Source organism: Gambusia affinis, linkage group LG10 (assembly GCF_019740435.1).
Source record: "Gambusia affinis linkage group LG10, SWU_Gaff_1.0, whole genome shotgun sequence".
NCBI classification, from domain to species: Eukaryota; Metazoa; Chordata; class Actinopteri; order Cyprinodontiformes; family Poeciliidae; genus Gambusia; species Gambusia affinis.
This window is the reverse complement of record NC_057877.1, coordinates 2,915,254-3,059,432: the sequence shown is the minus strand read 5'-3', so window position 1 is coordinate 3,059,432 and position 144,179 is coordinate 2,915,254. Positions and strand designations below refer to the sequence as shown.

Here is a 144,179-nt window from a genome sequence, read left to right as displayed (position 1 = left end):
AATATTTAGCTGTGTTGAACTGACTTTTTTTTTTTTTCTTTAAATCAACGCTTAGTTTTGGGTTAGGTTTTGCTTTAACATATCCTACCAAAAGATTTGGATTGTACTTTAACTGCAGATGATGATTCAGCTGTTCTCATTATGTTGCGTTCAGGGGCCAGCCGAGAACAGGAACTTTGAGTTGCAGAAAGACTTCATGTATCAACTTAGTGAAACATACCTGTGAGAAACTTTGAGAAAGTTTTAGTGTTGGGTCAAGAATTTACATTTGTAGCTTTAACAGGAGGCAGCGCTAATGCTAAAGACAAACTTGCTACAGTAAAAAAGTAATATTAGTAATATTAAATATTAGTCCTCATATTTAAAAAAAAACAAAAAACTTTTTATGAAGCATATCAGCTGCAATTGTTTAAGATTTGACAATTGTTTCCAGGAGCTTAGCAGCTTGGAGCTACTAACGTTAGCCTTTAGCTAAAGTTTAGCTAACAAACTCAGTTTCTTGGGACTGAGGGTGTCATGGAACATCTTAGCTATAGTTGTCAGAAAAAGGTTTTACATGACAACTCATGACAAATTGATTTTAAAAGTCTGTTACTAGCTAAAACTGTGTGTCTTAATCAGGAAGCTGTTGATATTTTAGTTTGTTTTTAACATGGAAAAAAAAAAAACAGACAATAAAATGAAAGAAATCGTTAAAACACTTGCTAGTCCTGAACAGTGGCGTCTGCAGAAAGTTTTCTTCAGACTGACCAGATCATTTCAAGAGCCGACATAAGAACCAAAAGCCATAAGAACATATTGTGAGTGTTATGCTTTGCGGTTTGAATGTGTTTCCTCTGATCCTCCCTTGGTGTTCACTGGTCTGATTGAACTGCCAAGAAAGACCCAACAGAGCTGTCAATTAATGATAAAGTGGATCAAAACAAGTATCGACTGTTATGTCTAAAGAATAAGTTACAAAAGAACAAAATAATTAGCATCTAACCTATTTATTTGAGTAAATAAATCAATTTGGGAAACTTTGTAAATCTTGCAAATTTCACAAGTTCCGTTGAGCAGATGTTTACAGCTCAAATTGTTTTCCTTATGCAGAAATATTAAAATCTACCTCAAAAAATTTTTTGGCAGGTGTTTCGATTCAATTCTACAAGTTTGCTTCATCAGTTTACAAATATTTTATAAAAATAACTTACAAAAATATTCCCATGGAGGAGCTAAAATGCGTCTGAATAAAAAGCCACAATGGGGTCTGATGATTACAGGCGGAATAACAGGAATAAAGAGGTTTGACAAGGGGAGAACGGCTGCTTTGGAGGGGCCAAAAGGTTGATCTGAAGCACATTTGATCCTTGTCAAAATATATTGATTCATGTTCTTTCAAGAGACACTTGATGTCTTCCTTAATATCTGACTGGCCATCTGGACTGACTGAGGTACGCAGCTTTCTTTGCTCCAAAGACGTAATACGTCAGGAAGTCAATAAGAACTTTGGAACCGATTCATTCTTTAAAGCCTGGAATCTGGTTAGGCCCCTCTTTGTGTGCCAGTATGCGTGAAGCAGCCAGTTTACAGTACATTGCATATTCTGCTTGAGATAGTGGGACAGTGTGCAGGAGTGGACGGCTGGTGGCTGGGCCCGGGGTTCATGAATCTGCCCACAGCCACAATCAGTGCAAGCTAGTTTCCTTTGGTGTATCCAGAGGTGAATAATTTATGGGAGGATAAAAGCATTTGTGGTTGAGAGCTAGACAGACAGACTGACAGACAGTAGAGGGAGACCGGCTGTGTTACCCCCACCCCGCCCCACCTCCCAAACCACCCCATCACCACCACTAGCGCCACCTCCCAGCCCATCCACCCCTGCCCCAGCCTACACCCCCCTGTGAGCCGCGCGGTGGCCTTGCACGATACCTCCTTGGACGGCTGCTTGAAGTGCAAATCTGTGTTCTAACTTGTTCCCGGTGCCTGTCAGCATGTTTTCTTCTTGTCAGCAGCGATTGAGTGTGGGCCCGTGTCACCCTTGTACTGCTGCTGTAACAGGATCATTGACAGGCCAGTGACACTGCCCAACCGGATAATGGAAACCTATTGATTTTCTTCTTCTCCCCCCTCCCCCCCACACACTTTTTTCACTCAAACAACGTGTGACACTTTGGAATAACTGGCCAAAGAGCAGGTCGTGATCAATGCTCCCGACCTTTGATTCGCTGCTACTCCTCCAACTGAACCGGGGGAAAATAAAGGACAAGGTTGGCTGGCAAAGACAATCCTGCTGGGAAAAAAAATCTCAGTGTCTCACAATTCTGCATCATATGTCAAGTCAATTACAGTGCAATGTGAAAATACTCACATCCCTTAAACCCTTTTTTCTCTCTTTTTAACATTTTTGTCATGTTACAGACACAAACCTTACTGTGCTTCAATGGGATTTTCGAGAAATTATAATTAGAGGTGGGCTGACTGATCCAAAATATCGATACCAAATTGGTATCAGTTCAATACGAGCATTACAAGATTGATAAATTAGTTTTACATTCCCTCTCAAGTCTACTTCAAAAAACTTTTGATTTGCTCTCGTTATAATTTTTTGCTCTTTGTTTATGCAAAAAAAATTGGCCATAAACATGTTTTTTGTGGTTTTTATCATGTTGATATAGTATTAAAGTATTTTGTAGACAAATTCGGTCCTAGACTTTGACAAAATGATTTTAAAGGAAGAACCACAGAAACACGCTAAAGGTCAAAAGTTTAATAGTATATCAAACCTGCATAAAAAGTATGGTATCACTGACTCTGATGCTGTACTTACTTGTATTGAATCGATACCAAAATAAGCGAGATCAGAGTCAGTCAAAGAAAAAAGAAAATTAGGCCTTTACTTCTGGATGGAATGCATTTCTTTTCATTCCTTTTACTCCAACACCCCTGAATAAAATGCAAAAGTGCAACAGAACTCACCAATTTGGTCAACAGAATCCCCCTCTGAGTAATTTAACCTCTAAACTAAAGACGTTCTATTTCCCAGGAGGAACCTACCAACACAGGAACTATGGAGGAAGGTCACATTAGACTAAAACAGAACTTTTTAGCCTACATTCAATGTCCTTTGTGTGGAGGAAAAACATCCAGAGCACACCGTCCATCAATGTGAAACATGGTGGTGACAGTATCATGCTGTGGGGAAGTCTTCTTCAGCAGGAGCAGAAAGGCTCGTCAGAGTTGATGAATAAATCAAGACATGTTTATGCTGTAGCGTGGCCTAGTCAAAAAGTCCAGACCCAAATCAACATTTTAAACTATGCATGGTTTTAAAATTGATGTTCACAGAACCTCTCCAATCTTAACTAATTCAATTCAAGTTCTTTTTTATTTTATTTTTTAAACAAAGGATTAAAAAAGACCATCAGTCCCAAAGTCTGGAAATCCTGAAAACTGTTCAATAAAAATGTGTTCATGATTGTAAATTCACACCAAATAAAAAAATAAAAACTAGAATAAAAACACATTTCCATCCACATTATATTTATGCACTGCAGAGTGTTGGCCAACACATTGACTCCTGTGCTTGTAACGCGACAGGATGTGAAATAAGTCCATGGGGCGTGAACACTTTTGCCCCTTCGTTCTGATGAGTCTAATTGGCAGGAGAGGTTAGCCCTGAATCAAATGCAGGTTTTCCTCTGTGCCCGTGTGTGCACAGGGGTTAGCGCTCCCCGCTTTAATGGAGAACTCTCCAGAGAGGAGGCCTCTTTGATACCCATGGCGATGATAAGCATGCATTGGCTGCCTACTATTGGACGAGCCTTGGCAGATGGTGAGTGAGGGTCCTTCAGAAACACATATCTTTCTGTCAGCCTTGTTCCTCCCTCCCCATCTCTCCCTCTTTAGCCAGTGGGATAATAAAAAGCCCGATTCTGGTCATGGCTAACTCAATCTCATTATAATCTCTCCTCTTTTTTTATTCATTCAGCCCCATGGGATGCTGTCTGCCAGCGATGTGGCTTTCAACCTCCAGAGAGAACATCTTTTGAAACAGCCAGAAGACCTAATGAAGTCACAGAGAGGCACAATTATTTCCCAAAGAAGGAGCATTAATGTACTTGGAAATTCCCTCCGGAGAAACATGACGACAATTGGTTTGTACAGCTTTGATCGCTGCTTTAAATACTGCCCAAGATAAACTGCAGGGTTATCCCCCTTTGCCACTGGTAAGTAGAAAAACCCAGAAGTGGCTACCACGCATTAGATACATCAAATACTTTGGCTTTTTTGGGGGTGGAGGGTTGGAGGAGGTGGAGGAAAAAGCAACCAAAGTCCTTAATCGTACACAACCTTCATAAATCCCATTGAGGAAGGAATAACGGCTCCGAAGGGACGCTGAAGTATACACGTCTCACCCGGAAGAATTGCAGCAAAAAATATTGCTGCGCATAACAAAGTGAAATTGGGTTTGCGAGTTGCGGGGGAAAGAGAATGATTCATTATCGCATGAGACACCTTCAGACAACTGAACGCGGCAACTCCAGCTGCTGCTAAGAGTTGCATCTGTGCGCCGTAATCACAGACACTTTCCCTTACATTAATTATGAAATTGGTTTTTAGCTAAGAAAGTGAGTGTGATGCTTGAGGTTGTTGGCGCCCCCCACTCGCAGTGCAGATTAGCAGATGTGGTACATGATAAACAGCAGCCAGTGTTAAACTGCATTCCACCTGAATCCATCAGGAATCCAGCTGGTACGTTTACCCGTTTGGAGCTTTGTTTTTTCTAAAATTCCTCCGTGTCTGCTACGAACAGAACCGCCAGATTCTCCAAGAATCCATTTGAATCCGCTTCAACGTGCTGCTATGGCCATCTTTCACAGATATTACCATTTAGTTTGTTTTGTAACTTTGTGAAATCACAACGAGGCGTCTACTGTCCCCCCTCAGACACCTGGCAGTCACCAACATCCAAAGGAATAATTTATCACTGTGTTCCTCGTTAAGATCCGAGTTTACAGTTGAAGAAACGACAAAGTGGGTTCAGCTTAGCTGGATTCCAACGGTGACTGAAAGCACAAACATTGTAATTAGTCGACCTCAAGGTCTGATTTTATTCAGATATACAGGATTTGATGTATGACTCTTCACAGGAGCGCTAACAAATAACATCTGTGACCAGCGCCATTGTTAAGCATTTTGTGTTTTGATTTTTACATGCGATTTTTATGATTTTTACATTTTTTTATGTAGTGTTACCAAAAAGCATGGGATCCATTTCCACTGTTATGCTGATGATACTCAGTTATACTTATCCATAAATCCTGATGAATCCCATCAGCTAGGTAGATTACAGGCAAGTCTTGAAGACATAAGAACCAAGACGACTCTTAATGTACTGCTTTTAAATTCCGACAAGACAGAAGTTGTCGTCTTTGGACAACAGTCTTTGAAAAACAAACTGTTTAGTCAATCACTAAATGTGGATGACAGTAAATTGACCTCTGCTGAAGCAAAGAGGCTACATTAAACAAGCTTCTTGAATTTCTTTCTTTCATCTCCGGAGTATTGGCAAAATCAGAAATGCAAACATTACGTCACCCATATTATAAAAGTTATTTCTAATTCAGTGCTTTGAGAATTTTAGGCATAAAGAAATGAGCAATAGTAATATTTAGTAATGCGAGTAATTTAGGCATAAATTATATTGTAGAAATTGTACATTTATGTCAATACTTTAGCTTATCAAAAATTAATAAATAATATTGAATAAATAATTTATTATATATACCCCCAACACAGTATTTTGTATTGAGAAACAGTGATGGAAGCTTTCTGGTGTGTCCACCAAAGGGATTTCTCAGTGCTTTGCTGTATTTGAAACACTGAGGGATGAAAAGTTAACGATTGTGTTGAAGTTCAATGTGTAACAGTGCTTTCTAATACAGGGGGAAATTACATTGTAGTTCATGTGACTGCAGTAAAGTAATTTTGTGGTATTTAGCTTTAATTAAAGCACTGAAAGAATGCAAAGGCTGATCAAAGTAATACACCAGAAAACCACATCACTGCAACAAAAAAGGACCAGGCAAAGTGATTTTCCACCAGTCAGCTGCACATCAGTATGATGGAAAATCAGTGTTTGCTCAAAAACACGCATTTTGGTTAAACAATATCAAATGTTGCTTAACAGATAGCAGCCTACATAAAAACAAGGTCAGACAGAAAAATTTGTTTTTACCTACTGAGTGCCTACTGTTGCTAATCAGCATCAAACCAAATTTTTATTGATTGTAGGTGCAATGCTCAAATTAATGTTTTTTAACATCTCATTGACAACAAAATATAAATATTTTATGATGTGATGATGATGTATATGTCACATCATTTCATCAAAAATAAACCAATAAGATATTTTCCGGCTTATTTTCGATTTCCAATTATGCCAAGTTCCAACCTATAGATACTAGTTGTAACAGATTCAGCTGTCTCTTTTAGAACTACAGAAAATTGTGCTGTTTATCCCTATTTTGTCCTATTAATCACAAACTGGACTAATCAAATGTTTAGTAGTTTTGGAGAGAATTGTTATCTGATGATGATTGCCAAGTGGAAAAAAAGCTTTTCGGATCTGATTCTGGTCAGGATATTATTACGGACAACCAAAATAGACACATATATGATTTATCGCATGAGGGTTGTGGTCTTTCAGAGGTAAATATAATTTAAATTAAAGTTAGCTGTTTAGCATCTTAGCATTAGCTTCTGCTAAATGCTGTGCCACGTTTTCATGTTAGCAGAACTAATGTTTACAGTTAGTGCTTTAGGATTAGCACAACTAACCTTTTAGTTAGCGTTGCCCACCACTGGAATCGGGTGTATACATTTCGATCTGCTGTCTGTACCTACTTTGCCATGGAAGGTCATGGGGAGACGGTAGCTGAGTAAGCTAACAGTTATGTCTCTGGACTACAGGTGGAACCTGGAGTGGACAGATCCCACACATGCAGAGAAAAAACATGCTAACTCCATGCAGAAAATATCCAGCCCAGGATTCCAACTCGGGATCTTTTTGCTGTACACATCCGGGCTGCCTAACGCGACAGCGTGCATGGATACATTTGAGCCTGAATAATTTTGTCGGTAAGAGAAAAATCAACCCATTCTGACTTTTTAGAATGTTTCACAGTTGTAATTTATATAGTAACTTCTGCCTGTCAATAAATCATTAAAAGCCAAATTACTCTAACATGTATGCAAGTTATGTTTACCTTGCATAATTTGTTAGGAAAAGATTTAATTAAGCAATTTTAATAATAGTGCACAGTTTCACACAACTGCAAATAAGTGTTTTTTTTTTGTTTTTTTTCCCTTCAAAGAAGCTTTGTAGGTCTATCTTTGATATTCATGCATTTAATTTTATTAGCAATCAAAGCTGTTAGTCCCAGTGTGCTTCGAAGTCTTCTTCCACCTCGCTTCAGTCGAGGCATCTGATTTACACTCTCCTGTTTGGAAAGTGTTACCGGCAAAGTTTAACACAATCTTGTGTCTTACGGGGGGCTATTTTCACATACAATACACCACCTTGGAAAACCACAGAGGAATCATAAACCACACACATCTACACGACGGGAAAAGAAAAATCACAGATCTTTTTCCTCTATGACAGAAAAGCGTCAATGATGCCGCTGTGAAGTGCTGCCTTTAAAAAAAACAAAAAACAAAAACACACAACTTAGGTTGGTTAAGTAGTTGTCCCAAATGATGACTCAAAATTGTCTTTTTTTCTCATTTTGAATTAAACACATAAAAAAAACCTAACAGCAATGCAATATGGTAAATAATATCTAAGGAACATATATTTTACATTTTATTATGCCAAATTGGAGCTGAGCTTGAGATTAGAGGTGATTCCAATGTATGTTGACAAACTGTCACCCTCATGGTGGCTTTAAAAGTGAAAAGTTAAGTCTCTTTTTGGAGGAAAGCAGATGGCGAATTTCCAATCCTTTTAAAACAGAACTAAAAAAAAAACCCCAATTTGATTCTAAATCCTTTCCAGCATATTTCAAAGTACCTGACTGAAAGTTTGATTTGGACAGACATTAAACAAAATTGTGCAAACGCTGATGATTGGCTTCAAACTCAACATCAAGAGTACCTCATGATTTTTTTAAAGGTGAACTTCAAAAGCACCTTGGCAACGTTCTATCCACAATAGAATATTTTTGTGCTTTTTTTTTTTCCATCAATCACAGAAAGTGTAAAAATACGTGCTGAATTATTGATCATTGGTCTCCTGGTAATGAAAAGGGGCGATTGTCTGAAAGCAAACAGAGCAAAAATGCATTCCACTTCCATAAAGGGTAACTTGTCTAGAGAGGCAACTTTGTAATGTGGTGCTGTCTCTATCATGGTGTGTTTAAAAACATATGCACAGCATGCTAATACATCTGCTGCCGTAAAGATGGCAGTGGTGTTGACCATGGAATTGGCCTGGTCTGAATTGTTAGCTTTTAAATGCTGTAGGCAGCTCAGTTAGCATGTATGTTTACATTTAGATGATGCAGTTTCAAGGGAGCAGTTCAGATCTACATAACTGTGTGTTGCTTACGGTTATGAACAATGGTGAGTAAGTTTATATCTATATCACTTTTTCACCGATAAATGTTAGAAAGTGTGTCACAAAAAAAGGGAAATAAAACCGAAAACGGTAAACAATATAGCCCAAATATGACTAACAGCTTGCTAGCATAAAAAATGCTAGGAAGCTTGTTGCTGTTTTAAAATATTCACAAAGTCTAATCTCTGTATCAGGAGAAGAACTTTACTGTTTTGGTCCCACAGTTTGGAAAGGTAGGTCTGCTTGAGTCCTGAAGTGGAAACAAATACAAGCTTCTGATTGGATGACCTCAGACTATGGATTAGAGTCAAAATAATCAATATTATCAATCCAAAAATGTTTTGAAGATACTCATTTGAATCAGAACTAAAGCAAACTGATTCTCTTTCGTCCCTCTAAATTGGCACCTTTCTTCAGATAAAAAAGCTGCAACAGCACAGCCACCTCTCTCAAAAACGTCATTAGGCATAAATAACACATTAACACAAAATGGTGCACAACTTTGCAATGAAAAAGACAAGAAAATACAAATAAATATCTGAATTGTGATGTCAACATGTAATCAGCCATCTCTCATCTTATACGACGAAATGAACATCTTCCATTTGGCTTCAGAGGTCTAGTAATCCATCCCTCCACTTTTTCACAATTGAGGAAATTCATGCAGAAACAACAGAGTCCTGTTGTTTTTGGTGCTAATGCACAATTGTGAGTTAATTGAAAATATTCCACAAAAATGGTCAAAAACAATTGGAGAAGTTATGCCACCTCCCACCTGCAGGCGGCAGTATTTGTTACTTCTTTAACATGGCTGCCTGAGCCTTACTTCATGTCAAGTTATGGTCTGTGGCAGATATGACAAGTAGCAAAAATTGAGCTGTTTAAGTTCGTTAAAAATAAATGTTTGTGTCCAATCTGCTTTTTATTTTTCTATACGTTGAATTTAGAAATATCACAGAGCTGTAGGGAGCCACAGCTGTGATGGAAGAATCTGTTGACAGCATAACTATTGGTCATGCTCTCAAAAAAGCATCATGATTATAGCAGCAATAAAAAGACCAAAACAGTCAAGGGAGTGAATGGTTTTTTACAGGCATTAAATGTTAGGTTTACACCCCCAACATCAACAGTACTTTGGCATGTGGGGACGTTTTAAGCTAGGACATTAAATACATTCAGTGAAACAGCATTTTTGACATAAGTATCATAGTTTAATAAACGTCTCTATACGTTGCTTCAAACCGCTGCCTCTTTCTCTCCGTCAGCTGCGACTGCGAGAGCCTCAGTGTTTGGCTGAAAAGCTCTGCTCGTTTCTGAACAACCAGAATGGTTCCTTCTAGTTTCCTAGTTGCCTGTGGCGTTAACAGCGTCGTCCCTGAACTTGGCGCCACCCTCCTAAACCTGTTTCTACTCAACAACCACGCAGTTTTCTCAGCATTTCCTCGCTGCTTCCCCATGGGAAAGGCCACTGTACCACTACACCTAGCTCCAACAGCTTTACGCAATTGGGCCGACTTTTTTCTTAGCAGTGCAGAATTTTAGACCGCTTGCACTTGTGAACTTCAACTTGGTGGGTCAGTTGTGTTTACCTAAAAGAAAACTGCTTTTCTTAAAGCTTTCTAGTTAAAGGTAGAAAGAATCTGCACCTGCAAAACATTCTGCTTTGAGCTGCCAAAAGCCCTGCAGTCATTGTTTCCAGCGTCCTTTTCTTCCATACAGGTGAGATCACTTGACATATCCATTTTTTTTCTACTGCTAGTCATAATTTTCAGTGTTTGTCAATTCTACACAAAGACAAAGGTTGTTTCCAAACCACAGAAATTGATTTTTTTTCTGAGTACCTTGTAATCAACTTGGTCTGCATCTTAATGAAACAAAAAAACAAACAAAAAAACATCAGACAAACATTTCTAGACAGCAAATATATTTTCATCTAATACTGTTCCTTTCAAAACCATTCATATGTACACATCTTGACTTAGTTCACATCATGCCAAAGATAAGAGTTTTTGTAATGAACCAACACAATATAATGCATAACAGTGAAGTGGAAGGAATACATGCTAAAAATCATTTTGCAAATAAAACATGTAGAACCTGTGGTGTGAATTTATATGCATTCACACCAACCCAGTTTAGTCCACTTTACTCCAACTGTAGTTCGCTTGCCTAGAAAGTCTGGTTCAAAAGCACAACCCAACTCTGCTGCAGACCAAAACAGCAAACTCTGGTCCACTTACTAGCCTAGGTCTCGGCTCGGTTGAAGTGAACTATGTGAACACGAGCAGACCGGAGGCCGCTCTAAAAGCAGGAAGCAGACTATAGTGCAGGGCATTCTGGGTAAATAAAACCAAAACAAATGTGCAAATCTATGCTAGCGGGAGAAGTGGCTCGTGGTCTTTTGCCAAAGACAAAGGAGAAATCTTACAGCCGCTAAACTTTTGTTTACACCATCTGTTTTCATTTTGTGAAGGAGGAAGTTGTGCTCAGTGTCTTCTTCTGTGGTTTTTGGGTCTTTTCTTCAATGGCTCTTGGTGGAAGGTCATTTTTGCAACTCCACAATCTTTTACAGCCTGCAACAGGTTTTCTTATGGATTATCTGGCATTTAGCTTTTCCCATCATCAACAACCAACTTGAGACAAATTTAAACTGGAGTTCTTTTGGTTTTCTGTTAATAGCGACTTTCAAATTCAACCTGTGGATCTGTGCAGCTCCTCCAGAGTTACTATGGGCCTCTCTGTGTGTTATTTGGTCTTCACGATGCTTTTTGTTCACTAAAGCTCTCTAACCTCTGAGGTCTTCACAGAAGAGCTGTAAACTTAGATTGATTCTATTCACTAACCAGGCGACGTCTGAAGACAATTGGTTACACTGAATTTTATTAGAGTGTGTTGCAGTAAAAGAGGGTCGAATACACACAACTCTCTTCAGATTTTAATTGCAAAAAATACAGTGAACCCTCGCTGTAACGCGGTTCACCTTCCACAGCCTCGCAGGGTTTTTTGTGCAGCTTTTTTTTCCCCCCCCACAGTGCATTGTGTTTCGTGTCCTGATTGGCTAAACAGTCTCCATACTTCTTCTATACCTGTGTGCGAATAACGTTACGGCATTTAAATATACGTAATACAGCTTGGCAAATTCTGGCAAATATTCTTGCCCGGAAGAAAAAAGAACGACAACAACTACCGAGAACTATGCTCTGCTCTAGAAAACACACACCTGCACCACAGGCTTCAGAATGAAAAGACACTAGAGAGCGGAGTGAGGTCGCAGCGTCACAGTCAGAGGAACAGTGAAATACGCCAGTCACAATTTGTCTTACTGTACTTCGTATTGATGACTAAAGTGATTATTTTGCTGTAGCTATTTGTAAGACAGCATTCCATTTGTTTAAAAAAAATGCTTAGGCCTGAAAACAGTTTTTGTTCTTTGGTTTCAATGTAGAGTATTTTATGCATGTATTTCAGTTATGCTGTATGATAATTGTAAAAAGAATAAAGGCAACTATTTCATGGATTTCGACTATCATGGGTTCTTTTTGGAACCTAACCCACACGAAAAACAAAGGTTCGCTGAAATAGGAAAGAAAAGTGCATTAATACTTTTGCAAGGCGCTGTAGTGCATTTCCTGATCCTAGATTGCTTAAGCACTTCTCCTTTGTGTCTGCTGCTGGAAAAATCCATCCCAAATAAGAGCTGAACAAGGTCCGCCCCGTTTGTGAGTCACTCTACTGAATCAAGGCCGGTGCGTTCAGGTGTGCACCATATTTTATGTGCTTAAAATCTCTGCAGCCTCAGTGCGGTTGCCAGATTTTTGTGCACTTCGGCGAGCTGGTCAAGATGTTTGAGGCAGTTAAATGCAAAGTGAGTGCGCCGCTCTGCTTCAAATTCAGACCTTTAATAGAACTTCTTCCTGCCTGTCTCGGTGAATAATGATTTTCCTCATCAGGGGAATTGCTATCACAGAGCAAACGCCTACACTGCCTGCATACAAAGGGCCGTGAAAGATTTCCACTGTTGGGCTGATTATGCTGGCCCTAAATGATACATCATATGACTATGGAAATTTCCCTTTTCCTTGAAATTAACATTGCATGTTCCGCATGAAAGGAAAAAGAAGATCTCGCACAAGTTGCTCTCGCTCCAACTGCTCCACTTTTGGACTGGCATTGTTTTCATCTTCAGGGTCATTTCCCTCATTACAGCCTTCCTGCACTGTGCTATAAATACGCTGCTGGGAGACTAAAGCTTTGTTCCTGGAAAGGTCTTTGAATGGCATTTCTACATATTTAATACGAGACCGCGAACCCAAAAGATGCATCTCTGTTGCCTGTGTCAACACTTTCAACATCATTACCAGAGCAGAAATATCTGCAGTTGTTGTTAACCTTTTTTTTAATTCTGGATGCCTGGAATGCATTTTGTGTGTGTTTGCTGCACCTCCTGACTGTTTGGTGCATCACGTCGGTCTCCAGCCTTATGTCACTGCGAAACAACCGTCGTTCTCGCCGAATCCCATCTGATTACTCGAGCATTATCATAAACATCCGCGGAGCTTCCGGACCATTCTACGTCCCGCCGAGATCTCGGTTCGCTCATTGTCTGTTTTTGTCAACGGTTGGCTAATGTGCCCGTGCTCCGCACTGTCACCTGACGGCGCCCAACAGGCCGCTTCAGACTCATTCTGTACCGGGTGAGACGGTGGCGCGTTGACACCTGGATGCGCGGACCAGTGTTTTCCACGGCGGGCCCCGCTGTGTTCTTCCAAGCGTCTGATTGAAGCTCGCTGGGTGGCGGCAACACCTCGGGGGCTCATGTCCTTCTCCGCTTGCCACGTGGCATCCAGGACACGGCTGGGTAAAACAGAGCCTTTGTTCAGGACACGGCGTACCTCTGAGGTGGGGTGTGAACCAGGTCCATTAACAAGTGCTCCTGAAGGCAATGAATTGCCTGCGTGGGGAACAGCGGGGACACTGCTGTATACAAATGGATTCGGCTGGGTTCCATTTAAAGGGTTTTCGTGTTCATCTGAGGACAGACCTGCTGCATTGTTCTTCGGGGAGGAAGTGTGACTCTGTAATGGCTCCCGAGTAGGAATCGTGTCGTCAGACGCTGATTTCACGTCTTTGTCCTTTTGTGCTTTTGGCATTGGGTCAGACATGCAGAGTCCTTCTGTGTTACAAAACCCCCGGTTTACCAAACACACTTAATTCAAACTGTAAAGTCCTATGTTTACAGGACTTTACAGCTTATAATAAACATAAATGCTTATGTTTATTATTTGTTAAATAAAAATATTTGCATATCAAGCCATGCAACATTAATAACAATTCATTTTTAACCGTATTTTAAATGATACTGATGCTTTTTATTTAGGACTTAACATGTATTCATAAGTCTGTGGCAGTAGGCAATAGATTAATTAATCGCATGATGAATAAAGACAAGCTCTTTGTTTATAGAGTCTTTATAATTCATTTATTCATTGTTTCCATTTTGTTTATTTATTTTGGATATTTAAATGTCTGTTGTCAGAATTTAAAGTGTATTGATCTTGAAAAGGGTCTCAAAACAACAGTATTGTTTGTCGCAATTAATTCCAATAAAGAAGTGGTTTTGAGTTGTACTTTGGTTTTTCCCTTTGCTGTACAGCATAACACTAAACTAATAGTACCTACATTTCCAAGTTTCATTGAGTTAACAGAATTATTCTATGGCGGCAGCGCGGCTATGGATGGCATGTTAAAGAATAGTGTTTTTGCCCTCCTGCGTTGTCCGCATGCGCCATGTTTCTGTATGTAAACATGCAGTGAATGTATATTTGTATATCTGCTTTTGATTAAGTCAGCACCTCACCAGCTATGAACCTCACCACACGTCACTGATGATGAGTTACATTATAAATGAGTATTTTTGAGTTTTTTGGCTCAAACATATGAAGTTGAATTCATTGCAGTCGTACCACTCCCCTCCATCTATCTCTGGCACAGTAATACGTATCTCAGTTGTATTCCTCGGGGAAATGCCCTTCAGACTGAAGGAAAATGCTTCAAAATTTACATTAAAAAAATCTATTAAATATGTTTATCAAAGTCAATAAATCATCATGCAGCTTGCTTTGACATGTCCATCCTATTTCCTATCATTCTAGTCATCCATTGTCAGTCCTTGCATCTAATACTCTAATATCCGCCCACACTGATGGTCACCATATGGAAATGGTTGTTGGGGTTTTTTAATCTGCATGTTAGAACGTTTTTATTTTTGTGAATTTGCAACAATTTTTCTAATTTATTAGAATTTAGTAGCACAATCCACATTTTCAGCTCAGAACACATCAACGTTTGAAGGCACAAAACTCAGTACAATACTAGGCTCTCACTAAGTTGATGTATGTATTTATAACACAAGCTGGTCGATCGCAGATTACCGATCTTTAAAAAGCCTGACCTGCAGATTCCAAATATCAGTCTATACCTTTTTTTTTTTTTTTTGTCTGAAATGACGTTAAACATAGCAAGAAAATTACTGAGTTGGCAACAACATGGGTGGCAATTGTTAACTGCAAATGTGCAGAGATGACATGGTGGGTCGGCCTGTCAGTCAAACCTCTGTCAGGACAAAGCAGAAGAGGCCAGTGGCTGATTTTTAGACCTTTGTAGATTTAAATGAGATCGGTTTCACAAGCAGGTTGGCCGATCACCGATCTCCCAAAATTAAGGCCCTGATAAATTGGCTGACTGATAAATGGGTTCACCCCTAATAAATAGATAAATCGTTCTCTGCTGGATGCTGCACACATCGAATAATAACCACTGAGCCTTTTCGAACAATACATTTGCGAATTGTTCTACATTTAAATAATTTTACTAGTTAATACCCTTCCAAATTCATTTTTATAGTGTGGCAATAGGGTATTGTTTTTTTAAAAGAAGTGTTCTTCAGGGCATTCCCATTGCTCCACAAAATGAGAAAGGTATTATTTTGTGCTGCATTATGATTTTCCAACACCCTCTTACGCCACCTCTATTCACAACAAACCCTGCTGTTAGCCCTGAATACCCTGGCGAGGCGGCTTAATTATGTGAGCGCACCTCTGGGACACAACCTCCCTGATTCTGCACCGAAACTTCTCAGTCGCCTGCTAAAATTGACCAATTTCCATGGGAACAAAGTACACCTCCAATGAGATCATATTGCGTCTTATCACTCTGTGATGGTGCCAACCCAGATCCCAGCGTGAGACTGTTGTTGCTTCAATCCTGACAAATTGGCAGGAACACAATCTGTCTAAAAACACAAACACAAACCCCCACAAAGAAAGCGTGCTCTCCTGAACGCACATTTAGACAACATGCAGATTCGTTTAGGACGAGGGATTGAACCTTCAATCAGCGTTCAAATCTACCAAACTGATTATTTTGAGTGATTAAGTAGGATAATAACCGAAAAGTGTACATAACGTCTTATAACAACGTACACCATCCTGTCCAAAGCTGATTTAGTTTAAAACGTGAACTCAGAGGACTTAATATCCTGGGCTGGTTGCTCTCTACGGGAACCTGCATTGCTAACGAAGTGGTAAATTCAGTGTTAATGAGTGGCTTCACTGTTACCACCTCAGAGGTAAAGCCTCCTGAGCTCCATATTCTCCCCATCTGTTGTGGTGTTGGAAGGTTTGAAGGGAGAACAGACGCTCCACATTTAAAAGCAAACTTCACTGTTACTCCCAAACAGCAGGGTGGCAAAAACCATCAAAATATGTCAGTGGAAAAAACGTGTAAGGCTCATTAGCAGCCAACTCACACAACCTGTGTCTATATATAACGAAGAGGGCTTGAGCAGAGAAGTGATTTTTAGAAATGTATTTGCTTCTATTTACCTCATTTAGTCAAAGTTAAAAGGCTGACTTTGCCTTGCCTGAAGATATTTACAGGGATTATGGGCTTTAATACATCTAAGCCATATGCACAGATCAATCTGCTACAAGCTTTTACTAACCCTGCCCAGTATCTTCCCCAACGCACTTTTTTTTTTGTTAGTTTGGAAAACGAGATTTATGGGAAGCTTATGCATTCATTTACACAAGATAATCAAACATCTCTTGTCCTTCTAATGTTAGAAAGTAGATTTTAAATTCTAACTTCCAAATCCAAAGAATCCAAATTTCATATTGTACACGTTCTCTTATAAAGACAATTTACAAGAACACACTAAACTAAAATGGACACAAACAGGAGCACAGTGATTGGTTGTTCCAGTGGGAAGGCCACTCGCCAGCAGAACATGCAGTTCCCCTCCAAAGCAGTTGGTGTCAGCAGTGATGTGCACTTTGACAGCATATATTTAGAAATATATAGATGAGAAAATATTTTCAGACTTTGGTGAATTGTTTGGAAAGTAGTAGAATATTTGGAGAGCGTTTATCAAAACATTTGACCATTCTTTCAGCAGCACAAAATTATATGAAAGATCGCACACTGATGTTGGACAAGTAGGTTTGGTTTCGAGTCTCTGTTCTTAATAATCAAAGATTTTCTGTTGGGTTGAGAGCGGGAGTATGTGCGGGTCATTCATGTTCTTCAAATCATATCTTTATGGATCTTGCTTTGTGTGCTGATGTACAGTCATGTTGGAACAGGAAGGTGTATTGTCAAACTGTTTCAGAAGCATTCATTTGTCCTAAATATGTCGGTATAAAAAAAAATATAAAAAATACAGAAAATCAAACTCTAAGTTTTAGATAATTAATTGGCCATTTTATTACATCAAAGTATTTGACACGTACCAACCAGCAGCTCTCTCAGTCCTGCCAGTTCATCTTTAAGAAGCCCTCCAGTCATTACCTGTATTAAATGGACCTGTTAGAACTTACTGCCTGTATAAAAGTCACCTCTCCACAAAATCAATCAGACTCCAACTTCATCATCATTGATGAAACTGAACAGGTTAGAGGAGCTAAACTGTAGACTGGGATTGGCTACAGAACAACGGGCAAACAGCTTGGTGAGAACACAACCACTGTTGGAGAAATTCTTTACTTCCATTCTTCCTGTTCAACGTTGAAACCCTCTGTGGCAGCACGTTTGTAGACCAAAAGCAACTGGGACAATTCAGTAAAACCATTTAAACCACTGAAGCTGTCTGTATGGATCAAGAGCGAAACCTGAAGTTCCTCTGCCATCAACTTCACAGGAAAAAAAAAAATCTAAACAAGTGAAGAGGGTTTGGGGGGCACCATCCCTTAAGTACTGCACTACACAACTTCCTCAGTTAATAGGATCTATTGATTTACTTGACACAATGGGAATTTATGAAGCAGGCCCCTTTAGTGTAAGAGTATCAAAGCGCACCTTAAACAAACACCACAGTAATCCCAAGGCGAGGCTGTTCTTTCAATGAAGAGCCACTGTGGAAAGAGAAAAACTAAAAAAACTGTTTTGTTTTTTTGTTTTTTTTCTCGTTGTGCTAGTGCAGCTCTGCCGTCATCCACGGCATCAAACAACAGAAAATTGGGTTTAAATTAGCAATGTTCACCGTCTCATTCTTCAAAGTGACCGACTGAGAACGCAAAGCCGCAAAACACAATCACACATTCATAAAACACCCAAAGAGTCTTAAATTTGCTCAAGAGGAGACGGAGGGAGCGTGGCGTCACCAAACGTCTTTGTCAGGATTACGTTCTCTTTTATCCCTCTGAATCCTCGTCACCCAAAGGTCATTTCCATAATAATGGTTTCTGCTTTCCCTAATGGGATTTCGCCTGTGATTATGTATGCCAGTGCCTTCCGCCGACACCGTCAGCCATGTCGTCTTGAATTGCACAAATGTAATTACATAAGGTCTTTGATAGCTAAACAATATAATTTACTGCTTGAGTGGAGGCACATATTGGAGCCGTAGATGCCGGGTTACAAAAATAAGAATGGAAAATACAAGCAGCAGAGGTGGCATGATCCCGAGAATATTATGTTCTTAGAAGGAAGAGGGGGAAAAAAATGGTGATGCAACAACAAGAATAATCCCGTGTACATTTGAAAGAAAAAGATTCTCGTCCAAGTTACTTCTCATGCATCTTTCAGAAAATTCTTGCAATGTGGGGAAAATGCTCTCACTTGATTGGAGGTGATGAAACTTTGATGGCAGTCTACTCAAGATAACGTAGAAGGTTGTAACACACCTCTTCAATAATACCTAAAAGGCAGTAAAGGCGGCGTAATCTAAGAATTCAAGCACATCTGTTATCACATGTGATTTCTCCGGCTACAAATGGTGTGTGAATGTTCAAAATGTAAACTTCCCTCCGTACATGAATGTACAGAATGATTGTGGAAGACGCTTGTATTCCATGTGGCTCTGGCTTCACAGGTAAAGTGCACATTTTGCTGTTTATTATCGTGACTGGCCTGGCTTCATCTTTTAAAAGAATTGCAAACTTCTTGAATCAGATTCAACTTTGCAAGCTGCTATATTTGTCGAGAGAGAAGTTTATTTCTGTCAAACCTTTCCAACAAATTCATGCTTCTCTTCTGTTTTCTATGCATTTCCAGTTGCTATGTGGGCCCTTTAAAATATAAATACACAGTGCTGTGAAAACGTATTTCCACCCCTACAGATTTTTTTCTCTGTCTGTTTATGACACCAACACTGTGTTCAAATCTCATGCTTGTTTAATTCAGTTTCAATAAATTCGAAGTGGTTCAGCTTCTTTTCACACCGAAAAAAAAAAAAAAACTAAACAAACCAAACGCCTGTTCACTATTAACCAGACGAGAAGCTTTATGTCATTGGCCAGATGTGTCTGGGGCAGGAGGACCAAATGTAAATACAAGGAGAGCATCTTGTTCTGAGCTAGCAGAGCACAAGCTAATGAAGATGGACTCTCATCATCAGCTTGTTTCCCAATGCAATAGAATAGAAATTAACCAACCAAGCAGCAGAGCCTGTGGGCAGGGCAATGCAGTTGTTAAGCTGTCAAAGTGTGATCAAGCTGAGGATGATGACAGGAGGTTCCTCGACGTTTAGAAATTTATAAGAGTGGAGGTAAACGTAGATTGAATCTGGACCACAGCATGGGTTGTCAACAAAATCTGTGTCCAACTAGTACTGTAAACATCCCAAATTCATTAAACCAAACACAATCTCTTCTTTGGCCAAAGTTCAACACAAGTGTAGAAGAAGAAGAAGAAGAAGAAGAAGAAGAAAAAAACCCTCTTGAAAAACTGTCCGTAACAGGTTTCCCCTCGGCCCCCCCAAAAAAAGGAAAAGAAAAAAAAAAGGGAAGAAGTGAAGCGGCTGTGATGGTAGATTTACTGATGAAAAAAGGTGAGGCGAGAACATTGGGAGTGATAAAAGGGGACAGGGAGCGAGTGACAGTTGGGTTAAGACAGAAGTCATGTTCAATAGCAGGTAGAAACATCAAACAGAGAGTTCACAGGAAAACCATGCAACCTCGTCTTGAAGGAGGATTTTCTGTTGTGTGGAGTAGATTATATCTGTTCAAGCTGCTGACACGGCCTCATTTGCTGCCCGTAGTGTTGGAGGGGGATTAAACGATATAAACTTTAAAGCTTTAAACAATACCTTTCAAAATTAAACGGATTAAGGGAGGGACGTCTGATGGGGATTTCCCAGGGCTTTGTTAGTTTTAAACTCCACTCCTTTTTTTTTTTTTTTTTTTTGTTTAAGAAGAAAAAGGAGGAAGAAGGCAGCCGGGGAGGGAGAATGAAAAAAGAAAGAAAGAGAAAACACAGCAGTTAGAAATTTCTCAGGCATGTGACCGTTTTAATGAGGCTGCTCTCACGTTTGAGGAGGGCAGTGGGCACAGGAGAGCCGCCAAGCAGATGGCGCTCGTAAACATCGTCTCTGCTCTGTTTAGATACACGACTTCTCATCTCCCGACGCCGAGAGGAAAACAAACCCGGAACGCCGCCGAGAGCGCTGCCCACTTGCCTGCTTTTTGGCACGCGGCGGCGGATCGTCCAAATGGCACATTTCCATTTCCCGCGCTTTTCCCGCCTCATAACCATATGCATGAGGCGGCCAATTGATATACGCAAACCTCTAATCTGTTATAAATATGCAGAGAGGATGCGGCTGCTATTCTTGTTTTAGTGGCGGTTAGGATGTTGACTTTTAATAAATGTTATTATTACCATCTCACTGGAAGTAAATAAACACTAAAGAGAGACAGAAGTTGCTGCTCTGATGCTCTCCCGCTGCAAGTGATGCGCGGAGGAAAAATTAAATATATATCAAACTTTGGTGCTTTGCCGCAGACATGTGACCATTCAGATGAAAGGGAGTCGATGTCAAACTGCTCTCCAAATTGAGGACAGGCTCCACATTACCGAGCAGACATCAGTGAGCTGAAATTTCGAGGCATGTCAAGCACAGCAGCTGTTGGGATGAAATCTCTCATTACCTGTCTTTAAAATCTAATGTGAGCGCACCGTGGCAGGAGAGAGGAGGGAGGGGGGTGAGGGGGGGCTGGGCCTCTGTTCTCTGGAATGATAACCAATTAATAGAGCTCAACACTGGGAAAAAAAAACAACAAAAAAACTAAAGACCTTCTGATGGGACCAAATAATACTGATGGGAATGATTTTGATTTTCATTTGGCAAATTATTTCTCAAATGCACTATTCAAATACGGTTGAATGCGAATGATAATAGCTGCTTGGTTTTGAGAAATATTTTGGTTTCAGTCTGCATTAACCAGTTCAGGGGTGGAACTTAAAATTCCCATCAACCGGATTTAGAGACTTGTTAAAGGAGTAGCACTGTGCAATTTCCAGGCACACAGAGCCATTTTATAGCACAATTATGACTCTATGTTACCTTCAATTGTTATAAAAATGCTATGTATCAAATATGACTTAACAGAAATTTGAAATCAATATTTAAAGCCTTGAAATTGGGATGTGAAGGCTGAGTTTCTTTCTTTTCAGGAAGTCATCACAACATGGCTCCTCTGTCACATTTTTACCAGCGTTGCTCTGAAAAGTAGATTGTATAATAAGCCCAGCACATGTACAGCTCCACCAGGTGTTTTGCTAATTGCTGCTGGCTAGTCTGAAGGAGCTGAGTGGGGCTGCTGTGCAATGCGGAAGCTTGAAAACTTGAAAACTGCTAGATCCACCCAGAGGTTTTGCATGGCTGAATAGTTGACATGGGAGATTAAAGGATTTCTCAAATATGTATGAAACAATCGTAGCAAGATTCCAGGAATTTTATTTTTTGGATTGAACAACATTATAATATGACATAAAGCTCAAAAGAGTTGATTTTACATAATTCTGCTCTTTTAAAGAAGGTTTGTACAAGACGTGCAAAATTTTTACAAGTCACTTTCAACAAATAGAAATAAACTCAATTCGTCTATTAGTTATTTATTCATATTTCTGTAAATAGAAAAGTACTTTAGGTCACATGAATTAGGAATACATGAAATGGTGAATACTGTGATTTTGATAAAGCCACAATATTCTTGAAACTTTTTTTTTTTTTTTTTTTTACCATCAGCTTTTTCCCACCAGTCTGAACGTTATGATCTTGGCAGTAAAATACATCAATAAGCAGAGTTTTAGTGCATGAAACCTAAAGGTCAAAGACAAACTACAGAAATATGGAAGAGGCATTGTCAGCAATGACAGAATCCATTGCTGACATTGGAAACCGTGCTGATTTGATCTCGACATGTCATGGTCAGTTATTTTTCCCGTCTCAAGAAAAAAAAAAGAAAAAAAAAAAAGAAAGAAGTGTAATGTTTGGATTATTCCCTGACTTGTCTTGAATCGGTTTGCTTATTTCAACCACTGACTTTCCACCAAGAACGTTGCCACCATACCATCATTCACATCTTCTACTGTTAAAGGCCTTTATAGCAGATTAGTGGCAGGTTTACATGCAGAGCTGGCCAACACCGTATGGGGCCCCTAAAGCTGAATTTGACCAATGAGACTGCCCTACCTTGAGTTGATTTAAAACAAGGTTAAAAACCTTCTTATTTGACGTTGCCTATTCTTAAATGTTTGTTTTTTTTTAACTATATTCAAAACTGTAATGTTTATTTTGTTCATTTTTAATCTGTTTGATCTTTAATTTACTTATTTTATTATCTTCTAGTTGTATATTTTTAACTTTTTTGCTCAAGCACTTTGAATTGTCTTTGGCTGAAAGGTGCTATATAAATAAAGCTGCCATGCCTAGTTCAGCTTGATGGATTGTGAGTTAACCACCAACTGATCTAGCAATAAACAACACTTTTAATGTGACTTTCACATTAACCAGATCACAGTATTGATTAAAGTAAGACTTACTCATGTGGCTCGGTGTACGGATTTTCAATTCAGATTCAGGAGAGCCCAGAAAGAGGTTAGTTGATTTTGCTTACAAGCAACAGAAAATCTGTCCTTAATCATGTCAAGTCTCCCGTTTTTGCTGAGAAACTACCGGGTTTTTTTTAGCCCCCGTTCCTACCGTGCTCCCGTATTGTTATTTTCCCATAAATGCGGTATAAAATTCCCTCCTCCTGCTCTTGCATTGGTCCCCTGGTCTCATTACGTTACTCTATGTTCGCCCGCTGCCGCCCCGCTCTTACCTTTTATGTCAGTTCAGAATGAGTTCTGAACGTTCAGTACTTTTAAATCCAAAATAGCTCTAGATTTAAAAAAAAAGTATTCTAAATAGTATAGGATGTTGACAAACATAGGCTCATTCTTATTCTCTGCTCTCGCTACATTATGTTCGGTGTAAGAAGTCAATACTCTTTTGGGCCCCCTGCTGGAAGAGGAGCCCAAAGCAGCAGCTTATTTTCTTTGCCACTATGTTAGAATAGAGTTGCGAAGTTTATTAACATCAGTCATTTTTTTATTTGTTTAATGGCATCAAAAATAGCTAAATTACACTATTTTTGCTTAAGTGTACAGCATAGAGGTATATCTCTATTATACAAGTGTAGTACAAACATACAGAATACAAATGCAACTAATTTGTCTGCACCATTACTATTATGACATGTCTATGCTAAAGACATTTAGGACAGAGAAGTCTACATTTTAGTGCTAAATGTTAGCAGTTTGTTTTATCAGTGCACAACTAGACAAGGCGGCAGAAATCTGACTAAAAACTGGAATCAGATGTTGGCTGCACAGTCCTGGGAGAGGCCAAAAAAAAAAAAAAAGAAACGGTACGCCTGTGATCACAGAGAGGTCAAAGACGACAAGAGTGGCAAACAAAGGAGAAGAAAGCCTCTGAAGACGAGAAGACAAAAAAATAAAAAACTGCGGCTGTCAAAGAGTGCAGAGGAATTCTGAAGGGCAACAAAAGGCTGTTTATCCAACTCTATCAGGAGAAGTGGACAGCTGGAGCACGGCAGCCTTGACAGCAGAGGGAATCCCCTGTCACTTCGCAAGGCCTGCGCGCGTGTACGCTAGCAGACGCATGCAAGATGATTAGCCGGTGCTGCTTGTCAATTGCACCTTTTCTAACCTGGATCAATGAGTGGTCTTGCACCAGGGGGCCTGTATCGGCGCCTGTCATTAACATGTGAGTGGCACTCTATCAGCCCCTGCTCTGCACGAATCAAAGGGTCGACCGGGGAAGAAAAGGCGCTAATATTTCCTCTATAACCTCAGAGAGACACCATGGAGAGATGCAAATTGCCTCCCAGGAGACCCCGGGGGATGTGAAGAAGAAACTCGCTGGGAGGCAACAGGAAGCTAATGAGTATAATGGTAAATGTATACAAGGAGAGCGAGAAAGCCCTCTCTATTCATACCAATTAATGCAATCTTATCAATGGAGGTGTACTGTAGAAGGAGGGACCGTCTCTAACCCCCCGACTCGCCCCCTCGCCAGCGTCTGTATTATTCAGGGCAGGCTGGGCTGCGGTCATTAGCCCCGTGGGAGGCTGGGCTCGGCCGGGCCGGGCCTGGGGAGTTAAGGAGATTTTAAAAAGCACTCACTCCCCACATCAAAACAAATCACGGCCAATCAAAGGGGCTCAAAATGCGTCCCTTTCTCCAAGGGACGAGGGAGGGAAGCGCCATTGTTCTGAAAGGCTTGCTCTTCCTGCAGCGTCGCCGCGGAAACGGAGGCAAAATGAGCCAGAAGTGGCCACATCGGTCAAGCTGAGAGGATGAAAGTCATATAGTATCACTTAAACACTAATTGTGTTAAATAACCCTGCATGGTAATAATTAGAAAATGATGACAGTGACAGATTTAATCATTTAAGTGGTGCTTAACAGCTGTGATATCTTAGCTTTCCTTTTTTCTATATCAGTAGCACAGGAACAGTTTTTTTCCAACCATCGGATAATCCTGCTAACCTGTGGCAAAAACCTGAAAACAGACAAGGGAAAGTAAAAATAATTCTTCCTAAATTTGAGCACCAAATAAATTAAAGATGCACCGATCTGATATTAATATTGGTATCAGTTCTGATATTGAAAAAAAACCTAGATCGGATAACGCAACAATGTGCCCGATCCATGAGGGAAGATCTACTCTATGCTTTTTTTAAATTTTACATTACATCTAGAATTTCTAATTGCTCTTTCTGAACCATTTGAAAGATTTGTTGCCGTTTATTTTTACATTTCACCAAAGTAGTCAACCTATTGTTTTTATCAGTTTCAGTCTTTTCATTATTTATCATACATCGCCTGTTCTACTTCTAACTGCACTGACTGAACAAATTAAAGTTGTTTTTACATGTTTTACCATGATTGTGAAGCTGTTGGTGTATTTAAGTGAGCTGTACTGGAGCAGAGTTGGATACATTTGTAATTCAGAATAAATAAAAAAAACTAACATTTTTAAGTAAATTCAGCACTGATACCGATCAGATACCTATATTGGAGCGGTATCAGCCGATCCTAAACCTCTGATATCTGAATTCATATGAGAAGTGAAAAAAGTGCGTCGGTTCATCCCTAAAGTAAATATCAAATTCTCCTTTGATTTCTCTCAGCTACTTCATCAGTTGTTGTTATTGTCAGGAACTTGGGTTTTTGTCCCCGTTTTCTGTGGGCTCTGTTTTTTGTTCCACTTTTTTGTGACTCACCTTCCGTCCACTAGATGGCGCCTGACCCACCTTTTCCCGGAAAGGTGTGTCACCGCCTTCCACACCGGCAGTCTATCAGCTCATCTGTGTTGGAGTACAAGAGGGCCGCACCACCTATACTTCAACGCTGGAGTGTTAGCCTTCCATGGTGCTCTGAGCCCCGACGTGAGCTATCTGAGATTCCTTTCGTGAAAGATCTCCGAGTTAATCCACGTTGTCTTTCCTTTGTTCCAGCGTCTCCAGTTTTTCCTCCGGCAGGCAGTCGTTCTTCTGGTCTGTCCTCCTGCACGTCCGAGCCTACCTGCCCGCTCTCCACCGATCCTCCATATCGTCTCCCGGATTATCCTCTGTCTAAACACCGGACCATCTGGAACCACAAAGAAGATCCCAGACTATTTTTCCCACCCCACAAGTAAGACTGATCCATTACTGCGCTAACATTCCCTTCTCCGATTATCCTGAACTCACCACCTCCCTTGCAATCTTTCTGTAGTGTGCTGCTTGTTTCCTGAGCCTATACCCCCCGGAACAGGACCGTTCCATCCATCCTTTGTTTACAAATAAACTGCCTTCACTGATTTTTCGTCTCCTCTGTTTAGTGTTCTGCATGTGGGCAAAACAAATTGAACCTAACATGACAGAACACTCCAGCCAACAAAGCAGCCCAGCGGACGCTATCAGGAGATCGCTATCCGAGCAACACACTATCCTTCAATCCCACGAAGCCGCCTTGCGAGAGCTAAGTACCCGCCAAACCGAAACCAATCGACGGCTAGCGGAGCTCACTAATTTCCTGCAAAACTCTGTTCCTCCCTCCCCGTCTCCGGAGCCTGTATCAGCCCCAGATCCGGTCCAGTCAGCTCAGCCGGTGTTTGGTGAGATCCGACCCCCAACTCCTGAGAGGTTCTCCGGTGATCTGAGCAAGTGCAGAGGTTTCATATTGCAATGCTCTATCATATTTAATCACTCACCTCAGAGCTTTACCCAGGACAGCGCCAAGATCTCTTATGTTCTCTCTCTATTGTCAGGTCGGGCATTAGAGTGGGCGGAGGCCCGTTTTTCTTCCTCGATAAACTATGGGTGCACATTTGAGGCTTTCCTAAAGGAATTTAAGCAGGTTTTCAGTCAGGATGCGGACAAATCATTCAATTCACGCGAGCTTTGGAAGATAAAACAGGGACAGCGTACGGTGGCGGATTTCGCTGTCGATTTCAGAATAAGAGCCGCGGCATCTGGCTGGAACGCTACCGCTCTAAAAGGTGCGTATTTTCACGCCCTGAGCGACTCTATTAAAGATGAGCTCGCAACCTTAGACGAGCCTGAGACGTTAGAGGAGCTAATAAACTTATCCATCCGTCTTGACAACAGGGTCCGGTCCCGGGTTAGAGAAAAAAATCGGAGAAGTTCCCCGGCTAGGACCTACGCAGCCGCTGTCTCTATTCCCTCGGTCTCCCCTCCTCCGACTCCCACAGACCCCGAACCCATGCAGGTGGGCCGCACTCGCCTCACCCCGGAGGAACGACGCAAACGTATTACGTCCCGCCTTTGTTTATACTGTGGCTCTCCGGGACATTTCCTTGCCCAGTGTCCGGTACGGTTAAACCCCCAGGTCCGCCAGTAGGCGAGGGGACTGGTGGACCAATCTATGAGGGACGAATCTCCTCGTTTTCTGTTACCAGCCTCCTTGATCAGCAATGGGCAGACGCTTCCGCTGTCAGTTCTTATTGATTCGGGATGCGAGCAGAATCTTATGGATTCAGCGTTCGTTCAGAAAATGTCAATTGAAACTGAAGCTTTAACCGTCCCTCTTCGTGTCACCGCTATTAATGGAGAAACTCTTCCTCAAATAACACACCGGACTAAGCTCCTGCAGTTACTAATTTCCGGCAACCACAGCGAACTCGCATCTTTTTTTGTTTTTCCCACGGTCAACTCGCCCATAGTCCTGGGTTTCAACTGGCTTAAACGGCACAACCCTCACATTAATTGGTCAGACGGACATGTCGAGTCCTGGTCCACTACTTGTCATTCGTCCTGTCTCCGCTCTGCCATTCCCCCAGGTTTGTCGCCGGCAGAACCGCAAGAGGCGGAGCTTCCCGATCTGTCCAACATTCCGCCAGAATATCATGACTTGGCTCCAGTTTTTAGTAAGTCCAAGGCCCTTTTATTACCTCCTCATCGTCCTTACGATTGCTCCATAGACCTTTTGCCCGGTGCTCCACTACCTTCCAGTCGTTTGTATAACATCTCCAGACCGGAAAGGGAAACTATGGAGAAATACATTGGGGATTCTCTGGCTGCCGGCCTCATTCGTCCGTCCTCCTCTCCTCTAGGGGCGGGGTTTTTCTTTGTGGCCAAGAAGGATGGTTCGCTACGACCATGTATAGATTACAGAGGGTTAAACAATATAAAAAGAATAAGTACCCTTACCTCTGTTGTCATCCATTTGAGCCGGTTCATGACGCAACCATTTTTTCCAAACTAGACCTGAGGAACGCTTATCACCTACTCCGCATCCGTCAAGGAGACGAGTGGAAGACCGCGTTCAAAACTCCCATCGGCCATTTTGAATATTTGGTCATGCCATTCGGGTTGTCCAACGCCCCAGCTTATTTCCAAGCCCTGGTCAATGATGTGTTAAGAGACTTTCTAAATGTATTCGTTTTTGTATATCTGGATGACATTCTGATTTATTCTAAATCCCCAGCAGAGCATAAACGTCATGTCCGTTTAGTCCTTCAACGTCTCTTGGAGAACAGGCTTTATGTTAAAGCAGAGAAATGCGAATTTCACAAAACATCTGTCTCCTTCCTTGGTTTCATCCTAGAGGGCGGGCAGGTGAGGCCAACGGAAGAGAAGATTCGGGCGGTGTTGGAGTGGCCGGTTCCAGAGACAAGGAAACAATTGCAACGTTTCCTTGGGTTTGCCAACTTTTACCGCCGGTTCATCCGAAACTACAGCCAAACCGCCCAGCCATTAACTGCTCTAACATCCACTAGGACCCCATTCAGTTGGACTCCCGAAGCAGACACTGCTTTCATTCAACTCAAGACCCTCTTCTCTAATGCTCCCGTTCTAATCCAACCTGACCCCTCCAGGCAGTTCATTGTGGAGGTCGACGCCTCGGATACCGGAGTGGGGGCCGTACTATCCCAGGTATCCAGTTGTGATAATAAGACTCACCCCTGTGCCTTTTTCTCGCCGATTGACCCCGCCAGAGCGTAACTATGATGTTGGAGATCGGGAGCTGTTGGCCATTAAGCTGGCCTTGGAGGAGTGGCGACACTGGTTAGAGGGGGCGGAACATCCGGTTCTGGTTTGGACCGATCATAAAAATTTATCATACTTACAATCAGCCAAGAGGCTAAATCCCCGCCAGTCTCGGTGGTCACTGTTCTTTTCACGGTTTAATCTCTCCATTTCTTACCGCCCAGGAACCAGAAATGTCAAGCCAGATGCTCTGTCCCGCCTCCATGCTCCAGACGACGCAGAGGAGATACCGGCCCCCATCCTTCCTCCCAGCTGCACCGTGGCAGCTGTCACATGGGAAATCGAGGACCTCATCAAACAGGCCCAACAAACCGAACCACCCCCCGACTCTTGCCCACCAAACAAGATTTACGTTCCGACCTCCGTCCGGGCCCGTTTCATTCAGTGGATCCACGCGTCCCGCTTCTCAGGACATCCAGGTATCAGTCGGACTATTTCCCTCATTAAACGCAAATTCTGGTGGTCCTCTGTACACAGAGACGTGAAGGAGTATGTTTTAGCCTGCACAGTCTGTTCTAGGAACAAATCGTCCCACCAACCTCCGTTCGGTCTCCTTCAACCTCTCCCCATACCCAGACGCCCATGGTCTCACATTGCTGTGGATTTCGTCACTGGATTACCACCATCCAAAGGTATGACCACCATCCTCACCATTATAGACCGGTTCTCCAAGGCTTGCCATTTGGTTCCCCTCCGCAAACTGCCTACAGCATTTCAGACCGCCCAACTCCTAATTAAACATGTTTTCCGCCTACATGGCATCCCACTTGAGATATTGTCTGACCGCGGGCCCCAGTTTATATCACAAGTCTGGAAAAATTTTTGTGTGGCCCTACAAGCTAAGGTTTCATTAACATCTGGTTTCCATCCCCAGACTAATGGTCAGGTCGAAAGAATGAACCAGGAGCTTGAATCCACCCTCCGCTGTTTTACCTCAGCCAATCCATCTGACTGGTGTCAGTTCCTCACTTGGGTTGAGTATGCCCACAATAGTCATGTTTCTGCCGCTACTGGTTTGTCCCGTCAAACCTCTCTTGGTTATCAACCACCTCTACTCCCTTCTGAGGAAGACAATATTGCCGTAACCTCTGTCCGTCATATCACGCCCCCGCTGCCAAAGGGTCTGGAGAATGACCATCCACAATCTCGGTAACACAGCCAATCAAAACAAACGCCTCGCTGATCGTAAACGGGTTCCAGCTCCCACCTACGCCCCGGGTCAGAAAGTATGGTTGTCGTCCCGGGACATCCCACTTAAGGCTATGTCAAGAAAACTCTCCCCGAGATTTATTGGCCCCTTTGAAGTCGAATCCATCATAAGCCCGTCTGCAGTTCGTCTCCGCCTCCCTGCTTCTTTTCGCATTCACTCCACTTTTCATGTTTCCCAGATAAAGCCTGTCCACACTAGTACTCTTTGCCCTCCTGCCGAACCCCCTCCTCCCGCCCGGGAGATCGATGGTCACCCTGCATACACTGTCCGCCGGATCGTGGACTCCCGTCGGCGAGGTCGGGGCTGGCAATACCTGGTTGATTGGGAGGGCTACGGTCCGGAGGATCGCTCCTGGGTTCCCGGCTCTTTTATTTTAGATCCTTCCCTTGTTAGGGACTATCGTTCCTCACTTACCTCTTCTTCTTTCCGGCCGCCAGGTGGCGACCATTGAGGGGGGGGTACTGTCAGGAACTTGGGTTTTTGTCCCCGTTTTCTGTGGGCTCTGTTTTTTGTTCCACTTTTTTGTGACTCACCTTCCGTCCACTAGATGGCGCCTGACCCACCTTTTCCCGGAAAGGTGTGTCACCGCCTTCCACACCGGCAGTCTATCAGCTCATCTGTGTTGGAGTACAAGAGGGCCGCACCACCTATACTTCAACGCTGGAGTGTTAGCCTTCCATGGTGCTCTGAGCCCCGACGTGAGCTATCTGAGATTCCTTTCGTGAAAGATCTCCGAGTTAATCCACGTTGTCTTTCCTTTGTTCCAGCGTCTCCAGTTTTTCCTCCGGCAGGCAGTCGTTCTTCTGGTCTGTCCTCCTGCACGTCCGAGCCTACCTGCCCGCTCTCCACCGATCCTCCATATCGTCTCCCGGATTATCCTCTGTCTAAACACCGGACCATCTGGAACCACAAAGAAGATCCCAGACTATTTTTCCCACCCCACAAGTAAGACTGATCCATTACTGCGCTAACATTCCCTTCTCCGATTATCCTGAACTCACCACCTCCCTTGCAATCTTTCTGTAGTGTGCTGCTTGTTTCCTGAGCCTATACCCCCCGGAACAGGACCGTTCCATCCATCCTTTGTTTACAAATAAACTGCCTTCACTGATTTTTCGTCTCCTCTGTTTAGTGTTCTGCATGTGGGCAAAACAAATTGAACCTAACATGACAGTTATCCATTAATGCCATCAACTAATTTAACAGATGGTTAGTTATTCTATAGACCCCAAGCCCCCAAAGACAATATTTAAAAAAATAAAATACATTTTGTGTGTTTTGCAATGTACTTTACATCTAATACATCTAATTTTATGTATTGTACTAATAATTTGGGATTTATATACAAGTACTCAAAAATTATGACTTTATAGTGATTTTTTTAGAACATGAAGCCACTTCTCAGGGGCCATATTAAACTTACCATACATCAATTCATGAATTAGGTTGCCTATTAATATATTGTAATTTGCATTAGTACACATTTTTTTCCTGTAGTAAATAGGGCACCAAATGTAGCTCCAGCCCAGGGCCCTACACCCTTCTAAAACCGGCCCTGGCTATCCATAAAGTGTGACAAAATTCTGTATTCACGCATAAGTACAACATTACTGGTCAAAAGAAAACAAGAAAGTAAAAGAACTCTGTGCTGGGGTGTAGTTTAACAAATGTTCGAGCTCCTAAAAGGGCAAAGAAATACTTTAAAAGCACAAGCAGCAGAAACGGCGCCTCGTTTTCGCGTCGAAGGTCATCGATCGGACGGAAAAACAGCACCGATTGGAGGAGGATTTACCTTCAGCAGCTGGAGCGGGAGACCGAAATGAAGGTTAATATCTATGTAAGTTTCTCCACGTTTAATCCCATACTCCAGACGTCGTCGAGCGCGCCGGTAGAAGCTCGGCGTCAGCATAATTGGGCCTAACCTGTGCCCCGCGCGCTCAAGTCTCTCAAATATCACATCCAGCTCGCAGAATAAAAGAGGCAAATTAATGAGGAAAGTGCTGAGCTCAACCTGAGAAAGGCAGCACAGAACGGGTTAGGTGCTGTGCACTTCAGTAACAATCGGAGCCACCGCCACCATCCACAAGTACTAGAACAGAAAATCCAGACTGTTGTGCACAAAAACCACTAATAGTCTTTTACACCTGTGTGCTTTGGTTGAAAACACAGTTTTTAGACAAAAAGCTGAAAACCCAGATTCATTAGATTCAACTGAAAGCTCATTTAGCTTCCATCCACATTTTTGCACACAGTGACATCGATGTTTTTCCTTTTTTCATTAGGAGATCTTGTTTGAATTTCCAGAGTTTACACATGAATCATTCAGTGTTCACTCAGGCCATGCTACCAGATGTTGCCTTTCAGCATGGGAGCATCAGTGATCATATTCTGCCCCTTAGTGGAGAAAACGAGCCACATCCCAAGTGAAAGAAGGGGAGCCAGCAGAGGGCTGGTGGCCAGCAGACAGCTCACGGCTCGGCGCTTCACTCGGCCTTTTGATGGGCCGCTTCAAGCTCGCATCCCCCCGCCAAATAAGATTCAAGCACCTAAAAGTCTAAAAGGGAAATTCCTCCCTGGAAACAATTCACTTCTGTGCACCTTGAAGGGGGAATGCCATTCGATATATATGTAAATTTCAAATTGAGAACATGAAAAACATCCCAAAGTTGGAAAACAAACAAACAAAGAAGAAGAAGAAAAAAAAAATTTAAAAAAAAAAAACGCCGGCGTTTGCATGTTGACAATCTGGAATCAGTTTCAGAAGCAGTTCGTCTGAAGCAGCTTCCCATATAATCAAGGCGGCATCATGTGTCAATCAGCCGTAACCTCGGCGATGTATTCAATTATGTTTCTGGGAATCCATCACAACAGAGCAGCCATTACAAATTAGGGGAATGGAAACGCGTCTTTATGCTGTTCGCTACGGCTGCAGCCATGAATATTTCCTGGAGTGTAAGCAGCAGAAACACAAAGGAAACGGCAGTAAGATGAGAAATATTTCCCTCACAAATTATTTTGTCAGATCTAAAGTCTTGTTCCAACCACCAGCATCAATTTATGTCATTTACTGATACAAAGTAGCTCAATTTTGACATGGAAGGAAAGGTTCTAAAATAGTTTAATTTTTTTAAAATAAATAAATAAAAATGCGAAAAGTGTGGTGTGCATTTGTGTTTACAGATTTTTTTGCTGCAATTACAGCTGGAAATCATTTGAGGTTCTATTCAACTAGTTTTGCAGCTGAAATATTTGCTCAAAGCAACTCGGGTCTAAACTGTGAACATTCTGCCATTATATCACACAATGAAGTAACTATGCTACCTTCACATGTTGTGAAAATGCTTTATGAAAAAGAGAAGGAATTTGTCTTTCACCATATCTGTCGCCTTTAAGAAGCTCCTACCCTTTCTGTATTCATTGATGTCGTTTACAACCGTTCTTAGGAGCTCAGCAGATGTTTGCTAATTGCTGCTGATGCTAGTCTGGAGGAGCAGTCATTAAGGCACCTCTGAATGGTTGCCACGGGAGATTCAAGGCAACACTCCAGATGTGTTGAGGGAATAACATTGTAACTTCTTGTAAAGTAAAAAAAAAAAGAAAAAAAAAGTCAATTTTACATAATACCCCTTAACCCTCTTCTTTAAGGCCTATGAGCATAAAGAGAGCTAAACAGAAATTCCCACGACACTTTTCAGATTTTTTTTTACATTTCATTTCTACTTCACAGCGAAGCACCACGCATGTTGTCTGCTACATAAAATGCCAATGAGTTTACACAAAGGTTTGTGGTTGCAACTTGGAAGATTTGACCCAGTTCCAGGGGGTGTGAATACTTTTGCAAGGCACCCTAATTCGTATTTTGACATTTCCTGGTTGCTAAGTGAAAATGCATGCTTTGTTTTTTTTACAGTGATCAGTCGACACAAACAGAAATGCGTTTAAATTTAGGCAAAAATAGCTGCTTGCATCAGAAGGCGCGTTGTTGAAAACAAAACAGGGAGAAGCTGATCGGATCGTGGAATAACGACGTTCTAGACTATTTAATGATGACACGATCCAGAGCGGTGGCAGTTTTAACATCAGAGAACCAAAAAAAAAAAAGTTTGTTTTTCAGTAAAAAAGAAAAAAAAAAAATCAAACAAAGAATATGGCATCATAAACAGTAGCTGTGTGTCAGTGATTTGCCTTCACACTGGAATATAATCAACAGCCTGCTTGTCACTCCCCTACAAACCTGCCAAGTGTAGGGGTGGAAGCACTGACACATGTAACTGACATCTCAGGTTTAATTTGACTGGTAATCACACCCACCTTTAGTTTCAGAGCGTTTCACACATCTGAGCCACAGTTTCAGGTGTTAAGCTGGTAAGGAGGCACGCAGCCGTGACACTGAATGATAACACCTCTTCACACACAGTCACATTTTAGCTTTATGTTCTGCCATTATGGTTTTAGCAGCGACGGCAGAGGAAGAAAGTTAGACTCCACACTTTTCAGTTGAAATGCAACCGGAGCGGAGATCATCGTTATCGGCTCGAGCAGCTTCAGCTCGGCTCAGCGGCTGTTTGAAACCAAACACAAACATGCACGCTGTCAGCTGGGGACGCTGGTAAACCACGAGTAAATAATATCTCTTAGTACAACGCTACTGTCTAATGATGGCACGGAAATTTTTCACGTGTGGGACTGACGGTGTGAAAGTGTGAGGGACACAAATTACAGAGTTATTGTAGTTTTTCCTGCTACACAGAATAATACATCACTCAAAAAGAAAAGCACAGCAAATGGGATTTTACTTTTTTTGTATTGTGTCAAAAATAGGGCTGAGACTTTAACAAGTTAATTACATACATTCACTTCAATGTGTTAAAAGCTTTAATGCACTTAATCGCTCTATTTATTTATTTTTTGAACATGCAATGTTTCCGACCGGAACCTTAACATTCACACGTTTCTGGTACGCCCGTAAACATGACGCACAATCGACATCCACAAACAGCGATGGACGACAAATCCGATTCTCTTGACCCGCCGGGGTGTCATTTTTGCTTTGATCTGATTGGACAAGGGACAAGACTATTGTTGTGTTCAAGTTGTGCTAAACGAAGCTAGCCTATCGGCGTAGCTGTCCAAGGCTAACGTGGTCTCTCAATGCTAAACATGCAGCAGCACAGACATCCCCAAAGCTAATGCCAACGTTCACAATCCACATTTCTAAAGAAGTTCCATGAATGATCAGGAGTTCATGAAACTCTGGAAAGATGAATGAGTAGAATCACACTTTGTATCAATCTAATGAGGGAATAAGTAAAAAAAAAAACAGATTAAAAACAACAAATACCTGTTTAGGTCTATTTATTCAACAATATGGCAGCAAAAACTGTCTTTGAATTGAGAATGTTACATATTTTGTCAATAAATACTTTGGTTAAAACGTGATTAACTTGATTAAAATTTTCAATCAAGTCCCATCACTAATGAAAGCCCTAATATCTGATTTGCTCCGGGTATGATCTTCATACACTGTAAAATTGGCCAGGATAAAAACGGTTATATTTTAAACAAACAAGTAGCCAGGGTTCAAGAGAAAACAGAGAAAACAGGGTTCAGTTTTAGTTCAAATGATGGGTTAAAGTGTGTAATTTCTTTAAAGCTACAGCCTGGATTATTGAAGTGAGAGTTTCTGATGTTATCAATAGTGGTTGCCTTACCAAGAACCTGTCCAGAGTGTATCCTGTCTCCCATGTAATGACCGATGAAGACAAGCACCAGCCTCTCAGGGACTCTGCAAAAATAAGCTAGTTTAGACAGTGGATGGATGATTTACCCAAAGTAAACAGAGACGTCAAGAAATCCTCAGAGCGGAAAGTGTAAAAAAAAAAAAGAAAGAAAGAAAGCTTTATTGCAAGAAAGAGGACCACAAAATAGTTTCTAATTAGTATATTTAAACACTGTTTTTCTGAAAAAACTAGGACTGGTTTGTTGTGGTCACACAAGAACGTTCTCCCCATTCCACCTAATTCACAGCATCCCAAGCAAAGAGAGAGCCCTGTTCTGAAAATGGAAACATGTTTTATTCCATGCAGCTATGTGAAAACAAAATCACATTGACTGGTTAGAACAATTGGTGAGCTAACCTGTCAGGTAGTTATTGATGCAGGTTATTGGTTAAAATAATTCCTTATATAAGGAGTGTGTACGTGTATAGTGCTGCAGTTAGAATCTTGCACTGAGTATAACCTGAAATGTATGTAAAAAATTCTGGCTCACACTGATTCTGTTACTCTGCTTTGGCCTTTTCACACTTGTTTTGTGCCTCTTTTCAAGTACTATTGGCACCTACCCCCACAGGTATCCACAGAAACCTTCTTAAAACACTAGTTTTCTCTCCCTAACAAAGACTAACAGCTAATTTTAGCTACTGAAGCATTAAATGTTCACATCTGTGGGATGGAATCCAATACTAGCACGTTTTAACAGTTCTATAAAATACTGTTCATGTTCTTGCTATGTACGATATTACACTAACGCTAGCTTGTCTACCAAACTAAAGTTAGCTTTTCCTCCAAGTTAGCTTTAGCTTGATGGCCACTACCAAGCTAACTTTAGTGTAACAACAGTAGTTCACCGCTCATCGTCAAAGTTTTTATTTGATACTTAACATTTAACACTAATGCAGCAATGTATCCACAAGAGAACAAACATTTTCAATTTAAGGTGTTTCACTTCCACAAAACCATTTAATGTGAGGCGACAGGGTCCATCTGACTCCCTGTTAGCCTTCTATTGCAATCAGGATTTATCACTTATTTACAAACTCTGTGCATAACCACATAATTCTTTTACAAGACAGAAAACTGTCACTAATAATCACTTATCAGACCCTCACCTTAAAAATCCAAACTTTACCTTAAAGCAAGGGTGTCCAAAGTGTGGCTGGGTAGCCATTTGTGGTCGATGGAATGATATGATTTCTAAAATCCATACGGTTTCTCTTCATTTTTTTGATATTTAGGGCATTTAGGTTAATTTATGAAGTGGACCTTCCCTTTTGATTTTACTGGCACCTGGCAGACTAATTTAAGTGCATTACTATCACCACTAGTCTACAAATTAAAGTGGATCTGGATAATCGACAAAAAGCTTCAGAAATTTAATAACCTTGTTGCATACTGAAGAGGACCTGAAGAGTACATATTCATGACCTCCTGACCTCAAATTTGGGAACTAGTGCTCTGCTAAACTTACAGGTACCTAGCATCGCATGGAGCTGATTAGTGACATGGAAACCAGGTGAGTTCACTTAACAGCATCCAGTGCAGTTGGGTGGGAAACGTGAAAACCCTGAACACAGGAAAAGAGCTGAACAGGGTGATCACAGCAAATCAAAACTAAAGATTGAATTAATTATTTTCATTTTCAATCATTTTGAACAAAACTCACATAAAGTTTGCATCTCTCAGCACAATCCAGGGTTTTGTTGAGTGGTGTGCGAAATCTAGACAAGCTGGACGGACGAAAAACTCACCAGGAATCAAAAACTACATACATCGAAACAGAAAGTGTTGCAAAGCTCCTGTAAAGTCGTGTCTTTAGTCTAAAATCCTACTGCTGGGTGGTGAAAACAACCTTTCTCTCAGACGTCTCATGGTTTAATCAAACTTATTTTATTTTTTAAATAAATGTTTCAACAAAAAAAAAAAATGTTCAAAGCACTTCTCTTGGTGAAATCCTTCACGCTTGGCCCGAACCGTCTGCCACCAAGAATAACACGTGTGAACGATTTAAACATGTAGTTTAATAGTGTAACTGCTCCTTTTTTGCCTCATCCAGGATATTTCTCCAGACTGCAGTGTTCCTGGTTGATGCATCGGATTACTGAAATATCTCGTGGCTGCAGCTGTTCCTGAGCAGAGCTGCTAATTCAGGCCAGTGTATTCCCACTTAAGTAGTCCCAGGTGTGTTCATTTCTAGCTGTGTAAGCAGCCAGCCGGGCCAACAGAGAGCACACTGCTGTTTGCCTTGCAGAGCTTTCAGAGACTTCAGGCATCTTGGTTAAAATATTTGACCTTGTCAAGAGACAGATAATCAATTTGCGGATAACGTGCCTGAAACGCCTGATTCATTGGGCCGAGTGGTTGGCTTCCGTCCTCTCTGTGGCGCACTAATGAAATCAGACTAGAAGTGGGCGCGTAGCATGTCCTGGCCTGCTTTCGGGAGTCGTCTGAGCTCATCCTCAGGACACCTGCAGGGTGAGATGAGCCCATTTATGTAGGTCCACCCTTTGATTTAACAAAACCTCCACCTGGAGCCTGGATAACAGGAATCTGATGCAATGCAGAGCCACAATGTTCTGGGAAGTTAATCACCAGTACTAGTTCCACTGGTGGTGCAAGGCTAGCAGTTAGAGCTAACCGCTAAGGTCAGTGGCTAAAGAGCCAAACCTTTCAGTGTCAAGTGATTAAATTTATTTAAAATTTTTGGGTCACAATTTGATTCAGAAACAGTTTTTATATTCAACCAAAAATAGGTTTGCCCGGCTTTTTCTTAAATGAAAAAAAATCTCGAAGAGTTATTTAAAATATAATGTGACAAAAACCCCGGCAGACTCAAGTTGATTTTGGAGCACCCTGAATCGGTTCAGAATTCCCAGGAATGGGAAATGTGATTCGCTGCAGAATCAATTTCCTTTCTGCACTTTTATCACTGGCATTCAACTCTATGTTTCCTGATATGAACATTTTTCGACATGTTGCTACCATGAAGTTATGCTTAATGATGATAGCTGCTGTATTGGTCCACCTGATCAGTGGAGCAGAGTGAAGATTTTGTATGGAGGACACATCCCTGAGCTCTTTTGGAAATGATCCAGCTCATAGATCTTTCAGAAATCATATGGGACTTAAAGCTGGGGTATGTAACTTTTATTAAAAAAAAAAAGGTTTTTACATATTTATTCTAACTGTCACCATGTCCCAACAGTATAGTCTCCTCCACCTCCTCCCTTCACTGCTATTGCCATCTGAAGAAATGCACCGCTCCTGGTCAAAAACAACCAATCAGAGCCAGGAGGAGGGGCTTAACGCTGTCAATCAATCTGCTAAATGTGCTAACAGTGAAAAAATAACTCACCGTTCCCGAAAAACGTTTTTCTGCTGTCGTCGGTTTTCCTGCTCATACCACACTGTTACAGCATTGAGACAGTTCTAACAAATACGTAAAAAAAAACCAACTTCTCTTTTGTTTTGCTTTTCATGTTTTCATTCCAGCTGAATTCTAGTCTGAATAAATTCTAATTCAGATTAGAAGTTATGGTAAATTATGGTAATTTATTTACCATAAACTACCAGAATTTACGGTAATTCAGATTGCTATGACTGTTGACTAACGCCACATGAGCATGGGCACCAGCAGGCAATGTGGCCCCTGGTGCCCCCACCCCCGTTTGTCCCCTGGGTGGATCCCTCACCAAAATACACGGTTCAGATCACCGTGAAAAAGTCAGACATTGATTGCATGTGGGGAAAAGAAATCTGATTGTGTCGTATAAACCTGCTGGGTGAACGTAGCCTCGGCGTGTTCGGGAGCTAAAAACAGAACAGAAACACATCAGGAGCTGAAATTCTTTAAATGAATTTGAGAAAATAACATCTGGTCTACTTTGTACAAGTGAAGCGTTTAAACTGTGACAAAGAATGTAAGCAGAGATGCATTATTAATGAACCTTCATATAAAAACATATAATCAATACATTTCGATGCAGATATTTAATTACTTCTTCCCATTAAACAATCCAACAGTAACAGCCGGCGTGTGGCTCCTGCAGCGCCACTGGAGCTGATTGGAGTTGTAATTCTAATTTACTCACAGATTAAATATTCATCGCATTATGCAAACAACAAACAACTCTTGTAGTGCGTCCTGTCCCACTGATTGCTGTTATCAACAAGAAGAAGGGAAAAAAAGGGGAAAAAAAGTCTACAGACAAATAAAAAATTCTGCAAAATCTGTTGAATATTTATAGAGTCTGCATAATTTGACTTATTTATTTTTACTTAATTATTAAAAGTGGGGAATGCGAGACGATTAATTATTAATCCTGATATATTGGAAAACTGTAAGACATAAATATTTGTGCATAAATATTCACCCCCACCACGCCAGTGCGGATTAAGTCCCGGTTTAGGTCTGTTTGCTGGCAGAAGGTTCCCTTCAAAGCCGTTTCCGAGTCGCTTACTGTATTTGTGTTGGGCTGGCTGTGATCTGAGCTCATCATTGTACTCAAAGCACAAAGCAATTCCGAGGAGCCTCTTCCGCAGCAGTTATAGGGACTGACACGTTCCCTCTGTTTTCCGAGCATGAAGTAATTCTTTTAATGGCCTGCCAGCCGCGCACTCCAAAGTTTGATTTTGCTCTGCAAAATGAGACCACAAAAAAAAAAAAAAAAGACGAAGAAGAAGATCTTGAACAATTTATTATGCTGTTTGTACCTCGCCTCACTAGTTATCGCCTGCAATTTATTTCCTACCTTGGGGTACTGCAAGCCACCCCTCTTTCCTCCCCCCCCCAATTTTCAGTGGCTTTTTTTCCCCTCTCTCTCTCTCTTGATCCCGCATGCTGCTGACTAAACTCCTGCCCGCAGCCATGGTGTTGGAACATCACAGAAAACTACATCATTATGCCGGAGCTGGTTAACAAAGACGAGGCAGAGGGGCGGCTGGAATCGCAGGGGCGCCAGGCGGCGCGCGAATTACGGTAGGAAGAAATGGGATGTAGCGGCTCGTGGATCGTCTCGGCGGTGTCATGTCAGGTGAACCGTCTCGCTAATGAAGCCACTTCCAGGCCTGATACTGCAAGGTCACCACCCGACCGCTCCGTGATATTTTAAATGGGATATTTTCTGTTATCAATTCCACTAAACCTGACCTGGGGGGCTGGGGGGGGATGGTTTGTTTAAAAAAAAAACAAAAAAAAAACAGGCCCAGAATTTTACTTTTCTTTTCCGCATATTTGGTTGGAGTTTTTTGTTGTTTTTTTTCCAAGCAGTGAACATATATTTGGTCGCAATAGTCTTAGTTTAGTTTGTCATCGCAATTCCATTTATTGCGAAAGTTGTCCATTTTTTCCCACATTTGTCAAATTATAAGCACAAGTTATAAGGTGGAATTTCAGACAAAGCAGAAATTGTTACATGTATTGCTGCTTCTTTAATATCGCTGAGGCTGGAGGATGAAGCTCCGCCCCCGTCTCAAGTGTTCTGCAGCATCAACCAAAGTTTTTTATTTTTTCCAGAATTTTCTTACAATTACAGTTAAAGGCAGAAATATTCACACCTTTGGCAAGATTAGGTTTGAAATAATATTTTCAATTCAATTTAGTTGCCAATTCATAACACTTATATCTTGGCCCTTTACAGAACTTTCTTTTCACCGACGTTCCCTGACTGGAAGTGATCTTAATGTTTTGGAGTGGTAGAGTTAGAGTCCGGATCTGAATTTGACATAGAATCTGTGGAGTGAGCAAAAACATTAGGGTGATAAAGGCCTTCAAAAAAAAAATAAAATAAAATAAAAAAAACCTTGAAGGTTCTCCCCAAAGATGAAATATTAAAACTTCAGTGGAAACAGAAAAAGCTGATGGAATGCCAATAAATATAGTTCCACTGTAGAAAACAATGTTATGTGTTTTCAGACTCTATGTTGGGCTACAGTTGTCAATAAATATGTCTTGCATTAATTTGTGCTGTCTATTTGTCAGTGATGTTATAATAATAATTATTATTATGTATCTTTATATTTGTTGCCGTGGTTTTTCGGTTTTGTTTTTTCCCCTTTCTGCATTAATGCTAAGTAAAAGGAAAAAAATTTATGTTTAATCTGCAATAAATAATAATTTTGCTCTCTATCTGTAATGATTCTACCACCACCGTGCTTCACAAAGGGGCTGGTGTGTTCAGGATGACGTGCAGCAGTCGGAGTGCCTCTTTGCCGCTGCTGCCAGTTCCACGGACTAGGTGAATAACGCTTCTCCTGTGGACAGATCTGCCTCCCTGAGCGCGGTCTCTCTGCAGCTCCTCCTGGGTTGCCGTAGGCCTCTTGGCTGCGTCTCTGATTATCTGCTTTCCCTGGCCTGCTCCGCTGTCCTTTATTTTTGCAAGCACAACACTGTACCACGGCTCTGTAAAGGTCAGGGAGAAAAGACGCGCTCACATCCAAACCGTGCTCTTTAACATGTCTCTACCACCCTGACATATGCTAATACAGTCGTTCCCATGCTGTCTGCAGCAGTCTTTTATCTCTAGGCTCTGTTGGCAAAAATATACAGATTATAGAAGCTGAGAAGAAATCCTCCAGGGCTGCGTGCTCATGTCGTTGGAATGACGGGGAAATTTCCAGCTTGCCCTCTGACCTCCGGCAGCAGAACATTTTAGATTGTCGAATCTGAATGCAGTCTTCCTTCTTGTCCCCCGCAGTTTGAAAAAATGACCACAAGGTGGCAGAGAGAGACCTGCTGTCTTCATCCCCTCATGTACTTCTTGTTAAAAGGGTCTTATTAACTCCCATTAAATCACTGCTCACAAATTGTATTTTGATATGCAAAACGATTTTTAAATGCATATTATATGCTGTTTTAATCCCTAAAATGAGTAAATATGGCACGTTAGGGCTTTTAATATTCTTAGGAGATTATCAGGCACTCGTTGGCTGTGTGGTTATGCAGGGTTTGAGCATTATCAAATATTAATTCTTCTAAACTTTCTCTTTTAAGAAGATCTTCTTTGATGTGGATGTAATTTTTCATCGGCTAAGCAGATCTCACATGGTGGTGTCTTTTGGAAAGCAGCAGGCCATAATTCATTGATGAGCCTAGAGTGGAGCGCGCAGAATCCCATTCTAGTGCTGGTGCAGGATCTTAAGCAGCTCTCAGTCGGAGTGAAGAGCTGCTGGCCTCACACATGAGAGGAGAGAACTGGTTCTGTGTTTCTGTTTGCACAACTACCCTAATAATGCAGGTTGGCTGAGAAAACAACACTGGCCTGCAAAAGTATTCTAGTTTTGTCGCATTACAAGCAGGAACCTGTGTTTTTGTTCAGGACTTTAGGTGACAGACCAGGGGTGTTGAACTCATTTTCCTTTTGGGTCATATCAAAAATCTGAATGTTCTTAAAGGGCCAGTTGTTCCAGAATGTACTGATGTAAATATATCAAAGCTGTTTCAGCATTCAGTAAGCGTTTCTTAAAATGAAATAATATTGAACATCTGTTCACACTGATCAGTCCATCCAGGACTTTGTGATTTTTATTTTTTGCAATTAAAATCACAGATTTTGTGGTGCTAATTTCAAAATATTTGTAAGAAATCTTTGCAATATTTGTGCAAATGCATGATGTTGAATGTAACCTTTTATTAATCGCTGTATCTGTCACGAACTATAACTTGATATCAAGCGAGGCTGAGGCAGCAGTCACTTCATCACAATGTTTTTGGCCAATTTTGAGAAAAATAAAATTCAATAAAAACAGACTAAAGTGGAGATCTGTTGATCTTGTGTGAATTTTGCAGATTTGTGCAAAACTGAAGGGACTTATTTTTTGTAATTTAGAGTCTAAAAGGGCACATAAAAAAACTATGGTGGGCCAGACTTGGTTATTAGCTTCTTACAATAAAGATACAAGTTCAAGTCAAACAAATTTGCTATAGAAGCAGATAGCTACTGCTACCTAGCTAGCTTGGCTAGCATCTCTTACACATAGCTTATCTTTCTTTGTGCTTCCTGTCTAGATGACGGTAAAAGTTTGGCGTAGTCCGTACCGTCTCTGATAACGAAGCACTTTCTTCTGAATATTGTTTCACAAATATATTTTTGATGATTTATTTAGCCGAATTATATTACTGAAGATTGTGCTGCCATTTTCTACCGCTCTCAGACAACCACAGCTCACTGTCTTGGAGTGAGAGTGTTTGTGGGGAACCAAACCTTTTCTTGTCGTTTTTGTTTGTTTTTTTTGGAAGTTTTGAAAATTCTGTATTTTAACTCATATGCCCAAACTAGGTGAGTTGTATTAATATTTTGGGATTTTTATGACTATTCAAGTATTTGGAAAAAAATAAAGTTACAATTGATTTCTTTTGGGACCAACATGGAGTTATTGGCTAGGGGACATAATCTGCCATGCATCACCTGCTGATGTACAGCATGAATATACTGTAATTTGCATCAGTACAATAATTTTTTGATATTTTCACAATTGTTGTCTTGACTGGTCTTGAAATAAAATCCCAAGTCCTCAACGTCTGACTCAAGACAAACCGCAAATGCGGTTGATTCCAAGATGAGACCATCAAAGGTGGTACTACAACAATATCTAATACCCCAATGCTGTAATTTTGTAGCTGCAATAAACTCTGGTTTTAGAAAGCGTCCATGGAATGCTTCTAGTGCAAGTTAAAAATCACATACTATTTTTCCTTCCAGTTCAAAACTCTGCTCCACATTGTGCTGACCTGTCACATAAAAAATCCTAATAAAACGAATTGTCGCTTGCGGTTGTAATATGATCAAATGTGGAAAAGTTCAATGGGTTCCAGACATTGTTGCATTTTTGCTGCGAATCAAGCTTTGCAAACTTCTGTTCCCAGCTGAGGGTCGGAGTTTCTTTTGTCATTATTGGGATATAAACAAGCAGCTCTGGCTTTGATCCTAATTATACGTTACTGTCGAAGAAGAAAGGAGCAGGGAGAGCGCTGGAGTCAGTGTGGTGGAATTATTTGATTTTGACAACACTGACCTCTGGTGTCCCTGTAAACACGTTAAAGCAGGCAGGATTAAGACGAGCCGCATCCTCTCGTCGCTCCACTTCCTACTTCATGTCGCCTCGCTTTGGGGTCAGAATGCAGCTAATAAACACTGGAGAGGGCCCCTGCGCCGGAAACACACACTGATGAGTTTCTTGCATCCTGAAGATGAAAAGCTCTTTGGAGTTTGCAATGATAGTATTTTATTTTTTTTTTCAAGCATATCTGAGGAAGAGAATTAAAAAGGAACGCTTAAAGTTTCACCAATATATTTGTTCTCTTCAAAGCAGAAACAGACGTGGTGGGTTAGATGTTGCACGCCTGCGCTCATTATTTCAATAAAGCCCATTTTGCCTTTTGTGACTGCTGCAGAAAGAGGATAAAGGATGACCTTGTTTTTTTTTTGTTTTGTTTTTTTGCACAAAAGAAAAACACATGCTCGTTTGAGTAAAAGCGAGGTTAGGGGGGGAGGATTCGCTCCAGTCCTGCCTGTTATCGGATCCTCCGCCTCCAGTGGGGCCCCCTCCTGCTACACGTTTGAGTTAGTAAATCACACAAGACAAACTAGGCTCTTCTGCAAAGTTTTCCACTAATGGGATAATTGATTGACAGTCTTTGAGTTCCCATGCAGCTGGATTATTTACAGTTGTGCCCTGATGATAGAAACACTTTTTAGTTTAATTGAGAAACAAACGGGTATAAGGACGGCGCAGCCATGGGGGGCGCCAAGCAGCGGGACGGTTTTAATGACCCGCAGTCTGATCTCACGCTACGGCGGTACGGTATGAGGGAGTTTTCTTGTTTACAATGATCATCGGGTGTTTAAAATACCGTCCCAGTTGGGCATCCATGTTAACATTCAGCTGCTGCGTGTCAGTATCAGTGTGACACAAAAAAATCTTTCGTTTCTTTAGATGGTAGCACAAACTCCAGAGATCTTTCAGCTGCAGCTTCAGAGTGTGGGTCACATGTTTTATTGGCACCACGGGCAACGTCTTGTAGCCTCACAGTCTCACATTGACGTAATGAGAAAACTTCAGCCTGATGTTTGAGTGCATTTATTCAGTTTCTCTGAGGTATACAGTGTTAATAAAAAGTACTGGATGGTTTCCATTTTATTGACTTTACAAACCAACAATGGTTTTTGTTTTTTTCATAAAAAAAAAAAGTGAGACTACCAGGACGTCCACTCAAGTATTTTACTCAATTCAAAGCAGCTCAATGTACGGTATATGCAGTCACTTATTTTATGTTAAATATTTGAATTTGGTTGTCATTATTTTGTAGAACTCAGTTGTTACTTTGGTCAAAAAAGAAAGCCAAATTATGTTGGTCATATTTTATTTTTAAAAGCAAGAAAAGGGTGAAAAATCATCTAAAAGGAGTGCATGCCTTTTATAAGCACTGTAAATATGATATGACAGTCATTTCTCTCAGCCACTGGGCTAAATGATAATCCACATTTATTTTGTCACCATAAGGAGGATGGTAAAGAAAGTGAAAATTTTTTTTTGAACATATTCTAATTTAAGTTTGCTTTTTGTGTAATTTTGTGTAAAAGTCTCCATAACAACCATCACACTCTACCAACACTACCAGCCAGTAGTTAGGTTGACAGGTCTGGGTGGGAGATCCAAACATCCTGTCACCTAGGCGACTAACAACAACTTTATAAAAACCTTATTTCTTAACACGGAATATTTCCACCTCCACTGAATGAACATATTCTAACTTAAGTTTGGGCATTTGTTGAAATATCTAATTCTGAGCTGCTGAAATAAACGTCCAAAAGTGTCCTGAGAAACGATTGGCTCTCTGTTGGCCGGTGGAATGCAGACTTTGGCTCCAGGATGCAGTCTGCACTCCTCCACTAACTCATCCTTCCTACTTAAAAAAAGAAGAAAAAAAAACCTGTCTGTCTGCGCTGAAGGGGTTCAGTCAAGTTCAAGTCCAGACATATGGCTTTTTTTTTTTTTTTTTTTTTTTTTTTTTGCTTTGCCATAAAGAAAGCTATATTTAAACACTGGTGCAGTTGACGACGAACTCCAGGAAGTACACAATGAGATGAAACATATTTTACAGCAGGCAACATGGATAAGAATAAAGGAGAACATTTGATGGCTTAAATTATTACATTATAACAGTTTGAATATCATATCATTTTAGACTTGATAAATTTCCTCTTGTTTTTTAACTTTGGGTCAGCTGTGTACTGTCTCACTATGTGAAACCACAGAGTGGAATGTAATAATTGATTCTGTTTAGTGTTCAGTAAATGCTTATATGTTCAAAAGATGAGTGTGGACTTCAGCTGAGGCAAGAAAAACACTATCTATACAGTCTAAATCACTGACTGTCACTTCTGCAGAAAAGAGAAATAATAATAATAATAATAAAAAACCTTTTCAAACTGCTAAATGAACAATAAATAAACAAATTAATTAAGTGTTTTCAATTTACTATTTCAAAGAATATTCTTATTTCCCAATAAAATCTAGACATCATTTTACACCGAGTGGAAGCATTTTCAATTATCCTGGTCATCGTCTTCAATATCCGTTGATGTCCACAAGAGGGCGCTGTAGGTGAGCTCATGCTTGTTACAGTCTGCGGATGAAGGGGTACTTGGTTGGGTAAAAAAAGTAAAATAAAATGAAGTAAAAAATAATTCAAGCAGAAAATATTTGTCTCATTTATTCCAATCCAAACATCGTTCTCAACCAGACTGAATTCCACACCGAGGAAGGTGAGATCTGACCCAAAACCACCTTTTGGGAGGACTGCTTTTCAAACACTTATGAACCAACCAACCAAGACTTATACCGTAGACTGAGAAAGTCTTATACCGCAAGGCTTTGGCATTTTCAGTAAACTGAAAATTTTCAGTTTTGCTGAAAATGGCAAAGAAAATTTCTTTTGATCTCAGGAGTGAAAGCTAATTAGAGCGAATGTGTGAGGAAAAGAAAGGGCAAGAGACTTCCAGCTGGAAGGACAAACAGAGAAAGAAAGAAACAAATTCAGCTCATGTCTTTGGCCTCCTTTCACAACAAATGTCATCTCAAGTCACAAGAACGATAAACAGGAAGAGCAAAATTGGTCAGAGTCATATCAGAATATAAATTGCACGTTTATCATCTAAATATGTTCAGTTCAGTCCATTCTGTCCAGTAAGGTCAGATTCAGGATCGAATTCAGCTGAGTGCGACACAGTGAGGTTCAGTTCATGATATAATGATAATTAGCAAATCGTCTCTTTGGTTTTTCCACCCTGAGCAAGAACAGGGTGACTGCAGAGAGAAAACAACCAAACTTTTTCACTAGGTAAGAAACCTCCAGCAGATCCAGTCACAGAATGGGTTGACACAGTTTGGGCAGGCTAAGAAAGAAACAGGCAAGGTGGGTGGTCCAGGATTTTTGTTTTGTTTTGTTTTGTTTTGTTTTGTTTTGTTTTGTTTTGTTTTGTTTTGTTTTGTTTTGTTTTGCTTAATGCCATTTCTCTGGAGCTCAGACAACAGAGAGAGGAACACTGGGATAACATTGAGAGTGCCAGTAGAAAGAAGCCAAACATTTGTAAACATAATCTTTCTCGTTACTCATCATAAATCATGTTGAAACAATTTGAATCAGTTTATAGTTAAAGATTTTTGACAGGAGTTTTGAGTTTCTATGTAACAATGGTCCAACATGCAGCGCCTGGAGTGGCTCTCAGAGATTACATCTTCCCTGAGTATATAGCACTGTTGGGTTGACTGACCCAATTTTAAGATTTTGCTCTTAAAAAAAATTAAAGAGCTAAAGTTTATCATCCTAGTATTACTACATTAGTCTGTCTGTACCTGAAAATATTGTCCTTTGAGTTACAAATGAACTCTTATCTCCTCTTGGAGTAACATTGGAACCTGACTCCAGCTTTTCCTGCCTACGTCCAGTTCCCGTTCCTCTCATTGCCTCCAGTTCCAGGAGGTAAGACTCTAACCAGCATCCAGTGGGATGCATCAGCCTTTCATTCCGATAGTTTGTCTTCTCCCTCCCGTCCCCACCATTACATAGTGCGCTCTGCCTGATGTTGTGCAACCCTCCCTTCTGGTCCCCATCCAAGACAAATATTTTCTGCCTCTATGGTGCGTTACTGTGAACTCTCACGGTGCCAATGAACACAACTGAAGAAGCAGCAGAAACCCCTCTCTGTGCCGTCAGCGATCACAGAGAGCTCTGTCTGAGCAGCGATGCCTTCACAGTCTCCTTCAAATGAGAACCATCAACTGATCTGTGAACAAGAAATATATTTGTTGATGTATAACAAAGAAGGCTTCCTCTGAGCCTAACGTAATGGTGGTAGATAGTATGTGATATGTATTTTGTTTTAAGGTGTTTAGTTCACTTTAGTCAAGCTCCAGTTCGTTCACCTAGAAAGTCCGGTTTATTTGAGAGGCCCTGAACTGAACTCTGATGCAGACCAAAGGAGCAAACTCTGGTCCATTTGCAAACCTAGGTCTTGGTACGGATGCATATGTGAACACCAAGCAGAGACCAAAGCAGGAAGTGAACTATGCCGCAGGGCATTCTGGGTGAATACAACCAACGCTAACACGTGAGTCTAGTGCTAGCAGGAGAAATGAAGGCAAAAGAGAAATCCTACAACTGCTAAAATCCGATTACATTTCGTGATCATGTTTAGTTAAGAACTGTACTGTCTGAGTTAGAGAGACCGGTGGAGAATTTAATTTAGAGAGAGAAATGATGTGTCAGTGTGTAGATAAGTTAGATAGGGTGAGGTTCTGAATGGATTATAGCCTTACAAAACGTCTGCAGTAGTCTGGTGCAATTTAATAAATAAAACGAACTTGACGCTCGAAGGGAGAGCAGGAGAATGGATGGACCATCTGTGGTCCAAAGTAATGAAAACAACATCATTCATCTGTCAGTTTTTTTGTAGAAAAATTCATATGGAAACGAGTTTTACTTTTGTCAACATTTTATTACAGTTAGGTTGTTTGTTTTTTTGTGAAAGTTGACTAAGGGCTATTATTGCGAGCCAGATTAAACTGCTACTGTATGCTCACTCCGTCACTTCAGCCAGTGAGTTCAGTTATGTGAATAATAGAATCTGCATTCAGCATGAACCAGATTTGGCTATCTTACAGGTAACGTTGGTTCCAGCTGAAGAAAACATGTCTGAAGCTTAAGCTGTTAAGATAAGGCTAAGAAAATCTTTACTTTAAGTAGAAGCAGTTTCCAGTTGGGAAAGCGAAACATTATGAAGAGCATGAAATGCTGAGCGGCGAAGTTGGATTTATCTGTGGCCGATAATCTCCCATACGCTGTGACCCTCCAGCCCAAATATGATGCAAACAGGAGTCTGCACGGCCAGGGATGAAATATGCCTGTCTGTCCCGTCTGGAGGAGCCTGTGCTCCTCTGCCAGGAGTTTCCCCCGGGAGACACATCTTCCTCACATCTGGATGAACAAGCTCTTTTTTTTTTTTTCCCTTTTCTTCCCATCATTTCAGTAAGATCATCAGCATTAGTTTAGGATACAACATCTGTGAGTCCTGCTTTATTTCTTCATGTTTTTGCCACATGCTTGTGACATGATTTGGTGTCTGCTGAACGAGCAAACGGCAGCAGTGGCAGCCATGTCTCTCCAGGGTCCAGATGTTTCTGGTGCTCTCGTTGGGTTGAGCAGGTGGCTTCCCGGCAGCAGGTAGACCTGGAGTTTCCAGGAAAGCCTTAGAGTTTAACATCATATTTCTAGCGATGGTTTGCTTTTTATATTCCTTTCGGTTATTTTTCTGAAACAAATGGATCTCGTTGGAATGAGTGTTTTCTGTTTACTTGACTAAACATGAAGGTGAAAAGTCAAATCATCATAGTGGAGTTGCGTTAAATTCCTGCTTCACTTTTTTTTAAATAGAGAATCTGGAGTGCACGTGATCATCTAGTGTGAAATCTATTGGCCAGATCTGAATAGGGTTATTATTGTTTGGCTCAGCACTTCTCTGTTGTCTACATTGGAGGCAATTTCGGGTAAGCTTCATAGCGTAGCTTTTGTCATGATCGACACCACAGCTAAATGTTAGCGATTGGGTAAAATCAAATCTGAATGTTCAAAACGTCCACTGAATCCACGCCTCCTACAAACAATCATTGGTTGTAAGTTGAGCGTCCAGATTGTTTGTACGGAGCAAAGCTTAGAACAAGTGGCTGGTTTTAACCAGGCTAGATCTGTGTGATCTTGAAAACTTGTAAATGTTTTTTGGCTTTAGGACCATCTTCAACTGAAAGAAACATCAAAACTATAAATATAAGGGGTCAAATTTGCATTAAAGTTCATACATTGAGTGCTGAATAAGGGGCTAAGCCAAGAATTTCTTCATACAAGAGTGTGAGTGTGTACATGTGACAGTGTCTGGAAATGTGGCTGATGAAACTTCCCTTCACTTTAAGCCACACGGATGGTTTAGGGTTGGAAACATCTGGCTAGCAGAAGATGAGTTACACATAAAAAGAATAAATAAACTCAACAACAACCCGCTCTGTTTTACTGTGTGACACAGATCTGCGCCAGTCAACATTTTTAACACGTTTTGATGGAGCAGTTCCTTCCTCGCTCTGTGCAAAGATTGGATTTAACAATTGAACAAGGTTTAAAGAAAACGTGTGAGGGAGCCAGCCAGCAGCCTAATTGTCAGTTGTGGCTAATCTAATGGTCTAAGTATGCTTTATTAGAGCAGGGGGAGCTTTTTTGTGCACAGGCCACAATTTTGATCACAACACGGCTTGGATCCTAATGACTGCCCGTGTGATTAGCTTTCCCCCTGGGAACGGAGATTTGGTGTTCATGCGGTTCTACCGCACGAGCCGCGCAAGGGAGGTTTATTGCAGAGACGGTCCCCATCCGCCTCGAGGCCGCCAAAAGCATGTGGTCTGCATTTTACACAACACACAGCATTTCCTTGGCACCACGGCGTATCGCTGGCTCCAGTCTGGGATCCAGACCTGAGCGACGCAGCGTGGCATAACGTGAGGGCATTCCGAGTCCTGCCTGGTCATTATGGTGAATATGTCTTATCAGGATCAGTCCCATATGAATGCTGTTATTTTTTAATGTTGCCGCCCTGTACTGATAGGATCTTTCCACCGCGTCCCGTTCTCCGCTCATTGCACTGTAGGCATGCAAATAACATGCAAACGACAAGATTGTTATCCAAAGAAAAAGGAAAATCACAATTCCTCTCAGCCCGGGTTTACATGAAGGCGGCCGGGGTGAAGTTATGTAGCAGACAGAACCGTTCTGCGCAGCGTGTCATTGGAAATATTTCTTGCTGTAAAAGACAAGTGTTTCATTTTAAAACATTAAACGACAAAGTGTCAGAAAAAAAGGTTCTCACACTGATCCGAGAGAACACGTGCTGAATGTTTGGTGCCGTCCATGAAAGAGGTTCCTAGTGTGTGGATGAGCAGCAGGGAGACAGAAGAAGGGCAGGAGTGATAGATTTAGATCCTAGAGGCCACGGCAGGCTCTGGAAGGACCCCACACTCTCCAGTGGGTCAGCTGTGGATCTGCCTGATCAAAACAAACCGTCTCCTGCCACACAGCTAAAAGTTATGAGTTTTTAAACTTCGTGAATTGGAATTTATCAAGACAATAATAAAACACAATTTATCATGATAAGAAATTTATCACAATAAATGATAATGCGATAAATACCAAACCCTAGGTGAAGGTACCAAAATGTGAAAAAAAATAAATAAATCAGTGGAGGGGAAGAAACATTTTTTTAATAGCTAGATCTGCCTCTCTGTTAGCTGGTATTTAATATGGTACGCCGCACTACACGTACTTAGTGGCCCTGGGGCCCTAAGCAGCTGCTTAGTTTGCTTATGCCTTGGGCCGACCCTGCTAAAGCTAATCATTTAGAAAGGTGACGATAATGCATTGTGTCTACCTACACGACTGACATGTTATAGGCCAAATCCACTGCACAAAGTTTAACAAGCTCTCAGGAAAATAAAAGTAATGATTCCACTTACATCCATCATCTAATCCTCAGTAAACACTTTGATACCCTTTAATAATCTTTCAGAAGAGTTTGATTTCATAGTTGCTTTAATGTAAACCTCTGCAACGAGAATATAATAACACAGCTGAAGATGCCGAAAAGCTGAAGGAATTTCCAAACAGATCAGCTTTTGGTCTCTAATAGCAGAGGGTGCAGCTGGGTTCTGCATTAGCAAACCAACCCAAACACCGTCTGTGAGTCTAACAGGCCTGTAGGAACCTACTGAGCGAGGCTGCAGTTCTCTGCTCAGCTTCGTGATTTACCGCAGCGCCGAGGTGTTAGCATGCCAGTAAATCTCCCTCATTATTGGAAAACGACGTTCAAAAAAACAAAAAAAACAGTAAGGTATACATACACACGCCACTCAGAGAACAGCTGACGTAAACTGACGGTGAGCAACATCTGCTGGTCTGCAGAGGTCTCACAGTGGGGAGGAATGTGTGACATTTCTAATGAACGTCAGCGCTAATCATCTCTGTGATATATTGATCACTGGGGGTTTATAACATTGAGATGTGAGCATAAATCTGGGTGGCGAGCGTTTAGTGTTTAGGCTGCTGAGGGGTAGGCGGATTTTGTGCAGCTGGGTTCCAGCGAAGGACAGGAACCTTTGCACAAAAAAAGAAAAGAAAAAAAAAGCGAGACGTAGTGATGTCGACACTTTCATAAACAGAGGTGCTCGTGAATAATTTGTTTGGGGTCCTAACCCTGAGTGTTTTTACTACGTTGACCATATAGGGTGCAGAGTCTCGGCGGGGCAGTGGAGCGCGGCTGGATCTGTGGCTCTGTTTACACCAGAGAAATCAGACGAAAGAGACTTCCAGAAGGATCAGAGGCCTTCTCTGGAGAAAGAGGCTCTCCTGCTGTCTCTCTGCCTCTGACAGCCTTAAAAAAAACAAAAAAAAAACAAAAAAAAACAGGGTGACATGAAAGGTGTTTGTTGGGACCTGGCGAAAAGAGCTGGATGAATGATCATCGCTCAGTGAGCTTCCTGTCAACTCTACCAAGTTCTACCAAGATTTGCTTTGCAAATTAGCATCTGGGATTTGAAATGCTAGGAAGGAGAGGCAGGTGGTGGTGGGAGAATAAAGAGACGAAAACCTCAGCCAGGTCTGACCTAACTGTGCTTCACGGAAGAGTCTGTTATTAAGTTTGTGAGAAGAGATGAGAGCTCCTGAGGGAGACTTTATGGCCCTGTGTCTGTGGAACGTAACTCAGCCGGGCCAGAATGAAAGCCCGCTTTAAAGGTTACCTTCACATTCTCACTCTGTTATTCCTCTTTGTCAGCATGGCCAGGATGGCGTACTTGAAAAATTTTGATTGCATATAAAGCTTCTTTAAAAGCTCGTGTCAGGCTTGCTCTTCTCGTTTCAGGTTCCACCTGCGACTGTTTGACCTCAAATCCACTCACATGTATATTTCATTTCAGATATTCCTATATCTGCTTTTCCGTTGTTACAACTAGTCCAGCTGATTACAGGGATCCAAGAACTGGAACAAGTCTTTAAAGGGACAGAACTTTGTATAAGCATTAGCTGCTTATACATTTTTACCAGAATCTCACTTGATTCTGGTAAAAATGTATAAGCAGCTAATGACTTACCTGCAGTCAACAAAGGTCTTCATGTGGTTTAAATCCAGATTTATTGGTCCTTTGAGGTAAACTGACGCTCGATGCACTGAAACAAGAGCAATAGGAAGGTGATCTTGCAGATCGGCCTTTAGGTTGAAGATAATGGCCGAACCGAGAGAAGCCAAAACTAAGGGTTCGTTCCCACCAGCCGTGTTTAGACCACTTTAATCCAACTCTAGTTTGTTTGCCGAGAAAGTCTGGTTTGTTTACAGAAGTATGAATGCACAATCAAACTCTGATATGAGCCAAAAAAAGCGAACTCTGCTCCGACGGTTTTTAAAATTATTATTAAAAACCTAAAAAAAAAAAACATTCTCCATGGACTCCTGCCTCATCGAGCCTTTATTGAAGAATATTGGTTTGGCACGTTTGCCAAGAGACAAAAAAAAGAAATCCTCCAACTGCTAAAATCTGACAGCTCTGTTTTGGCTTCTATTTTGTGATGTGGGAAGTTTCACTCAGTGTCTTCTTCAGAGGTTCCTTTCAGTGGTTCTTGGTACTTTCCTCCACAGACAAACAGAGTGTTTCATTTGACAGTGTAGTAGGAAAGTGAACTGAAAATGTAGCAAATGTTACAATTCTGGTCTCCAGTCAAACCGAATGAAGTGTAACCATCAGGAGTGAAAACATCTTTAAGAAGACTTCCACCATCTTAAAACATCTCTGGTCAGTTATTCATTAATACTCACCCATCCAAACAAACAACTATTCACACAAGTTCAATGTTAAAGTATACAAATAACCTAAAAGTCATGATTTTGGACCAGGTGAGGAAGCCAACGTAGCCAATGAGAATCCATGCATGGATGAAGAGAACATGCAGGAAATTATAATGAAATGTCCCCACTTTTGACAAACATTCCACCTGATGAAAAATCTCTGCATCAAAAATGATAATGCAGAGCTTAATGACTCTTAGTCTAGATCAGTGAAGAGTGATCAGAGTGATCAGAGTGATCAGAGTGACCACTCTGACCACTCTTCACTGATCAGAGTGAAGAAATATTTTTAACCTTCCAGACCTCTCATGTTTTCTGATTCTGGTTCTGCTCTGCATCCCTCAGAACCAGAACCAAACATGAAGAAGTAGCATTCAGCTTCTATGCACCACAAATCTGGAACAAACTTCCAGAAAACTGCAAAACAGTGGAAACACTGATTCCTTTGACTGAAGATTAAAGATACCTGCTTACAGTTGCCTTTGATGCATATTAATTGGAACATTGATCAACGTATTTGGTGAGTATTTGCTTGATAATTTTGATGATGGCATTTGACAAAATGTAATGTTTCATAATTGGTTAGTTCATCATGTTTCTCTGGTGTGAAGCTCTTTGAACTACCTTGTTGCTGAAATGTGCTACACTAATAATCTTGACTGACCTTCCACCCAACAGCTTTTGTTAAAGAACACTTTTTGGACACATTACATTTATGCAATCCATTCAGTTCACCCCAGTGCTCAGTCACCTCTGGTGGTGAGTTTCCTGGTGTCATCATCATGCTATGAACTTCATTTCTCCCTCATTTGTCACTTTGGAATCTGCAGCGGTCCTGATCAGTTAACTTGTTTGCAGCTGTCTGTGTTTAATCTCCAAATCCAGAATCAGCATGCAGAATCCAAATTGTTAGAAAACGAACCATTTGATCCCAGCTGATCCACTGCATCTGTTCCTTCACTTTAACCACACCTGACCTCCGTAACGTCAACGAACACGATGAATCCGAGGGTCTCATTTTTCAGCCTTGAATTCTTCATATCCATACCGTTGTGTTATGCAACAGGTTGACTAAAGTCCAAGCAGACTCATATTTACATGAACTCATCCTACAGTGCTTTAAAAAAAATGGGAGATCCATTTTCCTCATGGTTTCTGGAGTTCTGCTGGGTTATTTTCCTTCAGCTAAACCTCTGCTCCGTTCACCTCTGAGCTGCGGCCCCAGGGCTGCGACCGGATCCTCCGCACGCGGCCCCGCTGCACATCTGGTTTTTGGATGACAGCTCCCGCCGATCAGCTGGGGCTGCACACGCTCAGCCAATCGCAGCGAAGGCGTGTGTTTTCTCTGGGCCCTAGCAGAGGGCAGACATCTGCTAGTGGTTAGCAGTGGGTACTTGGACCCAGGTTATTTGATTTGGTTGCAGCGTCGATTTGAACTCTGGGGGCCCGTCGAGGAGGCTCCTGGATGGAAAATCAGACCGTAATGAAGTCTCCTCTCTTGCTGTTTGTCGCTCCTCAGTGCTGGCAGCGATGGGAGACTTGTTTTTTTTTTTTTCTTTTTGCAAGTAAAATGAAAGAAACTCTTTGCAGAGATCAGGGTTTTTTTCCTGTGGTTCTATTAAAAACCTGCTTCCATAAGTTCACTTTATTACTGCCCCTTTTTTGTGTTTCAGAAAGAGTGTTTTATTTTATTTAATAACTGAAGTGGGTGGAAAAAAGTCCCAGATGTTAGACTTGGCGTTCTCATGGCAATGTGAGATACCATATCATTTCTCACAGCTGCCCCGCTGCCTTCCAAACAGCGACATTTTTTATTCTTTGTATACCAGAAGATCTCTTTTCGAAAGTGTCTACAAGGAACAGCCTTCGATTTATGATGGTACATATAATTTGAGTTAAGTTACATACTCACTGACATAAAAAAAACAAAAAACCTATTCACTATAATGGAGACGTCCAAGTTGGATGTAAGTTTTTCCACATGCAGACCAAGACTAAATGATTTGATTTTGAAGCACACACATTTACAAGAGGAGTCCAGGAGAATACAGTTTAGATTAATTATTAAAATACACCATATGAAAAGAGACATGACCTATTTTTTTTTCTCTTTCCCGCATCAAATCAGACTAAAGTTTTCCTGCGTAAGGCCAGTTTGGACGACCAACATTATTCATTTTTAAATGCCAGAATAATGAGACAGAATTTTTATGACTTTCTTCATAATCAGAAGTTCACACACATCAAGAGTTTAACTAATTAGTGAAACAAGTTCTGTATGGACATAGGGTTAGAATCCCACTCTGAGAGGAAGCGGTCATGACTGACACATTGTGGTATACAAGGACAGGTCCTGTGGTCAGATCAAACTGAAGTGTCTGACCTTAGTGACCATCGTTACATGTTGAGTCTGAGAATATTATTCCAACTGAAATGTGGTAACAAGTAGCTGAGTCCAAGGAGTAAACGGCAGGGTGCCTGACCCATGAACCATCATGGGTTCCAGTCCCAGTCTGATGTCTTGCTGCATGTCTTTCCTTTTTCTCACATAAAACCTTTAAAAACAACACAAACAAAGACTCCAGTGTCATACATCTCTGTTAGACACATAAAATCTGGACTTGTTAAATTCAGCTATTAAACACTTTTGTTCTTTTTAAAGGATTTCGGGCCTTTGCCTGCACCAGCACCGCTGAGTCCTATCAGACACCGTGTTTCATCCCACCTCTAGTAAGTGTCATTCTCACTGTGGAGGTTGAGTCCCACTGCTGTCATGATGGGAAACAGAGCGACTGTGATATAGGGACAGGAGTTTGCAACCTTTAAAACCCTATCAGCCAGTGTTGCCCTCAGTCAGAGCCTGGCCATTGCCTTCATGCAATTCAGCTTGATTCTCATCTCCCTTCTGTGCTTTGTGTGGGATTTCTACCATTGATTGTGATTTCATTTAGCCTGGTTGAATTTCAGCCACTCTAACTGACAGGGGCCCAATTTCAAGGTGTTAAATAATGAAGTCAAAAAAATGTTTAAAGTTAGGCCTATATTTGATATATGAAGCATTTACATAACAACAGAAGCTAACAGTTACTTGATTATGCTGCAAAGCAGCACTATGTGCCTAGAAAATATTTAATATATCCCATTTAAAGATTACTTTTTAGAAAAAATATAGAGATTTTTGCAGAAAGAGACGCAAACTATTTTTCTTTGGTTTGGCAACTTCTTCTCTGTGAATTTAATTTGAAAAACCGAAGAGCTGCTAGCACGGCAGCAGCCACCATCTGCTGCATGAGGATCATCTGCAACACAGATGATATGATTGTGTTGGCACAAACTCAAATGAGTGCAGCAAAAGGCCCCAGCGGTGAAAATAAATAGCAACCACCCTGCTCGCAATAGGTTTTATTGCTCAAATGTTGAATCTCTCACTAGATTTTAATTGTCACTGAATGCCTATTTCCCCCCCAAACGAAGCAAACCAGAATGAGTCTATTAGCTCCGACATGTCCACTGCTTATTTCTGTCGAGAGCAAAGAAGAGTCCGAATACGACCAGATTCTGATCCATTAATGCGTTCTGTGTGTTTAGGAGCGCCTTCCAGAGTGCTCAGAGACACTTTGTGGTTGAGGCCACAAGTTGGTCAAGCGTAAAAGAGCCATGTGTCTGTCCAGGCCACGCGCCTCCTAAAGGGCTACGACTTCAATCACAGCAGCGGAAACATAAACGCTCAACTGCTTCCAATGCAAAGTGAGCTGTTTTCACAGAAAACGAGCCGGCTTGATCGAATCAGACGTCAGGCTAAATTTAATAAAACATGTAAATACAAACGGCGCTCAGGTCCTGGATGAAACAGCTCTGCCTTAATGAATCCCACAGTGAGATGATGTGATGTTTTTTTAAAGGTTTTGAGAGAGTGGACAGACAGGGTAATGAAAAAAGGGGAAGATATGCAGCAAAGGTCAACAGTCCTGGACTCGAACCTGTGGCGGCCATGTTGAGGCTTCAGTGAGTTGTGCTTTACCCCTACGCCACCACAGCACCCCGATTATGGGAGGTTTGATTTCACTGCCTGGACTTGAGAAGTGAAAACCCTAATGTGAGCAGTTCATCTAAACAGTGCAGGAGCATGAAGAGGCTGACCAGCCCCCCCCCCCCTGTCTCTCTTCATTCTGGCTTGGATTGTTGCTCTGGCAGCCAATCAGCAACAGTAACCACTGGGATGATTTAATGTCATCGGGGACTTTTATTACAAATCTTGATGTCAGAAATAAAACAAAACTTACTTATAAGGAACTTTTTTGCAATATATAGAAATTTGTTTTAGGTCAGTAATTCCCTAATATTGATGAAGAAGTACTAGTTACACTGGGAGATTTTTTCACTTATCGTCAGCTTACCTAAAATAATGACCAAAGTCATTAAAATTAGATAAACCTTATTGTCCCCAAAGGGCAATTTGCTTTGCAGATAGCAAGAACAATATGAGATAGAAGGTGGCGTTATAAAAAGACATTTTTCCCATGTTAGAAGTGAAAAATTCTGTCAGGTTTTAATATTAATAAATTGAGTTGAAACAAACTCTGATACTGCTGAAAAGTTACTTGTGAGTTAGTTTTGTCTTATTTGCATTTCGTATTTGTTTTTGTATGTAATCTCTGTTACAAACACAGATTTCTGTGACATTCTCTTTTGTTTAAGGATATGAAACATTTCAATATCTCTAAAAAATAAGTAAATAAACCGAGACATCTGTGAGGGTGGGAATACTTTTCCTGTATAAATACACTGTCATATGCATGAGTCCACTCACCGGTCCATTTTGGATTTTGAAATGACAGGCAAGAGAAAAAAGATGCTGACGTGAACTGACTGGGAGACATTTGGGGTATGAAGTTAATTATGACCGAGCTGTTTCATTATAAGCAGGGCCATATGGAGAGGGTTTTTCTTTTCCTTTTTTTTTTTGTTTCCTTTCTTTCCAGTTGGAGTTCTTCCAGAGTGTTCCAGCAGAAAGCATGAGGGCCTCAAATCTATAAAGAAATATGTATATATATTATTACGCACATGCAGCACCCATGTGCCACAATCAAAACAGAATTTCCAGCTGAGCAAAATCAGACCCACTTTATGGATTCTGGCAGCAATATGAAACTAGTTCTACTTTTGTGCAGCATAACAACGAGCTGCGATGTGAGGCTAAAGTTTGCACACCTAACCCAGGGGGTTTATAGTTTCAGTGCAGCTGCTAAATGAATCCACCCCCCACCAGGAGAACTATACTCCCTGCACCTGATACGCACTTTTACTGCTCAATAAGTCCAACCTGAAACTTACTGAAAAACTCCAATGTGTTTTGCCATAGCAGCAATGCAGACGTCAAGCCGTCTCCATTTAATGAGGCGGCCTAGAAGGACTTCTGTGAGAAATCCTTCTAGATGTAGTCAGACCTGAATCGTTGTTTTTGGGGAATGCTCAAATTGGGCAGATGCTACAGCAATGATGGGGTAACTCCGCCAGATTTCTGTGGCTGATATAAGTGAGAAATGACCACTAACATGGGCTTTGGTCACGTTGTTGTCTGTTGGACATGTGTTCCCATATCTTAAAAACGCATCTACAACAAGGAATGGAGCGCATTTTGAAGAACATCTACTTCTAGATTGTTTTTCAAACTCACTTTTGTTGCACCTAAGTTTCCCACATAGACTTTTTATTTCAATTTTCCATACTTGAATCTATACAAAGTCGATAAGTGCACCCATGAAGTAAAAAAAAAAAGAAATGAAAAAAGTACAAAAGAAAGCCAGCCTGCCATGAGCTGGAACTGCTCCAAGCTTTTGTCATGCTGAGTAGTCATCAGCATCCATTGAGTGTTTAAGTAGTTAAACTAAAACTCTTAAGAATAATAATGTAACGTTGAGATTACATTTTATGAGATATATGATAGCAGGCTGGTGGGTGGACTCCTTACTGAACGTACTGAACGTAGCACCATGGGACTCTTGTTGAGGTCATTTCCCAAGCTTAGCCAAGACAATGCCTCATCAATGTGTTGTGCATTAGCAACAGTTCTACATGCCATTCACAATGATGAACCAGTTTAGGAATGAAAGCTGACTCAGCGCCCTCTGTCACTGGATCTACACAATGTAAAAGCCTGACTAAGTATATTTTCACTCCTGACAGTCTGGTAGACTCGGTTCGATTTCTGCTCTCCATACTTAACCTATAACTTAACTTACACAGTATACGTGAAAAACAATTACCTGAATGAACCAGAATAAAAGTCAGGCCACATGACAAAACTTTGGATCTGCTCTAAACTTTTATCAAACAGAGGCAAGCCAGTAGTAATCTGTGTGCATTTGGAAATTGCGTGGCTTGAGCTTAAAGCTGTTATGGATAATATCCATATGTAATATATTAATCACTGCAACATTTACCTCAGAGCTGCAAAGAATGTGCCGATCTTATAAACAATTCCAAAACACTTTTGCAGCACGTCTTACATGGTCCCTGTTACAAACACAGATTTCTGTGAAAACAACTACAAACCTTTATGTAAACAATGTCTAATTCAAGACATTGTTTACACATATATCTAAGATTTATAAAAATTGAGTTGGCAAGAATTGCTGGAGCAGTTTTGAATTTCATATGATAGTATGACCCTGAGCTCTAAAGCTAATTGGCTTCAAAGGGATGAAACTTGAGGGGTTATCTATGGCTGGTATGATACTGACTACTCATAGCTCTTCAACAGAGCGCTGTAAAACATAAAATAAAAATAAAAAACAAAATTTATCCTCTTAATTCCTAATTTCTTAAAAATCATGTGATGAAATGTTTCCTGAAGTAATTCCAGGTAACATTAACAGTCATTAACAGTAACAAGTCATTAACAACTAACACTGTTAATTACCTAGAATTAACAGTATTAATTCCAGGTAAATTAATCTTTAATATAATTAAAAGGAAAGGTAGACACCCGAGAGAAAACCTCCACTGTGACTGAACTGCTGCTATAGTTGGGTCATATTCCTTTCTCTACCTTCTGTTATGAAGAAAAATTATATGCACTAAGGTTTCAAGTTGTAAGGTATGAAGACTTTTGCTAAACACTGTTACAAGAAGAAATTCCCTTTCTGTAAAACCCTGAAAACCTTAAAAAATAAACATCTGCAATAGATTCCAACATGAAGCTAGGAGCAGAGCTCCTGCTGGACTTTAGCTGCATTACAGGTATAAAGGTGTGATCAGGAAGCTAGGCCGTGCTCATCTCTCTCTACTGCTGCACAACTTGCAAAAAAGTATTTCACATTACTTAATTCACGTAATCAAGTTTATGACCCGAGGGCAAATTTAAACCAGGCGCATTCTTGATGTCAGTGTTGGAAACCTACTTAGTCTTTTAAATTTGATCCTGTGTTTATCATTATCACCTAGGGTGCATACAATCAGTGACTCAATGAATTAGCAGTAGAACAACTAATTTCTGGCAAAAGTAGCCAAGGGAGGCAGAGGGGGGAGAAGCTGGAAATGAAAATAATGACATCACCTTTAAGGGAATGATGAGGTCTGTGATCATTCGTTGAAAAGAACATTTTAAATATTACTCATAAGTTGGACGAGCTCCTTATGGAAAACAGAAGAATCACACGTATGATATCACAATCGCTGGGGATGTGTCCGGCGGCGGAGGGACGTTTGCCCAGGGCCGCTTCACGCCAAGGCACGCTGCTTTATACAGCCCCAGAGGAGGGGTAATTATAGAGAGAAATGCCAGTCTGTGTGTCTGTCAGTGAAATTTCTCTCAGTGTGGAACCCCTTACTTTTATCTAACCCTTACATCTACACCCTCCAACGCTCATGGTCTGTATCATGTTATGAGCTCACCAGAGACGAGTCATGACTTCACGGCCACAGAGCCGAACCCAACACTTCATCACCGCTGATCAGAGTTCTAAACTAACTCCATATACAGTAGGGGAGTGTGTGGCCATGATGAACACAGGAGATCATCAAACACACAGGAGTCTCACTGTAATTATTATAAAATATTTATTGGTCATAATGAGTGTACAGGGGTCATGCATATTTACAGCATATAAAAGGTTTTATGAACACAAAGAAAGTCAAACGATCAACTTAAACGTACAAAGGCTCACAACTAAAAGGGTTATCATAACATTAATGTTTTCTGTTAGATTCTTTGAAAATAACAAAGTGTGATTTAAAAAAAAAAAAAGTCATGATCGAGCTTTAAATCTTAAACGGCTGCTTAACCTATAGCACTTCCATACATACAGGCATCCAAACTCAACATTCAAAAAACATATGAGGTAGTCAAATCACATAAAAAAAAATACAATCAATAGATCCATGGATTTGTGCTCTAATTACCGTGTCCTCCTTACATGTTGGCAAAGATGAGTAAAAGGAATTAAACTGAACGCAGCTTTTATTGCAGACTAATTCAACATTGAAAAATTTCTTTAAGAAAATAATCCAATCTTTGATTTGATATAAAAATCCCACATTGAGGTTTTTTTTTTTTAATTGGATCAGTTTGGACACATCCATTGATATAGTAAATATTAAACAAAGTGAGGGTAGCTTAAGCTTTTTGATAATTTGTGCTTCACGTCTTAATTCTTTTTTTTTTTTTTTACTTTATTATTTAAAGTGCAGAGAGAAAAAGAGAAAAAGTTAAACTTTCTCTTCCAACTTCAACAATTATCTGCCAGACAGATCGGCAAAAGCAAAGGAGGTGGTTAAGTAGAACCACTGTTAGAGTACTGTTGTCTCTGCTGCCTGGAAACTGAGTGGTTTGCATGTCATGACGGTCATGAGACTGTCTTACAGCAACCGTCTTCAGTCAGAGGCTTCTCTAGATTGAAAGACTGCTACTGCAGATTCTCACTTGAAAACAGCAGGAACAACTCTCTGAAGATACTTGAATGAAAAAAGTCAACATTTACGTTCCCCTAAGGATCCACACATTGTCTTGGAAATGAATTGAACGACAGAACAACATGTGAAGATCATCGATAAAATAGTTGCTAGGTTAAGCGTACAGATTGTGTACTATAGGCAACATATCTTTTAAAAAAAACTGCAACAAAGTAATGCTGCTGAAATAAAAAATCAATTTAAGGGCTTTTTGCTCATCTTTACCAAAAGTGCCATTATTGATGAAGGGAGGCTGTGGCTTAATATGATGCAGTATCATTTTGTACAAACTGCACATGACCCAAAGGCTACAAACCAGAGCTGGTTTTATGTTTTACTATGTGCTACTTTAGAGATGGGAAGCTATGAAGCGTCTACAAGCTTCAGCTTATATTCTTTAAAATGACAAAAAGCAAAGCTTAATACATTTGGAGTTGTGAGTCCCGTTCTTCGTTTTAAACAGCTGGATGGGGTGTAGAACATCAGCAATGCCTGCACAGATCAGTAAAGTTTCACACAGGACAAAAAATGTCTAATATGTCTAGAAATTTTTTAAAGAAAAGGCGGCTCCTAGCAACAACTTTATAGTATAATTATTTACTAAACTGCATCGTATTCGACAGCGTGCAACACTTTTATGTATGCTTTACAAAGAATTTCCCAAACCATATGTTTGTTATATGAGCAAATCCACAGTTCACAGTACTTCCACACACACATCACAATAAAATTCTGTCGTAAATACATTCCAAAATATAATCTTATACACAAATATATTTATTTATAGCATCTGTAGAAAGCTGTACATAAGTTTACATTGAGAAAGGAGAAGAAAAAACAGATAAAAAGCATTGTGTCCCTATTGCTGCTTCAGGGAAACATATTTTCTTCTATCCCACTCTAGGCCCCCGCTTGTTCCCCTACACACACACAATTGATACTCTCACACACACACACGCACACAGAGAAAACATTCATATTCTTGTAAAGTGGTGGGGAGCTTACGATGTTGAAGAAAATATATGTGAAACAAAGAACTTTGGCTGCAGCTCATACAACACACTGAGCGCCAAGATTTACACAAAACCAAGTGGGATAAGGAACTCCAAACACTGACTGTCTGGTGTCTGCAAACCATGGAGAAATGCCTCATGTTTTGTCTGATGAAGATTACAAACAGGGAGCGCTACTCCATTTTATCATCTGACGCCTTTCTGTTCCTGTGACAATGTGCTGCATGCTCAACGGACAGATGGAAAGATCTGAGCTAGCAAAGGCTAACTGTGATCGCTGGCTTGTTCTTTAAATATGGCCGTCGTTAATGCTGTCAGTCAGTCAGTCAGTCAGTCAACACTGTGGATGAGATTCCTCAGGTTATAAAAGAAGGGACTGGCACAGATAAAGCAGAAAAGAGAAGTTTGCACATGTGCTTCCCTCGAAACACATTTGCCTATTTACAATTATTGACATAAAAATACAAATCGACAGTCTGGAGCAGAAGTTTGCATATGGTCACCATTAGCATGAATGGTGACTTAATTTGGTTCTGTTAATATAAAAATATTTGATTTGAAAATTTTTTTTTTCCCCACCACGGACAGATTTATAAAACATTACATGCTCAAATATGCAGCCAGAATCCTCCCAGCAGGCTGTTAATACAAAGATCTCTCTGCTAGCAAACCTTTCTCCAAGGATTTGTGGCGATGTGTATTTGAGACTGTTGTATAGTTCACAGTTGAGGTTGCTTAAGATTTTAACAGTCATCAAAAAATATAGTTGAAATACATAATTTAAATCCACAAATTATGAGGAAATTCATTTTAACAAGTGTATGAAAACTTCTGACCAGAACTGTACACCAACACTTCAGAAGATATAAAAAAAGACAGCTGAGGAGAAGACTGAGACCTCTCTTGTGTCTGAAGGATAGTAATGCAAAGAATGTCTTGGCTTACAAAGTAATGGCTGGACTCAGTGGAAGATGTAATGTGAAATACTGAGTTTCTTAAGATCTGTTTCTCTTTACTCTTTATAGGTACATGTTTGAATGGACATTGTTCTTTCATTCTATGAACTACTGACAACACGTCTCTGAAATTCCAAGCAAATATTTAGTATCTATTGGCAGAAAATGAGAAATGGTCAAAATAATGAAAAAAAGATGCTATGCTTTTAGACCTCAAATAATGGAAGTTCATATTCATTTAGAAACTACAATGTAAACGTTTTAACTCAGGAAATATTTAGAAATCAATACCTAGTGGATTAACCATGAGGTTTTCATTGTCATTCATTCCAGTGGCCTCTTAATTTTTTCCAGAGCTGTATAAATCAGTTTATTTTTTTTATACATTTATGTTGTGATTGAAGAAGATGATCATGTAAATTATGTGATAAAGCGCTATATTCCATTTGCCATGTACACCAGCCTGAACACAATTCTCTGGCTCAATTCTTTTTCAAGTGGCTCTCCCCTTAGGGGCGCCACTTATTTCTCTACATAAATTGCATGTTACTTTCTAATAAATTGTCTTGAGAGACTACATGTATTGAGAATAACCTGAACTGAATAAAACGCCAGGACAGATTTTGAGGATTTCTTCCAACCTACACCAACTGTTTCCAGCTAAATAAAATTGATTGATTGTTTCGATTTGATTTGATTGACACCATGAAGCCAGGCTAGTCACACACAGACACAAAACAAGTATCGGTCTTTTCCTTTAACTTCAGCAAAGTAGTATGCTTTAACTCTGAAAATGTAGCCATTTTAAACTTGCACCTATTGAGCCGCTCTGATGTACTGTTATCGATTGTTTACACTTTAATCCAAAATAAAAAAAAGTCTTCTTTTGTGTAAAATATGGAGGTCTACCTGCAGATCTTTCACAATGTTCTTTCACATTTGCTGGTGCTTGTTCTTCTCTCATACATTCAACACCTCCATTGTCTCTCTTCGTCAGGATAATGACAGACAAGTTCATACTGCACTTTTGTCCTCTTTCTAATAGTGGTTGTGTTGCTCCTGTGCTACTTTCTAGGTTGTGTGTGTTAAAGTAATGTGTTTACGGTCCAGCCATCAACATATCACTTCCTAACCTCTGCAAATCTTCTCGTGTTCAATCACTGTTGGAGCAAAGCGACTGAATTCAAACCATTTAAGGACAAAACAAAAAAGGCTTAACTGTGATGAGAAGAGCAGCATTTGGATTTGAAAAAAAAAAAACCCATCTAAACAGAACTTTCTTTCTTTCTTGCGCTGAGATACATCTCAGAATCATCGCAGCACATTTGTCGGTGTTTTTTTTTTTTTTTTTTTTTTGTCTGTTTTCCGCATCACGCTTTAGAAGACCAACGAACCGGTTTGCGTGAAGGTGCTGCGGCCGGTGCGTGCGGGGGCGCCGTTCCCGAGCTACGCCGTGCTGCTGCTGGAGCACGGCGTGCTCTGCGTGCTACCTATGCTGTGGGCCGCGCTGCTGTTTTCCGAGACGGGCTGGGGCTTCTGAACGGGCTGCGCTCTGGCGGTCCCACCTGGATGCGGGGCAGGAGAGGGGTGGGATGGGAGATGGGGAGAAGGGGCACGGGAAATCGGACAAGAGAAAACGGAACTGGTTTTAAAATCGGCCAAAAACATGACGAAGTGATCTGACTGAAAATACAAATTGGTCAATGTATCCGGCTTATTGCTTGACAGTTCCCATAGTTTCTGGGTTTTTTTTATTGTCCTGTGAGATCTATTAATTCTTTCACAGGCAAAGGAAAACATATAGAGAACAAAGCTTGAAATGTGTAAAGGAATCCAAGATGAATTCTGGCCAGTAGGATGAGAAGCACGACGTCCCTAAAGATGTCCCCTGAAAGGTCCAGAGCCAAATGGTCACATCCTTTATGAACAGATTTTGAAAGAAATGTTTTGGTTTTCACATGACTTTGTGCCTTTAGTTATCTGGAACTAATTAGCTTTTATTCAGTACAAAACAGGAGAAACAGCATAGGACCCAGTTACTATCATCCAAATTTCTGGGTTATTGTTCTTTGTCTAAAAAAGCATTTCCTATCATAAACTAACTCCCTCCAAAGCTTAAATTACTTATTTTGTCTGTTTACAAAAGACATCTCCATTGGACATTGAGGAGTTTTTGAAAGAAATCCTTGTCTGTGTTTCATTTGAGTTCCGCACCAAAATATGACTGCAGTGCACTCTGCAGAGTCAACTAAAGGTAAACAGGAGGAGCCCGCCTGGTTTCCACATTGTTCAGAATGTCAGCTGAACCAGTTTTGAGCTGCGTTTCCATTAACTGTAGAATTGTGCAAATTGAAATTACAAAAGTAAATTTGTTTAATGGAAAATCATATGAGTCACATGATTAACAGCTGGATGTTACTACTGGCGATGACGATGAAGACAACGACAGGGAGCAGTAGGAGCATCACTGTTTGTTTTTGATTGTTTTTCAGACATTGTGCAGCTGGCTCCACCAGAGCTCTCACAGCTCAAGAAAGCTGTGTGTCATTAGAACGTGTTCAATCCATAGTTCTTCTGTAAAAGAGACTACAATTTCAACAAATCTTTTTTCAAAAATTAGGCAGGGCTTGTTGCTTCTTCTGAATAAGACGCCTACGTCTCCTCTGATTGGCCGATAGATGATGAGTGCCAGCAGCACCATGGCTAAATTGTGAATAGATCTCATGTAACTGCTTCTTTCCATTGCCTAACATGATTTTCAACGACTTATTGCATGACCAAATTTGTGAAATTAATTTAATTTTTTATTTAACAGAAACACTGCAATTGTGAAATTGTGTTTTTCCGACATCAGCAGAATAGCAACAAACATTTGCGCACATTGGTAATGGCATACACACTTGTGGGAGCGAGTGCCTTCGTATATGACAGCTGTATGTACCTATAGGTGATATGGACGCCCTCTCCCACTGTCAGGCCCCACAGCTCTGCTAATGATTAGGAGAGGGCTGGCTGCCAGCAGACCTTCACTCACAGGACCGACCAGAGCCCCGCAAAAACAAAGGGATTCACCTCAGCTGTTGAAGGAAACTAGAATTCCCAAGTCTGATATTATCTCTATAGATGGGAGAGATAAAGGCACATTCTTTTTGTTACAAAAACACTTTGTGCGTGCGTAAAAACCCCTAGGTGCAGCGCTTGCAACAGATGTCTGCTCAAGGACATTTGGCCTTTATACTTTAGGTGTAGAAATTATTTCTATAAGGATGAGAAAGACCACAGTTCCTGTGCAGGATAAACCCAAGAAGGAAAGAAGCCTACAGCTGCAGTATGTAACTTTTATAAATATGAGGATTTTTTTTTCCATATTTGCTAAAACTGTCACTATATCCCAGCTGTATATTATGACAGGAAAAATTAAGCTCTTCTGCCTGTGGTCCTACTGTCATCTGCAGGAGTGCGCCAGAAACAACCAATCAGAGCCAGGAGGAGGCAATCACCTTATGTTGCTTTTACTGTTTGAGTTCTTTTGATCTTCTAATCGTGTCAAACTAAAGATTAATGTGTTCCAGGTGAGGCTTTAGAATACATGCAAATGTGTGCCTAAAATTAAGTCAAACGTCTCAGATCAACCTATTGGAAGTTTCCAAAGCTATGACATCATCAATTGAGCTTTTCTTCAATGTCTAAAGAGATTAATCTGATTCTAAAGACAATAATAAATACATCTCTGACATATTCTACCAATATCGCGGCATTTCACAAACAGAAAATTTGCAATTCTAGCTGACCTAGCAACAGACGTTTGGTCTGATTTAACATCAAACAGTGAGAAAAAACATATACGTCTCTTTATTCAGCACATGTAAACATCTGGTGTCAACTATAATTTCACAATCCATTCGTTAGACAAGATAGTCAGCTGAAAAGACTGCAGCAAAACAAAAACAACCTTAAAAAATGTGACGTGTTGATTTATGAATCTTACTGTGACTATAGGAAGTTTTTTGTTTGATATCTTGTTTGTTGTTTGGATCACATTGCTCCCCAATGTATTTTTGGTGTAAAACACTAAAAATTGCATCAAGCATTTTTCTTTAGTTTTAGCATTTTAACAGCCCTAAGCTTTATCATGATGTGTAAATCTTCTCTGTATCATATACTATGAATTTCTCTCAAAACAGTGAAACTATTGAGGGTTTTTAGCTGTGCTGTTTTTAGACCAAGTAAACAAAGGAGGATTTCATTTTTCCACAGAAGAAGAAAGTTTAGGCCTGGCTCACTGTAAACTGCACGTGTCAAAATAATGTGCAAAATTCCAGATATTATGATGGTATGTGGCTTCACTTTAAAGAAGTTACGCTTCTATTTTGCTGAACAGAGACTGTTCGGTAATGATCATATCTTCATAAATGACATGACCATCATAACCGTCAAAAGAGGGAAAAAATTACTCTTAAAGGGCTGTCTGAATGCTGCTGGAACAAATCCAAAGTGTTTTCATGCCTCATCACTCTGAACTGGTTAAAAGTACACTCACAAAGTGATATTTTTGGTTGTTGTTTAGGGAATCTACGTTCTTGGGGTTAAATGCAAACACTGCCATATAAGGTCATCTGTAGGCGACACAGTTAACATCCCCATCCAAAAGTGGTCTATTTTCACAACATCAACAGAAACATACCTTTAACTCTGAATCTTTCCATATTGTCTATCTTTAAACCTGCTGTGTGTGTGTGTGTGTGTGTGTGTGTGTGTGTGTGCGTGTGGGTGTGTACGTCTTGATTTTTTATCCGGAAAACACTATCTCTGGAAAAGCAGACCTGTTGTGTTCTTTTGTTGGTCACTCACATGTAAATACATAAAGCAGAAAAGAAGAGTGTTCCTAAAGAAAAGCCAAGAGAAATATTTGGAGAACGATAAGGGTGCTCAGTTTGTTACAGGGGATAGTTACTGCGGCAACAAATCCTCCTCGGAAATGTAATGGGAGTATTGTGACCAAGAGTTCTTTGACTGTAATCCTTCTGATAGCGGTTTGGATCTGGCCAACTAATGCAGTCATTTTACACTAAGTGAGCTCTTTCCAGAATGCACATGCAAACCTCCAAACAGTTTTACTGAAGAACCGCCACATTCCTGCAGGTCAGTGGCCCAGTGTATCAGTGCTGAGACGCTGAGCTCCATGCAGCGCTGAACTCGGAGGGCTTCCTCTCAGGGGTCGGCCAGGGTCAGCGGGCTGGGGACGACGGGGAAAGTCTTGGCATCTAATAGACAGATTGTGTGTCTCTTCCTGTGAGCGCCCACTAAACCCAGCGAGGGGGATTTCCAACTTGTCTCCAGCCATTGTGCTGTGAACATTTGCTGACCGCCTGCGGCCCCCCGAAAACATTCAAAGGGAGGAAAGAGGGGAGCTCTCGCTGCTGACCAACAGGATATATTTACAGTGAAGGAGTCAATATGTTATTGTGAGGCGACCTCTATCAGCTACAGGATGTTTGGTCATCACAGCGGCATGCTGGGACATTCCTCTGCTTCTTATCTTTTTTCATTAAAGCTTCGAGGTGGGTGGGGTTCGGTCGGGTCGGGTGGGAGTGGCAGGGCGGTAGGTGAGGGACCTACCTGTGTGTGTGTAGATAAACCACAGGGCCCCAGTCAGCAGAGCCCCAATAACAAAGGCGGCGAAGGCGATCAACACCACCGTGGTGGTGTCCAAGAGAAACATCTCAGCTGGAACATGAAACAGTTTATTTAGTTAACACATGAAAATAATGGAAAACACAGGAAAAAAAGCAACAGCAAAGAAAAAAGTTTGGTTTTTTGATTTTTACCTTCTTCAGGTTCTGGTTTCTTTGGAGGATGATCTGTAACAGAACACATAAATGAAAACTTAAAAAACCTGCTTCCTGACATTGATACAACTGCACAGTATCAAGCTAAAAACATGAAGATATCAAACATAATATGAGTCAGTAGGTCTGTTTCCATTCGCTATATAGTTGTGAAATTTGAGAATGCAAAAATAAATTTGCTGAATGGAAACACGGCAATTTTGAAAAGAACTCGTTTTTCTATTAATAAATATTGGCAATGGGACGAGGTGTTTTTTTACATAAAACTTTATCAAAACAACTACAAACAAGTATGGCAATTCACAATACTGTAAATCTATATAGTATTTTAAGAATAAGATTAACATGCATTAGTGGGGAATTCCATTAACATTTCATACAGGTGTCAAAATATTTGGATTGTAATTGGAATTCAGATTAAAAAACAAATTGTAAAAACTGGGGATGATCTTAGCATGCTATTTATCAATAAAGAGTTTTGCCATACAAAATATCAGAGATGAGGTAGTTTTTTTTGTCATATCAAAAATGGGCTTTTTTTGTAAATCTGGAAAGAAAACATTTTTTCGCATCACACCAGTCACATGGTCAACAATCGGATGTTGCCACTGGTGCAAACCATGAAGAAAAGACGACAGGAAGTAATAAGAGGATGATGGTGCTTCATGTTTTTTAATGACTCATTGTGTAAACAAACTTATTCATGTATGATTTTAATTGTGTTTCTTATTTAATGGAAACAATAGCGACATTGTTTCTTTTTCAACAACACATGTTAGCAGAATAACAACTGTTCCCTGCACGCTTACAATGGAAACATGGCTGTGTCAGCCGCATGCCACAGAAAGAGCAGATTGCAGATACTCTTGTGCTGATAAGCAATCCACTGAAGAATGCGATGCAGAAACCTGAAGCAGGAAAAATCTCGAGAGCACATCTACGTATGAGGTGAGAGTGTCCCCTCACAGATGGACCTATTGACTCCACTAGGTTCTGCTTAGCCATTTGTTGCAAATCATCTGGAAGCCTTTCAAAAGTGAAATTAGCTGTAATGATGTCTTAACTAACAGAACAAAGGCGCTTATGTGCTGCAGAGAGGCAGAGCTGGTAGGTGGCCAGCTCACCTTCACAATGGCTGCTATTCCTGTAAGGAGCGTTTGGCTCACATAATGGATGGTGACAGGTCATCTGAGAAGCGTTTAATAACAGAAGAGATGACGGCCCGCCACCCTATCCCTTTCCCCCACCCCTCCACGTTATCTGATCCAGGCGACTTGCTATGGTAAGAATGCTCAGGAAGGTCAGTAACACTTGCAGCAAACTGAGGATGGCATAACAGGAAGAGGCTGTCTTAAACTTCAAATTTGTCACTGCACTGGAAAAGATTATCACTTTCTGTTGAAGTATATTTACAGAATTTCACTGGTTTCCATTTCACTCAATATTTTTTTTATTTAAATTTGTAGCACCAAACTTTTTAAGAAAACATTAATTGTAATTTTTAGAGTGGACCCTGCAGGTGAAATTGCACCAATTAAAAAGTTTTAAACTAAAAACTAACAAATTTAAAAAGTATCGACTCAGAAGGTCTGAATATGAATGCACAGCACACTTTCCAAACTTTACCTGCCAAAACTCTTAAAAACATCATCCTTTAAGTTTTAACGTGTTCAACGACAACATGTGAAACTGTTAAAACGTCATGAATACTTCTGCAGAGCACTGTTATGAAGCCGAGGACCCACTAAGGCTTCTCACACAGTGTCCTGATGCGTGCTGTGGATAACTATGCTGGATGTCTTCCCGGCCGGCCGTGTTCGCTGCTTTAACAGAATCAGATAGGATCAGATATGAGAGTGTGGTCAGCATTGGAACAGCACTGGTATCTCAGCAAACGTCATTTGTTTATGTTAGAGCTCTTGCCCTGGAGTGAGCGCCTTCCCGCATAACGACTTACTTTGGTTCAGTCGTGAACTTTCCTCAACCTCTAAAGACACGACCACAGAGGTCACACTGCCAAGACTCCCTGATACAGACGGTTCCAGATTAGACGCAGCTGAATTTCACAAGTCACTACAGAAAAAACCTGCTCCATAAAGCTACCAGCGCTACAAAGCACATTACCATATAACACAACTTCACACTATCTGTCATCCTTTTCCTAATCCATCTGTTAACATTCTGTGGAATAATTGTGGATTTAAGCACTGAAATACAGATTAAGTCTTAACATTTGCTTCATCTTATTTTATGTTAATTCTGTCAATGAGGTAGTCAATTTGACTTTTGGAGGTTTAATAAAGCAGTCAAAACTGGAGTAGGCTTTAAGTTGAGGTGTTATTGCTCATATTTCTATCAGAAATCTGTCATTTACAGAGATAAATCACAATAACAGATAGCAGAACGTATCTCAGTTCTGCAGTTTTATGTGAGATAGGATATAATTTTTATAAATGCCCATCTTGAGGTTTTAATATTTTAGTAAATTTATATGGAACATCATAGAAAACAATACATAGAGTAGATATACTACAAAAGTGGCAGCAAATCTACAAACAAGATGGCTGCAAAGGATTTTGTTGCACTGTTGCAACGACTCTATTATAATTAAGAACTCAACCTGACTGATGGAAAAGTTGTGGTGGGTAAAAACTCAATGAGCAATAATAATGTCGGAGAGAGAAGTGGGTCAAAACTCTTCATAAAGACTGATAATATGATACAAACTATGATTTATTTAAGTTAGTTCTTCATTTTTTCCACACAGTGCCTCTTTATTTTGGCTTAGCTGTTTATCTTTTACAAAAAGTCACAATATTGCATGTCATATGTTTGTTGCCTGGGGCTACATTTACATAAATCTACCACACACTGATAATTTACTGATGCTATAAAGCAGTAAATCTAACTTTCACTGGAGGGATTCGAAGTCATTTTCTTCTTCTCCTTTCTTTCCTTGGTAAACCCAAGACAACGTTTGGTTTTCCACAACAGCACAGAGGATCTGTTTGCATCAGAAAACATGTCGTTTGAAACAGAATCCATTTGCAGTGTTTACTGTGGGTTTGTTTGCTTACCGTATTCCTATGAAAACTGAGCCGTCTCCATGTTAGTGAGCAGCGCAAATTAAGTAGATGAAGTCAGTGATTACTGAGACATTAAACTGATTACACGTTAGCCCAGTTCTAAAATCCAAAGTATAATGAGAACCATATCTGCCCCGAATTATCCCAAACAACTCTGACTCTGGATTTTTTTTAACGCTAAGATCCATTATATTATTATTTTAGGGTTTCAGAAACACCAATATAGTTCATCAGGAACATGCAACAGCGTGTAAAGCTTTGATATTTTACAGCCAGTTTCTCTTTTTTAATGGATGTTAACACAGTGAGACAATCCTCCATAATAATCCCACCCAGTTGACCACCCCTGAGAGATCAGGGCATCGCTGTGCTGCCGAGCTCACAGAAACAATAATCTGATTTGATCCACAACAGCTCTAAATTGGCTAATATCTGCCAAGATGACATACAGTTCTGCCTAATGGAAATGATGCAAGCGATTTCATATCGAGAGTGAACGATGATGACTCATTCTCACTGCAGTTCTCATGTAATCGAAGAAGGGACGCTGATTTAGAAATCCCCAACAATGCACCGGAGAATGCCTCATGACATCAACCCATCTGAGCTTAGGTCATAAACGCAACAATCTAATTAGAGTTAAGTCATGAACCCACCTCCCGCGAGCGCCTGCCTTGCTAGGCCACGACTCGAAAGGCGCTGCGAGTGGATGGATGAGTGAATGCGCAGGCCGTAACCGAGGGGCCTTTAGTTTTTGGCTGGCTTCCCAACATCAATGTGAAGACCACCAGTCCCCTTTTCCCCCCCGTTCTGATGGAAAAGGGAGGCCACAGAGAAGGGCCAAAGTGAAAACAACTGGTGCTCAGTGCCGCATGACTCCTGTTTTTCCACATTTTCCTCTTCTTGGTCTGATCCAGGAGGCCAGAACCAGAGCTCACTCCTCTTTGCTGAAGTCAACTCTGTGGTAGGATGCATTCTCTGCCAAAAGCACACACTTGCGTACAGCCATCAGCGTAACCCGAGACACGTGCACAACCGTCACGTGTGTATACAGGGTTACATGTAACCCACATACACACGCTTCAGTTAATGATTACCAGATGTGTAGTATAATGTGGATTTATCTAACCTTTCTATGGCACCATTAGAACGGGCGTTTGCCTCTGTCTAGCTGTTTTTTTCGTGTAACACCTTTGATAATTGTGTCTTCATCACACTAACCTGGAAACTCACTGTCATCAACCACAGCCATCGGCTTCGTCAAAAACCTTTTGTTGCTCATCAATGCAAAGATTGTCTCCATAGTCAGAGAAGTGCAGTTGTTTCTTGGGTCCAGGCACTGTACAGACAAAATGACAAGATAATAGACATTTGAGAAAGCAAAATTTACAACACATGTGGATTATTGACCTTATAAAAAAAACCCCCAAAAAACATAAAACATAAGTAGAAAACAGTGCTTGCAAGAGAAAGTATTATCTTAACCACTGTTTCCCAACCCTGAATGAATAGTATGTGAAAGTGCTGCCAAGTTGCACAAACATTTTTTTTTTCATTCTGGAAGTTGCTACTTTGAGGAAAGAACTCATTTGCCATCTATTTTCTAGAGGTGCACTGATTGCAGTTTCCTGTCCGATCACCGATCTTTAACAAGACTGACCTGCTGATAACAATTTTGGAAAAACATGGGGACAGTGGCTGATTTTGTATTTTAGTAGCGGTAGGTAAAATTAGTAGATAACATCTGTTTGTCATGTAGTTATCGGCCAATCAAAGATTTCCCAAAATTAAGGAAATGGAGGTTGATTTATTGGTGCACCCCTATGATTTTCATTATTACAGTGGTGTTAAAGAGGAAATCAGTAGATGAACAATGATATAAGAATCTATTTAAAAGAGAAATGTATTTTTTAATATGTTCATTAAGGCTGTGAAAGAGCAAAGGAGGACAAACACTTTGTAGCAAAGTAGCTTTTAAACTTTTGAGTTTGCTGGATTAGGAAATGTGGGCTGCCTTTTGGTTTCCCCAGGCTTTCCAACTGGGGAGACATGTTAGCTGCACCAACTGCTAATACATGGTGCTTTAGACAGTTTCAAACCTCTGTTTTGTTTTTTAAAAAAGAAGTGGGAATTAGTCAAAATCAGTAACAGAAAAACTGCTTCTGTTGTTTAGTTCTTTGATACCTGACATGTTTCCATCTGAGAGGATCTAATGTAAAATATTCAATGGTAATATGAATAAACAAACTGCTAATTCTGATTGGCTCTAGAGAGAACAACTCATCAGACATGAGCAGAAACAAAGGTCATAAGAGGATTTCATGCAAACCTGTGGAAGTTCCTGGTTCCTCTGAGAATCCTCTGAGCACAGAGACATCTCACAGTGCAGAAAAATAACTGCTGAGTTCAACGTTTTGGAGTTGAAGGTGAAGCTAAAAGATTCCCCCATCTTTCCAGAAAATAACAAGTGCCTCTGAGGGTTCTGGATCCATTTAAGTGAGTTATCCTCGGCACAGACTGTCTCAATAAGCTTGTAGTCAGAGGACACTGTGGGGCTGGAGTTGGGGGAGATGAAGCATGAGGTGATAGTTAGTCCAATGTCCGGGTCCGATGCTTTTGACGTGATCTGGAGCACATAAGAAACAAAAGAAAAAGGTTTTGAGCCAAATACACATATAATAATATAATTTACTCATTGCTCTTTGCCGTTAGCAACTGTTTGTGCTAACGGCATTCCCGTTTAGCACACAAAACGGGAATGCTTTCAAGCAATAATTTGAGAAAGCTACTATATTTACTAAGGTGATTACTGCCAGTGATTTTCAGTTTTCTTGTTTCTTTATTTTACTTACTTGCTTTAGGTTTTTGCTGAATGCAGAATATCTTTGCACTACATCATGTTTTGCCATTCTTCTGAAGTTGCTTTGCCAAATGTTAAATGTTTTTTTGTGATTTTTATGCCATGAAATCCTAAAGTTTTTACCATAACTGCATTGAATTTTCACAGTGGGTAACAAAGTGTTCTTAGAAAACATACGTTGCTCTGTGATTATTAATTGTGGAGTTTCTGGCTATTGCCTGAGGTCAGGTCTCAGCACAATGTGAGGTCTAGAGGAAGGTTAAGCCATAGCATAGACAGGCAACACTTTGTCCTGTCTGCCAGTGAAGCGTCTCCTGCTGACAGCATCATAAATCATTTTTTTCAAAGGACCTTTGGACCATGAGCCTTCGCTATATATTAGGACCAAAATGAATGCTTCTGATCAAGTACGTTAAGCTAGACAGGCAGGATAAGAAAACATGCAGAGAGGGAATTAAATGAATGTGGGACACTCAAAGTAAGCTGAGCATCTTGGCCCCAACAAGACAAAACAGAATCATGTATTGTTGATGCCACTCAAAGAGATCAAAGAGAGCATACAGAAAGGTCACACAGCATGTTTCGCTCAAAAAAAGATTACATTTTAAGATTAAATTTTTGATTCAGTGGGATCTGAATGCAAAGCATTACCTGCACAAACACTTCCATTTGGTCAGAAACACTGAAGACTCCCTGTTGCGGAGGATCGTTGAAAGACTCAGTTTTGTACAGCTCCATCTCAAAACTTATGCTGTTGACTGGCTGTCTGCTCAGACCAGGTTTAGGATTTGGGATTTCCTTGGATTCTCTGTATGTGCAGTTGAACTACAAAAAGAACAAAATACAAAAAATAACAATTAGGAAGGACCAGACATTAAACTGCATCAATGTTTGTGTTTGTTAGAGAACATTAGAGAACAGATTAATGAAGGTCAAAAAACACAGCAGACAGGTTAGGGAGAACATGGTGGAAAAATGGTTTTACACAGCCTGTAAACATGGCTGTGGGGGATTCAGTTGACACAGTAAATATAGGCTGTCCACCTATTGAATCTGGCCTTTATGGAGGAGTTATACAAAAAAAAACAGGTTGAAAGAAAACTATAAGACAGTCCATAAGGCAAGCAGTCAAATGAGACTAACCCTAAACTTTTTGGCCGATGAAAAAAACAGAATAAATGTCAGAAAGGTTTGACTGTACTTCAACCTGAACACTCCACCCTCACTCCTAAACATTTGGGAGGAAGCATCAGCTTGTAAGGATGCTTTAATCAGCAGGAAAACTGAAACTGGTAGGAGTTGTTATGAGATAACACAAACAATGGCAAGGAATTGAGAAATGGATTAATAACATAAAGGAAAATAGACTGGTTGAAATTTTATGGGGACATTTCAAAATGGAAAAGTCAGATCAGGGTTATTCATGGGTATCATGGAAAGATGGGGAGTCTGCTGTGGCCAAGTAAGCTTTACAGCCACCAAGGGGCTCTGAAACATACAATTTCCTCCAACTGTCCACTCAACTGTACTTTGACATTTCAGTTTGATTGCAGCTGCTGAGATCAGCTCTCGCAGAAAGATGCTCTGACTTACGGTTCTGGAAGGAGCTGGTGGATTTGGTTCAGGCTGTGTCCTCCCTGCATCTTCTCCAAATCTGGTCAACCAGGTGGAGACCGGATCGTCATCACCCTGCGCCTCGTCAGAAATCACCGTTACCTGTAGTCAACAGAGAAAACAATTACTTTACATTCACAAGAACTATTTTCAGACCTGACGAGCCCCAATATGTGAAAGTTGCCCAATTTTAGCAAAGTTTTCAACACTTTGGATAAGAGTCAGCTTAATATTACTTTGTAAACTGTGAAAACTTAGGAAGCACGGTAGCTGCAGCCCTAAAAGAGAAAAAAAAACACATTTGCAATATCTCAGTGAAAGAGGTCACAGATAAAGTATGCTGCTCTAAAAGAATGCGATTTAATGATGCGAAAACAAAATCGCTTATACAAATGAGGCTGTCTTGATGTCTGGACCAAATATTTGCTGACCCAGCATCGGAGCTGTCAGAGAATTAAGTCAACACACAACAGAAGATACAATTACTATAACTGATTATCTCTGATATGTTGGGACCCCGGGAATGAAAATGAATGTCTTTTGAGCACAAATCAGAGATGGCTCCAGCGCTAATGCACTGTCACAAAGGATGACCTTGGACAAACGCCCAGGTTTTCAATCTGTGACAAACAGAAGAAAGTGTTGTTCCAAATTTCCCCTCACAAAAAGATTTCAAAAGGCCAGAGAGGAAGTGATTCATCCTGACTTGTTAGAACGAATGCGCTGAATGAATGCATTCCCTTATAATGATGATAACTAGGAATGTCAGGCGTGAACAATGACTAAAAAAAAGAAAAGGAAATAAATAGAAACAGTTCAACATTATATAAAACTTTAAGGTAATCAAATTCTACTTCCAAAATGTGAAGGATTGACCCTGCTCAGCTGTTTGTATAATGTGTTTAGATGAACCGTTTGTAGAGTCTCGACATGAGCAGTTCTTATCAAGTCACATTAGGGACCGTAGCTCTTCAAAATCTAGATACAGAGCTATCTAATCTGTTTAGTTACATATTTATATATATATGATTACACCATTTACTAGATGGATAAAGTAAGCATTGTGCTCCCTAGTAAGTAACAGTGGATTTTGGCACCACTGCTGCTTGTCACATGGCTCTCACCAAGCAGATGTAACAACCAATCCCTGCTCATCAAATGAAAAAAAAAAAAAAAAGCTCATTATATTAAGGCTCCTAGCAAATCTCATCAGTATGCGCTATTTATTATTTAAAGGGAAGGCAATAAATTTCACTATGTCGATCCACTTTTTTCACTTCTGATATTGATACAGATGTCTGAGGTTTAGTATATTATTTGTTACAATCTGATATGATACAAACTGTGCAGAACTGACTTAAAATATTTCTCTTTTTTTTAACACAGACATAAATGTACTGAATAACAAATTTAGTTGATAACTCTGTACCAGTACAGCACACTCAAATACACCAACAGCTTCACAAGCTTGGTCACACATGTAAAAACAACACAACTTTCATTTGTTACGTCAGTGCAATTAGTGACTATAACAGCCAATGTAAAACAAATGAAACTGTTAAAAGCAATAGTTTGACTACCTTGGTCAAACATGTAAAAAATAAACTGCAACAAACCTTATTTTAAATATTCATAAAGTACAATTAGGAATTCTATGTATAATGTAAGATAAATAATAAAGCATGATGCCGCTCAGTGAACAAAGCATAGAATTAGACAGAGTAGAGTTACCCTTATAGATCAATTACATTGTCACCAATACTGAATATAGAATTTTTTCCAATCTCAGGACTGGTACAGATCATTGCATCTCTAGTTTTGACAGAGGAAATAGAGGAGCTGGTGACCCAGCAATAATCTTCCAGCCACTGTAGGTGTTCTTTGATTTTGGTCCCCGTCTGATTGAGTTATCTACTTCAGGTAAGGTACAAAGAGCTTTTAACTTTATAACAAAAAGTCGCTTACATTTTTTGACGTATCTGTTTAAATAACAGCACAAGCAATATCAATAAAGTCTTAGTTAAATTAGTGTTAAGTCAGTACAGGTCATTTAAATAATATGCTTTTCCCATTGTTAGGCCTTTTCTTAAGAAAAAGAGACATGATATATACTCACAGAGTTGATATGAAGGACCTCTGGGCTATTATACATAGGAAACACAATGGTGCCACATCCAGTCCGAGATGTCTCCAGTGTGTAGTGGGTTGCATTGACTTTTGCTTTGCATTCTGGGTTTGTCAGCGTGAGGCTGGCATTAGCAAATCCTTTTGCCTAGGAAAACATTCAAACACAGCAACGCTGGATAAAGATCAAGTACAGTATGCCTTTATGTAGTCAATTTCAGAATTGTAAAAGTAAAAAGCAGAATAAAAACGCTAAAGTGATGGTTGTGTAATGGAGTTCTCAGGAATAAACAAATCCCACAAGGTGGTCTGGCTCCAGCTATTAATTACAGAGTATGCCAGTTTCCATTCTGTGATGTGGACTGACTGAGCTGTACCCACGTTTCGGTGCCAAATGTTTGCTACAGCGCTGCGTGGCTCAGAGTAAGTCTATGTGGAAACAGTTTGCTTCATTACAATTTAGTATTTCACTTCTTTATGATCAAAACAGTCTTTCACATTGTTTTTGCAGAGCAGATGAAACACTGAAGCAGACAACGGGAATTGCTGATGCACGGACATGTCACACACAGATTGGTGTGTTATCACATAATCACCATCAGTTGATGTTTGTCATTTTAATAACTCTCATTTGGAGATTCTGTGAGCTTTTGAAGCATTGTCAATAGAGTTTTGTTGTTAATTACTGTGGAGATGACAATCAATAAGGTTCATAATTAGTGTGGAGATCATTCTCTGTTGGGTGACTGCCATCTGGACTGTTTTTGGCCCTTCTATTCAAAGTTTGCCAGATTAAGTTTGTGTTGCATGAAGAAAAACTTGACAAAAAACATTATTAGGCAACAAATGTTTTAAAAACTTCAAGAAAATTTTCATTACATTGCAGTTTGCAAATTAGCCAGAAAATTATAACAACTGTTGTTTTGTTTTAAACATGTAGCATTGTTTAAAGTGCTGTCCTTGATGAAAAAATTTAATTGAAATTATTTTTGTATGTCGTGTGCAGAAGGATTTTTCGTGATAGTAAGAAAAAAGGAAAATAAGCAGTTAACAAAGTATATTCAATCCTTTTGAGGCATTTCCTGTCCCAAAATATATTAATGTACAGATATTTTTAATTGTATTTATCTGTATTTGTTATGTTTTGCAGGATGGTTTGTCTGTTTTACAGACAAATCGATCCATGAATTATAAATAATACAAAAAAAGCTGTGAGTCATATACACTCACCTCCAGGCTCTTTCTATCAATGCTGACGACCATCCTCTTTTCCTCACATTGAACACTGAGTTCAACATCCAAAAGGTTTCTATCGTCAACGGGTTCTTCGTCGTCATAGTTCAAGTTGGACAAACTGACAGGCAAGTGTGCAGGAAATGTAAAGGGCAGACTGGAGCGTGGTGCCGCAGGTCCTTTTTCTGGCAGAGGGCTGACATGACGCAGGTCGAACAGCTCAGGAGGCAATCTCCTCTCCAGATGATCTGATACATCTGGAAGACACAAGCAGCCTGGTGATGATGACTTTCACCAGATAGAGTAACTCTTCGGTGTGACTGTGACCTTCAGGTTACCTTGCTCTCGCAGTCGGATGTTGAAATGGTTTGCCATAGGGGTGCTGGTGTAAGAGGTGACCGGACTGTAGCCGTTATCTACTGCCCACTTGATCAAGGCTTGTGATCCTGATGGCAAAGGCTGTCTGGGGGAAATCCTCTCTGTCATCTGGGAGTTAATGGCCACTGTATCAGAAGCCTGTGGAAGAGTCACTTCATCAGATATTTGGCCTTCTCAACCCTTACCCTAACCCCTTCTCCCCCTTCCACTTTTTTACAATTATAAAAGAAAAAACTTAGTATACTGGCATCATTAGGATATTTGTCAAGTAGAGTCCTGCTCTTTTTCTGTGGTGAGTGTGAATCATGTGAATACAGCTGAGGTAATGGGCGTGTAACAGCCTGATCAGAGCTGAGAAGTTATGTTAGTTTGCTCTTAAAAGTTAGGTTCCTGCCCTGCTTCTCCCACCGTGTGAGGATTTGTTCTTTCTCACAGTCGTTTCCCACACAGTCAAACCTCTTGAGCAACGCCAACAAAAGTTTATTAGGCCATCAAATGACTTGCATAGCTGAGCATCTACAAAACAGTGATTGCACAAGCACAGCATCCTGTCTATCCTCACTGTCAAGTGAAAGTGTCAGCCAGCAGTTTGTCATTGGGATTAGGACAGTAGTTTACCTGGAGCCTACACTGGCTTTACCAGCTGTTTGCAGCCCTTCTGGTTTACAGGAAGACTCCTCTATGACAATTTCAATACACTGATCAGAGACAAAACTACAATAACAATATCAGTCTGAGTGGTGCTCATACACAGACGCTGGTGTGGACTTTGTTACGAGAATGTCACTAAAGTTGTAATTTAATAACAGCTGTGGATAGTGGGGAATGTGTTGACACACTGCATTTCTGCATGGTATTCCAGCTGCAATATGGCAGCTGGAAGCACCACTGCAGGAACATGACTCTGAACATCAAACTCCTTTGACCCTCTCCATGAACTTCATGAACCACTGCTACCAGGGAAAGGGAACCACAACATCAAGGGCACAACTGTTAGACCCGTACAGACCCTAAAATGTCAAAAAATTATTATACTTATTTTATGTTTTATCTAAATTTGTATATTTTGAGTGCTTTTTTTTCTTTTTTTTTTACTCATTTCTGAAATGGAGTTTTGAAATCTGAAATTAGTAAATTTTCTTTTAAAGAAAACGTGGCTCTAGTAATTTTTGGCCAGGAAACTACCGTATTTTATCCCTCTGTCCTGAGATGCTCCCGTATTAGTATTTTCCTGTAAATTTCCGATATTTGAGTAATTACGTTGCATGCCCCCAGTGATAGCACATCGATATGGTAGCCAATTTGTCATCTTCACTCCTCCAACCCCTCAACAACTCCCTCCCCCTCCTGCTCCTATGGTACTCTGTAATACAGCCAAACAAACTTCTGGTTCCTATAGCATTTCTTCAGACATTTCATGAAAAGGGCTTCATGTTGTACATGAATAATTTAAATTTAGTGCTATTAAAACCATATCTTTTTAAAATGTTGCCTACACAATGCTGACTGACAAATGCCTATTAAACATGGCATGTATTCACTAAAGCCACCTTAATTCAACAACTAGTTTGCTAAAGTAAAAATATTTCTGATTGAAATGAATGCTACAATAGTTAAAGTTTGGGGTTTATGGGAGTCCAGTTAGCTCTGTGCTACATTCTAAGGTCAAGAACTAAACACAATAGCTGCTGATGGTTGACTTTACTCTAGGTGGCAACAATGAGTCACAGTAGTAACTGTAAAAAACACAAATATTCACCTTTACACAAGTCTACACTATGTAAACATAGTTGCTAATCCTATAGCTCCTTTCTGCCCACTGTTCACCCACTGACACATGAAGTTCAAAGGGTTTGACCTGGATTTACACTCAGACAATCTGACTGATTTGATGTAAAGCAGCCACCAAACAGCTGTGCAAACACAAAAGCTTGTGAAAAGTGTGGTGTCATGGCTACAGCAGCATTAGCTTTACCACACACTAAGGAACTGTTAGCCCACCTCCTCTGAGAGGAATACTGGAAGAAGACAGCCTAGAGGTGCATGTGAGACAGTAGCACACTGACAAGCAGAGACAGTCCGTCACATAATGAATACCTCTGACAACATATTTATGAGACAATTTGAAAAGCAGAATATTGATGAGGCTCTTCCAGTTAGTTTTTTTTTTAACACTGATTTACACTAGAGACAAATTCCAACTGCAAGTTATGTATCAACATGATATACGGCTACACTATTCTTTCTCTGTAGGTGCTACATTTTTAAAGTGGCCATAAAGACTTGAACGGCACAAAAATACTTAATAGCAATTCTGCTATACTCATGCTGTGCATAATTAACACGTCACTCTGAGGATCGTGTGCTGAAGTTTTTAACATATGGTAAAGTTAGTTTTGAATTTTTCACATACATGAAGCGACATCAACAAACCTGAACATAAATTTCTGGGATTTTAAGTGACACATCAACGCCACATAGTGCATAGCAGTGTACTGGAAGGATAATGACAAAAGGTTCTCATCGCTCTGAAAAATATCTGAACCATCAAAAAAGTTAGCATTTGGACTAAGTCCCCTTTATTCTGGTACCCTTAAAACAGAGTCCACAGTTTTGCCATTTGATCTCAGTATAAATTCAGCTGTTCTATGAGGGTCTCAAGGTTTGTTAGAGAAAAATAGAAAACAAACGGTATGGTTTAGATTAAAGACTGAAGATGTTCATGTTCTAGAATGGCCTAGTCAAAGTTCAGACAAAAATCTAATTCTTGCCAAGCCTTGGAAATTGATGTTCACAGATGTTACTCATCTAATCTGATGGATCTTACGCTATTTTGCTAAAAGAAAAAAGAAATTATTTGAAGGGGGTGGGCATAAGACTGACATAACACTGTCATAAACATGACATAACTCCTGTTATAAACATGAAGGAGTCTTCATGAATGCTTATGACTGTTGCATACATAAATACATAATACATTCAACAGAAATTGAAATTGCATATTTGGCAGTGCCATAGCTATACAGATTTGCAGATGTAAAGGCATCACAAAACTGGATATGAAAACTACGAGTTCAGGAAGGCTGAATACACCTTCAGCTTTTAGTTACAAAACCCTTTTTAAAAATTCCTTCTCTTTGCTTCCACTTTACAGTTAAACTACTTTGTGTTGGTCTGACCTACAAAAGCTTGATGACATACATTGAAGTTTGTGGTTTTCACATGTCAAAATGTAAAAAAAACTGAAAGTGAATGAATACTTTTGCAAGGCACTATAAAACGCCAGAGTCTAATGCTATTTGGGATTCGTATCAAAGGTGATGCAAAGCAGCACCAAGGCTGCAAAGCAATGCATAAATTGCATTTCCTCTAAACCAGTTGTCCCATGAGGACAAGGTGCCATCACAAAACACATCTTGGTGTGACAAATCTCTTTTCAAGTGGTACACAAAGTAAAGATTTCTTCCTGTGTAACAACTTGTGAGCCAGAGTAATTTTTTTTCTTACCACAACCTCCAGATTCCCCTGCACATTGTGCACTTTGACAACCCAGTGGACAGACTTTGCACATCTGAGCACCAAGATGACATCTCGCACCACCAAGCCATCACCCTTCAGAGGCCTTAGATCCACAATGACATCCACCTGGAAAGCGCTACAGAAAAAAAAAGCATAAGATGGGAAAGAACCACAGTGTTATCATGCTTCTTGTGTCTATCCAACTAATTAAAAAGCTGGGTGCACTCCCAGAAAATAAACAGACATGTGCTCCACAGATGAAAAAGCACCAAGGAGAGATACTGAACACACACTAAAACGTTCCCAGATTTGCACTCCTGTGTTTTCTGAATCCTGTTGCAACAAATACTGAAGGCATTGTGCGACAGCTTGGTCTTTGAGAGCTTGTTTTGGAAAACGTTCCTCAAAGGAACCCCACTGTGCGGACAGCTAAGCCCCCTCTGTCGTCATCTTTGCTTGAATCCAAAATAAACTCTACAGAGATTACTGAGAGCATCCTGCCCTTAAAAATAGGCCATGACAGAATGTACTTTTGGCTTTGGACATGTTGGCTGCTTACCTGCTGGAGTTCGGGGCTTGCAGCTCAATGATGTGGACTTCTCTGTTAGGCACCGACAGGATGCAACCCTTTGACGTCTGTGGCTCCTCATAGCTGCCCAGGTAGTTCAGAGACAGGAACCTGGTGTCAATCTTGCAAGTGTCAGAAAACACTGAGTCTGAGAAGAGAGGAATTGTTTGTGTTATTGCCTGGGTCATCTACAAATGTATTCTGATCTAAACTGAAACAGATTAACAAACTACAAAAGATGCCAACCCTACCAACTTTAAGTCCAAGCTAAAGTCTAATGGCTCTGGCACACACCAAGGCTTCATCAACCTTGGCTAGACCTATTTTAGACCTTGATTAGACTTTGGCTAGACCAAGTCCTTAGGTGCTGAGTGTTTCTCAGCATTTAAGAGCTGAGGAAGATTGTGTCTATGGGCCCAGTTGAGATGTCCAGCAAGAACCAATTCATCCTCATGAAACTCCACAGAAAATGTGAAGGAGTGGAAATTTAGAGCTCTGTATGTGAAGTATGAATCATGTCAATTGGCAATTTGCCAAACCACAGCCCTCTAATGATACAAGGCAACTGCTTGAAGGCAGAAAGACCACTCTGCTCACCACAGGCTCACAAGGAGAGAGGACTTACTAATCAGCAGCAATGATGCAGCCAAGATTTCCCGCATGCTTTGTTTCATTCGCATGCAAAGATTGTCAGTAAATACAAGATTCTTTGTCTGAGAGTTGGTGAACTGCAAACCTCAATACGACATCTGATTACTGTACAAGCAGCATATGAAGAGTAAAAAAGCTTCTTTAGCTGTAGTTACTTTACTGATGCCTTCTCTCTTTTGTCTGTATGCATTTCACAGGAAATGTTAACATTTTGGGTTTCTCTTTTTTTCAAAGCCAACCCTCCTTAATCAAAGATAACAGTATTCTGTAAAATGGAAATGATTCATAATCTCAGTCACACGGTTACGTATCCACCTTCTATTTCAAAGAATAGAATGATATGAGATCTTAGATACATACCACTTTTTCTGTAGCACAAACAATTTCATTTCCAGCAAAGCCAGACTCCCACAGAATGTTTCTGTACACGTCAGAATAAATTCTGTTTTGTAATACTGCAACACCACATATACTGTCGTCTTAGTAGAAATTGGTGGACTTAATGTTTCAGAAAACATTTCTTTTCCCTGTTTTTCCCACTTAAGACAACTTTCAAATATGCCAACATATGGGGCAAAGTAATAGCAAAAAAAAAAATTATAGTAGCTGAAAGACTGAAACTCTTCTTCTCTAGGAAAAGCACATGTAAAATGTCAGAATCTTTGAAAGACAAACTGCAGTTTTATCATACAGACATGTCTAAATGTATAACCAAATACAGCAAAGTTGTTCAATTTTATTCTTCTGAGCAATCAGCTTCTGTCTGTTATGATTATGAACCACTCTGGAATTGAAAAGTCTTTGTGTATTTTTGGAAATCTCAGAGGTAATCTCTAGAAGATACAGAGACCGCTGTTTTATGTTTTAATGGTGGTTGGCTGTGTATAAAATGCTAATATAAAATGCTAGCATTTTATATTACCCCAATATAAAATGCTAACAATTTGAACTGACCTTTTTTCTGTCTTACAATCATAAAATGTTGTTTTATAGCAGGTTATGTCACCTCTGCTCTTAATAACTTAAAGAATAAACCTATGGTCTTCAACAAATTATAATTATATATGTTGCATGCTTTGATATTTCACTAAATCTTTTAAGATATTCAGGCAAACCCCAAAACATATGCATTTCATCAAAATATATATTTTCAACACATTTTTATTTTTCATCTTAAGATAAACAGCTGAAAATCATTTCTTTTGTATAAATATGGTAATATTTGCTATTAAATTCCACCAGAAACCTAAAAACCAGTATAATCATACTTATTTATTTTAAAGCTGCTGTAGTTTTGCCAAATGCAACCCTCATTCCTCACGAGTCTAATAATTCCTTACACTGTAAATAGGCCAAACTAAGAAAAACCACAAATAGGCAATAAAACAGTGTGAGGAGGTGAATTCCTTTTGAGGGAAGGCAGTTCTTTTCTCAAGTGCAGTGAAAGTAAACCTCTAGGCTGGGCCACAACACAAAAGCTAAGAAAAGTTATGCAAGCTAAAGGTCAGTGGGGTCGAGGGACTGCTAGGGGGCCCAGAGCTATGTTTGCGAGTTTACTGAATCTGGTGCACACCTTCTCCAACTTTGATGTAGATGGCTTGAGTCATCCTGAGCTCAGAGAAAGAGGTGACTGCCTTATACTTCTTCAGGGCCCAGTTGAGGAGATGCTCGTTGCCTTGGGGAAGGCTTTCCTTCTGGGTCTGAGTGTTCAGGGAGAAGTTTGTCTGTTTAAAGTGGACCTCTGAGCCCAGTGATACCTGAAGGAGGAGAAAAGAGAGCAGTGTTAGGAGACAAAAGGAGCTGTTGGAAAAAAAACCCAAATCTGTTGTCAGTTCTATTCCACGTCTGTCTACAGCTAAGCTACAACACTCGTGTCCAACATGAGGAATTTACAAACAAAAGCCGCTGTGGTTGCCGTTATTGTTAATTGAAAACAATAATGTTAATAATAAACTTCTTCTTTCGACTTTGATCTTTGCTTCCAGCAGGACAACGACCCCAAACGTACAACCGGACCTACCATGGAATGGTTCAGATTGAAGTATACTCAAGTGTTAGTCATAGTCCAAACCTAAATCCAGTTGGGACTCTGTGGCAAAGTTTGAGAATTGTCCAAAGGGTTCTCCATCCAATCTCACTGAGCATGAGCTGTTTTGCATAGAATAATGAGCAGAATGTTTGCTATATCGATGCATAAAGCTACTAGAGCCACACCCCAAAATATTTGAATCTGCGTTGGGATAGAAAGATGGTTCTACCTCTTTACTGAATGGAGGTTGAATGAAAACACATGCCACTGCTTTTTATTTTTGAAAAATGTTCCTTCACCTCATAATTATGCACGACTTTGTGTTAGTCCGTCACATAAAATCACAGTGGAATACCTAGAAGTTTCTCATTGTAATGAGACAAAATGTGGAAAACTTTCAAGGATATGAATACTTTATAATACACCAAATCTGGATGTGAGGAGTTAGTAGACCAACTCAACATGGATGTTTTAGGTTTATTCTCAGCTGAGACCTTTGGGGCTAAAAAGAACATGCTGATGGTCTGTTTTGAAAATTAAGCCACCTCTTTAAACATGGCCGAAACCAATCCCTCACTGTGCCCAAGTCATTATTGCAAAGCTTCCACAAATATGCTCTGCCTGTTTTCTACCCACGTCCCTGAACCCGTTGTGGTGTCCGGTTTTCCCTGTTTACACCATAGCAGAATGTCGTAGGTGTATTTTCAAAATAGCCACGAGAGGTCGGGGAGCACAAAAGTACTTCACAGCAAATAAACCATCAGACGGAGCCGACCGCCAGGAAAACACAGACCCACACATACGTGTAGCAAGTAAAAGTGTTCCAGTCTGATTTGAAAAATGAAAAGCACAAGTAGGAAAAGTAAGCCTGCCCAGAATACATGTAGGAAGGTCCACCTTTGGCATTTAATGCAGCTCAACCATGTACCTTACTGCACAGAGATAAACATTTCCATATGATGGAAGGCTACATAACAACCAAATGACTCCAAGAGTATGGCATAGACAGTCTACCTCATTTTATTTCTGTGCTTATTTTTCTTTCTTCCAGTGTAGCCCAGTCTGTGTGTGTGTGCTCAGTCAAGGCAGTCCCAATTAAAACATTAAATGCATTTCACTCCAAGCATATTACGCAATACCTTTTTTATAGCAACGCAACAAAGTTACCCCTTAATGGTCATCAAGTTTAATAATAATATAGCGATGAGTCTTTGTGGTGTTTAAATCAAGCAGATGTGTATTTCTTTTTATTTAGTTCTCGTGGGCAACATCTGTCTGACCTCTGGACGTTCCTCTCCATGTTCCTGGCATTGTCACCGGAGGCTGTAAATCCTCCGCACAGACTCTGTCGCCGGATTTGTTTGACTTTATTTTTAGTGACTTTACTACGACGAGAAGCTGCAGAGGGGAAGATTACGAAAAGAGAATGGGTGGAGCCCAGAGCTGCTGAGAAGCAGGGGTGGAGTTTCTTCACTATTCTTGCCAAGCTCAGCAGAGTTTATCAGTTTAATTGCGGGAATACGACCATAATTAGTCGCAGAGAATTACAGGGGGGAAGCCTGAAAGCCAAATTAGCTCCAGGCCTTCCAGAGTGCTGAAAACCTCAGGAATCTGAAACAGGGAAGCGAGGACCCACTCTGGGATTAACTAACTTTCTCCACTCACATTCCATCTTGACTTAGCTGACAGACAAAACGGAGCTCAAAAAAAAAAACCAAAGAGCAATTTCTGCCACTGGCTTATATAGAAATCATAAATATAAGTAGACTACATAGCATATTATTTACTTAAACTGCTGCAGTTTTACGTCTGTTGATTGCACACTCATAAAGTTAATTGCCTTATTAAAATCCAACTATTGCCTTTTTGAAGCAAATGGACCTATGTTTGCAGAATAGATAACCACAGCTTTCTGAAAAATTTGAAGGTGAAGACATCCAACTTCTGAAGCTGCATTTCCCTGAAAAGCAGAACTTCCACGAAACAGAGCCCAATGCTTATTACGCAATCTATAGCGATCAATCCCAAGTTTTTTCTAAATGTGAAATATTTTTAAAGGAGCAATGTGCTATAAAAAATTTGCAGTCTGCCTTAAATTGAGAGAAATTCTTCCAAGGCAGTACAGAGAGTGAAACCCATCTATTCAGGATTGTAGAAATTCTTGTTGGCAGCAACCACTCAATTAGCAAGTAATGAATTTTTTTTTTTTTTTTGCCTTATATTTTCATAAGGACACATAATGAACATCAACCTTTGATTTCAGGATTACAAACCTGTTCCAAGTATTGCAAGTGAAATATAGTAAGAAGACAGATTATTCATAGTTTCCAAGCAGTTAGCACATCTGCTGGTCTTTCGGGAAGCAGATTTCACAATAAGTTGACTCCAGGATCAAACTGTTGAATCATAAAAGGTACCGCAAGAAAGTCTACAAACTCAATTTCAGACCTTGGAGGCTTCAGTGGTCATGTGTTATAGTTCATGTTACTGGTACCAGAACAAAAGACTGAACAGGTACGACTTGTTGTCAGAACATATCTTGGAAAACAGAATGGTAGTACCGGTTTGGATTATAAAGTAATGTCTGAATGAACTATAAGACTGGACCATTGCCCTTTAGACCCATGAGACTAAATTAGAAATATTTGGCACAAAACACAGCAGCACATTGGAAGAAATCTAAAGGACAAACTCCTCCACCCAGTGATGGCGATGGTGATGATTTGGTTTTACAGTCACATGATGCCTCACGTCCTGTGAGAGAACAACAAATTCCTCTGAATAGCAAAAATATTTTACAGCAGATTCAATATTTACAAACTTGATGACAATTACAGTCTGTAGTCCCAGCATTCAGTTATACAGAAATCATAAATATAAGTGTTTTTCCTAGTAAATACCATACTGTAATAATCTTTGCATAATCTTCAAATTACATTTTTAAGGTTTAGAGCACTTACTGAAAAGGTTCTGTCTTAATTAATTTTTGTATTGGTGCTTTTAACAAAGGAGATGCTTGTCAAGCTGTTTAAGGCAAATAATCTTCTGTTATTTTGGTTTCCCTGTAGAATGTAAGTGGAACACTGTGCATAATGCTGCTAGACAAGTAAATCTGAAACATTTGTATGAAGCTACCCACAAAAAAACATACTATTCTGAACCTCCACCTAAAAGTTACACTAGCTAGAATTAGCCATTAGGTTGATGATGGCAGAAAACTGTTTGTGTTGTTTCCTACTGTATGTTGTGATCACAAAACATCTTCAAAAATCTTTTAAAGTACCTTCCTTTTCATAGTTACCATTGTCATGCACATTTGAATGTAAATTACATTTTGAAACATCTTATATAAATCATTGTAACATAACCCTACAACAAGGATGTCAAAATAAATAAATACGCCAGATTTATTCAAAGTGTCAAAACTTCATGGTTAATAAAAGTTTAAAAGTTTTCACAAGTTTTTAAAGATCATCCAACAGTTAAGGCACATCCGCATTGACAGAGTTATTAATAGTATTAGATAATTCTTTGTAATTCTCTAAAATGTTACATTTTCAACTAATGAGAGAGAAGACCAACTTATAACTATCGTTGCACATTCCACTCATTATAAAATCATAACGCTTCATTATCCTCAACAAAATTAAAAAAATAATAATCTGTTGACATTATCTGTCTTGTATGGTCTAAAACATGTAAGAGCATATATATCCTTCCAACTCTTCCAACATAGCGTAGCCACATGTACATCAGAAAGGAGAAGTGCATACCAAATGTTTGAGATCAATTACCCAAGTGCTGGAAGAGGAACACCCAGTCTGGGAAATGGCAAAAAAAAAAAAAAAAGCAGAAAACATGAGGTGTTGCAAACAGAAGATGGTGGTGGAATGTGCAGAAAGGCCTGATGGATGAAATGAACATGCAGTAACTCTCTGGTGGTACTAATGTGCTGAAGGCCTTTTTTGACTGATTTCATCCTCTTTTTCTTGATGAGATATGGGGGAGCTAATGGCAGGGCTTGCTGTTTTTGAAAACCGGAGGGGCCCCCGTGGTGGAGAAAACAATACCATATGTCTCTGCGCCACTCTGGAGCGTTCCTCTGACGTCCCCATGTCTGAATCAAACCCAGTAGTGAATACCCATGGTTTCCATTAACAGTCACTGGGAAGTGCTCAAGCGAGAGCTCAAACTACAAGCTTTCAGCTAATGAAAGAAACACGGGAGTAAAGAGGCGAATCTTGGCAAACAAACAATGACCAACACACAAGCCAACGACCAAAATTTACAGTGTTGTTCCATCAAGAGGCATAAAACATTTGCTTCAGATTAAGACTTTGAAAGATGCAAGTGAGCCCCCTCCCCAGCCACCCAACAAAACCAAACCCTCCAAAAGAAATATATACATTTGACCGCAAAGTCAACACAGCACACTCTGCACATGTGTCCCACTTCAGATCCTGCTCTCCCTTGATAAAAATGAAAACTGGCTGTTATTCAGTCTTCATATTTCATGTCATTTCATAACCAGGATGATTCCTGGCTGCTGCTGATTGACAAAAAGTACTGCCGAGAGCTTGTTTTACAACAAAACTCTGGATTCTGGCATATTGAAAGCTGGCAGGGTCCAGTGGCCAACAGCAACAGTGTCCTCAACATCTATGAAGCTTTGCCAGTGAGTCAATTCAGAACTCAGACCAGGAAACAAGGAATGGCACAATGTTTCTGATTTTTTTTATACCAAATTCAATTTCTTTCCCCTCATTTTTTTCTTAAAGTTTTTTTTTTACAATTGACCCAAAATATCTTAAAAAACTGGCTTTAATTTTTCCATCATTCCCTGTGAGTTGACATCAGAGTAGAAATAAATAGAAGTTGCAAAACATGCTTGTCAAACATTATGGTAGTTCGTGGGTGGGCTAACATCACTCTAAACTTTGAAAACTCAAAGAGTGCACTGGTGAAAAAGAAAATATAATTATTTCCGAACTGAATCTTATTTTTAGAAATTAAAAATTTCTAAACTTTTTAATTTCACTTTAAGTTTTAATCGTTTACTGTAAATTGCAAGGATAATTTGGGACAATATTTTTTCCACAGCAAGAAATATTGCTATGGGCAATATTTTTTCATGGCCATCAGATCCCAGAAATGAACAACTTTAAATTTGATGTAGGAGCTTATTGAGTGTAGCTGAGAAACAAAGCGTATCTCAGTGGCCTTCTAGTTTCTAAACTCACCGGTGAAGCGCAGAGCAGATTGTTCCGTCAACAATGTGTTGCGAGGTGTTCCTAGTTTGAGGCATGTTAAGGAGGTGTCACAGTGGAGAGAAGCAGAGAAGCAGATCGGTGCCTGTAACTCTTATGGGTTATATTACAGCAAGCAAGTCAGGTGGGCTAACAAGAAACCAGCAGCTTCTCATACCAGAAGGCTCCAGAGCTGTCACTCAAACATGAAATAGTTAACACCTAATTCAGTGGGGGCCCGTGGAGTCAGTAAAACCATTAGCTCAGCTTTGTCTGACTGCAGGGGCCTCCCGCTCCACTGTTAAGTTTCCACACTTAACGACCCGGGTTTTGAGCATCTGACGAATACCAGCGGAAAACACTAAGAGTGAAATCTGACACTTTGGTTTTCACTCAGTGAATATACTCGTGATTGTCAGATATGTCTGCTATATATTCCTACAACACAGAGACGTACAGTGCGCTGCAAAACTATTCATATCGCTTGAGCTTTTCTCAGATTAAGTCATGTTTCAACCACAAATGTCAGTGTAGTTTATCGGCATCTTCTGTGACAGACTGACATAGGCATGGTAGCAACATAGATCTGAATTAAATATAGGTACGTGGCTCTTCTTAAGTCTTTTTTTCCTCCCTTGGAGTTTAAGCAGAAGTGAAAACCAATGACTTTACTGGGGAATGATGTTCAACACTGTTGGACACAGCAGCAGCTCTGCCTGAACTGCATGTTTTAATGATGCTCCTCAGCTGTTTTCTGTCTGCCACTACTGACAAGTGGAGGCATTTACTTTGACACTGGCCTGCTGGTCCCCACAGACTCCCAGGCCAAATACACATCCATCTGCATTGAATGCATCATTCTGTTAGACACGAGAATATTTATGTTACAGAACGTTGACGCATATGACGCTCGGCATTTAAGGCTGTCGTGTATATTGTTTTGAAAGCCATTTGTTCAAAGGTTTTTATTAAAAGAGCTTAATAATAGATGAAACACAGTAAAAGAAAAATAAAAAAACATCATAGCTACTACACAGAAACCTTATTGTGCAGGAAGCACTTTAATGTGGAGGTGAAGATTACTAATATTACTGAGCGATGAAAGCCCCAGTCACGCAAGTGGAAAGAAGTTTCATAAGGTCTAGTGGAGGCTTATTAATACTTTCCTCTAAATGTCAAATAGGCTGGGACACACAAAATATGTGGGTGGAACAGCTCTTAACGTAATGAATGCGTTTATAGGCAAGTGCACCGTTTCTGCAGCCGGTACGTGTCGCGTTGGCTTTTACAGCAGGATGTTTTGCGTTGGAGAAGTAAGCAGGAAACACTTGAGCACATGTGGAAATCATTTGTGTACCTGATGCTGCATTCCTCCACAATGCCGTGGTGTTAAGATGCAATTGCAAATGATACGATTGCTTCTGGGAAGGCCAAAACACAGAAAAGCCTTCAGACCACAGGAAGGCAAAAGCGGAGGGGGAAAAAAAAGGAAAAAGATTTTCATATAACATAATAAGGGCTTGGCCTAGGCTTCTGGTTTGCATTCTGCGGCAATTCTTCTCGTGTGATACACAGGATTTCAACAAGAGCACTAAAGAAGTCCATTTTTAGGCCGTTTTCTATTAAATTTCCCAAAGAGGCCCCTTGGTACCTTTGCTAAATATTGCTGGCTCCCTCAGGGACCCGGTTCTGGCTAAACCAAGATATCCCTCACTAAATATTCTCATTTTACTCAACCAATTGTACCCTGATTCTAACAATAATCCCTGTTGGGATAAGGCACTAAACAGAAAAAAAACAAAACAGGGGAAAAAAACTAATAAACTCCTACAAAACAAGAGCTGAATCCTAGAACATTTACTGCCACTCCTCATGAGAATCCATCCATCCATCCATCCATTTTCTATTCATCCTTGTCCTCTATGGCGTCAGGAGGGTTGCTGGTGCCCATCTCCAGCTACGTTCTGAGTGAGAGGCGGGGTTTTCTCATGACAATGATAAACATATTTGTTTGGGGATTGTAATTTTTTTAATTCTTTAAATAGTGTAGAATAATTTACCCAACCAGCAACTGTTTCTTACTTAGCAAGATGCAGATGAACCACACGCTTTTCATAGCCATCAACAATAATCAGCCATAATTCTGGTTGAATATTTGACCACTCTACTTGGCAGAATTATTGGGGCTCATTTAAACTATTTTATTCCTGGAACAGATTGAGGATACAAGCATAACCCACAATCTGTAAATGTGTTGAAGAGATCATTCCTAATGATAACCTGCTTTGATCACTGCCAAACCAGTTCTGATGTGTGTTTAAGGTCAATGGAACTGGAACAATCAATCACCCAGAAGATTTTGGCTGTTTAGCCAATGATGTGAAGTGAGGTAGTCTGCCCCCCTCATGCAGACTACCTCACAGTATGCTCAATATGCTCCGATTTGAGGGACGGATCAGTGCCAGTGGCAACAAAACAACCCCTCAGAATGATGCTACCAACACCTTACCTTCATACCTCCAAACATCCATATTCTCAAACTGACCAAACCTCTCACGTTTTGTTTTTTGTTTTGTTTTGTTTTTTCTCAAAACCGGTTTGGTTTGCCAACTGGGTTGTTGCAAATTTCAGTTCAGCTTCAAAGTGTTGACTTTGGTTCCATCTATAGGAACCATTTCTATGTGAATACAAAGAATCACTTCTCTTCAGTAGAGAGGAACACTGGTTTCCAAGCTCTTTATGGTTCATGGCAAGCTTGAGCTGTGGTGAGTACTGGATTGCTGCTGAGGGTGGTAGTTTGGGCCTTTATATAGATCCTGGCAACATGGTGACACATCAAAAGAACTTCTATTTATGTAAAGTTGTTTGAACTGATGATCTAAATTCTCTGCTTTCCCAACTTGTGTGAATATACAACTCTCCTTTTAGATTTTTGACTGTTGTTTCCAATTGTTCTAAGAAGTGGTCACTCCTAGTGCCAAATAATGTCAAATAAGTTTCTTTCATGGGGGCAAAGAGAAACTATAGCCTGCCAATCAGTTGTTGACCTTTGCAGAACCCTCAAAAAGATTAAGGTGATCTTGTAAATACTTAATGCTGTGTGAGTAATTATGTCTGACCCTCCACAATAGGGTCAAGCATGTGTAGGCAATTCTTATAAAAATATTACAGTAGTGTGTTTAATAGTCCTTCATATATATCAAAAATAGCCTTAATGTGTGGAAAAAGACTACCTTTTTTGATATTTTCTAAAAGCATTTCACAATCTGCTTGCAACACAATTGAACATCGGAACAACCTTAGAGGAGGCTGGAAATCAGGCTGAACACTGATACCTCTTCAACTTCCTCAACAAAAAGATTTAAACACTGAAATAACAGATGCTACAAAATAATAAATAACTTAAACATGACATGACAAAAGCTTATCAAGTCATTTTGAACTAGTTTCTGGTGAAAATATCTTAGAACACTTCAAATAAGTATAAGTAACTTGTCAGCAAGATATAATTTTTTAGCAACAATAATACCTATACTACAGGAATTTTTGTTTTAAGCTGGTAATTCCTATTACATAATCCTAAAATGTTGATGAAAAATACTAGCTAAATTGAAAGATAATTTTAATTATAAGACATTTTTTCCCTTTTATTTGTGAAATAATTTGCCAATTGAACTTGTACTTTTTTCATAAAAACAAGCTCTTATATCTCAACAAAGAGTTACGTCAAAGTAAATTTTGTAGTGTTTGTGTTAGTGCAGTGAAGATTTTATGTGTTTTTGCTTTTATTTTATTGTACATGAATGAATACAAAATGCTGGCACAAAAAAATCTATCATGTTCCTGGACAGAAAGAGCCATTACTCACAAATGGAAAAAGAATTACTTAACAGTGGTGAAACTTTCAAGGAGTGACTGACCAACCAAAATTACTTCAAGAGTGAATTATTAGCTCATCCAGGAGTCTACAGAGGAATGTGGAAAAACATATAAAGCACTGCAGGTCACATCTGCCTCACTTAGAGTCAGTGTTCATGATTCAACGATGAGAAAGAGTCTGGACAAGAATTGCATCAAAGTGTGACCAAAACTACTGCAGAAAAAAATTAACACAAAGACCTGCTTGAATAAAGTTTGTTTGTTAACTGTGACAAAAACCAATTACTAAATGACTTATTAGTACTGTAACTGTAAATCCCCAGTTACAGTACACTAACTTACTGTAACTTGCTGCACTAAATATTTTCACATCGCAGGCCAGGCTCCTCTGCAGATTTGCGATGCATCAAATATTTTAGTCATAGACAGGCAACCGGGAAGGGAAGACAGTGAGGAAATGAACACAAAGCTTGAGGAAGAAGGATTTAAAAGCTTTAAGTGATGCTGGACTCACATGAAAGGTATGATGGATGTGCGGGGCCAGGTTCTCTGCCTTAACATTCCATGACACAGGTTGGGGGGAGTTAAGCACAAAGACCAAGGGCTTCTGGTGCTGGCGCACAGACTGGATGGGCTTGAGATGCAGCTCAACCTGGTGAGAGGAGGAAATAAGAATCAGAGAGAGTTCCCATGAGAAAGACAGCAAGGTTTCCTTTTCACAGCAGCGGAACCCATAGCGCACATCAGGATCTCTTTTCAAATACAAATACATGACATCAACATCAAACCTTTGGATTTTCTCCCCTTAGCAAGAAATAGGCAAAACAAAGGGACTATCATTGTGTAAACGTAGATGTGTTGTGTTGTAGATTGTTCCTCTTTATCTGGCTTTTGGAGCTGTTTCTGAACTTTTCTGATAAAGTGGAAAAAGACAGCATGCTGGGTTCTCCCTAAAAGGATCTTGCTTTGCTCTGATATGCATCCTCAGAGGGATCTGAACTTTCACACAGTGGAGTCTTTGTTAAAAGCAGAAAGCATAGTAACCGGCTGGTCTCTGTTGTGATCTCTACAGCTATGCAACCATGTGTTTGGTTCTCAGAACGCTATTCAAACAGATTTTCACTGCTAAAAAGAAGGAAAGAAAAACAACTTTCATGCGGGACCTTATTTTGCTTCCTTCTTCCCTGGATCATTTGGACTAAATACAACTCAGCATGGAAGTCCACTGAACCCGAACTCATCTAAGACACAAATCTGCCACTTTGTTCAGTTATCTTTCTGAACTTTTAAAATTCTGCTTTAATTTGTAAGCTTCGCACCTCCAGAGTTTGTTTTCTCTCAGGCTGTTTTGGGAACTGACTGAAAGATTTAGTGAGCTGACAGTAACGCTCTTCGTCTTAAAAGGCTCCTTTTACTCACGTTAATCCAATTAGGCCCATTCAGTGTGTCAGCAGAAAAAGCCAGTAAATCACACGCTCAGCCCATATTATGGGACTTAGCGACCCTTAAAGTAATTTAATCAGTTACAGCTAACAAAAATATTGGTCCTGCTTCTTATGAAAACACAATGTTTCATGGAGACTATTTATAGGAAAATGAAGTGATTTGATATATATATATATATCTAATTTTTTTTATTTTATTTATTTATTTTTGGAAAATCAAAAACTAAACTTTGCTGTTTTAAATGATTGGTGTAAAGACAAGTTCAAGCAGAGTACTACATCTGCTTTAATTGTATTAACATTTTACAAACTACGTGTTATTTACTTTGCACACTTTTTCTTTCTCTGTTTTTGTCGCAAAGATCTTACAGGGAAATTTTCACCATAGGAGGATCAACGCAAAGAGGAGAAATAATTAACTTTCAAGCATGGGCTAGGTATATTATTGTTCTAGTTCTAGCATAGTGGAGGAAAACAGTTTGAATCTGCTTCAGTTGATTTTGCTTTACTTTTATCATGATGTGATTTACCTAAAGGAAGATAAGCTCAGTCATATAAGAATAACAGCCTGTCGTAAAAAAAAAAAAAAAAACATATCCAAAGCTCTGCACATCGCATTGATTACTTATTAATCCATTAACACAAAATGGAAACCTACAAAACACTAAGCCACAGCTCAGGTTGGAGAAACTGCTACCAGGACAATCATTTGGACATAAGTTACAAGAAGAAAGTAAGAAGTTTAACACGTTTTACCATGTAGGGGACAAGGCAAACGTGTGGAAGGAGGTTCTCTGGTCTGAACAAAAATGTCACACATTTTTTATTTTAAATACACTTTACAAATATGCACTGGTTTGTGTTGCGCTATGATCTAAAATTAAAGAAAAAAGTGTGCAGAACGTTGTGGTTGTAAAGTGACAAAAAGGGGAACGTTTCAGGAGCTAAACATATTTTTGCAAAGTTCTAGATTCATATTCATACATGAAAGTGTTTGTATAATTTATCAGCTGTTTGTGTATCACTGATATACAGATGTGGTATCATATTGTGAAGGAATAACATTGATATATCAATAAATGCTGTAAAGCCAGGCTGTTTCATACGAAACGGTTCAGAATCTTAGAGCCATTTGTCAGTTTTCAATTTTTCAGTTAGCATAATCACATTAATGAGGAAAATGGAGAATTTCATATTTTCTTGTAATCACTCAAGATTCTGACTGAAAATTAGGATCAGATGTTTTCTACTTAAGAACGTCAGTGTTTTTTTCTTTTTTCATTATGAATAAAACCACTGCTGCATTTACAAAATCTGTCCCTGATAAAGTAATTTAGAAGGAGAGAGCAGCACTGCGAAGAGAGAAAACAGAAGCATCAAAGCCCAAATATTTTACCCCAGGAGGAGAGGAACACAAAGCAGAACGCTTAAAAACGGCGATGCTGCAAGAATCATTGAGATGTTCCTTTGAGACAGGAAAATGGAAGAAATTACCGAACACTTATCTATGAGGCAATCTGGATGAGGATCTAAATAAACAGATCACAGACTCGCTGTCTTTCCTCCAGATTCCCCCGCCCCCTCACCTCCTCTTCTTCACGCCGTCTTTACTCCAGACATTGGGAAAAGTGTTGTTCCTCTGAGAATAACAACAACTGAGATATAATCATACCTGGCTTGGCTTTGAGGTCCTGGCTTTGAGAGATGGAACAGGGGGTAAAAGAAGAATGAGAGCGAGGGGGAGACTTGTTGAAAAAAAAGGAGGAATTTTAAAGCCAGACAGAAACATATCCAGAAGACGTGAGTCACCTGAACACACACGCATAAACAGAGTGCTGAGAAGGGGACCTGCCAGGAAGCAATGAGGGTCAAAAAGGGTGAAAATTGTGTTAATTCTGGACAATTTCTTTTTGAGAGATTAAGCAGTTAGCAGCATTGGGCTTGACTTGATGTTGTCAATTAGTATCTAATTGCACTGAAGTGGCAAATAGAAAGACTTGGCCTGGACTCGTATTGGGAACTGAGTCTTATGAGTAATCATTTTTTAATTTAAAGTGATAAAAGTCTAATCAGAGGTGAAAGTAATCCATTATTTGATTAATGTTACCCCCTCTGAGTTACAGCAATGTATTCTAATAAAAAATGCCTGTAAAAGGAGTTCTCAGCAGCTTCCAAGTTTCTGTTTTTATTTAACGGAGCCATTAAGCAAGGATTTACAGAATGAAAGCCACAGGCCGATACTCTGACAGCAGATTCTCCAGTTAAAGGTGCGTTGTATTTATTAACCTGAGACATTCAAAGACCTCCAGCTACTAAGCGTTCATAACAACTTGCTTACAGTTGTAGTTTTAGAATAATGAGCACACAGACATTTCTGACCAAAACAATCTTACCAAAGTCTCAACAAATAAATCTCTTGCTGTTAAACTATCGTCATAAATCAGGTCACTTCTGGTTCTTCATATTAAATGGTATTTCCTGTTCGACTCATTAAGAAGAACATATTTGACCAAGATTCCTTTGAACACAAATGCATATTTCTATCTTTGTTAGTGTACATAAATATTTTTTTAAGTAATTATCAAATTTTCCAAACTAAAAGTTGCAATTTTTTTCATACTTTGGCTGGTTTTGCACTTAAATATATATTTCTTTTACTCTTCATGGATAATTTTTTTTAACTGATGCGATAAATGTTCATTCATAATGACAGACAAGAACCAAGGATTAAATATTACCTTCTGTAGCTGATAGGAAACCTAATCGCTGGCGTAAAGCTAGCTGGCCCGAACTGGAAGAATGACTCCACAGTTGGGTGCTTGAATAATGTTCTGTGAGACTTGTGAGACAGTTACATCTCCACACCCTGGTGGTTGCTAAGGAGATGAACCTATGACTCTGCAGACGAACCTTCTTCGTGCCCTGGATTTACTGTAGGCGTCTCCGCTACAAAGTCATTCCTGACCACCCTGACTAAGGGAATGGACATCAGTGCATCAGAAACTGACAGCAGACTTCCAAGCCAAGGTTGACTATTTCTGTAAGTTTGTTAAAAAGCAAATAAACACAAAGTGTCACCGGAACCTTTCATCAATCGTCAAATGTGAGAGAGACCTCACACATTTGACAATTTCTAAATAAATGCGACTTACTAGTCTGAAAAAATACGGTAAGCACAATTCAAGGCCATTTTTGGCCAGTTCAGTTCCATGTTCAGAAAACTGTGAAAGTGTTAAATGTCTATGTTTTCAATCAGGTCTAGGAATAACTAATAAATGAGCAAGTAATTCACAGCAAGTATGTGTTCTAGGCAGAGAGCAGGTAATTTCAATCACTTGAGACTTGAGATTTGATCTGCCCTTGGAAAAACTGACTTGTAAACATCAATGGCAGACAGAGGATGAGTCCAACAGCCCACGGCATCACTGGTTTGCAAGTGATTGTTGAGGACTCAGGAGCAGAAGCAGCTGTTGTTAACATCTCTCCCCATAGATCTGCCATCATGAGGCTCTGGCATAGCTCGTGTGTTTGGCAGGAAACCTCTTCGTAGCAAGATGGGCCTGGGAAGAAGTGCAGAAAACATGGGAGTACCTCTTGTGATTTCTGTCAGGATCAGCCATGTTTGTTTGAAGACAGGATGCTGGGGCTTATGGATTATTAGGAGGCTGGGGCTGGGATTGAGAGGGTCTAAGGGTGTGTCTGCCAGCAGCCACGGAGGTAGGTTTGTCTAGGCATATCGTATTACTGAAATTAGACTTTACACGGGGGACGACAGCTGGAGCTGTGCAGGCATGGCAGATCAAGAAGGTAGCATGTAAACAATGGAGAAACAAAAACCAAACCAGAGAACGGTGATTCCAAACAACAACTGAAATACCAAAAAATACATTAAAGATTTGTTGCAACAACCTTCCAGACCACTCAGGTCATCTGGTTCTGGTTTTGCTCTGCATCCTCAGAAACAGAACCAAATATGGAGAAGCAACATTCAGCTTCTATGCACCATGAATCTGGAACAAACTCTCAAAAAACTGTAAAGATCCTGAAGGCTAAAACCCCACCAGCTTAGAGATGCCTTTGATTAGTAGTAAGTGGAACATTTATCAACATATTTGACGCATATTTGCTTGATAATGGCATTTGACAAAACATACTGTTTATTGCTGGTTTCATAATTGTTAACTCTGTAATGTTTTTATGGTGTAAAGCACTTTGAACTGAATTGTTGCTGAAATATGCTATACAAATAAATTTGACTTAAAGACACTGAAAAAGATTTCTCCTAGATGTCTCTTTGTTGTAAAACAAGCCCACGTGGGGGCTTTTAAATCCCTCTGGTGATAGTGTGCTGTAACTGTTGTGGGTGATTTGCTTCCCCTGTCCTGAGCATGTGGTTCTAATTTTATGATCTTCTGAGGCGAGTAAATTACATTACCTTTCAAGAGTGTTTTACAAAGAGCGTGCATCAACACGGTCATGTGATACCCTTTTAAGTCGATCACTGTGCCCAGTGGCGTACGCGGCAGTCAACCCTGCAGGATGAGCTCCACGTCAGAGTGGCGTTGCAGGAAAAGGGAGTTTCCTTTATTGACAGAGGTAATTAAGTGCCTGATGAGCCTCAGCAATTCAGAAGAAAACCCCAAACATCCTATAATTAGGCAAAAAAGTAAGACTAATCTGGCCAAACACTCTCCCTCCCAGGAAACAATTATCAGCTCAAGAAAGAATGAAAGCACAAGGCGTCCCAAAACATGAACATCAGGAGCTCACTTTAAGGAATCGGTAAACACACAGACAACTGAAATTACAACAAAAACCTTTTAGAAGGATATCACAAAGGAGCACTGCTAAGGTTAGCTTAAAATCATGCAGCTTCGACCTGCCAAGGACCAATCTGTTCAGTTATCTGATGTGTGTTTGTATATGAGGGTGTATCTTGTCTGTCTACATCTTGGTTCTTTCTGGATCACTGCAGTTCCACAAAGGGAGGAAGGAGAAAAATGAACCTGTAGCCAAGGAGCTCAGTGATGGAAGCAAGGCAAACCAATGGCTCTTATCAGTCTGATCCACATTTTCCAGTGTGATAGGGACTCTACCTGGAGCCTTTCCCCATGAACTGTGATGCTTATCAGTCTGCACTCTGCTCAATGTCAGACACCAGAGAAAACCAAAGGAGAAGAAAAAGCCCAAAAGACGTCAAAGTCAGATGGGGCGTTTCGATAAAACCCTTTAAAAAGACTGGAACAGATCTACAGATTCTTGCAAAAATATTCAAATCCCTTAAAATTGTACCATTTGACATTTGGAAAATAAATTTGCTTAATGGAAACAAGCAACTTTTGAAAAAACTCAGATTTTTCAATCTGAAGTTTTGGTCTTTTGAGGAGGTGGTTTCCTGGCCATATCAAAATGAGTGCATTTTTCAAAACTGCGAGTGAAACACTTGTTTTGCATCACACTAATCACATCATTAGCAACGAGATGTTAATACTGGCAGAAAAGACAAAGAAGATGACAGGAAATGGCACAAGATGATGGCGAGGAATGTTTTTGAATGAGTTATCGCATGAACAAGCTTATTCACAGGTGGCCTTAATTGCATTTTTCTGCTTAATGCAAATACACAATTACGAAATTGTGTTTTTTCAACATTAGCGGAATATCAAAGTTTCGCCCACATTTGTAGTAGGAACACAACTATTTTCTTCCTAGAAGGAGAACAGGTTTTCTTTCAGGTTTGACCTGCATTTAACTCCACCCATCTTCTCATCAACTCTGACCAACTTCCTTGAAGGTTTTGGTGAGTTTGCAGCTATGACATGCTCTTTCTATTTTCTGCTGATGTACCTAATTGTACTTCCTAATCAACCTTTTCCCTAACCTATGTCACTTTCTCTTTATGATGCTTTTGGTTCACTAATGTTCCCCATCAAACCTCCCCTGTAAGAGTCAACAGTATGATGACACTTATCAGGGGTCTTGTAAGGGTAACGGGTTGCGATGAGTCCACTGAAACACTTTTCAGTTTTCTGTTTGTTTAAAATGTTGAAAAGTAGATATATTTTACCTCCACAAGGTGGCACTACTTTGTGCTAATTTATCACATAATAAATCAGATTAAATACAAAAAAGTAGACTTTAAAACTAATATTAAAGCCAGTACATTTATTTGTTAAGGGGATTCAAAGAGTCATTGATTCTTATATTAACCAAGCAAATTCAGAGCAGAAGATGCGAGAGCCAAATCTTGGATTCCATGTATGCATGAGTGAATTGACTGAGCCTCTGCTGATGTGCATGTGGTTCTACTGCTTAAGCTCCCCATAAATGGACATATAATGAGACCACAATCCTGGTATCTAATGGGGCATTGTGAAGGGGTGGATAACAGTGTGCTTTTCTGCTGTACTTTCATTTTAATGTGCTTTTTTAAAGAAAATAAAATGCATTTCTTCAGATGCATAGGGAGTGTGTGCATTGTTGCCAAACTGTTATAATGTCTGTAGACCCACACAGATGGCTGCACCAGCTGTGTGGACCCACTGATTACATTTGCATCAGACGAAGCTGAAACTACACAAGTTTCAACCAAAGTGACAAATTTGCTGGTTTGTGCTACCAACATAATCTAGTTTACGTTTTTATCGCCACAAAAACCTAAAAGGCTTAAACAAAATCTGGCAAAAGCACAGTCGCCTAAAGGGAACACGATGTGGCAAAATCCTGGCTTCAGTGGTAACAAACCACTGAGAGCAGGTCTGAGAGCAAACTTTGACAGCTCCCAATGTGTGTGTTTTGTTTAGTGTGTGAGCTCAGCTTAGATCTGTTCTCACCGCTTGTTTGTGCCTGGAGAGCTCCTCCAGCCAGTCACTTACACAGTCTATGATATCTGTGAATTCCAGCTGATAAAGCAATCATTTGCTCTGCCTCACCCTGATCAGGGTCTGCGGCCGCATTTGATGTCTGTTGTACTGATTAGAGAAGGAGGAACGATTTGAGATATCACTGGCCCGTTTGTTTATGCTCCCCCCCTCGGGACTCTGTTTTGAAATGCTGTAATTTGTGCCAAGCTAATACACGTTTCCAGCTCGTCGCCATGGCGCAATACACTGCTCGGAAGCAAATGCATGTGGAAAAATGCTAAAAACTCGATACCTGGATCTTGAATCCAGAGCAGAGGAGTCAGAATGAGGCAAATGTTCTTTCTTTGGGTCAACCTGTAAAAATATGACTACAACATCCCTAAAGGATTAAAGCTAAAGTGAAATATGAGCAGGCCACTCTGCCTGAATCTCATTTTCTGTAAAGTAAAAGTCACTGTCATTCCCTGAAACTGTGAAAGCGTTTCATACTTCTTTTTAGGAAACCACAGTGTAGTGAAGCCTTGTGTTTCATCCAAGCGCTACAGCTTTCACGCTAACTCTTACTTGGCCTATTTATAGGTAATGCTTTCGAATCTAGTCCGTCCCCGCTCTCTTCGGGGGCCTGCATGCATAAAAGAGAGGAGAGGGGTATCTGTTACTCTGGTCAGGGCCACTGAAGCTGAAGAAAACATCATGTCTTATTGCAGACAAATGCTAATAACACAAGGGAAAGACTTAAAAAAAAATTGTCTAGACATGCTTATGTCAGAGCTCAGAACTTTATGAAAACAGAGACTTAAGAGAGTATCACACAAGAAGTCTCATATTTAGAGGACGTAGATATTCAAAATCAAGAGTTTAAGGGAGGAAGAGAACAAATAAAAAGGTTAAATCTACATGTTTCTATCTAGCAGAATCAATTTCAGATGGTCTGGTGCAACCATCAACACGACTCATAGCTCCTTAAGAGACCTTAACAAAATATTAGTTACATGCCACTACTCTTTAGCTTTAACATAATCACTTAGAGAAATGACATTTCAGTGTGAAAGAAACACACTGACAAGGACCAACATTAGTAATAAATAACAGGGACACCTGATAAATTGGGTGCCATCAGTTAAACCATCTAGTAGGCCGATCACCGTAGCAAATTTTGTTGGATGATAAATTATCTCAGAAGTTATTACATTAAGTGAGAATGTTGTGGTTTTGAGACCATTTCTATAATATCACTGAAAGGCTTATGAATGTGAGCTTATCCCAGACCATGATGTATGCAGAGTGACTACTGAGTTACTGTGTTGCACCTACTGATAGAGTATTGGTGTAAAAAAGACTGGCCTGGAGCCAGAATGCTGACTCTGAGTCATGTTCACCTGTGGCTAACAGTTCAGTCTCTGCAGAGCACCTTCACTGGCACACACAGGAAATCCTTCACTGCGTTAGAGAAGGCGGAGACGAACCACGACTTTCACACGAAGCAGGCTTCACGCACTGCACCAGCAGGGTGTGTGTCTGAAATTCTCCTTTGTCCTTATTAGCCCATGTAAAAGCTGATTTCGAGACTCGGCTGTGCAGTTGCTCGCTGTGACTCAGAGGGTCAGTTTGTGTTTTCATGCTGCAGACGGCCGACGCTCAGCCACAGGTGTTCCCCGTGCTGCAAGGCCGTCGCTCAAAACACACCGGCACAGCCTGCTCCTCAGCCAACATGCTACTTCCTCTCTCAGAGGTGAAGAGGAGAGACTTCTTCAACTGCACACTGACCAAGTTGGAAAAAAAGCAAAGTGATGCTAAAGGAGGAAACTGATTTATCACACTTCAGGGTTACATGAAATCTGTTCAAAGTAAAAAAGAAAAACATCCGCTGTATTTCTGCAACAAGTGAAACTTTGAGAAACACCAAAACAACTACAGAATATGAGCAGAAACAGAAACTGTCTGATCACTAAACAAGAGCATAACTCTCTTTTATGATGACACCTTTCATACAGATGTGCAAACATTGAATGAATAGTTTTGCAAACTAACAAATAGCAGCCAATCTGAGCCCAGTTTCTCTTCAATAAAGTTAAACAGCCATTATTTGGTTTCTTGTGATATGGTTAAATTTTTTAGTAGAAGTTCCAAAAACCAAAGAAAAATGTCTCATTAGGTTGTGTTGTGATTCTTTCTGTGTGTCTTTTATTTCTCTGAGTATTTTTTAAATACTACTGAGGAAGTTCAATTTTCAATGTATCTGCATAGCAAAACAAACAAACAAACAAAAAAAAACTGATTTAGTAATTATTTTCCCATCAGTGTTTGGAAATCAGCAGCCAAATCTCTGATTGATGCACCGTCGCTCAGGGCCAACGCTTCATAGGCTTGTTAAAGCCTATATACTTCAACAGTAGATAGGCTGGATTGTGTGACAAACTGGGTCAACCTGGAATGGACTGCAGCACAACCATTAATTATATAAGAATTTGAGATACACCACTAAACCCAACATATTTTCTAAATCAGCTATTTGCAATCCAAAAAGTAATTTTTCCCCTCAGTCCAGCAAAACAGAGCCACAAATGTTACATGAACTGTTCTGTTTCTATTTTTAGGTTTAAAATAAAGAAAAACATAAGATTTGGTAAAATGAAACAAATGGAATGGATAAACTCTTTTCTGTGGGATGCTGAAATAATGTAAAAAAAAGTTTCAAAGCTAAAGACAAAAAAATGTATCCAAGAAAAGTCTTAGGAGCCACGGTAGAAGGTTCAAAAGCCACTTGTGGCTCTGGAGCCTCATGTTACAGATCCTAAAGGCTCCTGTGTGGGACAGAAAGTTTGTGCTTGACTAACTTAATGACAGTTAATAAGGTTTTTATTTGGAACCCTGGTGATCTAAAAACATTATCAGCTTTAAGGTTTGGGAGAAACTCTTTCACAAGGCAATCTCTTGATCGCAGGACAAACTGTTTACTTGGAGCCGTCAAGGATAAATAATTGAGAACAAAGTGGCTGTTTAGCTCTGCTCTTTCAAGTGAATGTGGCCAAGGAGATTTGAGATCTTTTTATCTCTCTTTATTTACCCATAATTCCTTTAATCTACCAGACAACCTCTTCTTCCTGTCATGAAAGATCAGGGGCAGATTAAGCTGGTGACGGTGTATCTCTACCACACTCCCACTGAAAGCTGGAGGAGGAGAAATTTGAGTCCAAACAGGGCACTGTGCTCCACAGCTCAGGTGGATCAGAGTGGGTAGAGGCAATGGTCCTTCAGAGGCCTTTATCAGCTGGTGCCAAAGTGACTTTCTGTAGCCAAGAATGGACTATAGGGTGAGCTGAACCTACAGATATGAGAAGATGACTTGACTCCAAAGCAACATACCGAGCTCAATGATGAAAGCAAACATTCTGTACATCTCTGAAAAGAAAATATGAGACTCCCTGGAACAAAATTTATAAACTTTAACTCTGACACTTGTAGAGTTTTGAGGGTTTATTTAAAAAAAAACGAAGAGCAACCAAAAGCTAAGTCGGGTTAGAGGCAAGGGCCTTGTGTGAAATAAAAACAGCATTATTTAAGAGGCAAAAACTAAGTGTAAAATAAAGTGATTAAAGAAATAGATATATTTATGGCCTTTTTTCACCCTCATCTTCTCAAGTCTTTATGAAGCACACAGATGGGATTATCTCATCAGAATGTATTTCTGGTGGTATTTCATCAATATTACAGCACACATGATTAAACCTGAGTAAAGCCAACACATTTTGAAGCTGTTAGCTGACAATGAACCAAGGTGAAGTGCTGTCTGTAATGTGCTGTCTGTAACGTGCTGTCTGTAACGGAAAAACTAAGTTTAGCATGGTGATCAGTAGCTCCATTTGAAAAGTGGGAAGTAAATGTAAATGGTGTCACAAAGGAAGAAGGCTTTATCTTTGTGTGGTTTGTGTGGTTCTATGTTAATAATAGGCGATGTGCACAAAAAACTGAACACTGGAAGACAAGGCAAATAATATTGATCTGATAAATTATTAGCTTAAGGAAGCTCCATGCATATTGCACCTGTGACAGAGTTTGAAAAGATTCACTCAAACTCCTGAGCAGACAGATTTGTAGTAGGGCTAAAACTTTGATACCTTAATTTAGATTAACTAATTTTAAAGCATTAAACAAATTGAATGCAATTAGTCGCTTTTTTGATTGTTTGTTTGATTTTACATACCAAATTTCTGGCTGGAACCCTTCTATATGTGCATTTCTGGTACAACCGTAAGTCTGACGCACAAGCAACATCCACAAACAACAACCATTTTAAGTTTTGCTTCATAAAACAATCTGATCAAATGCTGGAAAAGACTATTGCTGTTTTCAAGCTGTCCTAAAAGGAGTTAGCCTATCGGTGAAGCTATTCAAGTTTGAAATAGCGTCTCGATACTAAACATGTAGCAGATCACAGTCCACAATTCTAAAGAGGTTTTTAAAAACAGGTGTTAAATAAATGATCAGGGATTTGCACCAATTTGATAGACAAATAACCTAAATAACAGATGCAGAACAATAGATGTCTTTGTTGTTGAGCCCATTTGTCAATTTATTCAATAATTTACTAAAAGAAGTTGCTTTAAATTGAAAATGCAGCTTTTTTTACATTGCTTCTTATTAAAATATAATTAATTGCAATTATTTAGGTGATTAGAGACCCTGAAATTAACTCCACTAGAAATTTTTTGAGTCCAAGCATTAATTTGTAGATATGATAGATGTGCTTCAAACCATTGCCTTCTAATGTTATCAATGGCTACATCCAAAGAATACAAGAGACTCACTTTGCATAAAAATTTCCTCACATGCAGGGAAACTGCTGCAAAAACAGTTTTCTGGATCACCGTGAACTTTAGTGTGACCAGGCCAGCTCCAGAACCGTCTCCTCCTGAGGAATGTCTTGTAGAATTATGGATGACAGGGCTGGATGTACATCTGCACATAAACTGAGGCCTTTACTTTTCACAATAAAGTGTCCTCATGTGGTGGCGTTGGGGATAGTGCAAGACCTGTAGTGCAAGACCTGTAGTCCTCGACGCGGCCGTCGCGGGTTTGATTCCCAGACCTGTTGACATTCACCGCTTGTCTTCCCCCTTTCCTGTCAGCCCACTTTCAAATAAGACACTAGAGCCCACAAAAGATCCCCTGGAGGGGAGAAAAAAAAAGTGTCCTCATACAGTTCATGTGTTTGGAGTGGGCTTCTTTACATTTCTATCCTAAAACACCACCATGTGCAGAGTATGATCAAAATACGAAATGGACATAATACAAGCCAACATGATGAAGTACCATGTCACAAGCCAAAAGACATGAAGTGGATCTAAGATCAGAACGTTTATATTTTGGATGCAAATCCAAAAACTCTCTGGATCTGTCGAGCCTTCACATAGAAACTAAAATCAAGTAGGTCAGCGTTAGCAGACATTATGAGGAAGGGAAAATTGTACGTCTCATAAATTTGGTGAATTTGCTGAGACTAGCTTTTGGAAAATTTAAAGTGACTTTTAGTATTCTGCCTAGAAAAAAAAAATAATTAAAAAGCTACTCACTGTTATCGACTATAAAGGAACATTAACAGTTTAAATATGTGATATCTAAGTTTAAGATACATGCAACAAAAGCAAAACGTCTATCTCTCAATTAAAATAATAGAGTTATTATTTGTAATTATCATCTGTATGAGAGAGCAATTATCAAATGGGTGTTATTATTATTACGTTGTAAAATGCCTCAGGAGTACAGGAACAGTTCTTCTGCTGCAAGTACCTCAAAGCCGCTTTCTGGATTCCACTCAGCAGCTCCAAGCTGCAAGCCTGCACATGCTACTCTACACACTGGTGACAGTTAAAAATCCAGACGCGAGACTTCTTCACACATGATTCACGTTCAAGGTATGGCTGACAAGCTGCAGTCCAGCCACAGGATCATAAACCCTGAAGATGGGGAGGGGTTTCACTATCAGGAGATATGAAGAGGACCAACAAAGTACTTGATCCTTTTCTCATTCTTTGAAAAAACTTTTACGTTCAAGTAGAGAAAGCTAATGTGATCAGGTTCAGATAACAGTCGCTTTACTTGGTGAATCTGTGTGAATTCATCGCATACTGCTGTGTGTTAAAAGGTCACACCGGTATATCAAAATGCACAGTGTGTGGATTTTCTCACAAGCTGGACATGAGAGGATGGCCTTTTGCAGGCGCTACATAGATGAGGAGGCGGAGCTAATTCAGATCAAGTGTGACAGAGTTGAACTTTAGTCTTTAGAAAAAGATATCCTCAGACTTTCCTTGGCTTTGTTTTTCAAATGTGAATGACTCACTCTTGCAGGAGTGCTGTCTGGGCCCTCTGCAGCATGTCCTCTCAGGTTAATGACGTGGACCTCCTGAGACAGGCTCATGGTGCCTTTGCTTGCACAGCCTGACATGGCGGTGAAGCTCTTCAGGATGGCCTGCACAGGGTGTCCGGTCCCGACCGGCAGCAGCTCACACGGACTGCGAAGTAATGGCCCTTCAATGCAAAAAAAATCACAAAGAACACATACATCACATATATATTAATATATACTTGTAATTTTTAATCCTAACCCTAAGCACATGTTGAATAGTATGAAGCTAAGCAATAAATAACAGCTTTATATAATAATTTGTTCACCTTAAATTTTTTTCCACTCTGGCAGATTACAGGAAACTGACATTGCTCATCACCATGAACATATCATGCCTACAGTGAGACTTGGTGGTCCGATTGATTCAAATCCCAATGAAATACTGAGAAGTTTGTAGTGGCTTTGGTCGAAGACAGCAAGGCACCTTACTAAGAGTACCTGCAGGCCTCAGCAAGTCAAATTTAAGACTGTTTAATGCCACTTTGAATAAAATGTATAACAACAATACAATAAATGTAGAGGATGAAGAGGAGATTCTACTCAACTACAATCAAGTATGGCAAAAACTAACATTTTGGAGGCTGTTTGCGGATATCGGCAGAATCTGTGTGCTTCTCGCACTGCATATGGCTCTCTACTGTCTTAACATCCATAGCACCAAGCTTAAAAGGTTTTTATGTTTGTTTTGTTTTTTACAGCCTTGTGTTGGTTGGCAACAGAAGTGAGCCAGAAGCAAAAATGAACATCGTCCAGGCAACTAGGCAAAAGAGTTGAAGTTGTGATTGAGTCGTGTATACAGAGGGGATCAACCTAAATAAGGACAGGATTATGTTTTAATTATGGTCACTGTCAGTGCTTACTAATATGAAACTACATTTAAGCAACAAGATTTATGGGTTGTTTACAGGCTGCACTGAAGAATGAGGGCATGCCACACTGTACACTTCCGTTCTGCTTCCCATCTGTACGACCCACTTACTCAGAGCCAGGGTCTTTACTTTGTCACCCAAAGGCAGCGAGGTACATAACAACATTCAGTCGTTGAAGCAAAGCAGCACACCGCCCAGTAAAATGTGGCTATAACAAGGTCAGGTTTTCACCTCTCAGTATATCCAACAGCCTTGTACCAGTCAGGGCCCGCAAACATTTCAAATGCACGGCATGAAACCCGCAAAGCTTGCCAACAGCAATCTGATGGAACATGTGGAAACAATTAAAGTTCGAGCGCAAGACAGTTCGATGGCAATTGTAAATTTTCCCCCGACTGAAAACATAGTGCCTCAGCAGAGGGATAAACCGCTGGGGAAAAGTCGGCTTCTTTTTCAACCTCGAACACACAGCCATTGTTTTTTCTTTCTGTGCTCTCCAATAACTCTACGTTAGATCAGCATAATGCTGCACATCACACATGGCACAGCTCCCCTGCGTTTGTTGTGAGAAAATCGGGCACGTTTTATTGTTCCCATACTTGTCTGACAAGGGGAAAAGCTATCTCGAGCTGAATTTTGTGCCGCCTCACCATTTATCCAAACACAGGGAAACAGAAGCTTATTAGGAGCTTAAAGATCATGTTTAAACTGATTAAGACAAAGTAAGATCCTGCAAAGCGATAAAAACAGAAGGCCTAATGGCAAAAACCTGTGTTGGATCAGTATTTCCACCCTCTGCCTTTGACCCCTATACCCGTTTCCTCCCAAAGGAGCGCAGGCAATTCCCTCCCTGAACATGTCATCACATCTCACTCCCACAAACACATCCGAGGGCACTCCGACTCACTTTTTCCCCCCTACTCACATGGAGAATAACAAACAACCGCCAGACAAACAAAGAAAAACACAGCTCAGTGTCAGAGACTTCCAATAGATTATAGCACCAGTTGGAGAATGATCGGATTTTCTAATTGTTTGGGAGCACAACAAAACAAAAGTTATAAAGAAAGGAAAAAAAGTAAAGAGACTACACTTTTTTTGCCAGTACACATTTAGATAAATAAAGGGATAGTTTAGAAGCTTTAAGGAAAGGTACTGTTAAAATGTTGAAAATAGTGGATAACTTTATTTTCTTGGTTCCTGATATTTGGGCTAGTCTTAGAAGAACCCAAATTAGAGCGAATTATTTATATTTTTTAAACTTCCAATCTGAAAATGTCTCAGGAACTTAATATAATGCTATTTTGTGGATTTTTATAAGTCACTGCTTCTATTTCCAGATAGTTACTTAGGGCAGAAACAACCTACGTGTTTTGTACCCAGTAGGTGTTTCACACAGGAAGATAATTGGTGGCCCACCACCTCCAGCCCCCATTTCCTGTGTACATTACCATTGGACTATGTTCATAACCATTCAAAATAACTCTGACAACAACTAAGCTTCATGAAGTACTGCTCACATAAGTCAACAGAATATCTTTGAGCTTTTATTTTGGTGCAGCCTCATTTTAATGTTAAATGTAGACACATTTTGTAAAAATGTGGCAGTTTCAAGAGTTTCAATAAAAATGTGGAAACAAAAGCAAAACGGTTATTCCTAATGTGGCTATACTAATTAGAGGTGCAACAATACATCAGCCCTGATTTCTTTCATTTTCGGAGATCTGCAATCAGCTAATACATGTAAAGTCGATCTTTTACAATGATTCTTATCATTTGCCTTGAGAGAGGGTTGACTGACAGAACTGCCACCAGATCAGATCTGCATATGCACAGTAAACAATAGTCATCCCACTTTTCTTACTTTAGCCACTTTATTACAATATTTAGTCACTATTCCAACAAAAAAGAAATGATATTAGTCGAAATCAGAATCAGTAAATCAGTCTTTTTGAAGGCTGTGATAGCTAGAAAACTGCAATCGGTGCATTTATACTCGGATTATTGTGGTTGGAATATAATCTTTATTATTTATTTATAGTTGTTTTTTTTTATTTTGATGCAAAAAACCTTTAAGTAAAATCCTGATAAATCTAGCAGTAGTAGTTTACAAGTGCAGAATTCCACACCTTTTTGCCTTTCTGTTCTTCATATACTAAAACTGATATTAGCTGTTCGATTAGTTACGCTTTTCATAGTTCATAGTTTTCCACTCGTAGTTCCAACGTATGCATAACAGCATATGACGGCAGTCCTTAGGTTTTCACACTATGATTGAGCATCTTCTTCACAAGCAGACATATTTGTCACAGCCAAACTTTTCTTTCTTATAAGCAAAGCATACATGTCAGTTCTCTTTCAGCCAGTGTTCAGTAGCAGGTGGAGAAAGGGAAATGCTTCACTATTGCATGCTTCATATATAACAAAACCTAATTCTGCCCCCTCTTGTTCCAGGGACCAACTAATCTGATTTATACTCAAAGAATCTGCTATGAGAGTTATCTACAGGAGGTATGGTCTGAGCTGCCTTAGCCCCAACAGAAGCCCTGAACTGTCCCTTTAGTTAAAGTCCTTGGTTCTGTTTCCAGTGCATATGTCATTTCTATTAGACTAAAACCAGAAGACACAGGAAATAAAGTTAGCATCTGTTGGTTCCACCACATAATCTGTCTGCCTCTCTCCCCCGCTTCTGTCCTCATTTTCAGTTATTCTTCTTTATCTTTCATCACCGGTTGTGTTCTATCCAGGTCAGGCCTTTTACGCCAACCGCAATAAGTCATAGAGGACACACAGGCTTTTAAATTTGGATATTGTATTTAATAGATACTATTTTATTTATGCAACAGTTTTAAGTCTGAAAGTAGGTCATTTATATAATTAAGAGATTTTAATAAGTTGATATATGTTTCTTATTTGTACCAAATGAAACTCTGCACGTTTAAAATCGTGTCAAGGAAAAAGCCCTTGGATACCATTTAAAAACGGCTGCTTAAGCTTTAAACGCTGATGCTGACTGAATAATTATCAAGAGAAAGATCTGAAACTGTTCAGGTTTTGATTCTTGACAGCCACTGTAAAATGGAACAAACAAACAAAGGCTCAGAAATAGATTAGTTTGTTTAGATTATGGAATCCAGAAAAAACATGGCTGCTGTCCAGACTGCTGTAGTTCACTGGAGCCACAATGGCCTTAAAAAGCCTAAGGGAAGCTTGTTTTGAACGTTAAAATAAGCTACATAATAGCTTAAAAGTGACACGCTTCATTTCAGACAGGCATCAGGAAAGGCGACTTTCAGTGACAGTCGCTGGTGTAAAAACCACGTGTAATAGTGAAACAAGACTTTGTGGTTTTAGCTCTGAGGCTGAGAAGTTAAAAGCACTTAGAAACTTTCACCGCCTCGCTTATTCTCTCTGGTAGTCGGTGGCTTCAGAAATGAAGCTACTGGGACTTGAGCTGAGTCTCAAACTGAATTAATATGCAAGAAAACCATGCAAGGTTTAAAAATCAATCACCTTAAAACTCATGGCAACAGAGAATGTGCACCAGTAGCTATAAAGCAAGTGATGTTCAAATTCCCGCCCCTTTCCTATTTCTTATTATTTGTGTTCAGAGCAACAACCACAAGGAGAAAACGAATACCAAATGCGCTTCTAGCATGACTCACTGGTAGGTGTGTGGAGGTGTCGGCATGCGAGCCAAAGGATTGGCTTTTTGTTGTAAGGCAAGATGATCTAAAGAAAAACTGAACACTTAATTTCATCAACCCAGTAAGCTTTGTTACTGTTCTTTTGATATCTTAAGAGGGACTCAGCTTTTCCTCAGCAACACTGTGTCCTCCTGTGTTCTCCTTGTGACTGATTTCATACATATTGAAAGAAAATGATGTGGAATATTCATAAACAGCTCTGCTAAGGTTGATGTGTCCTCACCATGGTAACATAGAAAGACTGAGGTGCAACTTGTAACACCAGCTTAGCAAAAAACACCACTTTGGAACTTTTCAACCTGCACTAAACTGGAAATGTGGATGAAAAGCTGCAACTTCTTTTTAAACTTAACTCTTCATCTCATTTTATGTACTTGCTTAAAGTGTTATGGGCATTTAAATTTGAAAACACTACTACTCATCAACATTTTCCACCCCAAGAGCCCTCATTCGCTTTAGCAGCCCTGTTTTCTGTTTGATTGCTCTACTTTGGTGATTCTTGTTACTGTGAATTCAAACTTCATTCTATCATTTTAATGTCATTGTGTTTAAAGTTCGGGTGCCCTGTCTGCTTCTGCGTCTGATTACATTCTGAACATATCCACTTTAGTTTTGCAGGGACATTCAAGGCGAAGCATCAGAAATCGAGGCAGACATTTCCACTGTTAGAGGTTAAAATATAAATTGTAAAATCTGAAGTTGTCATCTTCTGTTGTCCTTCATTTTAGTGAGTGTAACACTCTTTTCAGTTGTGGTCAGATTCTCCAGAGTTCATGAGAGGGACTTCTGCAGAATGACTGATTGGTCACAATGTGTTAAACACATGGACATGAAAGACTAAGCACCAGTGACTGACGTTCACCTTGACCTACACTTCTTACCACACAGTTAAAAGTTTATTTGTTCAATTTTGGCTTTGGTTGGGGGACAGAGGAGTCTCCAGTATCAAGTATGCATAATACGAGCCTAACAGAAATCTTGAATTTGCCTCCTAAGATCACTGCAGGCTTTATTTATTTTTGTAGAAGGACATTAATTATTCTCTTTTTATTATTCTACTCTGCTTAAATGCCGTTGAGCCAGTCTGGTATAGTATTAGAGGTAGGACAGGAAGTGAGACAGAGAGGGAGAGGGGCAGAGACAGACAGAGAGAGGGACTGTGCCAGCAAACACTTTTGATATATTTGAACAGTGTGAAATCCATCCAGTGATGTCACCGGACACTTTTCACAGTCCTTGGCAGGGTGAATTTGGACCCTAACTTCAGCTATGATTTAAACAGTAATGTTGTTCAGATATTCTCTTTGAATGCATTAGTCATTCCACAGACTTTCAGTGTGTTATAAAATAAAATGGATTCAAAGGTTTGTTTTTATTGTTGTACAAGCTACTCACATTTCCTACTAATCGATTTCAGTGGCTGAGGGAAAAAAAATCCCTAAAAGAGACAAAATAAGAAATCAGCTGGTGACTAGACTAGTCAAAAACTCAGAAGTCAGACCTTCTTCCAATCAGTGAATGCCCCAGATACTTTCTTTTTATTCTTTTTTTTTTTTTTACAAAAATCACTAAGAGAAACTAAACAAAAATGCTGACAAAATAAAATAATGTTATTTTTTCCCCATCTCCCCCTTTTTTTAACTCATACTGCTCTCATGAAGTGAGATTTTCACTGATTCTTTTAATAAAAGATTACACAGATATGACCTTTTATGACCCCTTATACAAGTTATATAAAATCAACATTCCTTTTGTAAAGGAAGCAGCTCAGCCCTCCTGTCACAGCAGCAGGACGATGTGTTTTATCCTCCACCACGCTCTGTCATATTTCCCTGATTTAAATCTAAAAGTATTTAACTGGATGCTTCTAACAAAAGACTTACCTCCTGTTTAATATTGTTTGTTTGGTATCATAATTAATGCACTAAAGTGTGTTTGTGTTTGAAATACACTTTAATGGCACTGATTGATTGTACCCCCAAAAGGCAGAAATGTTATTTCTAACATTTATTGTATTGTAAATGTTAGAAATAAACAAGCCTAAAATGTTCAGAATAATATTCCAAAATGTTTGTCTCATTTTGCTCTCATGAAGTGAATGTCAGATTATCTCCTCTCTTTAGCTAAACATACATTATTATCTGTTGATCTAGTGATTTGATCACTTTGTTCCTTGGTGTGTTTGCAAAAGACAACAGTTGTTTGTTGCATTATTCATCCATTTGGTTTATAATCCATTGGAAAGACTTCATGCAGTAAAGTGCATTCTGAAAATTTGGTCAGATTCTAACATCAGGACAAATACTTTGTCAGCACATATTCATATTAAAGGCATAAAACAGTCAAGTGATAAATGTACATCAGGAGAATACAAAAACAGAAATTTCCGCTCCACTGTACACTTACGGAGATACACGCCTCTGCTTCCAGGAAATGCACTTTATTTTCTTCAACACTGTAACACCGAGCCAAGAAAAGGGTACAGGAAGTGATGTCAGTCTGTGTGCCAGTTAGGGACAAGGCTGATATTCCCACAAAGCCATTTCCGAAGACAAACAAACATAACTTTCCCCTTGTGTGTGAACATGCAGATATAACCCGTTCCCAGTATTTCTGGAGCTACTATTGCTAAAGTTTCTCCTAAACAATAACAGAGAAGCAGACAACAAGTCATCCTGGACATTTTTAATAAACAATGTTTATCCAATATTAAGATAATGGAACAAATAAAAAGTTACTCAATACATCTGCATCCAGAGCAAAATGAAACAGTTGGCATTTGAGGTATTGTATTAAACAAATCCTGTTCTTTCTTTCCTTTTTGCTGCAGGAAACAATTCCCATGGACCACTTCAAGTCAGCTAGAAGTACACAATATTCTACCCTCTTCTGTTTTCCGAGGGTTTGGACTTAAGCTCTGCAGTGTTGACATTAGCGCAGCCCACTCACCCCTGAACCTTGAGCCACTATGACAGGAAGTAACTAAAGCTGTCCATAAGGGTAGTGTAAGTTCAGTTCACCAGCGTGCCTATGAAAAGGATTTATCTCTGGACTGTAAAACCGAAGGCGCAAGAGAAGGAAGCTGGAATGGAATGAAGTGAGGAGGGAAAGGGGTCGAGCAGACACTCCATTAGGGAAGTCGTAAACTCCCAGATCAAAGTGTGAAATCTGAAGTCAAATATCCAACAAAACTCTCTTTGTAACTTAATATCAGCCACAGGCTCCTATTTGGCAAAGTTGTCTGCATAATCCCATCAGTTGGCATATAATTGACGAGGCAGTTTACAGAGAGGAAATTCTACAGATTGTTCTGACTGTCTGAAGGAGATGCGACACAAGACTGGATAACCAGACAAAGCCTCTTTCACTCACAAAGTATGTTAACAGGTGCTGAGATAATAAATTACACTCCTGTGAATGGTGAAAAAAACTATACAGACAACAGAGAAACTAAATTCAAAAGAAAAGAAGAATCTGTCATTCTAATGGAAAAATCTTAAGAATGGAGCAGAGAAAATAACACTTAAAAGCCTAAATCAAGCCACGAGAGATCATGTGTTTTACATGTAAAAACAACATTCACATGCAGACAACTTTTCAAGATTCTGACAATGACAGAGTGGATGGTGCACATGCTCTGGTATGAGATTCTCAATGAAAATTTTTGCTTAAAACTTTAGAGCAGCATTATGTAATATGGTGTAGCTGCAGACAAGAAATTGTCTTACTGTTGCTAAAATAGCTTTTGGATTACTGTAGCTGGAAAAATGTTTAGTTACTGTTCTTATAAGAAATACACTTCTGCAAAAAAATATAGAATAAACACTACATTTAGTAGTACTTTTCAAGTACTGATTGCAGAATAATAACAATTTTTACCCTTATTATATGAAATAACACAAGTATAGCAAGCTAATATTAGCTTGCTATATTAACAGTGCTATCTGCCCTGGCAGACAATGCAGGATGTTTTGGTGGGGCAGTGTTGTGTTCCTCAATGCAACATACAATCAAAAACAACCTCCAAAATCAGTTCTTTCAAACATCATTTCTCGTCATTTGGAATTTGTTAAGATAGATTTAACACACAATTTTTGCCCACTTTAGCAATAAATGCCCATCCCTACATAACACACACAGTATCAAAACTACAGCTAGTTTCTGCTGCTAATGCTATCACATTAACTGATGCTAAAGTAAAGTCGCTAACACAATCATTTCTACAACCACATCATTATGAATAAGTGACTTTTGTCCCTTTACACCAACCTTTGAGCGTTCTTTTTACCTCAATATTAGGGAAAATAAACCTAGCTGGGAGTTTATAGTCTTCTTGTCACTGACAGTAGCATCACAACAGCGCATGCCACCATTGTGCTTTGCTTTGGAATGAATCGGTCAGCCCTATGTTCTAGACTAGAGAATGGGTGGAACGTAACACATTTTATTGGTACTGACAGTACCAATAAAGGCTCCCTGTGGCTCCCTATGAATTAGCCCTGACAAATGTCAGGGGCACCTGTTGGTTAACCATCAAAGATGTTACGAAAAAAAAGACTAGATGACCAATTACACAGAGCATATGTAGCCACAGGCAAGCAGGGAAGATAGAAAGTGCTGCATTCCTCTCTGCTGCTAAATACAGACGTAAATCAGAGGGCTTTGAAGAGATGGATGACAAGGCCGATTCCCACAGGAACACAGGAGCCACTGTGGAAAGTGAGACAGCTGGCTGAGAACAGGCCTGTGTGCGTATGACTAAACACTTTACTAGCTGTGTTACCTTCATATGTCGTTACTGATGGGTGCTGACATGTGCTGTCTCGACCTATAATATCAACACTAAAAAATGTAGTCGGCACAAGAAATGACAAAGGAGAAAATGGTTAAACGCTGGTATGAGTCATTAGATAGATTATAGGTTAATGCACTTTGCAGGAAAACAAAAAAAACAGCAGGAATGCTAGATTAGCAACAGCAGTGTCAGGATTAATATGCTTGAGCTGGGAGACATTATCTAAACCAGGCAACTGCATGAAAAGTGAGACACCAGAAGTCAACTGCAACTGCTCTCAATTAATCCAATGCAGTTTGATACTAAAAGCACCTAGGCATGACCGCCTGTGCTTGGCAATATGCAGAATGTGTTAGAGCTGCTCGAAGGACATCTCTCTCATCAGTCATAGAGGCTTGAAAAAGACATTGTATTTGACAGCAGCTTGGCGGGGGTTCAGCGGGAGCCTCCTAGTATTAACTTTAGGATTTGAACCCAGTAAGGGAAACAGAGAGGTGTGCCCTGGGGCAGTTTGTCTCATCCCGTTTAGTATCAGCTCTTTCATTTCTGCTGGATTATCTGGGCTCCTCAAATATAGTATTAATAATCCACAAATATCTTAGCCAAAAAGTGGGGATGTATTAAACAGATGCATTGAATTAAACGGAGATCTGGTGGTCAGTATTGCAAACTTTAAGCTGAAGTTGTTTGAGCTCATCTGACTAGTTAGTTGGAAACTCAAAGACCCAACATCTATTCCCAATATGATCAATAAAGTATTTCTGAATTTAATTAAACACTCCTCAGTGTGGATCTTGTTACTGTAGGAAGAAAATTCTAAATTAGTTATTTAAAGTATTAGTGTAAAAAGTTTAAAAGTAAGAATCTACAAAAGAAAAGTTTAAAAGTAAGAATCTATAAAAGGAGGCATGTCATCCTTTTATCGAGTGTACAGAACAAAATCAGTAATGTTCTGTCTAACTGAAAAAGAGGGAAAACAAACTCAGAACTTTTCTGGAAGTTTGTTCCAGATTGGCTCTGACTCTGGGGATACAGCGTAGACTTGAACCAAAAGATCTGATTGATCTGGAGGTTTGACAAGATGACAGCAGGTCTTTAATGTATTTTTCTGCTGTTCAAAGATTTATAAAAGAACAGTTTATGAATAGTAAAGTATTTTAAAGTTTATTCTCTGAACTACACAGTTTGATTGGTATTTTAGGTCAATCTTTGAAGTGACTGTTGCCAAAGAGACATAGTCCAGATGACAGTGGCAATGTTAAAGTCTTAGACAAAACTGAATTCAATTGATATTACTCTCCAATATATTGATTTCAACCCATTTATTTTAGTTCTTAATGGCAAGCTGACTCTTTATAAAATGCAACATATTATGACCCATGATCAAGCCAAAATAATTTCCGTTGGTGAATTTTACTAACTGGGGCCATAAAATCGCAATTCCTTACAATACAGTACAAATAGTCAGGAAAGAAACAACTGGAACTGCAAAGTTACAAAAACTGAAGGAGCAAAATTACCTGGAACCCTTTTATTGTTTACAGTTTCCAAACTCCATTCCTCAACTTCATGTTGCATTTGTAAACACTGGCAGGCTTTAGGTATTTTTAGAATTAAAGTAAAGAAGTACAGCCTCTGTAGGGAATAAATACAGAAAGTGGTCTTTCAGAAATACTATCTGCACTAATTATGCGTATTGCTAGCATAAGATGCTAAAGACAGCAAATGTAAACTGTCATTTTTTAAATCTTGGTTAAAACTATTGTAAGAAATAACTGCTATCTCACACACACAGTGTGATGTCAAATCTGCTTCTAATATAACTAATGGCTGGCAGCAAGAAAACTTGAAAAAAAAATCCTTAGAAAAATTGATAATAATTGTGATTAAAGAGACATTGAGGTTAACCAAAATCTTTACTGGCAGACCACTAGTAGCTGTTTTTAAAAACGGAGATTTAGAAACTCACCACAAATCTCTGGTAAAGACAAATGCCCATCTTTATCTGGGCTTTGAAAAAAACTTTCATAAACTGGAGACATAAACTGTAGAAATGTCCCAGTTAAGTAATATTTTCCTAATCTGGTTTTACTCAGATGTCTCTGGCTTGTATGTATTTTTATTGTCTTTGAATCAACAGACATTGAGCAACAAAGTTAGGTAAAAGTATGCTGGTTTTGATCACAATGATGCTGCTTCGAGGTATAGACATATTTTCCTTTTTTTAATCGTGCATGCAAACTGACAATTCCTTCCTTTTAAGCTCAAGAAAAAAAATTATAGGTTACCATAAACAGAGAGCAAAAGCTGAAACAATGCCGAGTCTCTGTGCCAGTGAGGAAGGCCAGTGTGACAGAGCCAGAGGTGAATAGGGCCAAGGCAAACGCCACTTTCACACACAGACTGGAAGAGGCTTCATTCCACGGGGCTTCCTCAATGAAAGGGAGGGAAAAGAAGAGGAATGACTTGTCAAATGCCATTCTGCCTCAAGTATTAACACGTACGGAGGAGCTGGGAGGACCTCTTAACTGGACAGTTAACAAAATACAAAGTGTGATAAATAGCAAGCGGGTCAGGACAGGCACCAGACAGCAAACAAGCCCAAAAGATTCTTTCTGACCAAAAAGAAAAACACATTATATGGCCAGACAACATGCATTATGGAAAGTGCAAAGTGGTAGCTAGATTTGTTTAAAATTATGTTTTTATCAGCAACAGTTCCCTTAATATTAATAGGTAGATGTCATTTTGTTGTATGATTGTAGTTCTCAGAGTGTTGTACCAGTATCTAACCATTTATGTTACAACATTGCCAGTCTACAGTGTGCATATTAACCATTTATATTTCCACAAGAGACCTTTGTTCAGTTTGTGATCGCTTTCTCAACAAAACAAAGTTTGTGTTACAATGCCAAAGTTACATAGGTAGAGGGTGCCAGCTTCCTAAATCTACTTTCAATGTGTGTGATTGCTTAGCAGGCCAAAGCAATGTCCATGTCCAAACTCTATGCAGCAAGAGAAATTGAGGCATAACTAGGTTCAGAGACAGGCACAAGTATAATTTAGTAATGAAATGAAGCAAGCAGGGGGAGTAAATACACTTGGGTCGTGTGATTAGTTGGATTGGGATTCAATGACTGAATGGAGACAGATCAGTAAGAATTAAAAGATTACTAAGAATCTGATAAGACTCGGTGGCTAACACATTGAGTCCTATCAATATGTTAGCCATTGATAGGACTCAACCTAACCAGCTAAAAGCAGGTTTTAAATGGTCCACCTAAAAACCCAGGTTTTGACACTACTCTATTTGTTTACATTCCATGAAGAAGGAATTTGTCCTCAGTGTCTGAGGTTTTTGTGCTGTTTCGTTCAGTCATTCTTGGTGCAGCGTCGCCATAAGTGAGGGGTTAAACTGGTTTTTCAAAAGGTTTGGTTCGTTTGACAACCAAGCAGTGTGAAAGCGATCTGCGCCAGCTGAACACGTAACAATTTTGGTCCCCTATTGAACCGAGTCTACCAGACCATCAGGTGTGAAAACATCCTCTAATTGCTAAAACTAGCAAAACAGTGGCCCCCGATTCGATGTACCTCTCCCTGTCCTGCTCTTCACTTTTCAACCAATTGATGACTTTCTAGAATGAGTAAAGGAACTATTAATGATAATAACTCCTCAAAATCTTCCATCAAAAAATTTGAACTATCACAATAAATAAGAAGATTTAGCTATTTTCTAGCCAAGCACCAGCCTATCTGATAACTTTCTCAAATATTCACAGCACCTGTGAGTTCATTTATTTCCTCTAAATTTTCTTTCTTCCCACTTTTACATCCAAAATGAAATTCTGGAACACAAGTGGAAAAAGAGTGCACTGTTTTTCTGAGAATGTATTTTGTTATCTAAGGACATCTAATGAGGACACACTGTCATTCATTGGACAGACATTGGGTTTTCCACAGAACCATTGCAAAAACTTGGACCAGGTCTTTCAGAAAGACTGGAACTAGTGGAAGTGGAGTGGGGAAGCTGAGGCCAAAGGAGGGGGCTAGTTTGATGAACGATATCACCCTGGAGGCCATTAGCTCACACCCCCTAGAAAGACCTTCAGAGTCATTCAGAAAGCTGAAACTACAGCTGATAATAATAAAAGCCATAAAGTGACGATGTAAACACCTTCCTTCTAAGGTTATCTCAACAAGGAAAGTATTGTTATTATTATTCATTTGAATATTCCCATCTCTTTCTTCTATGAAGTCACAGCAAATGTAACTCTACAATTCTTACTCTACTACAGCCTCAGTACTCACTATTTTCCACAGAGCCGATGAACACAATGGAAAGCACACTATCACCCCAGATGTCTCCTATTACTGGCTCCGACCAAAATTATTTACACATCGTCTTACTGGAACCAAGGAGAAAAAGAGTTAGACAGAGAGAGAGAGAAAGGAGGGCGGGATTCAGTTTACTCCTTCGGATTTGCGTAAGCATCCTCTTATCGGAACGCTGACAAGACATGGCAGACATGACATATCTATTCGGAGGAATGCATGCGCACTTTCCTCTCCTTGTGTTGATGTGCTTCTGCAGTCGGAAGAATATTTGAGTAAAGAAAAACAGTGTGTCATCTGTCCTTCCATTTACACTGTGTTGTTCATTAAAGTTGGAAATGCAATGTTAAAGGAGCACTAAACACAGAGGGCCAGAATGAATCCTCCTCCTGGACAGTACTGCTAAGATAAAGGCCTCACCATGGGGGCAGAGCAGACCTGTAATTAGACACAGTCAGGACTCCCGTTGCTATGTAAACATCCCAACCACTATGCCTAGAAGCACGGCCTCTTCGCTGCACCGCTCTGGTTCCTCGGCATGAATCACACAGCAACATCTGGTTTAGCGCGCTGGAATGGACTTTGTCGGTTTGGCACGCCGTCCGTGTGTGGAGTGTGTCGATCAGGACCAGACGCCCCACGCCTGCGCCTGCCTCTCTCCTCTTCCCCCCCGACTACGCCAACTCTCATATTACAGTGGTTGCACAATACATTCTGGCAGTGCTGACTCTCGCTGGCCCTAAGAAAGCATTGTGGATACAGAGACAAACCTTTTGCTCAACTGTGGTGGAAGGAGGGGGAAAAAAGTTACAACCACTTCTGGCATTGCAATGACTTGCGTCTGCCAATAATATACAAAAATCCAGACAGAAGGAACTTGTTTACTTTACCGAAAAGCTGAAAGTAAAGCATGTGGCCTAAATGCTGAGAATGCATTCAGTGTCGTTAGTGCTTTGTCCTGGGGAAATGATCATTTTGACCTTTAAAATCTATAGAAAGGTACTTTAGTCGTATGCTAAATTTTACTTTTTGGATTACATGCAAAATACTATCTGTGCAGAAGCCCAACACTTTTCAAAAATAATAATTCCTAATGTTATCACTTTCCTAAAATAATGGCCTGCGTCTTTTATTCCCCCAAAAATGAGTTGTTGTTTTCTTTTTCTTAAATTGTCTTCGCAAAAATAAGGTGGTAATTTTTTGCAAACATCACTTTTGGCACAAAATGACATAAGAAAGTGACAATATGAAACGTGGTGGTGGCAGGGTCATGCTGTGGGGAGGCTTGTCTTTACCAGGGAGAGAGAAGAGGGGATTTGCTCAGAATTATAGCAAGATGGAAAAAGATAAATGCAGCACAATCCGGGAATAAGGAGGGAAATGCAAATGCATGCCAGACTTTTTTAGATTTGTTATTCAACAACATTTTTCATAAGTTTCTAGTTGCAAAGTTGCAAAATGTGACCAAATACAAAAGATTTGAATACTTTTGCAAGTCTCTGTAATACATGGCATGGCTCCTGAAAGACTTCATTTCCTTGCAAAACACCAAGTCAGCACAAATGTGCCTGCACATCCCCTCCCAAAATGGTGGTAATAGCAATCTGGGGAGAGGCAACCACAAAATGGTAATGATTATATGGAAGGAAAAAAAAATATGACGACGGCAAAAAGCAACTGAAATATAGATGTCAAAGGTACACTCTGGGTTTCAGGAGCTTTGGGAGGCTCAGATCCAGGGTTACATTTCACTAATGGCAGATTCATTATAGGCTAATCTAAGCAATACCCAAAAGCTATTCCAGCTAGTTTAAAGGCAGACCTGAGTGTTTACACAGATGCAACAACATAACAGACATATACAAAGATGAGAGGTAGAGTCAGATGTGAATATACAAAATTATTTTAATAGAAAGCAAAAAAGGAAACAACAAACAAAGCAAGCAAGACAGACAAAAATTAAGTATGTGCATGTTCTGGTAACCTAATTGGTATTAAAGAGAAATATCTGAAACTTTGTCAGTAAACCAAAATTGCAAGCACGCTTGCTACCAGTGCACTTTGGAGGAAAGGGCACTTGGTTGTCTGACTGTAAATATCTGTCCCTTGTGACACGATACAACAATGCTTCTTGCGGTATGAGGAAGAATTTAGAGGAAAACTTCATACGGGACTTCATTGTGTTCTAGATCCTGGCATTGTGGGACAGATGATGTTTTCTCTGCCCAAAACACAAACTGACTACACTGCTTTTGTTTTCATTAGAGCAAAAGTCAGCTCCGCTGAGTGCCACTCAAATCCCCCGAGAACGGAGAGGAGCTTTTAAAAAACAACCTCTGGCGGCAAACAAACTGAAAGTATGAAAAACACAGCCCACAATTTATTTGCTTTGTTTTTGGGATTTTTTATTTATTTATTTATTTTTTTGGTAACTATCCCTGCACTGGCAAAGCAAAAATACTATGATGTTGCAATATGAAACCAATCTAGGTGAAATGGACATACTTCTGTCTAAGGTTACTTTGCAACATGACCATAACTATTTTAACAGATTTTTCATCAAAACATGGGGCTGAGTACCAGACTGATAAAGTTGGTCAGATTCCCAAGCAAAGCAAAGAAAACCACTGTTGCTATCTAGAGCGGTGATGTCTCCATAGCTTGCATCAAGCTGAGGAGACACCATGGCTGTGGTTATATCGTTCATGGGTAACCATGAAAGATATCCATGAAAGATATAACCACAGTCTCCAGAACCAATGTGCAGCAAAGTATTCTGACTAACCTCAGGAGGCAGGAAAATTGGTGGAGATGTTACTAGTGGAGACAAAATGAGACCTAATAGCTGTGGTCTTACCCTGACTTTTCTCTTAGCATTACAGTATAACCAGACAGCATTTTATGTAATCCAGCATCCTAGAAGTTACCTCAAATAAAGGAATATTTAAAGTTTGCTGTGTAAAATGGACAAAATTTTAAAGTGGCTGAAATTAAGTAATTTTTTATTGATTTATACTCTGATTTATCTATTGAGAAGTTACTCTACGTAGGTAACTTTGACAGATTATGTTTTGGTAAGTCATTGTGGAAAACCACAGATCATTTTTGTCTACATTGTAAACAATCAAAGAGTTTTATGCAAAATTTGACCAAAGTGTAAGCATTGCATTCTCATTTATCACTAAGACTTTGACAGCTCAACAAACTGAAACTCAGAGTGTTGTACCAGTTGAAACAGATGGCTCTGTTTCATCAGAACAAAGATGCTAGGCACTGGCTCTTCTCCAGTTTCAAGGTATAGCACCAAAATATTCCATCACATGGTCTCTGCAGTTTAACTTCCTGCACATGCAATTTTAAAAAGTGCCAGGACGGCTAACATTGTCTTTTGTTGTAAGTAGAAGAGAAGCATTCTTTTTACAAACTGTTGCTGCTTATTTTTAGTCAGCTAGTTGAAAGAAGTTGCAACAAAATAAGGCCTAAATTCAAGAAGTTTAGCTAAAAAAGAATAATTTAATTAAAGTTTTTATATTTGTGTTTATTTTTTAATAAAAAATAAAAACGTGCAAGCAATTTTTGTTTTCGCTTTTAGGTTAAAGTTTTTAGAGATACAGCAACTTTGACTACTTTATTCTACTTCTGTAATTTACAGCAAAACAAAGTTATGCTTCACTGAAGCAGACCTGGTTTGAATGAGAAGGTAAAAAATGACTTTAAAGTGCTGACAGACAGTAGGCTGATATTCTCAACAACTGTAAGGATTCCTTCTGTTTGAGAAAATACTGGAGAGAATACAGACATGCACATTTAGCAAAACAATGAACGACAGTTTGATAAATTAGTTAGGATTAGTAGCGTTGGTTGAGGCATTTGATGATGTCATCCAGAGCTAATTTGACATAGCATGCCAAAGTTCCTAATTTTCTCTTTTTGCTTTGGTTGCTGTTCTGTTTCTGCATAATTGGTAGCATTATGATGTCATTCCACACAATCTGACAAGTACACCTGCTGAGGCCTGCTGGGTCTTTTCATTCTGAGATTGTGTTTGTCAGCACTTTCATGAGTATTAATCCTCCTCACTCACGACTCTGACATGCACTGTCAAGAAAGGCATGCTGGGAGATAAAAGTGGAAAATCCCACAGCATAGCCTAAATTGTGATTGTCAGGCTCTGTGACAGAGCAATATGGAACTCCAATGTGCTCATAATCAAATAAGCAAATAGAACATTATCAAATAGATACTTAAGCACATAAATTCAATTTGAATACTTCATTCATCCTAAAGAGAAAGTAAATGTTGCTGCAACTCTTATCATTAAGTATCTTCAGATTCATTGTAGATAGTGATGCTGTGGGCAGGAAGTATAGAAGTCAGTCCTGCAACTAATCTGAAGACGCTGTTGATTTATGACAGTTTCATGACCTATAATAGAAACATTTTTCTGAGGCCTTTTAAATGAATTCTGTCAGTTTACCTTCACAAAATGAGCTTGTCTTTTTTTTTCCTGATGGTCTATGTATTCCATACTTACACTTTTGATTTACTATTTGATTTGTCACATCACATCTTCTGTGTTTTGATTTTGAAGTGAAGATACACTCATTCAGATATCCAAAAGGGTCATTTCTTTATATGTTTGGTCTCTGGATAACTCATGTAATGGCTATAAAATTGCAAAGATGCTTGCCAACATCTTTGCAAACATGATATAAGGTGTCATTTCATCAAACATCTTCAATTGATTATGTGGCAGGTCAGATCTCATCTAAGTTAGTCCAGGTGCCACAAAAGTAGCAAAATACCCCGTTACTACACATTAACTTATTTCATTATTACGTTATTTGTGGTACCTATATAAATAATAAGACCAAGCAACCACTCAGGGAGGTTCAAGAGTAATGTTTTGCACTTGAATGTCCAAAGTGCATAGAAAAAAATATACAGAAATTAGAGTCTAGAACATCATGGAATATTGAAACAGAAATCCTGTAAACAGATGCATGATGTGCAGGGCATATGCAACGCCCAGGTTCACATGTTTACTATGATCTCTTGAGTAAACTCACCTGCTGACGTCAGGCAGCATAATGCAAGAAGCATCAAAGGAATGCAGGATCTTTGAGCCATTTTGTTTTTCCTTGCAGCCTCTGATGTGATGTCAGTGGGGTAAGTTGCAACTCTCTCTCTCTGTTTTTCGTAAAGATTTTCTTCCCCGTAAATGGGTCTACAGGAAGCCACCTTCCAGCTCCAGCTGCAAAAGAAGCAGAAATAAAAGATGTCAGCTGGGGAAGAAAGTCAAACCTGAGCATGAACAAACAGCGGGGGTGACAGGGTAGTGCTTTGTCTGTACTGTGGGAGCGATCAGATGAGACAAGAGGAGCAGCCAGTTTGCAGACCAGGGGATTAATTTGGGGGGTTAATTGGGGGTAACACACGCTTCAAAGGGCCATTCTGCAAACAACTCTGTGAAAGGTCAGAGTGTGTAAAAAGTGCAGGAGTGACTTAATTGGAGGGTGTTAAACACTCTGCAATATGCCACAGATTATAAACACACTTTCATTAAAGGCATCAGGACACACTGTGACTTGCCAGTGGGGTCTGGGAGTAAGCAGCTTGATACAGTCGCACACATCAGCGTGAACTTGCAAGCATGAAAAATTACAGTTGAGCATTTTGTACAAGAATCACAAAATCTTATTTTTCTCTGTACAAATACAAGAATCAAACACATAAAGTGGTGTTTACGGTTCAATGACAAAAACTTAAATTTATTGCCATAAACTTTGTGTATCCTATAACTTCGAAAAAGAAACAAAAAAAATTATAGATTTTTAGGAAATCCTTGCCCTGCGACAGACTGGCGACCTCTCCAGGGTGACCCCGCCTCTCACGCGGAACGTAGCTGGAGAAAGGCACCAGCAACCCTTTTGACCCCATTAGGGACAAGGGTGAACAGAAAATGGATGGATGGATGGATGGATGGATGGATAGGAAATCCTACAGAAAGCTCAAACCAATTATGAGTCCTACACACTCTATATACTGTGCACATTTCTCATGAAACATATGGTCCAGATAAAAGTCAAGCACACCGCTACCTTAAGTGCTGCCTATTTTCGTCATGACAACCAGACTGTAACTGTACCCACATCGATGTAAAATCCATGTGTGCAAGGTACTGTAACAGGAAGCCCACTTGTTCACAGCTTAAAAGCAGCGCCTTGGACCAGAATGGAAGCCGCGAACAGCAGGCACATGTGCACACGTATGTGCACTGCAGTGAACCCGAAAAGTGTGCATGGGAAGTGATGCACAAAGCGCTTAGGTGCATCACTCTGCAGAGCAAGCAGCGTTCAGAAGACAAAAGGGCCTTTCAGTGTGCGGCAGCTGCATGGGCTGGGAAGTCTTTTTGGGAAGATCTTGACAAATATTACACTATTAGCTCATCAGGGAGGATTAGTGCCCCTCTGTTTGATTTATGCTCCTCCTTGACATTCACCTCCTTACTAACTAAACACGGTGAGGCTGTGTTGCAACACTTTTTGGGAAGCAGAGACCACAATCAAAGGCAAATTGCTGTCGTCTTCTTCTCTTCTGCTGCGCTGCAGATTAGCGGCGCTTTACCCAGGCATATTAAAAGATTTACGGAGACGTTTTCAACCTGGTGTGAGATAACTCTAGCAGTTTTCCACCTAAAGCTTTTGATTTTCTTGCGGCAACACAAAGAAAGTCTGGAAATCTCATCCGAACACGGAGAGCTTTGAAGGAGCTACCAGATTCTCCTGAAAACTGCTGAAACCAAGTGACATACTTGTGGTGGCTTCAGTGTTAAAGCCCTGGCTTCCATCTATCATCACGACTGCCTCCTGTGCATGTTGTGTTGCTAGGAACAGAGTAGAGATGTTGTTGTAGTAATCACAGAGGGAAATCTTAGCAGACCGTCTGTATTACATGTTGTATCTGGACGACTAAGCTACTAATCTGAAACAAGCTTGCTCTGTGGCCACCTGCAGCTAGCGGATTCTCACAGTGTGATAGAATGAGTACAAACAATTGTTTCCATATCTTATACTTATACATTTATAAGTATATATAAGTATATATTAAACATTTATCGTTGACTGTGCGTTATTTTGATTTTAATGCAAAAACTTGAACTGACTTCAAGTGTGCATTATTGCTTGGCAATCATGCCAAGCAATCATGTGCTAGCCATGTACAGGTTGGCTAGCACAGATAGCCAACCTGCACATGGCTGCTTAACCAGGCCTGTCACAATAACAAATTTTGTCCCAGAAGTTATTGCGATAAACAATAATATTGTTATATTGAGATCATTTTCAATATTACAATGGTAAAAATGGCATTATAATGGCAGGTGCAGCCTCTCAAAGATTAACAAACCTTTATTTCTAACAAATAGTTAACACTGAAACTCTATGATATTTTAAATGTCCAAAATACATTAAAAAAGTGCTAAACAAATTAAATTAATACTGACGTCTCTATAAGCAAAATTGATATTCAGACCAATGCACCAGGCTGAAACCATTCATCATCCAGCTTTTGATAAAAGAGAGAGGGACACAAGAAAAACAAACAACTGTGGAAATGGAAATGATCAAGCTTGTTTTGATTTATCATGTGTTTAACTGATTTATTGCTTATTGCGACAGGCTTATGCTAAACAGAAATCAGAATGGTAGGGTGTGCTCTATTTGCGACCTGAAAAATTTCCAATCAGCTGAGCTGGTGGTGTAAGGGAAGGAATAGTGAAGAGGCCTTCTTTCAGCCAGCTGACCAGCAGTGTGGAGCGGGGAAAGGACATGAGAGCATTATTGTGTGCTTTATTCTGCTGAATATAACTGCAGTCACTTTTTCAGATATCTTAGCAAGGTGGGGCCTCACAGTCCTTTGTGGTTAAAAAAAGAGTATGTGCCTCCTTAGAGATGTTTTTTTTTTTTTTTTTTTTGCTTTGCTTGGTCACTTGCACATGTTTTGAAATGACTTTTACTGTCAAACCTTACCTTAAAAGATTTTTTAAGGTAAAAAATTTTAACTTGCCAAAATGAGACCTCATCACTGCTAAATCTGCAAAATAAAAACCAATCTCTAGAAGAGCTTTTACCACTAGCTGCTCAGATGTCATTCCTTTCTCTGTAACACACCACATATTTTTTGAAATGCCTATTTTCTGTAGCAGGCCAACATGTAACAATATAACAACATGACTAATAAACTGCGGAAAGGTTTAACTAAACAACATGAAATCTAACTGACTTCGTCATCTTTTTATCTCACATATCCGTGTGTACAAGTCTAAGCCCCAAATCCCCACTTTTATAATAATCAACCTGAGCAACTGATTTTGTAGAGGTTTGCTTCTTTGCTTTACATAATCTTAATCCTGAAAGCACAGATACTACAGCTACCCTCATTTACTTAAACAATGCTAGTTACGTAAAAGTAGAGAAAGAGAAAACACCAAATATTTACTACATGGTACAAACATTCTAAGAAATACACACCTGGTTCCTTCTTTTCTAACTTTAATGTGCTACCTCATGCACAAAAAGTAACAATTCGGACAATACAGTGAGTCTTCTTTTTACATGTTTCTATGTCTGAAATAAGGCAACACATCACTGTGGCGAACAGTGAAAAGTAACAAGCAGCATTGTTAGGCAGGGCTGGTATCTTCAACCTCTACTCTGGTCTTCCTTAGCATGCAAAGCAACACAGTCACTGCAGTATCACACACAGTGTGGAAGGAACTATCTTGGACAGAATTTAGCCACAGAACACACGACTGCATTTAATGCTGTTAGTGGTTTTGGAGAAGGTATGCCCAGAACCTGACAACCATGAGGAGAAGTGGTCCAGGAGTCTGCAGCTCAGCCTGCTGCTGGCAGATAAAGAGCGACCGACAGAGCCAGGCATGTGCACGGAGAGACAGACAACGTCCGATTTCACCGATATAAATTCAGATTTCATACCTCGTTCGAAAAAGTACTGATAAAAAAAACAACAACTAAAAAGTCTGTAAACCACCAACACTAGACAAAGACATTCAATCATAACATATTTCAACTGACTGTGCCTGTCTTCAGCTGTGAACATATCAAATAAAAGATGCCTTGAAAAACATGGATGGTTTTTCTCTGTTATTTAAATTACAAAGAAATACCACAGACTAATTGTATGTATTTGTAACATTATTCCATTGTATAATCAAACTGACCTATGAGACAGCTCTCATTCAATACTTTTATGCCTGTTACCAGCCCTCTGACAACACCAAGCAAATAACTGTATATAGCATTTTAGAAGTGATGTTCATATTTACAAAAAAATCCCCTATATTTAGAACCTGAAGCAAATTTTTAGCATACAGTAATGACTAACCATGAAGTGATTATCATGACATCCAAAATTCATGGTTTCAAATCCAGCGAAAGTTTCCTTCGTACTTTTCCGATGGTTTAAAACCCTTGTAATGAGATGCCAGGCAAAAAGCCAGACAGGCTGGACTTCTATCTGACTGTATGGAGAACTGAATATCGCAGCCCCTAACGCTCCCACCACCTGTAGCTGCACACTGTAGGTCAGCTGGCTGACCAGCTCAAGTCATCTGAAACAAGGACAAACTGCTAGCAAACTGGCAGATTATCTTGACCAATTAACTAGATAATAGAGTAACAGATTTAACATGGCACTTGTTAAATCTGTTATTCTAGAAATATGGAGTCACAGGTGGAAAATAAGCTGCTGCTTCAGCCATTTTACATCAGAAAAATGTTTGAAAGCTGACATGAAAACATGTCAGTCAAATATGTCAATAATTTTAGAGAAACACTGGCACTTCCTGCAAATTTCCGTAAGTTCAGTGGATGACTCTTAAAATATTTTAAGAACATCAAGATGTAAAAATGTAAATATATTTCACATAACAGCATAAGCTAGCTAAATGAAACTTTGTCAAGGATAAACTGGAGCGTTCCAATTCCGGGATGGGACTTTAGTGTTTTTACACCTAGGCACTGTCTGTGAAAACTTTTTCACCGCAGTGGTTGGCATTGGGAGAGCCTCAGGCAGGACATTTTTGCAACATGTGGGACAAGATACGTGCATGCTACAAATGGGTATTTAATAATGGACACAAATATGCATGCACATCCAGAACATGTTTTTTGTTTTGTTTTTTTTCTTGCACAATGTCTTCATTTTCACTACTTGTCCTTTCTATTGTGGTTTGGTTTTCTACAGTGTTAACAGTGACAGTGTTTCTTTCTATTTAGCAATACGGGTCACTTGCAATATTTATATTATATTACATTTATATATAACATATTATATTTATATTATCATTAAACAACATCTGAAAAAAAAAAATTCCAAAAATACTGACAAATTAGCAGTTAGCTTCCCCAGTGCTAGGTTTATGGTTGATGCATTGAATCGGGCGAGAAGCAGCATGCACTAAACGCGCTCCCTGCCGCTTTTGTTCCAAGGAACAAAAGAACAAAACTAGAGCCTTCCTGAAAACAACAAACACATGAAATAAATGTAAGAAGATATAAATACATTTAAAGACCCAGAGTTGACTTGTTAAGGTTGACTTGACTTTAAGATGATTAAATTTAAGAATTCTAGTGACTCTTTAAGAAATCTTGACTTTTAATTCAATTCAGTTTGTTTATGTATAAGCAAGTTACAACAAATGTCGTCTCAAGGCATTTTACAAAACAAAAATATTTCAATTCAGTCATACATACATTAATGGCAACTTCCATGATCTTTAAATCTCAGCTGGTTTCTTATGTCTCTTGTGATGTCATCAATCCAAATACAAACAAAGCTGCATCTGGAGGGTTTTTCCCCGTATTTTGCGGTGAAATTAATAAATTATAACTCAAATTTTTTATAGGTAGTGTGTATTTTTAGTGAAATATATACAGCAGAGGGCAGCATCTTTAAGAACAGATTACTTTTTGTTTATATTGTAACAGATCTAAATACAGATCAGGGGCATCTGCAGACAATGCCATCTTTTTAACGGAGTTGCAAATATATTTATTGACCGATTAGAAGTCCTTATCCCAAACGTTGCACCCATGTTCTGTCAGTCACGTTTCGCCCCACAGCAACGCGTGGAGTGCCAGCCTGACAGCACACTCACAGCCCCACTACCTCCTCTAGATATCTGAAGGGAATATCACACTGGCTAAACATTCTCTTCATATGTGTTTGGATTTGCTTTTTTTTCATAGATTAGTAAGAAAAAGTTATAAAGTGGATGTAAGAAGCCATGTCTTAATGCAATAAGCTAGAAGCGCTTCAGCGAGAGAGATTGAAGAGCTGCACGTCAACGGACGCACGAGACAGATGCTCAGCTGGATATAAGTTTCCGCAACTAAAACCGGGTTCTAATACACCACCAACAGACAGGGGTGTTGAGATGTTGTTTTGAACAGTAAGGTATTTCTGAAAATGTTATTTTTTTTAGGTAAAACAAAAACAAAAAAGTCAAACCGTTAGCTTTAAAAGAAGAGCGGACGTACCACGAAGAGTCCTCACAAAATGCCCTGAAAAACTTAGTGAAAGTCACTCCGGTTGATGGGGTGGGGGGAATGAAAGTCCTTCTTCCCTCTCGTCTCTGCCGTCGGAGTGGTAGTTTTGTTGAAGGAAAACGACTGTTCGCAAAGTTGTCCCCTCACAACGCCCCGTACTAAAAGTTTTTAAGTTCACGAGCGTCTATCTGCCTGTTTTACTGCAAGGGTTTTCGAGGAGAGGCGGGGCCTGAGGGAGGAGGAGAGCTGCGAGCGAGAGGAGAGAGTCCCTAAGCAAAGCGCGCGGTCCCTTCATACGGCACTGGGTAGCTCTGCAGAACAGATAGGGGGACCACTTTCCTCACAGATGTCATGAGTTTAATCCGAATTTGACATACGATCGATTTGTCACTCGCGTGTGCAATACCATGCAAAACCTCAATTATCCTGTAAAACTAAAATCTAGGTCAGCCTCATTGCATGAGGATTCAGAAATGTGCATCTGTTTTGAAAGACATGAACAGTCTAATTACACTCAACAAAAATCTAAACGCAACACTTTTGTTTGAGTGAGATCTAAAATTCATTCCAGATAAACAATATTACCATTTATTTCAAATGTCCACAAATCTGTCTAAATGTTTGATAGTGAACACTTCTGCTTTGCTGAGATAATCCATCCCGCCTCACAGATGTGCCACATCAAGATGCTGATCTGACATCATGATTAGTGTACAGGTGTACCTTATACTGCCCACAATAAAAGGCCACTCTGAAATGGGCTTTTTTTTTCTTTTTTTTTTTGCTTTATTGGAGGTCTGGGGACTCAGAACCAGTCAGTAGCTGGTGTGACCACCATTTTCCTCATGCAGTGCAACACATCTTCTTTGCATAGAGTTTATCAGATTGTCAATTGTGGCCTGTGGAATGTTGGTCCACTCCTCTTCAATGGCTGTGCCAAGTTGCTGGATATTAGTGGGAACTGGTACACGCTTTCGTATGCACCAGTCAAGCACATCCCAAACATGCTCAATGGGTGACATGTCCGATGAGTATGCTAGTCGTGCAAGAACTGGGACATTTTCAGCTTCCAAGAATTGTGTACAGATCCTTGCAACATGGGGCCGTGCATAATCTTGCTGAAACATGAGGTGATGTTCATGGATGTATGGCACAACAATGGGCATTAGGATCTCATCACGGTATCTCTGTGCATTCTAAATGCCATCAATAAAATGCATCTGTGTTCTTCGTCCATAACAGATGCCTGCCCATACCATAACCCCACCACCACCATGGGCCACTCGATCCACAACATTGGCATCAGCAAAGCGCTCACCCACACGACACCACACACGCTGTCTGCCGCGCTGTCCTGGGCTGGTGTGGTTACATGTGGTCTGCGGCTGTGAGGCCGGTTGGATGTACTGCCATATTCTCTGAAACGCCTTTGAAGACAGCTCATGGTGGAGAAATGGACATTCAATGGATGAGCAACAGATCTGGTTGACAGTCAAGCTGTCAGCATGCCAATTGCACGCTCCCTCAATGTTTGCGACATCTGTGGCATTTTGCTGTGAGACAAAACTGCGCATTTCAGAGTGGCCTTTTATTGTGGGCAGTATAAGGTACACCTGTACACTAATCTTGATGTCAGATCAGCATCTTGATGTGGAACACCTGTGAGGTGGGATGGATTATCTCAGCAAAGCAGAAGTGTTCACTATCAAACATTTAGACAGATTTGTGGACAACATTTGAAAGAAATGGTAATATTGTTTATCTGGAATGAATTTTAGATCTCTGCTTCCATCTCATGAAAAATGGGAGCAAAAACAAAAGTGTTGTGTTAATATTTTTGTTGAGTGTATGTTTTCTGGAGATGTTGGCATCGGTGCCACTGGGCCAGGTTTCTATGGCAGTGTTTCTCAATTCCAGTCCTCACGCCCCATCTGCCCTGCATGTTTTAGGTATTTCAATCTGCCACATACCTGGATTGATGGAGGCACATCTAAAACAGGCAGAGCAGGGGGGCCTGAGGACTGGAATTTTGAAGCACTGCTCCATGGGGACTAAGCAAAATTTGGTTTTGTAGCCCTCTATATCTGCTATTAATGTGGATTGCTGAAAATCAACAGACTATTAGATAATTTGCACAGCTGCTATAAACTCATTGCATTTCTGAATAAAGTTGTACATCCTATATGCATATTGAATTAAATAAGCAATAAATTGGTTGTATTACCAGGAGCCGAATCAGCTACAGCAATATAGGGCCCTTATATATATATATATATATAAATATATATATATGTATGTATGTATGTATGTATGTATGTATGTATGTATGTATGTATGTATGTAGGGTAAATTGTATTATTATATAGGTACATTATATAGATATAACATATAACATCTAGTGTTATCTAGTGGTAAAAGTAAAAAAAACAAAACAAAGTATGCTCTGGACTTAAGACAGAGTACACAAAGACATATTCCTGACATGTCTTGATTAAACTAATTTATCTTTGGTGTAATTACAGTACCTAAAATTTAACTTTATACCAGGTGAGTCTCTCTCACCTGAGAATGGGCTGATTCTGAATCTTCAAATAATTGGAGAAGATTCATAAGTCTGAAACAGGAACAAGTCTGAAAAAACTGTCTGTGTGCTAAACAAGAGAGAGATTCCTTTGATACATCAAAGAGTGATGTCATCACTGCTGATGTCACTGTTACCAATGGAACTGAGCATTCTAATGATGCGTTCACATCAAACTCGTTTTGAGTGTCAGTAAAGTCTGGTTTACATTCAAAGTCTATGTGGAACGTTGGACGCCATAGACTCGCTTTACACGCCACATCGGCCTTCGACTTGAATGTAAACCAGATGTGCCTGATCCTCAAAACGTGTTTGGTGTGAACGCACCACAATATGTCCAGTGTTTTATTATGTCCATCATATTAGGATCAAAGCCTGATCCTAATATGTTGGACTTATTGCTTTGAGTCAAGGGTAACGTTTAGAGGTAGGATTTGTTTAGTTAACATTAGGGTTAGGAATAGGCTAGAATAGGGTTATGGTTAGGAAAATGTCTGGGTTAAGCAAAATCCCCGCTACTAAATTGAAGGGAAATGAATGCAAATTTCTAATATGGGTCGAAATAGTTTTGACAAATCTGTATAGCATTTTGTTTTCTAAATCATTCTATAAATAATGATGATATAATGTTAGGATGTATTTCTGCCAATTGCATAACTGCAGTACACTAGTAGTCTAATGTGCTGAGACACATTCAACACATTAAAAACCAATCAGAACTAAAAGTTTGCCTTTTGGTTCTGATTGGTTGATTCTGGACAGCAGCAGAATCTGAGTAATTTTCACAGATTCTCTGTCCCATTCACAACTTAGGACAATTTAGAGAGCTCAATTCATTTTATAGAATTTTTACCTGCTGTAGTTTTTATATATAGGAAAGTTTTAATAGTTTATTTTTGTGTTTTTAACTCTGAAATTGATCTTGTGTTGTCTCCATTGAGTTTTGAGTTAGAAGTATTATTTGCCTGTCTGTTTTGATTTCCTAAATTTGTGTAAAGCGTTGAATTTTTATAATAATATATAATTATTATTATTATTATTATTATTATTATTATTATTATTATTATTATTATTATTATTATTATTATTATTATTATTATTATTATTATTATTATATAGTAATATATAATAATAATATAATGCCCAGTGTTGGCAAAACCTGATAGTTACCTAGGTTATTGCCACCTGGGTGTGGGTCGGCGTAAAGGCCGAGCCTGGCCTAGATTGGCCTTCAGGCCAACACCAACATGAACGCCCTCCATGCTACCTGTAGAGGTTTGTTGCATGGAGCTCCATGTTTGATTGCAGGTCCATCTTTCCTCGGACCTCCCTGGTGGATTGGAGGTCCATCTTTCCTCGAACCTCCCTGCTTGATTTGAGGTCTGCCTTTCCTCGCGCCACACTGGTTGATTGAAGGTAAGTCTTTCTTTAGACCTCCCTGCTTGATTTGAGGTCTGCCTTTCCTCGCGCCACACTGGTTGATTGAAGGTAAGCTTTTCTTCAGACCTCCCTGCTTGATTTGAGGTCTGCCTTTCCTCGAGCCACATTGGTTGATTGAAGGTAAGTCTTTCTTTAGACCTCCCTGCTTGATTTGAGGTCTGCCTTTCCTCGCGCCACACTGGTTGATTGAAGGTAAGCTTTTCTTCAGACCTCCCTGCTTGATTTGAGGTCTGCCTTTCCTCGCGCCACACTGGTTGATTGAAGGTAAGCTTTTCTTCAGACCTCCCTGCTTGATTTGAGGTCTGCCTTTCCTCGCGCCACACTGGTTGATTGAAGGTAAGTCTTTCTTCAGACCTCCCTGGTTGATTTGAGGTCTGCCTTAAGTTTCAATTTCATCTTTCTTCAGACCTCCCTGGTTGATTGGAATTTCCTCCTGATCTTTGAATTTGGCAGCTTGCTCAGTGTGACTTTTGAGCTGGTCCTCATATTTAAGTCGCACTTTGTATCCTTCAATCATCACTTCTACCAGACCTTTATGGCGGGAGGCATATTTTTCAGCCTCACTCTTGTAGTAATCCAGCTGTTCAAGAACACTCTTGTCGTCTGTTACTTTGGAAGAGGAAGAAACCTTTAATTTATCTTCACATTTAACTCGCAGGTGACGTTCTTCTTCCAACTTTTTTTGCAGTTTTTGTATTTCTTCCTGCTGTGATTTCACTTCAGCCTGACATGCCATCCTTTGGTCTCTTTCCTCATGTAGTTCAAAAATCTTATTCTGCAGTACTTTTGTAAGATCATCTACCTTCTTTGTGAGTTTGATAATGTGATGGTTAGTCTCTTCCAC

At 39.8% G+C, this 144,179-nt stretch overlaps 2 protein-coding genes across 3 annotated transcripts; one reads left to right on the top strand and one right to left on the bottom strand.

Moving 5' to 3' along the window:
- Positions 1–26,308: 26,308 nt before the first annotated feature.
- On the top strand, positions 26,309–31,265 carry LOC122838896. Its single transcript, XM_044129925.1, has 11 exons — positions 26,309–26,598; positions 26,703–26,754; positions 26,890–26,933; positions 27,043–27,203; positions 27,260–27,387; positions 28,126–28,830; positions 29,109–29,363; positions 29,521–29,576; positions 30,702–30,835; positions 30,922–31,099; positions 31,181–31,265. The coding sequence occupies exons 1-11, from the start codon at positions 26,309–26,311 to the stop codon at positions 31,197–31,199; spliced, it is 2,022 nt and encodes a 673-aa protein (XP_043985860.1). The 3' UTR covers positions 31,200–31,265.
- Positions 31,266–60,158: 28,893 nt separating this feature from the next.
- tgfbr3 (transforming growth factor, beta receptor III) lies at positions 60,159–139,522 on the bottom strand. Of its 2 annotated transcripts, none has more exons than XM_044128584.1 (17): positions 139,306–139,453; positions 132,811–132,995; positions 113,973–114,160; positions 99,836–99,973; positions 89,741–89,924; positions 87,508–87,664; positions 86,937–87,084; positions 83,390–83,567; positions 83,049–83,308; positions 81,811–81,966; positions 79,674–79,796; positions 78,732–78,905; positions 77,550–77,846; positions 76,442–76,559; positions 72,114–72,146; positions 71,905–72,012; positions 60,159–60,394 (listed from the first exon to the last, which is right to left on the bottom strand). In XM_044128584.1, the coding sequence occupies exons 2-17, from the start codon at positions 132,869–132,871 to the stop codon at positions 60,258–60,260; spliced, it is 2,460 nt and encodes an 819-aa protein (XP_043984519.1). In that variant the 5' UTR covers positions 132,872–132,995; positions 139,306–139,453; the 3' UTR covers positions 60,159–60,257. The 2 variants fall into 2 exon arrangements, with proteins under 2 accessions (XP_043984519.1, XP_043984518.1); XM_044128583.1 differs by lacking the exon at positions 60,159–60,394 and adding an exon at positions 63,407–67,850 and having other exon boundaries at positions 139,306–139,522.
- Between the last annotated feature and the right edge of the window lie 4,657 nt (positions 139,523–144,179).

Coding starts and splice junctions, on each gene's coding strand:
- LOC122838896 (XM_044129925.1), top strand. CDS start 26,309: ATGACAGAACACTCCAGCCAACAAAGCAGCCCAGCGGACGCTATCAGG. Junction 27,388..28,125: donor AATGGGCAGACGCTTCCGCT/GTCAGTTCTTAT, acceptor CATCCATTTGAG/CCGGTTCATGACGCAACCAT. Junction 28,831..29,108: donor TGGGGGCCGTACTATCCCAG/GTATCCAGTTGT, acceptor CTTACCGCCCAG/GAACCAGAAATGTCAAGCCA.
- tgfbr3 (XM_044128584.1), bottom strand. CDS start 132,871: ATGGCTCAAAGATCCTGCATTCCTTTGATGCTTCTTGCATTATGCTGC. Junction 79,797..81,810: donor AGGTCCTTCATATCAACTCT/GTGAGTATATAT, acceptor TGTTGACTACAG/GTAACGGTGATTTCTGACGA. Junction 60,395..71,904: donor GTTTATCTACACACACACAG/GTAGGTCCCTCA, acceptor ATTTCTTTATAG/ATTTGAGGCCCTCATGCTTT.